Raw genomic sequence first — 144,179 nt, forward strand, 5'->3', positions numbered from 1 at the left:
CTGCGCGGCTCCTGGAAGTGCCGGCATGTCTCTCTAGCCCCAAGCGCTGGCTCCACAGCTCCCATCAGCCAGGAACCGCGGCCAATGGGAGCTGCGGAGGCGGCACCTGCAGACTACGAGCCAGAGGTATGTGCCGGCTGCTTCCCGGGAGCTGCCTGAGGTAAGCGCAGCCTGGATCCCACACCCCGAACCCCGCCCTGTGTCCCACCCCTTTGCCCCAGCTTGGAGACCCCTCCCGGACCCCAAACCTCTCATCCTTGGCCCCAGCCCAGAGCACACACCCCCTCCCATACCCCAGCTCCCTGCCCCAGCCTGGAGCCCACTCCCACGCTCTGAACCCCTTATCCCCAGCCGCAGCCCAGAGCCAGGGCAGTCCTTAGGCATACTGATAGACTCATAGATATTAAGGTCAGAAGGGACCATTATCATCATCTAGTCTGACCTCCTGCACAACGCAGGCCACAGAATCTCATCCACCCACTCCTGCAATAAACCTCTCACCTATGTCAGAGCTATTGAAGTCCTCAAATCATGGTTTAAAGACTTCAAAGTGCAGAGAATCCTCCAGCAAGTGACCCGTGCCGCATGCTACAGAGGAATGTGAAAAACCCCCAGGGCCTCTTCCAATCTGCCCTGGAGGAAAATTCCTTCCCAACCCCAAATATGGTGATCAGCTGAACCCTGAGCATGTGGGCAAGATTCACCAGCCAGATACCCAGGAAAGAATTCTCTGTAGTAACTCAGATCCCACCCCATCTAACATCCCATCACAGGCCATTGGGCCTATTTACCATGAATAGTCAAAGATCAATTAATTGCCAAAATTAGGCTATCCCATCATACCATCCCCTCCATAAACTTATCAAGCTTAGTCTTGAAGCCAGATATGTCTTTTGCCCCCACTGCTTCCCTTGGAAGTCTTTTCCAAAACTTCACTCCTCTGATGGTTAGAAACCTTCGTCTAATTTCAAGTCTAAACTTCCCAATGGCCAGTTTATATCCATTTGTTCTTGTGTCCACATTGGTACTGAGCTTAAATAATTCCTCTCCCTCCCTGGTATTTATCCCGCTGATATATTTATAGAGAGCAATCGTATCTCCCCTCAGTCTTCTTTTGGTTAGGCTAAACAAGCCAAGTTCCTTGAATCTCCTTTCATAAGGCAGGTTTTCCATTCCTCGGATCATCCTAGTAGCCTTCTCTGTACCTGTTCCAGTTTGAATTCATCCTTCTTAAACATGGGAGACCAGAACTGCACACAGTATTCCAGATGAGATCTCACCAGTGCCTTGTATAATGGTACTAACACCTCCTTATCTCTACTGGAAATACGTCACCTGATACATCCCAAGACTGCATTAGTTTTTTTCACAGCAATATCACATTGGCAGCTCAGAGTCATCCTATGGTCAACCAATACTCCAAGGTCCTTCTCCTTCTCCATTCATTCTAATTGATGTGTCCCCAACTTATAACTAAAATTCTTGTTATTAATTCCTAAATGCATGACCTTACACTTCTCACTATTAAATTTCATCCTATTACTATTACTCCAGTTTACAAGGTCATCCAGATCCTCCTGTATGATATCCCGGTCCTTCTCTAAATTGGCAATACCTCCCAGCTTTGTATCATCCGCAAACTTTATTAGCACACTCCCACTTTTTGTGCAGAGGTCAGTAATAAAAAGATTAAATAAGATTGGTCCCAAAACCAATCCCTGAGGAACTCCACTGGTAACCTCCCTCCAGCCTGACAGTTCATCTTTCAGTATGACCCCTTTCAGTAGTCTCCTCTTTAACCAATTCCTTATCCACCTTTCAATTTTCATATTGATCCCCATCTTTTCCAATTTAACTAATAATTCCCCATGTGGCACTGTATCAAACGCCTTATTGAAATCTAGGTAAATTAGATCCACTGCGTTTCTTCTGTCTAAAAATTCTGTTACTTTCTCAAAGAAGGAGATCAGGTTGGTTTGGCACGATCTACCTTTTGTAAAACCATGTTGTATTTTGTCCCACTTACCATTGACCTCAATGTCCTTAGCTACTCTCTCCTTCAAAATTTTTTCCAAGACCTTGCATACTACAGATGTCAAACTAACAGGCCTGTAGTTACCCGGATCGCTTTTTTTTCCTTTCTTAAAAATAGGAACTATGTTAGCAATTCTCCAGTCATATGGTACAACCCCTGAGTTTACAGATTCATTAAAAATTCTTGCTAATGGGCTTGCAATTTCATGTGCCAATTCCTTTAATATTCTTGGATGAAGATTATCTGGGCCCCTCGATTTAGTCCCATTCAGCTGTTCGAGTTTTACTTCTACCTCAGGTGCCAAATTTCATAGTGCCCTAGGTAGCTGCATGCTGCGTATGCGGCACTGGCTCCAGTGGCCATGCCTATCCCCCAGCCATTCCCCCTGCTCGGCCCCTGCCCTGCCCCCATTCGACCCCTTCCCCCAAACTCCCACCCTGCCTCACCTCTTCCCGCCCCTGCTCCGCCTGACACCCGCCCTGATTCCACCCCTTCCTCCAAACCCTCTCCGCAAGCGATGGGCCCACGGGATTAGCGGGGGTACTGGAGACGGCAGAAAGGGTCAGGCCCGCCCCTGCACTCACCAGCGGCGGGAAGCAGAGAGACTCGGCTCCAGGCCACTCCGCTCTGCCAGCGCCCAGCGGCATTGTTCTGCTTCCCCCTACCGCCACTGCTGAGGGTAGGAGTGGGCCTGACCCCTTCCTCCAAGCCCCCTCCCCCAAGCCTCCAGGCCCCCCATTAATCCCTTGTGCTGCCCTGGGCCTCCCTGCCCTGCTGCTGCCCCCCACAGCACATGCCCCTGCGGCCCTGCAGCCTTTGAGAGCGCTCCCCACCCCTCCGCGGAGGGGCCGGCCCCCCTGCAGAGGGGGTGCAGGTGCTCGGGCTGCGTAGGGCACCACCATAGGTAGGGACGTCCCTGCCCAGAGCCCACACCCCTAGCCAGAGCCCTCACCCTCTCCAGCCCCCCAATCCCTGCCCCAGCCCAATGAAAATGAGTGAGTGAGCGAGGGTGGGGGTGAACGAGCAATGGAGGAAGGGGGGATGGAGTGAGTGGGGGTGGGGCTGGGGAGAAGGGGCAGGTCTTCAGGGTAGGTGGTGGGGCAAGGGTGGTGTTTTCTGCAATCAGAAAGTTAGCAACCCTAACTGCACAGACAGCAGCCAAGGGAGTCTTGGAAAGGCAGGGGAAGCTTGTTTGGATGTGATTAATTTTAGGAGCGCCAAATGTGTTGAAATACACCAACAAGTTGTTTCAAACCACCTACTGCTAAGTGCAGTAATTTAGACCTTTTGCTGATCATTCAGATCTCATTAGCTTGCGAAGGTCAGATGGAAGAGTCCTATGGAGCCGGGCCCATCATATTTCTGCTGATCATGTTCATCACATCTTTAGAAATGAGAAATATGGCAGCTATAGAAAAGAAATCTGAAATGTCTTCATTGGGAAATGAAAGGCACTTCTAGCAGCACAGGACTCCTTAAGGCCATACTGCATGCCAGGACATGGGCCATATCCCAGATATGAAAGGCAGCATCACAGCATACTCTTAACTGGAGATAACAACTCATGGCCAATCTTTGAGGGGGAACACCTCCAGCAACACCCACTGTCATGCTGGGAGATGGCCCAGGCCAGGCTGTACTACAAAGGGTTTCACTTCAAGCAGTTTAGCATCTGTCTCATGTCTGATTGAGTTACTGGGAAATGCAACATGGCCAAGTTATGAGAGGCAGCAGCTCCAGTAATCCAGGGCAGGAGTGGCTGTAGTGTTAGTCAGGTGGGGAAAGTCAAGTTAGATTTGCGTCTATGACTTTTCTGAGCCCATATAATGCAAAGCTTTTCAGGGAATACTTCATGTTTATCAGTTCTAGCTGAAGTAGGATCAGAGTTGTGACAAAGCAGACTCTCTTGCCTGGTGCTCTCTGATTTGGAACAGCTGGCATAGTTATTTGGCAGAGATGATAAATAACCGCAGCATTTTCTTCCAGATGACATGCTTTGAAAGTTTGTTCCCTTCCACTTATGGATGGTATAGGAAAACATGCTGATTATGACCTGAGACATCTAGGAAGTCCTCCAACAAAACGAGAAGACCAGACTTGATGTATTTGATATTTCAAAGGTTTAAAAAAAATCAGAAGAAAAGCCTTAATACATGAATTCAGATTGATAGAATTACTTCCCTTACCACGAAAAAGAATGGCCATCCAGCTGTTATAAAATTCTAATCAAACAATATCACCCTTATTCAAACTGAAAAAGTTAACAGAGTTCAAACTTAAACTTTCAGTACTTTTAAATGAGAAAATATCTTAAATGTATTTTGCTGTATCTTGTGACAAAATGTAGATCCACTTTTTTGTAGTACTTTTATTATTTGGAATTATGTAAAGAACATGAAGTCTTTTTCCAGGAAGTGTGATATCTGCATATTTTCTTAAAATCCAATTGTTCTTTTTTGCAGTTCTTTGGGTGAATGGTATTGGATTTCAGGGCGATGTTACCAGCAAGGTTCTACATATCTTTCACCTGTGTTTTCCAATGTCATGTTTTTCACTCTTTCCAAGGAGTCCACAATGACAAATATTTGTTTCAAAGAAGCTATTGTCCTTCAGTGAGACTGACTGTATTTATCTTTTGCATTTTATCGTATGGGCCAGAGGCTATTTAATTTCTCTCCTTGTTATAATTCTGACAATGCTTTAACACTAAACAATGTAACCAAACAGGTTCAGCATTATGTAATGAGGGTCTAATTCAGCAATGGTCTGAGTAGATACAACCCACATTGACTTCAGTGGAAGTTACACCTAGTTATGTGAGGGGACAGTTAAATCCAGTGTTTCTGCTTCATTCCTTATCATCTTCTCCTATTCTCTAAAATGATCCAGCCTAGCTTTTCTCAGGACTATTACTTTTTCTCCTTCACTATAAAGAAACCTCTATTCCTTATATCTTGGCTTTAGAGGCAGGAGCGATGGCCCCTGTATGAATTTCACACAGGATGATGGTTACCCTCCCACTTAGGTACTGTTCAGCAATAAGCAAATATCCATGGGAGGATTCCTGTATAAAAAGCAACGTGACTTGGTGAGGGGCCTTAGCATGAGCCCAGCTGTTCCCTGACCACTACAGAGCCTGTCCCCGCCTCACATCAGTCCCTTTTCACCAGAGACTTGCACACCCCCACCTTTCCAACAGCCCCCATTCTCCCTCCCCTGAGGGGACCCTTCCCCCCACGCTGGCCCCCCCCTCCACGCTTCCTCTTTTAGCCCCGCCCCACGTCACAACGTCGACCCCCTTCAGGGGCGAGCACTCAGCGCAGGGGAGGCGGGGGCTTCCTCCCTCCCTCCCCGCGCCTCTTCCCTGCCCCTCGAGGCCCCGCCCCTTTCCGGCGCCGCGAGCCTCTGGCCACTGCCACGCCCCCAGTCTGGCTGCTGGCGGGGGCTCAACCAATCGAGGCGCAGCCGGTAGCAGCGGCGCTCGCGCTGCTCCCTCAGTGCCTTGGCTGGGTGCGCGCGCGCGCGCGCGTGTGTGTGAGTGAGTGAGAGAGTGACCGGCCGGCCGGCGCGCGCGCGCCCTGTAGCTGTCTGTCTCCTCATCGTCGCCGCGAGCCCCGGTAAGGGACACCCCTCTGCGCAGGGACACGGCAGCGGCCGGGTGGTAGAGCTGCGCCCCATAGCAGGGGCCCCCTGGGAGAGGGAGGGGCTGCGGTCGCTCCCTAGCAGCGGGCTGCGGTGGGGTTGAATCCCGCCCTAGTAGTGGGGTCCCCATTAGCGAAGGGTTTAGGTTGGGCGTGGTGGCGCGGGGCGAGGGGCTGGGGGTGGGTGAGCGAGCAGGGTCCCCGCATAGCAGAGGGGCTGGGTGGGTGAGGGGGGGGTGCCCTGTACGTTGCCCTCAGCTTGAGTGACTTCCAGAGCGGCATGTGCAGCTTTTCCTTGCGGTCAGCAACGCGGTTCCCTCCCCGCCCCCTTCTCCTGGCTGGGGGGAGTCCGGCCTCTTGGGGTCCTGGAAGCGACCCCCCCCTACCCGCGCAAGTCTCCCGGGCACTCCGCCGTGCTCGCTGCGCGGCGCTCCCGCAGGGGTGGTTCCGCCGGTTGGCTCCCGGCACGGGCTCCCGCACTGAGGAATGAATGAAACGTCAGTCATTTTGCCTCACCCACCCAGAGCGCCTTCAAGGGAAAGGGTATCCAGCTGATTCTCTGTCAGTATTACTTTGCAGGCACCCCACGGCTCGGACCCACCGGGGCCAGCGTCCACCTCGTCTGAACCAGTGTTCATTCTCTGACTGAGCTCACTCTGGTTAAAAATGTCACAGTCTAAAATGAGGCCAAATGCAAAACAGTAACTGTGCTGCAGAGCCATTGTACAAAGAAATATCTATACATGAAAGTTAAAATAGTCAGGCCCTGAAAGTTGCGGAAATCTTTCATTTGTTGTGCTACAAAACACCCAGTTTCTGTGATCAAATACACAAAGTAAATGATATTCTGTAGCATCTTCTCTCTCCTTCTCTGTATGGTACAAGAAAGGGCGGGTGCATCACAAAAATGTGACTTTTTGCATCCGTTGACTGTATTTGTCTTGACTTCATTTTAGAACAGTGAAGCTGTAAATACAGGGAGAGGGGTGATGGTGGGATGGAGAAGGCTGTTTGAAGGTAAATAATATGTAATTCGTGGTTAGAATGTCCCCCAGTGTAACTTGTAGCTCTAGGAAAGTGGGATAGTGAGAGTGGATGTTGGCTAAAAAAAAAACCTTCACAATCAGCTATCACGAGCTGCTTTCCAAATTTTCATTAACTTTTCGTGGTCTGCCATGGCACTCTTTCCTGTGTTCAGGATGGTCAGCATGTTGGGTTGCTGTCATCCAGTAAGCAAGCTAATTATGCTGGAACTATAACATATTTGAAGTGGTAGTTGAGTGACTAAGACTTAACACTATCTCATACCTGTCAGTATTCTTAGCTAACATCTGAATATAGAAAACACCTGGAAGTGAGGCATGTCTCCTGATTTCATCAGGGAAGTTGACATAAAATACTACTCAAGATACTTAAAACCCTTCTCAATGCAGTCTGTACACGCTGTACAGCCTCTGGTGAATCTGCTGCACCAGAGGAAATTTTCCCCAAAAGGCAAGTGTAAGTATAGCCAAGTGCAAGAGATTTCAAGTCTTATAACTCAAATTCTTTTTCTACCTTGCAGCTGACTTGTACTTTACATGGTCAGTGAGTGTGTGTATGTATGTGAAATGTAATATATAATTTTGTTTTGCTTATTTGAAAGGCTAGATTTTGGAGTAAATTTTAACAGGAAAGATTACACTTTGCATCATGGTGTCTTTAAGAGTGCTAGGTCTAAGAATGGGGAATATCTTTAAACTCCTTTTATTACACTATTCTCTTCCCTAAGTGTCTGATTACTTGTCTTTCTAGATCTAAAAGTATATTTACTTTAATCAGCTTATTATACACCTTATTATACAGCCTGTAAATAATAATGGAAAGCAACTGCTCTCACTGATGTCAGTACTGTACAGCACTGTACTGTACTGAGGTTTCGTAGCTACCAGTCCTCAGACTGATGTTTCTGACTCTGTGGATACTGAAAATGATTGATTGAGATAATGCAACTTAAAACCACTACTACAAACATGTGACTAGTATAAATACAGAATGTCAACAGAGATCCAGAGAGTATATTTGTAAGCTGTTTATTAAAGTATTAAACTTCATAGTAGTGCCTTACATCTGTAGTTGGAGAGAGAATCAGATGCATTAGCTTGGGAATGGGACAGTCTGGGGAGGAAAGAGAGACCCGGAACCGAGAGGCGCAGACTCCAGTCCTGTTACAAGTTCCAAGCTCTGCAACAGGCTTGGCGTAGCTTGAAAGCTAACTACTAGTGCCTGAGCTTTCTAACTCATAAAATGTTGGGGAGCTACAGCTTTCACTTATGGACCTTTTCCTTAAATGAACAATTATGTTTAGAAAAACCCTTGGAAATCAGACTGAACATTTTTTTACCTACTATAAAGGCTATTACTACTGAAAACAATTAGAGAAAAAAGTCTTTCAATTTTACTTTGGGCAAAATACCTTTTTTTAGTATCAAATTCTTAGTTCTGTGTTGGGCTGTATCTTTTTTCTACTTTAAATTAAAGACTCAGCTTTATTCCCTCTCTCTCTCTCTTTTTTTTTTTTTAAAGAGGGAATGCATTTAAAGTCTGCACTTAAACTCTCCTTTCTTGTTAGCAGCCGCGCTTCCCATTTTGTTAGACCCCTGGCAGTGAAACAGGATCTGTAGTCCGGAGTGTAAAAGACAAATTGAGCTTTTGTTGATCAGTAGCCCATTCTGCAGCAGCATAACCTTTCACCTACTTTTCTGCAGCAGTCATGTGACTTTCTAGTACTGTGGAGGAGGAGTGCGGTTTCAAGAAAAGAAATACCGGTTGTGCAGTGGAAGTGCCCTTCAAATGACACATCAGAGCGTCATAAAACTAAACTGCAGATCCAAATGTATTCTCAATTATTTGGTGGGAGGGTAGGGGTAAAAAAAGAGAGAACAAAAATGCCTAAGACTGTCTAATTCAAATGTTTTCTTGTCAGGAAAAATGGTTAACCTTTACAATATGCAGAGAGAATGGAACTGGTGGGTCTAGCTTCTTGCTGCTTTAAAAAATGTATGATTATAAGCCCAACCTTGGAGAGCTTTCCTGTATAAAAAGCAACTTAAATGGAAGCTTTTTTTTTTTTTTTTAATTGGCATGCAACTAAGTTGGGTATCGTAATTCAGTACAGTCCTCTAGGACTTGTAGTATACTGTGAAGTATTCCTAAACTCCAGATTTTTAGGAAAACATGCATATAAACAATTGTAAAGCAGTCCTCCCTGCATGTTCAAATCACCTTTTTTTTGTAGGGTCTATTTAAATGATGGCACCAGTGTTTGACTCTTTTTGGTTTGTTTTTTTGTTCTTTTTAGTCCCTAGGGCAAATGAAAAGTCTACCTCTTGAACCCTCCCCCCGTGCCCGCCTTACCCACTTGCACTGTAAATCACATAATCTGCTGCCTGAGATGACCCCACTTTTTTTGCCTCGTTGGCCCTGCTTAGCAGTCATACTGATAGCTGTTTTGAGCCACTGTAGAATGTATGCTTAGCCAATAAAAAGCTTGTCACTCCAGTTATCTAGGTTAATGTACGGAGGGTAAGCATTGCAATTCTGTGTTACCGCAGGAATATTACAGAAGGTAATTAGTGGAATGCCATTATTCCGGTAATGTAAATGCTTAGGTGTATCTTTCACAACAGCAAAACCAATTCCCCCTCCCTCCAAAAAGACCCCCAACAAAAAACAACCCACCAGTCTTCAGCCCTTTCCTTGCTGCATAGCAAAATAGCTATATGGTGTTTTGGTTTTACATATCTGGCTTTTATGTAGCAGGATGTACTTTAAACTTCCAGAATGTCATAAAAGGTGGCTTTTGCGTGGATGTACGGAATAACATGCATTGCAGTACAGGCCTGAAGTAATGCCTTTTTCTAGGCTTGGTACTGTATAGAAAAGAACATATATGGGCAGAGAATAAGGAAAATATCTTTCTACTAGTATTTTCCTGATAAGTGAATGTCAATTTTGCCTTTGAACTGAGTTGAGCTGTCTGAGTTTTTAGCCTGTACATTAAAGGGCCTTTCCTCTACCTGTAGCTTGCTGCTGTGGAAGTGTGCTGGAGTGGCAGTTTTAGAGTGAAGTCCTCTAGTATTTATGCAGTAAGTACAGCTCAGGCTGCTGCAGTCAGGTTCCCCCATCCTTATTTGCCCATGTGCCTCTACTATTGACAAAATAGTTTATTCTTAGACTTGGTAGAATTCAATTATTTTTTTTATAATTTTGATGAGTAACATTGTTTATTTTTAAGCTTTTTTTTTAATTTACCTGTTCAAAATTTCACAGTTGTGCAAAATTAGGAGTTTTAAACATTTTTTTCTGGATTTCTGTTGATTAAAATTTTCACAGTTGTGGGAAAATATTAGGGGGGGGCAATTATTTAAAGACAGTAGATGCTGAGATTCAAAAAGTTAAAGCTTTATTACAGTTAAAACGCAAATTGTCAATATCAGCTGTCAAACTGTACAGTAGAACCTCAGTTATGAACACCTCGGGAACGGAGGTTGTTCTTAACTCTGAATAAAATGTTATGGTTCTTTCAAAAGTTTGCAGCTGAACATTGACTTAATACAGCTTTGAAACTTTACTATGCAAAAGAATAATGCTGCTTTTAACCATCTTAATTTAAATGAAACAAGTACAGAAACAGTTTTCTTACCTTGTCAAATCTTTTTTTTAACTTTCCCTTTTTTAAGTAGTTTACGTTTAACACTGTACTGTATTTGTTTGTTTGTTTTTTTTTGTCGCTGCTGTGGCTACCTGATTGCATACTTCCAGTTCCAAGAGAGGTGTGTGGTTGACGGGTGTTTGTAACTCTGAGGTTCTAATAACAAAGCAGATATCCTTAAATTGAAATATAATAAGTGCTCAAGTAGCACTTTTCTTAGTTTGTCTATCTGAAATATATTTCATCAGTTTGTGTACAGTGAAATCAACATTTATGGATAAAAATCTAATCCTTCTAAGCATACTTAGGTTTGGTTTATATTAGCAACTTATGATGATATAACTTCTTCGCTCAGGGTTGTGAAAGATCCACACGCCTGAGCGACACAGTTATACTGACCTAACTCCCAGTGTAGACAGCACTATGTCGATGGGAGAGCATCTCCCATCGACCTAGCTACCGGCTTTCGGGGAGGTAGAGTACCTACGCCTCTGGGAGAAGCCCTCCTGTTGGTGTAGGTAGCCTCTTCGTTGAAGCTGTGCTGCTGCCTCATTTTTAAGCGTAGAGCAGCCCTGACGTTACCACCAGCTCATTTTGCATAGGCCTCCAAACAGGTAAATGTTACATGACTTGGTTACTATTAGTCAGAACTGGTTTTGGATTGGTGACTTAGATGTGGAAAACACTGTAACCCATTGGTTCCCAAACTAGGGGGTGTACCCCCCGGGGGGGGCATGAAGAAATTCCCAGGGGGGCGCGAGGTTGCCTGGCCCTTGAGCTCCCGGCCAGGGAGGCTAGCCCCTGGCCCCTCCCCTCCTGTCCACCCTCCCCCACAGCTGTGCCGCTGTGCGGGCAGTGCAGCTTGTGCCCGCCCACCTCCCAGGCTTTCCAGTAAGCCAGTCCTGCCGCTCTGAGTGGCCTGGTAAGGGGGTAGGGAGCAGGGGGTGGGGGGGGTTGGATAAGGGGCAGGAGGTCCCGGGGTGGGGAGGCAGTCAGGAGACAGGGAGCAGGGGGTTTGGATAGGGGGTGGGGTTCCGAGGGTCGCGGGAGGGGGCGGTCAGGACAAGGAGCAGGTGGGTTGGGTCCCGGGAGATCGGGGACAAGGAGCAGGGTGGGTTGGATAGGGAGTGGGGTCCTGGGGGGGGGGGGGGGGATGGTCAGGGGACAAGGATGGGGGGCGGGTTGGATGATGGTAAAGGAGAGGTAGGGGGGTGAGGGTTTCTTGGAAATTAAAAAGAGGACGTGATGCCGAAAAGTTTGGGAACCATTGCTGTAACCATTTACCAGTCAGTTCCTCTATAATAGGGAAGCATGAAACACAGCATTCAATTTAGATCAGTGCCTTAAAAAAATAAATAAATAAAATTGGACGATCACAGCAGCACACTACTTCTAGAAGAAAAGCAGAATTTTTATTGAACTCCATTGAGATACAGAGAGAGATAATAATCATTTGTCCCGCTCTGCCATGCCCCCCAGCAGATGGTTTTCTTTTCTCTCAAGCATTGCCTGAAGGGGAAGGGTTTTATAGTTGTTAACATGATCCTATTGGGATCCGGGCACCCGCCCACTGCTAAAGGATCCCCCCCCCCCAGCCTAAGAGGGGGATCCACAGGACCTGGACACCAAATGAGTATGGGGGACAACTAATGAAATAACAGGGACAGGTGTGTGGTCAAAGAATCAAACGAAGGGAACCAGATGGGGACACCAAGCATAGTAGGCAGAACAGCCTGGAGAAACGATACGTGCAAAAGGAATATCTGTGCCTTCACTTGTCATTTGGCCCCCAGCATCATTTTACTCTATATGTTAGCTAAACTGGTTTGATTCCTTAGAATCCTTGCTGGGGGCACAGAGTTATTACTTTCAGCCCTCTCCACTCGTGATCAGCTCTGAACTGCTGACTAAAGACGGTTCAGCAGGAGAAACAGGACTGTTTAATATCTGCACCTGAGGGCATGGTGTGTATTTGTGTGAAAGGGTAGTAAATATGGCTTTGAAGCTTGTATTTGTGACTCCCTTGTTTGGCACTAAGTTTCCTGAAACCCTTCCCACTCCTCACCTCTGACCTAGTTCCAGTGTACTGGGAGTAGCAGTCAGTTTATGAAACCCAGGAGACTGGGGTGGTTCAAAGTCAAAGCTTTTTTTTATATGTGTATGTGTCTTCATGACTTCTCCAGTGTGGAGCTATAATGATTCTTTATAACTGTCTCAGTTAATAGAAGTCCTATTTAGTCCAATATTTTCTTCTCCCACCTCAGCTGAAAGTTCTGTGCCAATTCTACAAGGATATCAGCCCCAGCTGGTTTGGGAATAAGGTGTTCTCTATGCCGGGGTTCTTGACCTTTTTCTTTCTAACCCCCCACCCCCCTCTTATGCTATAAAACCTACACAGACCACCTGTGTCACAACAATTGTTTTTCTTCATATCCAGTAGATTAAAAGCCAGGGCCGGTGTTAGGGGGTAGCAAGCAGGGCAATTGCATGGGGCCCCATGCATAGCTAAGTTGCTTCGGCTTCAGCCCCAGGCGGTGGGGCTCAGCTTTGACTTTCTGCCCTGGACCCCAGCAAGTCTAATGCTGGCCCTGCTCTATGGTTTATTTTGGTGGACCCCCTGAAACCAGTTCACGGCTCTCAAGGGGGCCCCGGAACTCTCAAAACAGAGCTATGTTGAGTGACTTGGTTACAGCACAATTCTATTTAATAGGGTAGGTGGGTCTTTAACGATATTCCCAAACCATAGTAAGAACTTAGACCATGCAAGTTATTAGCATGGTTTGGAAACTCTGAAGCCATTTTTATACTACAAAATGGAACTTTGTAACCAGATTCCCTCATTATGGTTCTGTTTGGGCCTCAGTGGGTTTTGTTGGTCAGGTCTACATGCAGGTCAGCGTCACTGGTTTTTGTTTCTTCTTCCCCTCCTCCCCCCAAGCATTGCCCAAATTTAGGAGGGGAAAGGAGGTAAAATTAAATTAATTTTAATTTTAATGGCAGAATTAAAGGATCTGCTGTAGAATGCAGGTCAAGAGCAGCTAATGTGAACAACAAACATTCTCAGAAAGCTGCCCCAGGCTGACCACGGGAATCAAGGGATTTGCTTACATTACAATAAAAAGACTTACGGCATGGCCTCAGCTGACATGAGCTTGCGGGTTATAAAATAGCAGTGGAGATGTTCAGGCTTGGGCTGGGGGCCAAGACTTGGAGACCCTCCCTTCCTTATGGGGTCTCAGAGTCTGGATTTCAGCTCAAACCTGAACAGCGACACTGCTGAGAGCCCTATGGGGGAGGGGTAGGTCTCCAAGCCTAGGCTTCAGACCAGACCTGAACAGCTGCACTGCTATTTTTAGCCCTGCAGCCAAAGCCCCATGAGCCCAAGTCAGTTTACCTGGTCTCTGAAACTTGGTGCCACGGGATTTGTATTGCAGCGTAGATAATAGTCAAGCTGACAATACATAGGTGCAGCTTGGTCTTTGACATTGGCCCCAGCAAACCACCCAAAGACTCAGACATCAGGCTGCCTGTAAACATTCTGGCTTGCAACACATCCCCAGTGTTGCTGCACGTATGTGAAGGACTTTGGCTCCTCACTGTAGATGCAACTGTAACCCTGAATAACTTTTTAAATATTACTTTCCCAAACGGACAGTGGTTGTCAGACACTAGTTCAGATCAATCCTGGATAGGTGGTATAAGTTTCAAGAGGATGAGAGCCATGGTTTGAGCCCCAAGTGTGTTAAAAAATTTAAAATTGTTAAATTTTGACGTTGTGACTTTTTGGGGTGCGTGGGTGGGGGCTGCATCTTAGGAACCCCTTGCTCAAACAACCTAACATTTGAACTACTAACTCTATACCCTGGACCCCCCAAGGCACAGAAGTTTTCACAACAAATCGGTCAGCATGCAGATTTTAGAGTACTTTTCAAAATTTGGCTGTTAAACAGTAAGCTAGTGCCAGTCTTAACTATAGTGGTGCTATGACCCCAGTTAAATGTTTGCTAGAGTCAGTCAGCTTAATTTTGTTTTCATCCAAGTTAAATAGTGGTTAAACTTATTATTTCTTTAATTCAGGTTTAAGAGGGCTATGTACATCTGAAATATTCTGTCTCTGATATTACTGTCTTTATTCCTTTTGCTCCATCCTTATGCTATAGCCATCAGATTCAGCTGTCAGGTAGAACATTTTGGCTCATGCAAGTCTCAAGCCATTTCTGTGCAGTGAATATTTGTTTTCACTTTTGCTTTGCAAATTTCTCTAAACAGTGTTGCATGTCTGATGTATTTTAAGACTCTTCATACAACTTTGTCATAGTCACTGTAGTATCAGTTGCTTTGATAAGATTTAAGTGCAGTGAGTTTCTGTGTGTGTCTTGGGTTGTTTACCTGTTAAGGTGGAATAGCATGATTAGATATCAGTAAGGATGAGTAGAATTGGAGGAAAATAGGGCACTGCTTTGAAATGGAAATACTTAAGTGAATAACAGTCCTTGGAGGGCTTTCACGGGCAAATTTAGACATCAGCTTTTGCAGGGGTGTCACATGGTACGGAAATGAGATAGCTACCCTGGTTCTGAGCTTCTGCTGTCTTACCACGTTTTTTTAAACTTGGAAAGCTATTAATACTACTACTTTCCTGTCATGAATGACTAGCATAAATAGCCGATAGTCAGAATCCTCTTTCTATCTGGGTCGCCATTAAAGTGCTTCAGAACCAAGTGCTTCTTCACACAATTTTCTGAGGACATGAGTTCTAGCATTCTTTGAGTGGCATACCAAGAAGTGTTCAATTACGCATCCTAATAGCTATACATGAGTATGTAAAATTCTAGAAAAACCTGATCCCCAGTCTAAGGTATCTTTGGAATTCTACTAAATTGTGTGTTTTTGATGAGCTCCATGTTATGAGGTCGTTGTTCAAATACTGCCTTATGTGAGCACCAGATTCACACCAATGAAGAGTTTTTTGGCATCTTTAAGCATGAGTAGTCAGCTACCCTGAAGGCCAAATTCTGCCATGATGAAGGTGGATAAAGTACCCCAGAAGTTAATGGAGTTGTATTCATAACAAGCCTGAATGTGACCCTAAATTACCAAACTGATACTCTAATTAGCAGAATTCTCTAGTATGAGCTGTATAGAACAAACTATTACTTGAATAGGGAAAACTCTGAAATATAAGTTATAGAGATCACAACTAGTTTTTACTACTCATCTCTCATGTTGTCTTGGTTGGGCAGTAGTGGAGTCAGTTACCTTCCTTCTAGGTGTGCAGAGCATTAACCCCTGTAGAGCAGAGTCTTCAATTTTAGAGCTTAGTCTTCATTAGGACTGTTATCTTAAAATATCCTGCCACTATCATTGGTTGGGCATCAGCGGGAGCATTAGTGTAGATAGGTTTCAATCAGACATCGCAATTTTAACTACTGTTTCGTTGAGCCCTGGTCTCCACTGCAAACTTATGTCAGTATAACTGTTGCTCAGGGGTGTGGAAAATCCACAGCTGTGAGCAATGGAGTTATACCATCCAAACTCCTGTTGTAGACAGCATTGGGTAGATGGGAGGGCTTCTCCTGTCGACATACTGCTGTCTCTCTGGGAGGTAGAGTGGCCCATTTCAAACAGTTGACAAGAAGGTGTGAGTTACTGTTACTCACACCTTCTTGTCAACTGTTTGAAATGGGCCACTCTCATTACCACTATAAAAGTTATTTTTCCTCCCTTGGTATCCTACTGTTAATTGAATTGTCTCATTAGACTGACCTCACACTTGGTAACGCAACTCCCATCTTTTCATGTATTTATACCTGCTCCTGTATTTTCCACTCCATGCATCTGATGAAGTTGGTTCTAGCCCATGAAAGCTTATGCCCAAATAAAATTTAGTCTCTAAGGTGCCACAAGGACTCCTCGTTGTTTTTGCTGATACAGACTAACACGGCTACCACTCTGAAACCTGTCATCTGACTTTTGTTTTTTGAAGCATATTTTACCTATTTTCAAGTTGATGAGTTTACAAACATTTTAAACTATAGTAGACCACATTGTAAAAGGCCACCAACTTGAAAATCACATTTTTACCTGAAAATCTTGTTCTTGCTATTAAAAATAATACCCACAACTTTTAAAATGGAAAGACACAAGAAAAAATGTATTTCACTTTTTTCTGTTTACTTTGCACTTTTGACTGCAGTATCTATGCGGCTGGCAAGAGTGAAGAGCTGGCAGGGCAGTGGGGCAGAGATAAGTCTGTTTTTGCAGACACACATGCACACAAATAACTTGTGAACTGCACTAACAGTGAATTTAGTGATTATAATTATTATTTTTGCAAGTGTAGATGCAGCCCAATAGTGCATTTAACAGCAATGGTAGCAGACGGAGGGAGCGGTGGAGCCTGATTGTGCTTCACAGGTTGTGTTTCACAGAAACATCAAACAAGAAGAGTTGATAGACTTCAGTTCTTCTGCAGTATCCAAACTGGGATAGATGTACAAGGGAGTTCAGCTTGATGTATGTGTAATCATAGTTATATGTTAAGAAAATTATTACAGAACTATAAAAATCCAGCATTTTACTTTTGTGTGAATCAAGTGCTGTATTTTTGACATAATGAGGTGGTCACTTTGCTATGAGAGCGCGTGAATAACCAGTGAGAGTGAGATGGCTGTTAGAACTGTGGACCTTATTCATAAGGAATAGGAGCTGGTTTCTGAGAATTAATTTGCATACGAAAAGACAGGAATGTTAGAGAATTAGATTAATTTTTTTACTAACTTTTTCTTTTGGCGGTTACTGCGACTTTGTTGGAGATCTGAAGAGGCAGCAAAACAGGCTGTTCCACAACCTCATCTCTGACCTGCCTGGTGAATGACTCTCATGTTTTCCCCTCGATGATGATTATGCTTTTGTTTCCACCCAGCTGTACTTAGCTGGAAGTAGAAACTATGGTAAATTCCTGAGATAAGGGAAAAATAAGGCAAACAGCAGTGTTTGCACCTTTCTGCTCTTCTTTGGCATATGACCTTTATCAAACCTACATCCAGATGAAGATATTTTGATTAAGGCTAATGATTACTGCTGTGTGGGATTTTGCAGTTCATTTGTTGGTTATAATGGAAAGGAGATTGCTGGCATGCAGGGTGGATAAAAATCAATTTTTTTTTAAAAAAAATCCAGTTTTTTTTAATTTAAATCGGATTTTTTAAAGTTTTTTCCTCAAAAAGCATTTTGTCTAAAGACAGTTTTAATTAAGATACATTATAGCTCAAAGATATATCATTATGGAATCAGGATTATAAATTCTAATTCTATAGTATGAGACAATATATTTGTGTAATGTTTAAGAAAAGTTTTATAAATGAGTTCCAGTAGTTCTTGGATTAGGGACCCAACCTTATGGGGTGCCAGGGGCTTCTGTATAGATTATTTAGGTTAATCTTTCTATCTACCCAATGGGACTCAGTGCTCAGTCTAGAAAATACCATCAGAGATGCTTAGTTTTGCAGTTCTCAAACTGTGGATTTGTGTCTCCAGAGGTAGCATGCTTGTTAACAGCAAAACTGTTTTTAAATAAATAAATAATATATAGAGGTGAGAAATAACAGACCTCAACTCTATTGTCCCTCTGAAAGTTTGTGTACACAGAGTCAATCCCTTTCCTCTCTCTAAAAGTGCAAAGTTTCAAAAAGTTCAATGAATAGAAGATTGTTGGGGGCGGAATAGATCTGGACAAGGAGAAGAAGTCTGGAGATAAATGTGAGAAGTGAGCGACGTATGCTTTTTTGTTAAAATATTATATGCTTGCTGTTGAAGAAAAAAATCCAGAATACTTAACGTTGTTGTTTTAATTAAATAAAACAATTTAAATGTCTGTCTGGTGATGTTCTTCTCCTAATACAGCATGACAAGAAAATCCTCCAAATATTAATGATTAACCTGTTGATTTGGAGATAGTTCACCTCCCAATGACTTCATAAATATCTGCTTCAGTTACCTTTGGTAAATGAAATAACCAACCAATCATTCATTTCAGATTAGTTTTACAGCTATATCAGAAAAAGTTTACATTTTTAAACAGTGATTTAGTTTGAATAGTGTGTACAGTAACTCCTCACTTAAAGTTGTCCTGGTTAACATTGTTTCGTCGTTACGTTGCTGATCAATTAGGGAACATGCTCGCTTAAAGTTGTGCAGTGTTCCCTTATAATGTTTGGCAGCCACCTGCTTTGTCCACTGCTTGCAGGTAGAGCAGCCCATTGGAGCTAGCCGGTGGGGCTTGGAACCAGGGTGGACCGGCAGCCACCCCATCAACTCCCCTAAGCTCACTGTGCAGCAGCTGGCCAGCAGGCTGTCAGTTGCCAGCAGTTCAGCTGTCCCTCCCCCCGCTGCCATGTGCTGCTCCTGCCCTCTGCCTTGGAGCTGCTCCCGGTAGCCTCCTGCTTGTGGTGCGGGAAGAGGGGGGGCTAATGTCAGGGTGTCCCCTTCCCCCCTGCTCCTGCCCCCACTTACCCCTTCTCCATATAGAGCAGGGTGGCGACACAACAGGGCTCAGGACGGAGAGAGCTTGCTGGTGGCAGTTGCTGTCTCATCTTCCTGATAATTTAAAAAGGCAGTGTACTTAGAGTGGGGCAGCGTACTTAAAGGGGTAATGCACATCTCTCTCTCCTCCACCCACAGGGTGTGTGTCTCTGTCTGCCATGCTGTCTCCCCTCCCTCCATTCGTGCTGCCTTGTAGAGTATGAGGTTACATTAGCAACAATTGTATTAACCCTTGAGGGCTCCGCTGAATGCTAGTTCATCATTTAGCAGTAAGGCATTCCCTGGGAAATACCCCACCTCTGACTCCTCCACCTCAACCAAGTTTCACAATCATCATTGCTGTGTACAGTATTAAATTGTTTGTTTAAAACTTATACTGTGTGTGTATGGTTTTTTGTTTGGTGAAAAAGATTTCCTTGGAACCTAACCCCTCACCCCATTTACATTAATTCTTATGGGGAAATTGGATTAGCTTAATATCGTTTCGCTTAAAGTCGCATTTTTCAGGAACATAACTACAACGTTAAGCAAGGTGTTACAGTATCTTCTAAAAATGAAATCTACATCTATCTCTGAGTTGTGAGGAATATATATTAAGGTTATAACAACCAACAAGAATGCACTTTTATGTTGAAAACCATGATTAAATCGAGTCTTCCTGACTAGTGATTTAAATCAAATCCACCCTGCTGGCATGGCCGTGCAGAATAGTTGCTTATCATTAAACTCTGAAACTGATGGCAAAGTGGAAGTAATCTTGCATAATAGTAAGTAATTTTGAAACGTTGGCAGTGACTGTATTGTGCTTTACCTACTGCAGTTTGCTGCCAGTTGGAATGTCTATCTTCAGTCAGTTGTCACAGGATGACATGGTTTGTATACTTTAGATGGCATAGAAAGTCTTGACTAATACTCTTATGAGCCACAACAACAGGTATCTGAAGAGAATTTTGGCATATTCTGAGGATTCTTCTATCTGCCTCCAATCTGTAAAATTTTTGTTGAGATTTTTATTTATAATTTACTTGGATTTATTCTTTACTTTTATATCATATGTCAATACACAAAAAGGTCACTGAAAAAATGTTTGGCTTTCTAACCTGCCTTTGCTGCAGATAGAACAAGTAGAAACCACAAAGTTTCACAAATCACACAGGCACAATGTTTCTTAGTTTCTAGCAATATAACTGTCTTTTCTCACTAGTTTTTAAGATAGTTAAATATTCACATGGAAAAAAGTCATATTCAGAAGTAAAGTACAAAGATTACGTTTTCCCATCTTTCAGATTAGCAGCCGTGTTAGTCTGTATTTGCAAAAAGAAAAGGAGTACTTGTGGCACCTTAGAGACTAACCAATTTATTTGAGCATAAGCTTATGCTCAGATAAATTTGTTAGTCTCTAAGGTGCCACAAGTACTCCTTTTCTTTTTGCGTTTTCCCATGTGTTGAGAGTAGTGCCACCACCCCGGAAGGATGTTATCAATCTTAATTAGTAAGTGCTGTAGACCTTTTAAAGCACTCTACATACATGTGGTGTTAGAGGTATGATTAGCTGCACTAATTAAGCAAATTAGTTGGCTGTTTCTAGTGTAATCAACAGTGGAAAATATTCTCTTCTGTTTAATATCAAGTTAAGGTGATGGCAGGAAGCTCAAACTTCTTTCAGTACTATTGTTTCAGTAGCTACCTGCCTTAACTGCAGTACTATGGGCCTTGGTTATAACACTGAAGCGCCCAACCTCATCTTTTGATCCTGTAACATAGATATAACTGAAGCACTTCTGAATCTTGCTACAGCCTTGGATTTCACTAGGTTTACTCTAAAAACCTTGGACTTTACCATGCCCTATTCTAAATGCCACACTGTGTCAACCCTAGAGTGTGCTGTTGAGTTTTAACTAGGTCCAGCCAAATGATATGCCAGTTGACCGTCAAAGCAGAGGCAAACAAGAAATTATCTTACTTCTGGGTTTGTCTTTTCTCCTTCCAATATCTGGGTTTGTCTGACCCATAAGATAATTTAAATAACCTTTCTAACTACTTTGAAGAAAGGGATGAGGAAGAAAATGATTGGCTCATTGTTTCTGAAGAGCCTAAAGTTTAACAATTCCCATGGTTGGAATCTGCTCAGAAAACTGAGACGCCTCTTAAAACATATGTCCTACCATGTATAGCTTCTTCTGATAACATCTGCTTGTGAAGTAACTCTTATTTCTGTGCATGCTTATAGAGATGAAGGCTTTACTGTTATGGTTTTTCTTTTGAAATATAACTGCTTCAGAACAGGCAAAGACTCTGAGCCAATTGCACAACGTTTCCCAAGGCCTTAGATTCCAATTTTAAACTGAAAGTTTAATGTGGCTCAGTGAAACTGAGTGTGCAGTCGACTTCTAACTAGAATTGGATTTAATGTACTTTCCAGTGATGCCCCTCTCCCAAACTCTTTAAACAATGTAACTGTAACCTGTCAGTATCACTTTCTCTCCTCTCTATCTCCACTCTTGCTGTTTGCCACATAAGTGCTCACCTAATGGATCACAGTTGCAAGTGTATTTTTAGGTCGCTCTGATATTCTCTGGATTCGCTGCTTGAGATGAGACTGCATTCTCTACTTACTGTTTCTCCAAGGAATCATTAACCTTTGATCTTGAAAAGAAAATAGTAGAAGAGCCTTTTTTCATTTTGTGTACTTAGTTTGTCATCAGGCATTTAATTAGCATTTATAAGTACAGAGCACACATTTCACAATAATGTGTAAATATTATTAAAATACTATGAAGACCACTTCATAAATTGTTAAGTTGGTTTGAAGGTGATAGTGGTGGAAATACTCACCAGATATTGAGATATGGCTGAACCCTGTAGCCTTAGAAATCTGCACTTCTGTTTTATTCAGTTGCTTTGCATTTACTAATTTGCATCTTCTGTTATCTTATTACTGCTATTATTATTACTTAAAATGTCTGGCTTCTTCTATTTAAATGTTGTAAAATGTACTGTGACTCAGAAAGGTTTGGCCTCTTGACTACGGGGAAGTAGCAGGCCTTTGCTACAGCAAGGGAAAGCATAGAGTTTTCTGTTTCTGTAGCAGATGGGTCATAAAATGGGTGGAAAGCAAGTGGCTAAAATGAGTGCAGGGGTGGGGAGTGCCTGGATATCTCATTAAGGGCAAGGGAGCTGGGAGGGGGGGTGGGGGCGGGCAGGGGAGGTGATCTTCAGCCGCCTTTGTATTCCCCCACACTACACAGTCATTAGATCTATGAATGAAGAGGGGGCTCCTTCTGCCAATAACATTCCCCCCCAAAATCTCTGCTACAGAAGAGCCTGATGCTAAGTGCACCCTTTTGTATGTAACAATTTTAGTTAGACTAAATCTTTTCACAATGAACTGGATGCTGTTTCATATTCATATATATATATAGTGGTTATTCTGCTGTGTTCTAGGAGCTTGTTCACTAGCATGTGCAATAGCATTTTTCAGATGTCCACTTCCTAACTCCAAGTGCCTTTTTTATACACGTGATTAAATGAATGGGTCCTGTAACTGCCTTCTTTGTGGGTTTATGATAATTTGTTTTTCAGATCTGAGATCCTGATTATTTTTTTTTAAACACAACATTTTACTTTGTGTTCGCTGACATAAAAGGTGATACAGAGAGACAAAGTGGGTGAGGTAGTATATTTTATTGGACCAGCTTCTGTTGGTGAGAGAGAGAGAGAGAGAGAGACTTTCAAGCCAAAAAGAGCTCTTTTTCAGGGCTTGGAAGCTTATCTCTCTCACCAACAGAAGATGGTCGAATAAAAGCTATCTCACCCACCTTGTATCCTGGGACCTAGATGGCTACAACTACACTGCATACATCAAAAGTGAAAGGCTGTGTAACAGTTGTTCCCTGAAATCATAGGGGAATATGGGTTAGGGGCATGTCTGGTTAAAAGTTGACCTTTAGTCGAGGCAGTATAAATGTCCTAAAGAGTCACAAAGATAGCATAGTGGGCAGCATTAACAGGTAGATGTGGCTGGGGAGGTCAGCAATATTATTTGTTTGGGAAAATCAGCTGGGCTGGTATTCACTGTTTTGTTAAACAGAGAAAAAGCATGCTGAACTGTGGTTGCGTGTGGTGTGGGTTTTTTTTTTTTTTAAACTACCTTGTTTTGAACTGGTGGGCTAACTTGGTTGATGTTACAGCTGGTTTCAGTAAGATAGAAAGCAGGAGAGTGTGTAGAACAGGCAAATCTTTCTCTCCTGGAAGGACACTGTAAGATTTCTTTACGCTTGTATGGATGTGAATGTATTTTTAAAGAACACTTACGGAAATGAAGTTCTGTTTCAAAATGACATTTTTAAAAAATCACAGTCAACTTTTTAATATTCTAAGATTTTGCTGAGTCCTAAGAAAGTCACAAACACCCTAGCTTTGTGATTCACTGTTTGGGGTGAGGCTTATTAGCATGTACTGTACGGAAACATTTTGCTGACTACTAGTTTGCCTGCAGCTAAAATGAATGATTGTTTTCCTCTTGGTCTGAATGAGTGGTGTGGCGTCTGTGTTACTAAATGTTGGCAAATCGAGTTGATGAATAAAACGCATGCTCAGTTGAGCTGTGCCCTTCTACCTACTTTACTGACAAACATGTGACTGCCTCAGAAATGTGGAAGAGGGGAATGCATGGAGCAGATTATTAAATTGGCTTTGGAGAAGCAGAAGAGAATTTCCCTAAAGGAAAGGGCTTCAAGGAAACTTCTTTTTTTTTCTTTTTTTTGCTACACAGCCAGTATTCATTGTGAAAGTGCGTTTTAAAAAAATAGTAGTAGTTTTGTTTGGGAAGCTGCAGTTCCTCTCTTTGTGAAGAAGGACTGCTGAACGGGGATTTCCCTACACCCTCCCCCTCCTCCCCCCGCTCCCAGTGCCTCCCCAGTGGTCAACTAGTTACATGCAGTGTTCCCAGTTTAGTCATTGGTTGGAAATTTGAATGGAAATCGAAACATTAATACACATTTTAAAAGCATTTACAGTGTATGATAAAATACTTAAACCTATTATGCTTTTACAGGTACAAAAATTATGAACACAGACTAGCTTCCTCACCCAGCTGTTGTTTTTCCTGACCATGTCAGTGCATTCATTTCGGTGATATTGCCCAACCTAATAATTTCAACTTATGATTTGTAAGCAAGGTCTGAATGAGCTCTCCCCAACCGCTAATGATGAGCAGGGTCAGGGGCTTGCCCCACTCTGCATGGCTCCCGGAAGCAGCGGCATGTCCCTCCTCCGGCTCCCATGCGTAGGGGCAGCTTGGGGGCTCTGCTCCCGCAGCTCCCATTGGCTGGGAACCGCAACCAATGGGAGCTGCAGGGGGTGGCGCCTGCAGACAGGGCAGCATGCAGAGGGGCCTGGCCATGCCTCCCCGCAGGAGCTGGGGACGGACGGACGGACATGCTGCTGCTTCTGGAAGCTGTTTGAGGTAAGCACCACCTGGAGCTTGCACCTTTGACCCCCTCCCATGCCCCGACCCCCTGCCCCAGCCCTGTTCCCTCTCCCGCCCTCTGAACCTGTCTGTCCCAGCCCAGAGCACCCTCCCGCACCCCAACCCCTAATTTTGTGAGCAATTATCATGGGCCACCATGCAATTTCCATACCCAGATGTGACCCTCAGGCCAAAAAGTTTGCCCATCCCTGGTCTAAGTGCTTAGACCTGCTGTAGGATAGCATTTCTGTGGAAGACCTTGCCCAGTCTGCACTAGCTGTGAGGTTCCCCCACTGAGAGCTGAAATCACTGAAAGCTGGGTGGAACCTCAAGAGACCGACTCATAGAGGTCACGGTGGCAGCAGGAGATGACGGCACAGGAGCGGTGGTATGAACAGTGGCACGATGAACAACAGCTGGAGTGAGTGGCAAGCAGCTGGAGGAATGAACAAGGTGCCTTCTCTCTCTCGCCCGCCTGTAGGTGCTAGATGAACTGATGCAAAAGCATCTCTGAACTCTGGATCTGCAAGGACAACAACTATGAGTGAGGTGCAGCGGAGGGAGTAGGGAGGGGTACGTTAAAGGAACATTTGTTTGTTGGACTATGTTTTAGTGACTTTTGCTCCAGAATGCTAGATTTGTGACTAGGGAAATTTATATAAATATACATTTTCTAGTCGGCCAAGATTTTTAAAATGCATTATTTGTCAAGGTTATTATCTCACATTGTCGCTATCTCGAGAGGCCATTATCTTGGGAAGTTTCTGTACAAAACATTATTATATTATAATTACTTTTTACATAAGAACGACCATACTGGGTCAGACCATTGGCCCAGTATCCTGTCTTTTGACATTGGCCAATGCTAAGTGCTTCAAAGGAAATGAAAAGAATAGAGCAATTATCAAGTGATCCATCCCCTGTGTTCCACTCTCAGCTTCTGGAGAACAGAGGCTAGGGACACTCAGAGCATGGTGTTGCATCCCTACCCATCCTGCTAATAGCCTTTGATGGACCTATCCTCCATGAACGTATCTAGTTCTTTTTTTGAACCCTGTTATAGTTTTGGCCTTCACAACATCCCCTGGCAAAAAGTTCCATGGGTTGACTGTGTGCTGTATGAAGAAATACTTTCTTTTGTTTGTTTTAAACCTGCTGCCTATTAATTTCATTGGGTGACCCCTAGTTCTTAAGTTATGTGAAGTAGCAAATAATATTTCCTTACTCACTTTCTCATCAGTCAAGATTTTATTGACCTCTATCATATCCCCTCTTGGTTGTCTCTTTTCCAAGCTGAAAAGTCCCAATCTTATTAATCTCTCCTCATGTGGAAGCTGTTCCATATCCCTAGTCATTTTAGTTGCCTTTATCTGTGACTTTTCCAACTCCAATACCTCTATTTTGAAATGGGGCGACCAGAACTGGACACAGTATTCAAGATGTTGGCATACCATGGATTTATATAGTAAAAGTGGAGGAGCTTGGTTTGCCAGACTGATCAGCAAACCAATGCTGACAACCTATGTGAAAAGACTGCAAAATACCAAGCCTCTGGACTTCATAGACATGCAGAAAACCTTATAAACCAGTCACTGTCAAAGCCGATTTAGAAGTACTTAATGAGGCTGTTAAGAATGCCGGAGAGACAACACAGTTTATGCAAACAAACATGGCTGGCTCATCCTACTTCCTATTTAAGCAAGAGATACCACACACTACAAACTGGGGACCAATGTTAAGTGCATCGTCACTTGTTAATTCTGAAGTTGGACATTGATTCTGACTAAGACCAGCAAATGCTCGCTGTCTTTCTTCAAGAAACTTAACTGGCTGATTAGAAGCGTGTGGTGCAACAGTGAAAGACTCAGCCGTTGAAAAAGTGAAGACCTCTCTCACCACATTCAGAAAATGTTCATACACGGCTGATGATGGGCGTCAAGTATTAAGTCATTGCGTACGTTATCTTGATGTCAGTGGTAGGCCAGTCGATGCATTTCTAGATGTTCAGGTTATAGAAGGCACATCGGCTGTATCTGTGACAACCCACATCTTAGAAGAGTTAAATGCTTGTAAACTGAACCCCAAACGGATGGCTGCTTGTGCATTTGATGGAGCTGCAAACTTCTCTGGAAGACATAGTGGAGTACAAGCTTTGCTCAGAGAAAAGTGTAATCCTAATCTCTCCTGTACACACAGCAGAGGCCATCTATTCCAACTGACACTAGTCAAGATGCAGAATCTTCAAAAGCCATTAAAAAAAGCCATACATTTAATGTGTGTTATGTTTTTTTTTTTCCAGCAAGAGTCCAAAAGGACTGAACGTCTTGGAAAAAATAGAAGATACACTAGGACTGAAGTTCGAATGAGTCCAACCTGAGAGAACCTGCTGGCTTTCTAATGAGCAATCTTTGGCTGTTGTCTTAAAATTACTGCAACCATTATTATTGACTTCGGAAAGCATCTACCAAGATGGGATGGATCGAAGTAGTGAGGCTGGTTAACTACTTTTGTTACTAAGTTCAGAGAAGGCTATTGCTATTCTCTCTCATAAGTCTACTGTTGAAAGCACTTGAGTTATTAAATAAGGCCATCCAGGCATCTGGTGCAACAGTAGTAGATCTTTGTCCAGCAATAGAAGCTACACTTATATAAATCGGAGAGAGAGTCATTGAAAACATACTGTAAGAAGCAAAGACTGCAGTTCAGAAGTTGACTGACTAAGGCATTTATATTGCCTACTTCAGTAAAGAGGACAAGAAGTGTTTGTTAAGACAGCTGAAGAAGTACACAGACTTGATTCTTACAAATCTACAACAGCAACTTCTGGATTCTACTAAATCTCTGTCTAGCTTTTACAGATGCCTGTCTTATAAAACACCAACAGTTGAGTGGAGTGAGGCAGTACCACCAATGGGGCTGCTATGTGATCAGGACAGAACAGAGAATTTGAACACAGAGTGGAATATCATACAACAAACGAATGAAGATTTGATTTCAACTTCTTCTTTATCATCACTAGTGGTTCGACCCAATCTTTTTGCTACGTTTCCTGTGATGAAAGAAGTAGGAATTCATCTCTTGCTACTCCCAGTCACAACAGCTATAGTTGAGCATTCTTTTTCCTCATTGAGTAGAATTTTGTGCTCTGAAAAGAGGCACCTTCTGCCTAATCATGAGCATATCATGAAGGACCGAAATACCAGACACATGAGAAGCCACCAAAGATGAACGCACTACATTTGAGAAGTTCAAATTACAACAAGAAACCAAGAAAGATGTAGATGTAGTGCTTCATAGTAGGCTTGAGTAGCTAACTTTAATTTGTGTGATGATTTTGAAACATGAGTTAAATCTAATAAAAATGGTCGTGAAATATTTTTCAGTTTTTATTATCGTGCCATACAGCCCACTTTCGCCCTATGGTCGCACCCCATGTCAGCTATCACCCTCTCCCCCCCGCCCTGCATATTCAAATGCGCCCCCCCCCCCTCCCCTTTTTCAATTCCTGGGGAAAATGCTGTTGGTGAAGGAAAACTATTGCCATGAGATTTTCCAGGTCTCTAGGGGTGTAGTAATCTAAGCAACAGACACTCCTTGTTTTCAGGGCTCATACTGATGAAGTGATTCTCATTGCATCACTTTTTTTCTTAAATCTGAGCCTTTGGAGAGGCTAGGTTATTTTTTCCATGGGAGCTAATGTGTCTGTGTATTTGAGACATTCAGATTAAAAATGTTTATTACCTAATCCCTTTATATTAAAACTAAAATCTTTTAAAATGAATATATCTTTCACTGTTGATGCTGTTTGATTTACTGGTTGTAAATCTCTTAGCTTAGATAATGGAAAAAGCATAGTTGATTTCACTTTGAGATTCTCATGCACTAGCCTAGTGGTCCTCAACCTGTTCAACCATAAATCAGCCCATACTTTCTACTCTTTTTAGTCTAACGATTTCTACCTTCTATCTTGTAATGCTCAAGGAGTCTTCTTTAGAATAAGAAATAAGGGTTGCTCAGATAGCTTTAACCGCATTGCACTCATTAATGTGCTGATGAATTCACATGACTAACTCCTGCTGAAAATATGACACTGAATGTTAAAATATTCTAGTTTCTGGAGTTCTCAATAATGAGTTTTGTAGGATATAGGAAAAAAAATGGGGGAGAGGGTCTTTAGTTTATGATTTGGCTGCAAATTTGTTTTCTCTATAAAGTCAGATCTGTGTGGAGGGTTCTGCCAGTTGAGGTGAATGTTCTAAGTACCTTTCTGTTCTAAGCACCTGAAAGAGCTAACACTGTATCTCTGTATATAGTTAAACAGAGAAAAGTTTCTTACTGCTTGCTCTATACTATTTTCTGAATATAATTTGATTAACCCATTATGCTGTTCCACCTGTATTCTAAGGGTATATATACAATTAGACACCTGCAGTTGGCACGAGCCAGCTGACTTGGGGTCGTGGGAATCAGGCTAATGGACTGTTTAACTGCAGTGTAGATGTTCAGGCTTGGGCTGCAGCCCAAGCTCTGGGACTCTCCCATCTCTCAGGGTCCTAGCACCTGGCACCAAACATGTACACCTCAATTAAACAGCCCCTTAGCACAAGTCCTTTGACCTGAGTCAGCTGGCACGGGCCAGCCACCTGTTTTTAATTGCAGTGCAAACATACGCTACCTCCATTCTGCAGATATACACACCATTTGGTTCATTTTACCAGTGGAAAAACCTAATATAATTGGGAGAAGATAAGACTCCTATTTATAGGCTCATAAATTAAGGCCAGAAAGGGAACATTAGATCATCTACTGAGATTTCCTCTATTGCACAGGCCATCTGTCTGAAATAGGCCATATGGAATTGGGTCGTACTGCACATAATTGCAGCCCACTTCATGATATCTCCCAAAAACATTGTGAAATTGAGCAAGCCAGGGATGTTTCACTGGAAATGGAGTAGCTTCTGGACCAATAGTTCCTCTGCGGTAGTAAAATCAGATTTGTTTTAACTTTTTTCTTTTGGCAGAACACTTTCTGAAAATGGCAGAAGCCCATCAAGCAGTAGCATTTCAATTTACAGTAACTCCAGATGGGATCGACCTGCGAATGAGCCATGAGGCTCTCAGACAGATCTATCTTTCTGGTCTCCATTCCTGGAAAAAGAAGTTCATCAGATTCAAGGTAATGAGTTCCTGTAGATTTAAATGCATAATCAAAATCTATTTGGTATTTTTAAAACTTGCTTGGATTTTGCGTGAGTAGAATTAAATATTGATGTAGCTATGGAAAATGATAATCATTCATCCTGATTTAATCAGTCTTTTTATTCTAACAGGCTGATTTTGTTCTCAGTTGTAAGTGCAAACATTGAGTTATGCTGAAGAATTTAGCAGTGAGTGATATTTTGTGGAAACAGTAAAATAGCTATATGAGGGCTAACATTGAGGCATTTTTATTGCCCTTTTATGTATGAGGCCCAGGTGCTGTTCTAAATTTTACTCCTAAGGGAATTCCGTGCCAAAAATTTAAAATTCTCTGTATTTTATTTGTCTATATAACACTACATAATCACACGAGTTTCAATTATTTTGGTAATTTATTTCAAATACCTGTCAGCAAGTATGTCTGTACCAATACAGACGACAAAAGAGATTCCCTCAGGGGTAGAGTTAATGAAACCCTACGACAACCCAGTTCCTGTTTCTCTGTTATGCTTTAGTTGGCCACCTCAGTCTGGGTGTGTCACGTGTGCCAACTGGGCACATCTTGGGGGTTAACTCTGCCCCTCTGGTCTCAGACACCCACACCCTCTACTTCCCAGAGCCCAGCTGCATGGCATACCCCAGCCCAGACACCTGTACACTCCAGAGCAGAGCTCCATGATTGCCCCCCCTGCAGCCCAGACACCCAGCCCCCTTTCCCGTCCAGGGATCCAGAGAGAGAAACAGCCTGATGTTGAGTCCCAGGCTTGTACAGAGTTTCCTGGACGATGCCTCCTTCCTTCAGGATGTGCTGGGAACCGCAGCTGCTGGGAACCCTCCAGCACCGCCTTTCCTTCCTCCTTCCCCCTGGCAGTGTCCTGTATTTGTGAGCTGGAGAGCTGGGCTCTGCTGGCTCCAGCAGTCCCTAATGGTGGCCAGCAGCTCTGCAGCACCATTCTGCGTTGGGAAATGAAATTCTGCACAGAACATTAATTCTGTGCAAATTCTGCATTGCACAGTGGTGCAGAATTCCCCCAGGAGTAAAATTAAATAAATCTGATGGTAGGGTTCTTCTTTCGCTCTTCAGTTAACAATAGTCCAAAACCCAGAAGTAGCATAACATGGGTTGTCACATTTGGTGATCATATTGTTAATGAGAAGACCAGGAGTGAACTAACATAGTGTTTAAATTAGAGTAGGTAATCATTTCAGATTGAGAAAAATTTGTCACTCTTGGTTAAACAAAATTTTGGCTCTTCTAGGCCCCAGTCTTCCAAACATGTATGCTTCTCATTACTTACAGAGAAGTCTCACTGAATTATTCCCCTGTCTAAATTATTCACATACATAAGAATTTACAGTAAAACCCTGATTGTGCATACTTTCTGTTAAAAGTAAGTTTCCAAGTCATCAAAACAAATATTCATGAAAACATGGTGACTTTTGAAGATTCTGATGTTACATAAATGTGTTCTAGTAAATTAAACTAAGAAATAGATAGTGGCTCTCCGATGCATGGAACACTTAAGTCAAATCTGGGTTTTACATTAAATTCTAAATATTGGGGTCTAGATTGCTGTGAATTCAGTGAGCTTTTTTCCGAATGTCTGTTTTTACATTATGCTTATTTATGCATTATTACTATTAGTGTTGACAGATTGTAGTCTGACATAACTGTATGTGAAATATTGAAATTACTTTTTAAAATAGTTTTATTATAAATATAAAAGTATACTTGGGATTCTTATACAACTGTGTGAAGAGAACGGTTTTTTAATTATATAGAAAACTTAGCTGTGTTTTTAGAATCCAAATTGATAAACGGTTGCTGCCTCACTGAGCATTTGTTTTAGAGAGGCCAGTTTCAGATGTAGTGGATATTCCATTAAAGAGTTACTTCTGCTAAAGAGGTCCATTCATTTCAACCTCTCTTTAGCAGTCTTCCCCAGTGCAAAGCGCGGCCCCTGCTGGCACTGCTTCACGCTTGCACAAGGCTTGCCGTTTGGGAGGGCAAATGTATGTATATTTGATATATAACTGAGAGTCTCTAAGCTCATTTCATGCATCATCTTGATATAACAGCTTCTGAATCGCAATTTCTTCTTCCTCCCAATCTAGTCATCTCATCTGTGTCCATCTTCTTGTTCTGAGTTAGACGTGTATTTGAAAGAAAAATATTGGATACTAATGTTAGCGTCCTCTTAAAAGCTGTTTGTATAATTAAGAATTTTTTTTTTGTATTGTGAAATAAATGACTTTCATATGGGAAGGCTAAGTAAGGGATTCTGTTTTTCCAGAATGGAATTATCACAGGCGTGTATCCTGCTAGCCCATCCAGTTGGTTTATTGTAGTAGTGGGGGTGATGTCAACAATGTATGCCAGAATTGATCCTTCTTTAGGAATAATAGCTAAAATCAACCGGACCCTGGATACAACGTAAGTAAACTAGTACCTGTTTCCTCTGAGTGAGTGAATCAGGTTTTTTTATGCAAACCAGCATTTCTCTTGTCAGACAGATGTCTAATCTAATAGACTTTCACATACCGAGTTTTAAATTGAAGAACTAAATTATCATAATGTGCAAGTCACCATTTGATATTACCACTCATTTTATTAGCATGAGTATTATCTGAGGAGTACAACTGACAGCATTTCATCCGACGAGAACAGACAGCACAGGTGTTGTGGACAGGACTGAAGTACGTTAACAGAACCTGCAAAGAGGAATCTTGTACAACCCTGCCCTACAGTGTGCCTGGCTTAGGCAACGTACCTCTGAGTGCTAGGTTCATTCACAATTTTAAGAAAATAAAAAAATAAGTGAAGATTTCTCAGTGGGATGTTTCACCTGCAGACTGACCTGTGTATCAGGACACTATATCCATGTCTCTGTTTAGGTATGAAGTACAGTTGACTACAAAATGTTGCCATGATTCTGTTTATACTGTAGAAATTGATTTAAACCTTCTTTGGCTTGTTCAGCTATGTAAGTATTAGGCTACTCATAGCCAGAGCTGTTTGGAAGCATCAGTAAATACTGTAAGCTCAGTCCTCCAACGTCATGCAGAAGCTTTTGAGCATGAGTTTAGGCCTCTTATCCTTTATTGCTTTAGAAAGCTATTGCGTGTATGTCACTAGCTGGATTGGAGATATAACTTCAGTTAGTATTTTCAGAAGACCACCAAGTGTTTCAAATGTGGTTGGGAGTATGTGTATGATAAACTGCACTTTTGACACTATATATTTAAAGAAAAGAATTCTCATCGTGCCAAGCTTGGATGGGCATATTGTTTTATGAATTCGACATATATTCAACACACACAAGATATAAACACTAAAGTCTTTTCTGTGGTATTTTTCACCCCGAACGTTCCTTGTCCGAGGAGGAATAGTACAGACCACAGCCAAGCAAAGCACTGGTAGACATGAGGCAAGCTTTCTACAGCGTCTTCTGCTAAGTTAGTCTTGTGCAGGATGGGACCCACACAATCCTGACTTGCAACATACTTCTCTTCTGGCTCTGGGCCTTTCTTAGTAGTGGCAGAGTATGTGGTAGTTTTCTGATGTGCACAAATGAGCAAGGATGAAACCACAAACTCTTTTGTTCTTGTGACTGAAGGAAGGAATTTGTTCTCTTATAGAGTTATAAGGCTAATCGGTCAAATCAGTTAGTGCTACCTTTCTGTCAGTTACTACCATTTTAACACACTTTTCTGCATATTTTGTGTATGCAATCACTGAGGAATCTGGGTGAATTATGTTAAATCATGTTGGACCTTTTCTAGTGATTTACAAGTGTAAATCCAGGGTGAATGAGAATAGAATTTATCCTCTTCTCTTCTCTATTCCTACAGCAGGATGAGAGGAAGTGTGTGGGAAAAGATGCTATTAATACTTTAATATTTAAGCTCCCTTTTTAATAGTCATTTTTAAGGATTTATGATTTTGTTTGGAGAATTGATGCCCCAGAGAAAATTTTGATCCATACTTTTTATCTCTCTCAATTGAAAAAAGTGGACTTAGCATGTGGAAAGAGACTAGCTTGGCAATGGCCTCAAAAGGTGAAGTCAGTTTATCCACACTCTAGGTACTGCATTGACAGCAGAAGTACAAGTTGCATCACAGCACCCTCCAGTGTGTCTCACCTCTGAGCAGGAAGCATCACTTGTATGGAGTGAGAAACTTCCCTTTGCCATTCAGCCACTCTCCTCTTTGAGTTTGCCTAGATTAGTAAAAGATTTAACCACAGTAGTTTCCTTTGTGTAAATGCAGGTTAACATCTTTTACCCCAATTTCTGTTGCTCAAGGTCAACCCTATGATGAAGCCTAGGACTTACACCAGTGAGGAATTAGGCATATTGGAGCTTCTGCGCACACACCTTATTCCTCCCCATCCTAATCATCCCCTGCCTCCAGAATACCCCTTACATGTGTGCACACAACTGCTCTTATGTGGGGTTGTTGGCAAAGGAGGTGGCAGAACTATCCCAATACAGTTTGCCTGTGCCAGAGGAATTCACCGCCACACAATGGAGAATGACTTTAATGGATCAAAGAACCCTCTAATTCTCCCAGAAATTTGTTGGTGAAAGGTTAGCTATAGGACCTCTATATAGAGCTTGATGTAGCTAGTCACTGGGAACAAGCAGGGCTCATGTTATCACTTTTGTTGTTTGTTTTACCTCTTCTGACATTAATTGACATACACTGACTTTTATTTTAAATAGTGGTTATATGTCCAACCAAACGCAGAACATTGTGAGTGGGATGCTTTTTGGCACTGGGCTGTGGGTAGCCCTTATTATGACAATGCGATACTCACTGAAGATGCTGCTTTCTTATCATGGATGGATTTTTGCTGAACATGGCAAATTTTCCACAGCAACCAGGATTTGGATGGTAAGGAAATTTTGTCTGTTTCTGTTTTAATTGTGGCACTGATAGGATATCTTAAATATCATTTGATTTTGTTTTGTGTGTCATTAAGCTCTTAGAAGCCAGCTCTTTAGTTATTTTTCAGTTTTCTTTGTCTCATTCATTCATAATGTTTGGTATGCATTGGAATGTCCTTGTACAGTGCTGTTTTCTCTCCCAGTGTCTTTGGTTGCTGTCATCCACTTGGCACCCGGGTTGTTGGTGAAACTGTTCAGGTAGTCCTTGGAGAAGGAAGAGCACTTGTATAATTTGCCTATTCACCCAAAGCGGGGGATCAAATATATTGCCTACAGCCACCTCTTCTTTAGTAGGGAAGTACAACTCAGAGATTACAGGTCCCAGCATGCAATGCTGCATCTTCTACAGAATGATCTGAGCTAATTGCTTAGTGCAGGATGGAGCACCGAATTTTGGGGATTGTAGTCCCTGCAGTGTGACATCTGTTATAGTTGAGAAGCACTGTAATCTACTCCATTTAAAGTAAAATAGTTACAGCTCTCTGGGTCCTGGCAACATGGTCTTTCAGCTGGGTAGAACTTGGATGCTCTTGACCCAAAACAACTGCAACTTTTGAAAGACCAGGGATGTGCCTGATGAATAGAGAAAGAGTTGCTAAGGAACAGCAACACAGAAGATAAAACCTGTTAAGCAGTCTAAAACAATAAAGCTCCCTTTTACTGTTCCCCTATGATCCACCTTTTTATTGATGTTTGGTTTCATTTCATTTACTTTTCTCTCAAATTGATTTCCAGATAGTTGAATGTATGGGCCATTAGCCATTTTATGGTAAACGTACAGTTTTCTATAGCTATTTTGGTCTACAGTAAATATGTGTTTGTTTTGAACTTTATTTTGCATTGAAATAAAACATCATCTTTTCAAAGTATATAGCACTTTTATGTTCAAAGCATGTTGAAAACACAAAAGCACAAAATGCTTTGTGAGGTTAGGTGTTTTTTTACCCATTTTACAGATATGGGGGGAACTGAGGCAGAGACACCTAATGATTCACCCAAGATAGCAAAAGAAGCCCAGTGTCAAACCCACGATAAGATCTGAGTTCTGTCTCCCAGTACTGATCATGACTCTGTGGAAAAGAATCTATTTAAGAAGCTATCATATGCCTCAAATGATGTGTTTAGAGAGATCTGGTTGCATGCAGGTGAATGCTTTTTGGGGAGGGGATTTGCTGTTAATCACACTCAGTTATGTCCTTGTTTTGTGCTTGGTTGTATTAAAAAAAAAAAGTGTGAGAGTCCGATTAAAATACACGTGATGATACCCCTTATTCACCGCATCCTCCAAGTTTACTACAGTGTGGGATTAACATGTAGTGGCTGTGTTATGGAGGATGTTCAGTAGGCCTGTAGAATGATATGTTAAAATAGTTCTAAGGTGAATATGTATCTGTTTTAAATGAATTTTTTTATAGTTCCCCCAGATATGGTATTGAGAGCCTGCTGATATGAATTTGTACAGTGCAGGTGCTGAATGGTAAGGCACAGTGCACTCTGTCAGAATTGCTTGTCATTGTCACTGGCGGAGTTTTCAGCATGTCCTACTAAATGGATATTTTAAGCTGTTAATCTTCCCTTATAATGCTAAGCTTGAGCAGTGTGAACTGTAATGCTAATTATCACGTCTTGCTGCTTGCATTATATTTCTGGGTACTGTTGGAAAGCTGTTTCTCTTCATGGTTTTAAAAGTCTCTCTCTCTCTCTCTATAAAGGAGTGAACCCAGTGTTGCCTCTCAAGACTGACAAATCAGAACTAGTTAGTTGGTATTCTCTTTTGGAACTACAAAGTCCCTCAGAAGTTTTTTCTGATATCTAACATAGCTGGTTTACTAATTTCCAGTGGTAGTGATGGTATTACTTCCCTCATAAACATTTCTGACCTTCATAGCTTTTTACGTCTTTATTATCTCTCTTTGGTATTCCATGATTTTTTTTTTTTTTTTGGACCTGTTTCCCATTTTATTTCTCAGCTGTTCCCTTGATTAAGAGCATTCAGAGATGTGGTTAGTAGGAATTTACTGATCTTTGTTCAGAAATAGTCACCTGATTGGAAAACTGGACTGTCTGTTCACCCATAGTCCAAACTGCTTTGCAAGGGACTGGAAACTTGTAACACGTTTGCTTAGAGGTTTTTTTTTTTTAAGGAAATTTATTATTTTTAATTCGTGTAGCAGTACTAGGAAGTAAACTTGTAGTTGTAGTTTAATATTTATTCCATAGACAGAAAGGAGAAATGTTGTGTCTGTTGTGAAGGCAAAACCCATTAGAAAGAGATCATTGCTATATCTGGATGTGAAATAAGAGAAGTTAACTGTGTAGAATAAATCACTTACATTCTTTTTGACAAATCATTTGAGAAGTATCCAAATTGCCCTAGAATGTCTTAACTGTTAACAAGCTTACTGTAAGGAAAAAAAGAGCTACATAGAAGTGAATATTGTTATTGCCATCAGGTGAGCAAGTATCCTCCTTGTCATGGGAGAATTTGCACCTGGTATGGTTCAAATATTCTGAAGCCAAATTGTGTCGTCGCGCCCCCCCCCCCCCCCCGGTGAAAGGAGCAGAAAGCAACCTCCTGGTGAAAATCTCCATGACCATCGCCATTCCCCCTGTGAAAACGGTGGGGCTTCCTCACAAATCTTACAGATCCCTGAGAGGACATGGCGAACCATGTAGAGATCCTGTGCTCCAGATGACCTTCTTGGATCTTTTCTAGCAGTCATGCCACCTGTGGAGGCCCTCAAGGGTACAGGGTGGGGTGACACTGAAAGGCCGAATTGGCAGGTAGTGATTGATCTATCGGGGATCGATTTATCGCGTCTAGACGCGATAAATCAATCCCCGATCGCTCTGCCGTTGACTCCGGAACTCCACCAGGGCGAGAGGCGGCAGCGGAGTCGACGGGGGAGCGGCGGCCATTGATCTCATGCCGCGAGGATGCGAAGTAAATGATTCTAAGTCAATTTAAGATACGTCGACTTCAGCTACGCTATTCTCGTAGCTGAAGTTGCGTATCTTAGATCAGTCCCACCCCCTAGTGTAGACCGGGCCAAAGGGTAGTATCTCTGATCACAGAAAAAACTGAGTTTTCTCTGTAAGTTCTGTAGGGTCAGAGAGGGAATTAATTGAATTGCCCTTCTGTGCCCACCGAGTAGTTGCCCCCACCATCGAGGATGGTGAACCGCACAGAGAAGGCTCCACTGGGTTCTTGGGTATGGGTGCAGGGAGAACAGAACTAAGACTGAGTTTCCCTTTTATGTTGGAAGTGGCGTGATCCATATCAAGTGGGACTCCTCCATGTGTGAATATAAGAGGTGGCATGTTCTGTCCTTTTGATTTATAGTAGTGTAGATCCCGTGTATGTGATCAGTGCTCAGGACTTGCAATAGGTGGAAGGGTTCCGAAGAAGAAAGTGGGAAAGAAATGCTCAGTCTTAATAATGAGATGCAAAGTGTGTTGCCTTCTTACTGTAATTGGTGACTTTCTTAAGGCACTTGAAAGCCCTACGTACACTAAGACTTGGCTATTAACACTGGCATCCTCATACTCATTTTCATTGCATGTTTAGAAACTGTGCTATGGATTTGCTGGGCCAGTGGTTTCTGTTTAGGAATGTATTTTTTGGGGGGGAAAAACACTGTCTAAGTTAGATTTTTATATCAGGCTAAAACTGTGTAGGAAAATGGTTCTCAAAGATAGTTACAATATTTAATTTTTTAAAACATGGTTGTAGCTAACTAGTGTTCTTATTCTACCATGGGCCTTAACCCAGTGATGGAATAGGTTCTGAGACACCATGTAGATACAAGTTCGATTTTCAGTCTTGCCAATCCTCTAGTCTTCAAAGATGTAAACATATTCAGAAAAACACTTTACAGAGAACTTTTATGGTCTACATCATAGACATTTTCCCTGTCAAAGGCCTTTAGGTTGGGAACAGAGGCATTTACCAGGCCTTTACCATTCAACAGAGGCAGTGTGTCCTAGTGGCTAGAACACTAGATTGGAAAACTGAGGCACAAAGGTCAAGTGACTTTCTCAAGGTCACTCATCAGGCTGGTGGCTAGGCTGGGGACCCAGGTCTCCTGAGTTCCAAAGTGCACTATGGGGATAATGTTTACCTCTTTATAAAGTGTTTTAAGATCTACTGATGAAAAGCCAGGGTATTATTAATTTTCATCTCACACATACTTTGCAGTCATTTTGAATGTAATAGATTGTTTGTTTGGTTTTTTTTTATTTCAGAGGCTGGTAAAGCTTTTCTCTGGTTGTAAACCAATGTTGTACAGCTTTCAGACATCTCTGCCACGACTGCCGGTCCCAGCTGTAGAAAACACTGTCAACAGGGTGTGTTGTTGGAGGAGCTGAATTAACTTTTTCACAATTTGATTGTCGTAATGGTTTTCAGTGTCTTTTATATGATAAATGTACTGAAGTGGTTAATGCTATTAACATTCCAATCCCTCCAGTTTTAGTATCAGATTAACAGTTAATGTATCAATTAAAATAAAGACTATGACAGACCAAGGGTAATTCAGAGTTAAAGACTGACCCTTTTTCCTTTAATCTTTATCTTTGGGCCCAGGCTCTCAGTGGATAAATGCATGATATTACATGCCTTGTCAGTTGGTACAGCAGCACACAATGGAGTGTGATTTACTGGGATAGAGCCCTTGATATCCCTTGCTTTCATTATCCATGTTATGTATTCTTGATGTTACTTAAGTATAGTGCTCCTGTTATAATAGGCTTTGTATTAGGAATTCCTTTAGGCAAGACTCCAACTAGTTTTAGGTTTATTTTGATTCTTGCAGGTAAAGAGTCTCTGCTGGCCTTAGGCAAACTAACTATATATGAAAATTAATAGGCAACAAAAATAGTTACAGCAGTTAAGTCTATCCCCTGTAACTAAAAAATATATCTAAAATGGCTCAAAATTAAGGAAATACTTAATTCATAATATAAAATATCTCACCTACTAAAAGGAAAATCACCTTTCCAAAAATTCTGTGCTAATAGATGTGCTTTCATTTATGATTTGGTAGCAAGTAGTTAGTAGACGGGGTAGGGGTGGGAAGAGAGTACCATATTTGAAGGGGGGGGAAATGAGCTCATATCTTTCAAGATGTATGTTCTCAATTATTTTTTACTAACACCTGTTACAGCTGAAACCCTGTAAACCGACTTTAGAATACTTCCCTTTGTTTATTAAGTTCTTTGTGAATAAATGACAATAAGCTCTGGTGAAAGCTGTGGCACTGACATGAATTTTTTTTGTGTTTATTCTAGTATCTGGATTCAGTTCAGCCACTTATGAATGATGAACAGTTCAAAAGAATGGAGGGTCTTGCCAAAAATTTTGCATTTAATCTTGGACCAAAACTACAGTGGTATTTGAAACTGAAATCCTGGTGGGCCACAAACTATGTAAGCAGATGACGCAACGGCTCTTATGAAATCACATAGTTTAACTCTGTCCCCTCTTGCATTTTTTCCTGATTTTAATACATGCTTTTTCAATTTTCAATCTTCTGTAATTTTAAAGGAAGTCCAAAACCAAAATTACTAAAAATGCCTTGCACTTACATCTTTAATGTCTTTCATATCCATTAATTCTTACAGTGCTTCTGTGTAGTAGGTGAGTATATGTACAGATGAACACCAGAGTTACGAACTGAGCAGTCCACCACACACCTCATTTGGAACTGGAAGTACGCAATCAGGCAGCAGCAGAGACCGCCCCCCCCAAAAAAAAAAAGTGCAAATGCAATACAGTACTGTGTTAAATGTAAAGTACTAAAAAAATAAAGGGAAAGCAGCATTTGTCTTCTGCATAGTAAAGTTTCAAAGCTGTATTAAGTCAATGTTCAGTTGTAAACTTTGAAAGAACCATAACATTTTGTTCAGAGTTAAAAACATTTCAGTTAACGAACAACCTCCGTTCCCGAGGTGTTCGTAACTCTGAGGTTCTACTGTATTGATATCCCCATTTTCTAAGTGGAGAAATTGAGACAATGGTTAAATAACTTGCTCAGTGTGGCACAGTGAGTAAGTTATTTAACCAAGTGGCAGAGCGACAAGTAGAACTTAAGAATTCCTGTCTTATTACTCTAGACCAGGCTTCCTGTCTGTCATTGAACAGGACTCAAAACCTACTCACTGCTATATTTGCTTATTAAATTAACTTGCAACTTCTCCACCTGGTCGGTCTGGGATCCAGGGAGTGGAAAGGCAGTGTGGTTTAGAGCCACCTTTTCCTCCCGCTGTCCTCAGCTGCACTGGGTATGAACTTAATGCAAATGTGAATCTGTCCAATTATGTGTACGTGTTAGAGAGGAAAACAAAGCTGTAGCCACCAGGATGGGTGGGTGTGGGGGGTGTGTGCAGGTGGGGTGCGGGGAGAAAGTGGGCACACACCTTACTGGCCTGTTATCTAAATCTTAGCTATACATGGTAGCTTGAACAAGCTTACACAGTCCCTAGAGCAACCCTACCATAGGATGAATAATATTTCAGAAGCTTTATTATGATGCATATTATAAGGACACTTTAGAAATACTGTCTGAAGAGGAGATTGCTTCAAAAATTGCTTACCTGAGAGTTAAGGCTGAATTTCTGACCTTAGTTTCATGGGTCCTTGTGGCTCTCTTTCCCCCAAACAGTGACACTTCAGCATTCAGAATTAATTAAAAAAAAAAAAATAAACAAAGCATTTCCTTCTGCCTGGTGTGTAATATTACCCAGTGTTATGGAGCCACTACAGTAGAGGACCATAAGCTATTGAGAGCAGAGATACAGGCTAACGAGTTTATGCTAAATTTTGTTCTCTTCATTCTGTAGGTTAGCGACTGGTGGGAAGAATATATCTATCTGAGAGGACGTGGGCCAATTATGGTTAATAGTAATTACTATGCAATGGTAAGTAAATCTTCTAAACCTTTTTATAGAAACATTCCTCCTTAGGATTCCTGTTATCTTTTGTTTAATACTTCGTTTCTGAACTCCATTACTGCGCTGATATAATCTGTGCTTTCTTCCAGCTGGCATAGTCTTCACATAATATATTACAAAAGCACTGATGTCTTTTAATATGGAAATGTTCATAATAAATTCAGTTCCTCTGTCTTTAGCCCTGCTTTATTAGATAGGACTCTACTTCAGATTTAAAAGTTCAAAGAGTAGTATTACTTCCTGTAGAGTCTACTAATTATTTACTGTGACAAGCATTGCCTCTTGGCTCATAAATGCCTATGACTGATACTAATGAGCGTTCCCTGTTGCCCACCCACTAGGATTTCTGTGAGGGGGAATCCAAGTCTCTGTGCTCTGGATCCCTGGGGGTGTGTTTAAGCTTCGACACTTCTGATAGCAAGGGAAGCCGTTCTTCTGTCACTGTAGTAAATCCACCTCTCTAAGCGGAAGTAGCTAGGTCAGCTGAAGCATTCTTCCATTCAACTAGCAGTGTCTACACCAGGGGTGGGCAAACTTTTTGGCCTGAGGGCCACATCTGGGTGGGGAAATTGCATGCAGGGCCATGAATGTAGGGCTGGGGCAGGGAGTTGGGGTACGGGAGGGAGTGCAGAGTGTGGGAGGGGGTGCGGTGTGCAGGAAGAGGTTCAGGGCAAGGGGTTGGGGTGCAAGAGGGGTGTGGGGTTTACGAGGGGGCTCAGGGCAGGGGTTTGGGTTGCAGGAGGGGTTCAGGGTGAGGGCTCTGGACCGGCTCCACTTATTTGAGCGGCTCCGGGGTGGCAGCGGCGCGCAGTGGGGCTTAGGCAGGTCCCTGCATGCCCTGGCCCCGTGCAGCACCGCTCCCAGAAGCGGCTGGCAGCACGGCCCCTGGGGAAGGGCGGGCAGAGGGCTCCACAAACTGCCCTCGCCTGCAGGCACCACTCCCCCACAGCTCCCGTTGGCTGCCGTTCCCAGCCAGTGGGAGCTGCAGGGGGCGGTGCCTGCAAGCGAGGGCAGCACACGGAGCCCTCTGCCCCCCCATTCACCCTCTCCCCCCAGGGCTGCAGGGACGTGGCGCTGGCCGCTTCCAGGAGTGGTGCGGGGTCCGCATCGCCACAGGGGTGGTAATCCCGTGGGCCGTAGTTTGCCCACCCCTAGTCTACACTGAGGCTTAGTTCAGCTTAACTGTGTCTCTTAATGGTGTCAGATTTTAGGTGTAGATCAAGCCACAGGCACTGATGACAGCAGTTTTTCATAATACAACTTCACGTCAGTCGGAATTTGTAAGTTGTACAGACATAGCCCCAATTCATCACAGCTCCATATACTACTTAATCCACAAGCATGTTGTTATACTGGATGCTGCTTTAAATTCTTGAATACGTACATGCTGGAAATAAAAATATATGAACTTCTGTTATCAGAAAACAAGCACTAGCTGCCACCAGGCTTCCCTATCTCCCTGATTTGATATGAATTAAGGTTTTTAGTATTGCACTTCTGTTGCAAGTGTGATGCCTGGTCTACACCTAAAATGGAGGCTGGCCTAGCTATGTTGCTCAGGAATGTGAAAAATTCACACTCCTGAGAGAGGCAGTTAAATTGACCTAAGCCCTAGTATAGACGCTGCTAAGTCAATGGAAGAATTCTTCCATCAGCCTAACTTCCACCTCTAGAAGGGGGTGGATTTACTACAGCCATGGAAACCCCATGTCCTGTTGCTGCAGCAAGTGTCCACACTACAGTGCTGACAGTGGCGTAGCTACAGCTGTGCTGCAGTAGTGCTTGTACTGTAGACCTAGCCTAAGTAAGCTGTTTGATACACTAGATTTCAGTCAACAAGCCTTCGATCTGATGCCATTTGAGGAGCAGGTACTGCTATTATTTTGTGACTTTTTAAGAAAACATTTTAAAGTAGAAAAGGAGGACTTGTGGCACCTTAGAGACTAACAAATTTGAGCATATTTAAAGTAGGAAGTTGTTAAGTGCACTCTGGCTAGTGACTTGGCCAGTTTCCCTACATGAAAGCCTTTTCTGTAAGACACTGGAATTAATTATGGGGAAAATTGTGTTTTGACTAATGCATGATTAATGAACTCCGTTTGCTGAATGGAGTTTGGCAATTATAGTATCTATATTAACTTACCTTTCTTCTATCTTCAGGACTTTCTGTATGTTGTTCCCACTTCCCTGCAGGCAGCTAGAGCAGGTAATGTTATCCATGCCACCCTGCTCTACAGGAAAAAACTGGACAGACAGGAAATCAAGCCAGTATGTAAATCCATTTCAGTAGTTTCTAATTTCTTCAAATTTACTTTTTAACAAATCAGCCTCCATTTTGAAAAGTAACAGAGGAGAGAAGTAGTGCCTTATGTTAAGGTACAGTGTATGTAACTCTAGCTAATGTGTGGCCGCAAACCCATTGTGGTTGCTAGTTAAACTCCACTCATGTTGGACCTTCTGTTTAAAAAGATGTAGACCTCTGCCATGGAAGTTAAAGGAAAACTTCCTTTTGCTACAGTAGTGTTTGAAATAAATTTTGCTGTGGGCTGCACTCCACTGGAGGGCAAAATAGTCACATTACACTTGAGTATTCTGTCTAGTAGAAGGCAAAGATACACATACATGTTAATTAGTATGATAATATATTCAAATGCAGAACCCTGTAGGAAGATGCAATTATGGTTTTTCTGAAGGCAAGTTTTAAGGTTTGTGCAATAGGATTTTAATGGACAAAAGGCAGATGATAGTGAAAATGACATCTTCCAGGAGCAGCATAAATGTCATGCCAGAATAGTTTATATTCTATGTTTACCTTCGTGCTGTATTTTAAGAATACAGAGAGCAGCGTGTATATGCATGCACGCGCACATGAAGGACAAACAGGGCCAACCTTAAGTCCTTACACCTACGCAAATAAACCTGGCAAAATGGAGGAACCTATTTAATGGGCATATTGATGTGGAAATTGAAATGTGGCAACTACCATAAATCTCAGTGGCAGAAATCCATCTAACTACATTTCCAGTCTATCCTCACTGTACTTCAGTTCTAAAATAAGTAAAATTGTGCTAAATTTTGAAAAGCTTCAAACTTTTAAAATCCTGAAAACTAAATGTAAAAATTCGGTAACCTTGTCAAAAAGTGAAGCCTTGAGGAGTGTAATAAAAAGCACCAGGAAATCAGCGTTTTTTAATACCTGGGTAAGATCAGATCATTTCACTGCTCTTTGAGGAGACATCATGTGCTAAACAAGTTAGGAGACTAGAGGCATTTTCAAACCAAAAAGTAGTTTAAAACTTGTGTAGAGCTAGAAAAGCCTTTCTGTGCATGGCATTGAAATGGATACTGCATACCAATAATGCATCACATAGGACTGTAGGAACCTACTGGACAAAATTGATTCCCAGACAATCTTCTTTTTGAAGCAGGCATCTCAGCGAAGTGACTTCTACTGTTACGTTGCAACTGGAGCAGTTGAAGGATGTGTCCAGGAAATCGTACTAGAGACAGATGCAAACCAAAACCCAGCATCTGAATAGTTCCAAACTTTGGGGAAGTTCAGATCCTATTATGGGCCTTATGGCTTTAATCCATTTCTCTGCATCCTATAAAAATTAAAAAATAAGGCTAGAAAAATCTTAATCACTATTTAAATGGTGTTTGAAAACTTTAGAACAGGTGTGGCCAACCTGAGCCTGAGAAGGAGCCAAAATTTACCAATGAACATTGCCAAAGAGCCACAGTAATATGTCAGCAGCCCCCCCCATCCACTACCCCCCTCCAGCTCCGAGCGCCTCCTGCCCACTGGCAGCCCCACCAATCAGCACCTCCCCCTCGCTCCCCACGCCTCCCACCAGCCGCAATCAGCTGTTTTGCAGTGCGCAGGAGGCTCTGGTGGCGAGGGAGGAGGAGCGAGGACATGGTAGGCTCGGGGGGAAGGGGCAGGAGCTTTGAGGGAAGAGGTGGAGTGGTGGTAGGACCTGGGGCAGAGCAGGGGGTTGAGCAGTGAGCACCCGACAGCACACTGGAAAGTTAGCATCTGTAGCTCCAGCCTCGGAGTCATCACCTATGCAAGGAGCCGCATATTAACCTCTGAAGAGCCGCATGCGGCTCCGGAGCCACAGGTTGGCCTCCCCTGCTTTAGAAGAAATTCATATTTAGAAATGTTATCTCCCCTGTCCATTTTGGTGGTATCACTGTTTGTTTTAAAAACAGTCATTGAATGAATCTCAGGAGGATAACTAGATTTTTTTTTATGGAGTAATGTACAGGTAATACCATGCCAATGGCTTTTCTGTTATTCATATGACGGGCTTCCCCTTTCTTCTGTGCCTTCAGTTTGTAGTTAATTTCTACTCAGTTTCGTGGCCATTTATTTTAATGAATAAATGCTGCTAATGGAGGGAATCAAGATCACATGACTGTTTTAGCTTGAGACCTAGGGTCACATGATTGTTTTAAGAAACTGCAGTCTAATAAGAATCTGTTCTCTTGCATATATACATATATAAAATACATTCACTGATATGCCATTTAACTGTGAGGAATCAGAGGCTGTGAAGAGGCAACTTCCAATGGATGATATGAAGTTCTGCATCAGTGATTGGCACTGAGAAAGCCTTGTTAAATCCACAGCTTTGATCATCTGCTTTTAAAGGGGAAGCTCATAGTAGCTAGGCAGTGTACATATGACTAGTGGAAAAACTATGGACCCTAACATGGGTAGGTCAGGGGACAACTAGAAAGAAAAAAAAAAAAAAGGTCTTTGACGTGTTAAAATCCTCATGTTGTCCTACAGTCTCTCTCTCTAACCAGCATGTGTGTTTTTTCTCTCAATTTGCTAATTGTATGTATAAAAACACAATTGTAACGTACGTTTGCGGCATAGATTCTTCTGATGGGATCCACTGTTCCACTCTGCTCAGCTCAGTGGGAGCGAATGTTTAATACCTCCCGTATCCCAGGAGAGGAAACAGGTAAGTGGGGCCAGCCAAGGACAAGGAATGCCAGGGAATCCAAACAGTCTGTGGAATATTTCTGAAGAGTGTTCTCTTAATATAGCCATAAGCTGCTAGACCTGTACTTTCAAAGAGCAAAACCTGAAAAAGGAGTAAAAAATGCTCTTATGTTAAACTGAATGTGTGCTCTGACCATTTCTCAGCGATTAGCAAATTAGCATAATAGTTTCATAGACATTTCTCCTTTTTGACTGACTTCAATTAGTACGGTAGTATTCTGACAGATTAATGGTTTTTGGCTGTTCCTTTCCTTTATTTATAAGCTGGCCCTTGGAAACTGTTTGCTGCCTTGTTATTTCATATTTACTTTTTCTCTATTCTGTTCTTTAAGGTCCTCTTGTTTTTTATCTACGTTTTTACCTCCATGAAAGTTCCATTCTCTGTGAGATTTCAAATCATTTGAAATCTTTTTATTTTGTTTTTGACTTTCCTTTTTTCCTTTCAGCTTATGATTCAAAATATCATCCCAATGTGCTCTTCTCAGTATGAACGTACGTTCAACACTAGTCGTATACCAGGCGTAGAGACAGGTACAGTTTTAGTCCTGTCAATGTTTTTAGCCCCTACTTGCCTCTTAACCTTCTTTGTGTGTAGTAAGAGATGTCACAGTTGAAATCACCTATAGTAATGACACTTTTTATCCAAACTGTGACTTCTCCATAACATGCTTTAAGATAATTATATTGCTTTTTATAATAATTAAGAGCTCAATTGTTCAAAGTTATGAACTACTTCCATAGTGTTGTGAAGGCTTATCAATATAATAAAGGGAGTGTCTACTGGTTAGAATGGTGGGGGGAGTCCACTCCTGCATTCCGTTCTGTGTTTGCCACTTACTGTGTGACACTAGGCAGTTCCCTTTACTTTCCTGTGCTTAGTTTACCTGTAGGAAAAAACTGTATTCACCTACCATACAGAAATCGTGAGGTTTAAATAATTGTAAAAGGTTTGGGCGGTCTTCAAACCTAAGTCACTCTAATGGTAGAGTGATAGAAATAGCACATAGTAGATAGGTATAGTTAAAATCTTTAGAAAGAGAGAAAGGGGGGTGCCTAGAAAGTAAGGCACTATTTTATTTAAATTGTGTATATTGTATTCCAGATCTGCATTCATAAGAGATTTATAAATACTGGTAGTTCTGGGGACTAGCCAAGGGATCTGAAACCTTTCATCACTAGTATAAACCACTGGGCTATATGAAATGGGTTGATGGTATGTGACCATATCACAAAAAACACTCTTGCAGTTGGTACCCTTGTTAATCTGGGAAACTGTAGATTAAGTAGGCTTGGAAACTAGAACTATGTTCTTATCCCTTGAAGTGTCTTCAGGTGAAAGTTGAACTGCTAAGGTTGTTAATCGGATCTTCCACCAGCAAATATAAATTGTTACAAAAGAGAGCATCCTAGAGAACATACAAGGGTACATACATTTTACACACTTTGGCATTTTTAAAAATAACGTTTCTTGCCATTTCTTAAAATTATATCCTGCAGTCCATCTTCTGTTACTTAATCCTGCAATGAAGTCCCAGTGGTGAGTGTGATATAAACTTCTGTGGTGATGGTTTGTGGTGTCATAAACATAAGGTCATGATTCACTGCAGAATAAAACAATGACTTCTGTTCTGGACAAAACCAAAGAAACTGGATTCAGAAGCAGATAGCTTTTTGTTTTAAAACAAAAGTCTTAACAAAAACAGGCCTATTCTCCTCTGTGGAGCAATTTGTTAGTGTTTAAGCCATCAAGTATCCTCAGTCAGAACAGTGAGGACTCCGTTGAATCTTCTCAGAACCAATGAAATTACATTTCACACCAGTAGTTATTAGTTCTCACTTGGAGCCAGGATATCCCTGACTGAGGCATAGAAGGAAGGGAAAGGAAAAAGAAGCCTTCCAAGGGGAAGGACCTGCAAAAGGTCCAGGGACCACAGAGACTGCTCTTTTTTGTCTGCTTCTCGGGTACATGTTGCTCCAAAATGAGCAAGGAAGAAAGCAAGACTATGGTACTGCTCTCCCCTTTATATCCCTCTCACTGGCCTGAAGAGTGGTCTGGGCATAGAGAGGCTTGGAGGAATAGGCTCTGACCTGTAGGCAAGTTCAGTGTATGTACTATAATTACTTGGAATACTCTGAAAAGAAATAGCATTCCTACACTTTCAGTATCAAGGCCTATGTGTAACTGGTTCATATACTTTCTGTGCATTGAGCTTTGCAGAAATATTATATAAAATTGCCATACTGTAACTGCAACAAATTATAGTTAAAGTAAATTCTGTACATTTGAAAACCACTACAGTTGCACCCTAATTTTTCTGCTGCTCCAGGCAGCAAACTTAAAGTATTTTATATGAAAAACTTCTGTCGTCTTCATAAAATAATTAATCACTTTCCCTTAATCATTGTTTCATGTCCTGTTTGCTCTTTTCAGTTTCAGCATGTTTTTCATTTTTCTATTAAAAATAAATTATTTCAATTTTCTATGAATAATGCATGTTATGTGTTGGCTTTGTTCTCATTTTGCACAATGTTTACTGAAATCAAATCAGTTTTTCTGCATCTTGAAGGGATTAATTTTTATTTTCAATAATGACTGGAATGGTATCTTAAATTATTTCTATAACAGCCTTAAACTATAGGAATTTTATGTTTTAAAAATATGTATTTCACTTCCACATTGCCAGTGATGAAACCTTAATTATCTTAATACAGTATCCATTAAACAGTTCTTATTTTAATTTTTTCTCTTACAACTAAACATAATATATTATGACAACAGTAAACTGTTTGTTAGACCTCAGAGGTGGAAGATCATCTGGCCAGTCCAAAACCCACCATAGGAAACCCATGCAATTTGCTTCAGACATTTACAGATGTACAGAAATAACATTTTTCTTCTAGTAATAGAACAAATGTTTATGGAAAGTTATTTATGTAATATGCTAATCTTTTCATACTTTGTTAGGCACCTAAATCTATATTTAGGAACCTAAATAAGTGGTCTCATCACGATAAGTGTGGAGCACCTGAAATTCTTATTGAAATAGTGGAAGCTGGGGGTAGTTGGAACCACTGGAAAACCGGGTTCCTCGTTCTCAGTCAAGAGGCGTGGTCCCTTTGTAAGGGCACAAAAGGGCCATAAAACTAGTGAATTGTGGCCAGATAAGAATCCCTGAATATAGGGTTGAATCCCTGAGTGTCAGTGTGTTCCTTACATAACTGCCCTTTTCATAGCCCCCATCTGAGGGATGTGGCAGTAGCATTGCTGCACTCAGCCTATTCCCAGCTGCCAGAACAGATGTGAATGTGGGCCACAGGCATAAATTAAGGCAGCCCTGAGGTTGCTTTAACTTGTGCCCAGTGCCAACTAGCTGAAGAGCCTGGGTGATGTAAAGCCACTTTTACACCCACGCTTCCTGCACTGACTTCCCGGCCGTATCACAGAACTGGAAAACAGGTCACTTTCTTAGTTGCTTAACATTGGCACCCAAGTTAGAAAGTGTTTGCTTTATGTATATGAGAAATTATTATAAAATTTAGGGTTTTTTTTGGCTATTTTGTATAGCAGTATTTTCTTGCTAAATTTCAGATAATATAGAGTGGGTCGCCAGTGTTTATAAATCAAATGAAATGTGGGATTTAATATTTTGTAAACAAGTATGCTTAGACACAGTGGTATTTTATGGTAAACATATGCCCTTTAGAGTTAAACATTTGGTATCGGATTGTTTCCATCCTAACATCACATGACCTAAGGTTGCTTTAAAACCTTTGATTCCGATTTTAGATACTATCCAGCACATGAAGGACAGCAGACACATTGTGGTTTATCATAAGGGCCGTTATTTCAAAGTCTGGCTATATCATGATGGTAGACTGTTGAAGCCTCGGGAAATTGAACAGCAGATGCAAAGAATTCTAGAAGACTGTTCAGAACCTCAGGCTGGAGAAGAGAAGTTAGCAGCTCTTACTGCAGGAGATAGGTATGAATTTTTTTAAACAGTAACTTTTCTAATATTTTAAGACAGTTGTTTAAAGATGCCAGGCTCAGTGCCAGCTTCTGAACCTTACTGTCTGCGGTTAGTTGATTATTCCATAATCTGTGTTGTTGCATATCACTGGAATGTGAAACAATTGTTGAACCCTTTCTGGTTTGAGTTAGAAGTAACTTAGCAGTGATCAGTCACCTTCAGGCACACCTTCTGCCTATTTGTAGTTTGAGAAGCTTGCTTTGATTATGAAACACAAGTGAATTGTTTAATTGAACAATATTTGATGACTTACGAACATTTGTATAAATCTCTTTTCTGGGGCATTAGCATACCTACTAAAAATTCCAAATTTTAAAATCAAGATACTTTGTCAGATTCTGCTGTTACACTAGTATAAATCCAGAATATCTCCCTTGACTTCAGTGGTGTTACTCCAACCTAATTTATGCATATCTAATTGAAAAAGTAGAATGTGACTGACTTGACTGAATTTATCCCTGTTACAACTTCACTGAATTCAGTAGCCTTACACCAGAGATCAGTTTGTCCCCTTGTTTCTGGAAGGTTTGGAAAACAAATGCATGAAAGCTCAATGGTTCCTTATTTTTACACAGTTCACTTCCTTTTTCAGGTTTTTGGTTTCAAATGCACATCTTAATGGAAAAATGTAATGTATTTAAATGTACAATTCAGTAGCATAGTATATAAAAAACTTTATTTTGGAGAGTACAGTCTTATTTATATTATAACACTCATTTTGGGTATCTACATTATATAAATTACACACACACACTCTTACACTAATATATATTAGCAAATGTACATGTTTGACTCCAAAAATCTAGCCATCTGCATACAAGAGAAGTGAGTTACAGTTCTTGGACTCACACTTCAGATATTCAGACCTTTATAAGTTAAAATTTCAGACATAACCATTTCATTAGCATAGTTGTTTTAAGCTGAATGTGTGGATCTATCCAGGTTCTTACATTGGTCTCCTTTGTCATAGTATTTGAGTACCTGTGGATTGGTTTTGTGATCTTTTATATCTAATTTCCAGTGTCTGTGTGACTTTCCACAGAGGTACATCAAGAAGTTGTGCTTTGTTAGGCTGTAAATGTACAAGATGTGTAGTATGCATTTTGTGTACGAGAGACATGTTTAATTCCTGAAAACCAAATTTCCTGCCTGTGTACTACTACTTGGGTTGGCCTCAGATGGTAGTAATTCCTTTCTCATCCCAGGACTCTGATTCAATAATATCTGTAGCAATATCCTCACCTGTTACTGCTAGTATAAATTCATTAGGCACAGGGTGAAAGCTGAAGGACATTTAAATCTGTTAAAAGTAAGATTGCCCTATAGAATTATACCGTGCTCTTAAAGGTAGTAAAACACTGACCAATTTACATAATACCACCATAAATTGAAATTCTTGCTGCAGAGTACCCTGGGCTAAGGCTCGTCAGGCCTATTTTGGACGCGGAAAGAACAAGCAGTCCTTGGATGCTGTGGAAAAAGCAGCTTTCTTTGTGACTTTGGATGAAACTGAGCAGGGATACAGAGAAGAGGATCCAATGACTTCAATGGATACATATGCAAAATCTCTGCTGCATGGCAGTTGTTATGACAGGTACAGCAATGAGCAGGTGGGAACAGTGCCACTTAGTCACAATGAGCAGGTGGCTATTAGCCAGGATGGGCAGGGATGGTGTCCCTATCCTTTGTTTGCCAGAAGCTGGGAATGGGCGACGGATCACTTGATGATCACCTGTTCTGTTCATTCCATCAAGGGTACCTGACATTGGCCACTGTTGGAAGACAGGATACTGGGCTAGATGGACCTTTGATCTGACCCAGTATGGCTGTTCTTATGTTCTTAGGTGGGAACAGTGCCACTTAATCACATTACTTTACTGAAGAGGATTCTGGTTCATGTGTAACGTAGTGTGGTGTTTACCTTTTGTGTCTATCCTGTAATTTGCACTGCATACGCTTGCGGATTTTGGTCTTCTGGCAATCAACTCATCGTTTATTATTTTACCAGAGTTGGTGTTTTTGTTCAATCTGCTACTTAAATCAGTCACTTTTTTCCATGTTTCTTAAGCATCATATGTGCCTATGTCTTGCATTTCATAATTCATAACCAGTTATAGTGTCATATTCATGCTGAAGTTGGTGAGTAACCGCTACAAGCAACATTCAAGTTTGTGATGATGTTTGGCCCCCAAGAAAACTTTAAAATTTCAGATTTTCTTTTGGTTAAAAATAAATGCACTTGTCTATTTGAAAACTTTAAAATGTTCAATATCTGGGTTTTTCAAACAAAAGTAAAATGGTTAAGTGCCTTTATTTATTATAAAAAGAAAAGGAGTACTTGTGGCACCTTAGAGACTGACAAATTTATTTGAGCATAAGCTTTCGTGAGCTACAGCTCACTTCATTGGATGCATTCAGTGGAAAATACAGTGGGGAGATTTATATACACAGAGAAAATGAAACAATGGGTGTTACCATACACACTGTAAGGAGAGTGATCAGGTAAGGTGAGCTATTACTGGCAGGAGAGTGCGGGGGCGGAAAAACCTTTGGTAGTGATAATCAAGGTGGGCCATTTCCAGCAGTTGACAAGAACGTCTGAGGAACAGCAGGGGCGGGGGGGGGAATAAACATGGGGAAATAGTTTTACTTTGTGTAATGATCCAGCCACTCCCAGTCTTTATTCAAGCCTAAATTAATTGTATCCAGTTTGCAAATTAATTCCAATTCAGCAGTCTCTCATTGGAGTCTGTTTTGGAAGTTTTTTTGTTGAAGAATTGCCACTTTTAGGTCTGTAATCGAGTGACCAAAGAGATTGAAGTGTTCTCCGACTGGTTTTTGAATGTTATAATTCTTGACGTCTGATTTGTGTCCATTTATTCTTTTACGTAGAGACTGTCCCGTTTGACCAATGTACATGGCAGAGGGGCATTGCTGGCACATGATGGCATATATCACATTGGTAGATGTGCAGGTGAACAAGCCTCTGATAGTGTGGCTGATGTGATTAGGCCCTACGATGGTGTCCCCTGAATAGATATGTGGACACAGTTGTCAACGGGCTTTGTTGCAAGGATAGGTTCCTGGGTTAGTGGTTCTGTTGTGTGGTGTGTGGTTGCTGGTGAGTATTTGCTTCAGGTTGGGGGGCTGTCTGTAAGCAAGGACTGGCCTGTCTCCCAAGATCTGTGAGAGTGATGGGTCGTCCTTCAGGAAGGTTGTAGATCCTTGATGATGTGTTGGAGAGATTTTAGTTGGGGCTGAAGGTGATGGCTAGTGGCGTTCTGTTATTTTCTTTGTTGGGCCTGTCCTGTAGTAGGTAACTTCTGGGTACTCTTCTGGCTCTGTCAATCTGTTTCTTCACTTCAGCAGGTGGGTATTGTAGTTGTAAGAACGCTTGATAGAGATCTTGTAGGTGTTTGTCTCTGTCTGAGGGGTTGGAGCAAATGTGGTTGTATCGTAGAGCTTGGCTATAGACAATGGATCGTGTGGTCTGGATGAAAGCTGGAGGCATGAAGGTAGGCATAGCGGTCAGTAGGTTTCCGGTATAGGGTGGTGTTTATGTGACCATCGCTTAGAAACCTTTATTTATTATGATATAGTTTTTAAATTCAAATCCTAATACACAGTTGTAAATCATAACATAGCATTGCCAGATTCACTTGATAGGCAAAATTCACAGAAGGCATCAGCTTTTTAACTCTGTTCACTTTGGTGGAGTTGCACCTGTTTTTGCTTCTAGTGCATTTGGCCCAGTGAATTTATAGGTTGGTTATTTCTGTAGCATGTTTTTAAATCTTTTCTATTCTGTTGTCACCTGGAATTGCATGTGCTGGTGTATCTAATTGAATGAGAGAGATTCAGCAAAGCGTCACTTTGAATGAAAACTTTTAAACATACCAAAAAAAAAAAATCTCCAATTTTTTTTTTAGGTGGTTTGACAAAACATTCACTCTTGTAGTGTTCAAGAATGGCAAAATGGGCCTGAATACAGAGCATTCTTGGGCAGATGCTCCTATTGTTGGACACCTTTGGGAGGTGAGTGTTTATATAGCTGACAAAGTAAGGTAATGGAAGGGATTATCTCATCTTGGTTACTTCTGTTTTGTGAATCCTGAGGCTAAAGTTTGTTTCAAGCTATGTTTACTAAGAAAGTTGTGTCTGATATTGTGAGTTCATAGTATTTCATGTGATAAGCTTTGAAGTCTTAGTGGAAAACTGAAAGGTCACTGCTTCTGCTTTGAGTGCTGGTCCATATGTGTATTCCACTGTGGGTATGCATGTGCTCCATGTGCCTGAGACCAGAAAATTCTTGCAAGCAGTGTCCGTTGATTTGCACCTGCATCTCTGCTCTCCTCATGCTTTGCACCACGAGTATAAGGTGCAGGGTGGACTACTGCCTCTCCAGTTCCTTCTTAATGCCATATGGTCTGTGTCAGAATCTCCCAGGGTCTGGAGTGTCTCCTTTTTTCCAGACTTCAAACATATAAATATTTAAAAGTTTTGTCTTTAGTGATGGTGTTTAGTTTTATTAATTTAGTTAGTTAGATTTCCCCTCCATCCCTGGGAACATGTCGCCTCCTGGTACAGAAATTAGATTATGCCCAGAGCACTGGGCATCAAAACTGTGTCTCCTGCCCTCATTCTTTCTTGGTCAGAAATGACCACCAGCACTGCCTATGCTGCCTTAGAGAAGCACATATCTCCACCAGGTACAATATCTGTCACTCCATCCCTAGCAGAACCTGACAGGTATTCCAATTCCACCTTAAAAAGTGGTTCATGGAAAAGGTTATTTGGACCCAATCAGAACTTCCCCTTTCTCCTGTACATCATCCAGAGTCAGCAAGGAGCATGACAGAGGATGCAAAAGTCACAATATCCTGGACCTTCCACATCAACCCAACCTCCCCCCACCCCGCCAATAGATATTTTAGATGGGATGATTGGGAGTTGTGAACCACTACTGATGCTATTTTCACCCAATCCTTGCATATACTTGGTCATCTAGCACTTTTCCCCACAGCTGGAGTGTAATAATAGACAAGAGGGTGCTGAATATCATCCATTCCAGCTATATCATCAAATTTCTCTCCAAAATCTCCTTCCGTATACCTCTTTCGGGACCATTCTCATGAGGCGATCCTCCTCCAGGGCATAGAATCCCTCCTGCAATGGGGAGTGGTAGAGTAGGTGCCTCTTCAACATCAAGGAAAGGGTTTCTGTTTCTAGTAGTAGTAGCACAGTTCAGACGTAGTGGCTTTGCCATTTTCCCATATTTATACAACTGGCTTTTTTGCGGGAAGGGCGTGCTTAGAAGCCCTTGCATCAGCCTCATTGCTGCTTCATCTGTTATCTCTAGGAGTCTATGTAAACATGGAAAAGTCTATCCTGACACAAAAGCAGATTATAGAATTTATAGGAACAAGTCTAGACTCAATCAGAGCAAGGGCTTATCTCACACCCATAACAATTTGATAGCTCAGATCATGCACAACCCTTGAACATTGGTTCATATTTCCCTTTTTCTCTTGGGATGTATAGCGTTGTGTTCTTCTACCGTGCCATTTGTCAGACTCCACCTACATTGCCTGCGGGCTTGGCTCCAAATGGAGTATATAAACCAAGCAAGCACAACGTGAACATCAGAATGAGGGCCTCGCTAACTTGATGCAAAAATCCTGGACAAGTCTGTGTGGGTGTTCCTTTCCTATCCCTTGCACCAAACAAGATGATAATTCTGGATGCCTCTCTGCTAGGCTGGGGAGCCTATGTGGACAGTAACGTGGTGCCGGACACTTGGACGCCCTGAGAAATCAGAATGCATATAAATCTCCTAGAACTCCAGGCAGTCTGCGAGGCTTGCAAAGCATTTCTACCATTCATCCAGTCTCACATTTAATCATAGTGTCAGAAAATATAACAATCATATTCTACATAAACAACCAGGGAGGAGCGAGATCCATTCCCCTGGGTATAGAAGCAGTCACCTTATGGAACTGGTATATCAAAGTGAGAGCTACACAATTCACTAGTGAACAGCATCTTCACTCAGTGGGGAAACCCCACTTGGGACCTGTTCGCTTCTAAGACAAATAGGAAATGCAACACATTACTCCAGGGGAGCTCGGGGAAAGCACTCCAGAGGTGATATTCTCCTACTGCTTTGGACAGATCACTTCAGCTATTCTCTTCCCTCCCATTCCAGTACTAACTCAGGTTTTACAGATGATTCGACTGGACAGGGCATAAGTCATCCTCAATGAGCCCAAGTGGCCTGGAGAATTCTGTTTTCCACATCTACTGCAAAAGTGGTCCCATCTACCTGTCAGCATTCGGTCCTCTCAAATCCCTTGACCCAGGAGAATGGCAATCAAATATCCAAACCTGGATGCACTTCATCTCACAGCTTGTTATGTGGATGGCATCAAACCTAGAACATACCCTCTGTGCAGAGTAAGAGGAGATCAGGGTACTGGCGTGGACCAGCAGACACTGCTTGCAAGAATTTTCAGGTCTCAGTGTGCTTACCTTCAGTGGAATGCAGATAGGGACCACACACCTTGAAGAACTCAAGTTACAAAGGTAGATAACTTCCCTTTATCTTTAATTTGCGCATGTAGTTGTGCACAAAGATTTATTTGGTTTATAATCTGTCTGTGACATACATTTCATTTAACCTGTGTGCATATTTCTGAAGTTCTTACTTTTTGTGCTTTTTATGAAATTGATTGTGAAGAATTTGAGGAAGCATACTCTCAAGGCTGAACACTCTTTTTTTAAACAATTATTTAACAGGGCTACAGATTTACATGTTCAAGTTGTTTATTCTGATGTATACTTTCAGTGAGTGGAGTGAAGAAGTGTCCGCCCCTTTTTTTTAAATGCTCATCTGTTTCTCTGTCTCCTGGCCCTCCTATTTTATTTCATTGTCAACACAGCTCATTGCCCCAAAATCTTGTTTTTTCACCTTTTGGAGTTTAAGCATATATCCACCCTTATTGACTCTCTCAGCTCTCAAAACCAGTACAAAAAGGGTAAATCTGTTGCTTTGGAGACCATTTCAGCTTTATTTTACATTTGTGTGTTATACGTTTGTCCAAAGTGTTTTGTCTTTTTTCATACATTTTTGGTATTAGCTAGTAGTTTTTAATATTTCAGCAAGGAATATCCACATCTAAAAGCCTAGCAGTCTTTCTCTCATCCCTAATTAGAAATTGCAAAGGGATTCTGGGACTGAGATTGCCTCAAAGAGTCTAATTCTGACTAGCTTTTCTATTCAATCACTAGAGAGGAAAAATTCTTCTAATTCTTTGTTTTAGGGAAGCACTGACTATTATTTGTTTATCTCCTTTCCTTAATATAGGTGCTTTTAGGGTGGGGAAACAACTTCTTGCTAGCATCTTAGAATCCTAAGAATAAATTGAATTTGGTTTAATTTTCTAAAAGATTAACTTCTGCTAGCTGATTATACCTAAAGATATAGTAAATTTTAATGATTAGATTCTAAGAACCAGTTGTGTACCAGGTAGCTGGCATGTTGTGTCTGTCAAGTGAAGAAATTGAATAAGAAGCAAAAGGTTGAAAGTATGTATGGAATAACAGGTTTGCTACAAAAATGCCCTGTTCTGTACTCAGTTTGTGTGCTACCACTGTGTTGAGCAGATTCAAATATCAACTGGGACTCACACTGAGAAGGAGTATGTAGACATCAGTGGAACAGTCACTTCGTTCTCTAGTCTAGTTTACTGTAATGCTGCTGCTGAGACCTACACAAATTTATGGAAAAGGTCTTTATTGCATTTGTGGTAAAACATACTGTGGAACTCCCATTTTTACTGTAAAACTGTTTCTGTTCATTTAAGAAATCAAATATTTCTGCCATGAATACTAGCAGTCTATAAAAAGTGCTTACAATAAAAAAGCAAAAGAGACAGCATTTGTGTTTATCTAGTTATTTTTACAAGCCTTTATTTTATAAATCAAGAGGCAGCTCTTATCTAGAATCAGGCTAATATCCAACTAGCTCAGTCTCTGCTTTTGTTAATACAAGGTTGTGGTTTAAAACAAACAAATCCATTGTGGTGGCACTTTAAGAAAACTCCTGCACCAGAGCTGCACGCTTGCTCTAAATACCAGAGAGAGAAACTGAATGTTCAGTGCATTAATGAACATGTGTGCAGATATTGTTTTGAGTTCTGAATCTAGTAATTAATATTTCGGTAGGTCAAAACTGGAATTGTTAGCCTAACTCCAAAATGAAATGCATTTGAACTCTGTAACCTGGAACTCTTTACTGTATAATACATATAGTTACATATGTCTTGTTCTTTGCAGAATGTTATGTCTTCTGATTGCCTTCAACTGGGCTATACAGAAGATGGTCATTGCAAGGGAGACATCAATCAAAATATTCCTTTCCCCACTAGACTACAGTGGGAAATCCCTGAAGAAGTAAGTGCAAAACCACAGCCAAGTTCCTGAGTTCATTTTATTTATCTGTTTGTCAGTAGTTACCTTACAGAGAAGATAACTTGCCCCACTATGCTTCAGTTCATTTGAGCCTTTTCGAAGGTTCAATTATATGTGTTTCACATGAGGAGCCTTGGGATAAGAGACAACCACAGCAGTTGGGTTTCTTAAATTGAGAGGACTTTTAATAAAGGCTTTCCTTCAAAACTGTTCAATTTTCTGCCCAGATTATTAGTAGGACCTTAACTAGGTTGCACTCGGTAATTTGTGCATAGCAGCACTGAAAAATGGCCATCCATAATTTTTCAAAGATTTAACAGCAGCACTCTAGTGTCACTAAGATTTCAGTATTTCATTCAACTTATGCTGCAGAGCAATTGTTTGCTATGTAATATAAGCAATTGTTCATTTATAGCTTACCTAAAATACATGTTGTTCTACACTAACCTTGCATTTTTATTTACTCACTAATACATAAAACGGTGAATGTAAGTCAGTTGAGTAGGGATGTCTGCAGAAAATGGAGCATTTTCCCTTCTTTCCTGTATTTTATGTGGGGCCCGAGGAACCAGAATCCTTTATAAATGTCATCATATAATACTATTTAAGCTCTAGTGACTTAGAAAACATCTCAGAATAGAAAATCATAACAATTTTGCTGTATTCCTGGAAGCATATTGACTTCCCTGATTTTTTCCATTTTTTTAGCATATGAGAGTTTAAATAGCTTTCTGGTCAGATTTTTTTTAGCTATTTATATATGAATGAGCTTTTTATCATTTTCTTAAAGACACAGTGCCATTTTGTATCATGTATGTATTTTAAAAAAATTGTTGCTGTTCTTAGTGCCAAGAAGTGATTGAGAGGTCCCTGTGCACTGCAAAATCTCTTGCCGATGATGTGGACTTCTGTTGTTTTCCCTTTGATGCTTTTGGGAAAGGGTTGATCAAGAAAGCCAAAATAAGCCCTGATGCCTTTGTGCAACTTTCCCTTCAGCTTGCTCACTATCGGGTAAGAACCTACAGAATGTCATAAAAATGGATATAATAAAGCTGTACCATGGCTAAAAATATACAGACATCTTATATGCATAGGCTTCAATCCAACTTCTGTTTAAGTCAGTGGAGACACTCCCTTTGACTTTGGTGGGAGTTGGATCAGGCTCTAAATGGTCTGCTAGCTAGAAATTCAAGATTCCAAAGGTCATTTCTATGACACACACAGAGATTGTTTGCTGCTTAATTAGTAATCTATTTACAGAAGTCCTGTACTTAAAGGAAATGGATTTGATTATCTATTAGGTATTTTTTCATTTGTAGTATCTGTTATCCTAAACCATACAAATTTAATCATATATGTTTGGTTACTTCAGTAGTGTTCATAGATATTTAGACTGTGGTTTCTTTCCTCTTTGGTTAATCCTCTGTCTGTAGTATGATTTTAGACGCATCTCTGTGTCAGAACCAGTCCCCATTCCTGTTGTTGACTTCGCTTGGTAGCTTTTCTCAGTTTAAGGTATTTTCACTCCATTTTTCTGATGCTGTTGTAGATGGAATCTCTTTTTAACATGATCACAGAAATTTAGACTTTCTCACTACTGCAGCCAATTTTCTCATCCTGAATTCTGAAAGTATCCATGAATGCGCCTTGTCAGGCTACCCTGAGCAATAGTTCATGTCATTGTTACTTGCAGTCTTCATTAGAAGGAGTAACTGGCTTGCACACCTGTCCTGGCTTGTATTTTAACCAGAAAGTTGCTGATGCATATTACTTGGTGATGTGTAACTTCCTTGGTAAATTTTAAAAGTAGTGCATGGGATGTAATATGCCCAAGTACAGTAATATGTAGGAACCTTTCCATTGACTGTTCAAATGGGTTTTGGATCAGGCCCTGTCAAGCTATAGAGGATTGTGAAGGGAAAAATTGTGCGGGATAGTTTGTGTTAAGCTTTTGGTTGCTTTCATCAGAAATTTTGGGAAGTAGTTGTTGAGCCAGTGTTGTTTTCAAAGACTTTAGGATACAGACTATGTTTCAGGTTTTAGGATGAAAGGATAAATACTTCAGTTTGGTCAGTTTAATTTATGGTGTGATTTTTTTTTAATTGGTTTCTATGCGCTTTCCTTGATCTGCTGCTTTATAACACCAGATTTTAGTCTGAGTAGATTTTTCAATCTTTGTTTTTGTCTCCAAGGACATGGGAAAATTTTGTTTGACATATGAAGCCTCTATGACCCGCCTGTTCAGAGAAGGCAGGACAGAAACAGTGCGCTCATGTACTACTGAATCGTGCAATTACGTTCAAGCCATGGAAGATCCAACCCAAAGTGTAAGTTCATTGCAGCGATTCATGATAAATTCCCATCAATTTTGTATACATATATAGGTATCTGGCAATAAAACACAGACTTCCTGTGACAGTACACTAGATGTATTTACTACATTGTCTACCAACCCAGAAATAACATTAGCTGTACAAATAAACCCCATAATAGGTTTTAAATGCTTAGGAACTACTATATCTTTCTTCCTTAATGAGGAATAAATGTCTAAGTTTGGATCTACACTGCAAAATTTTGTATGCATAGCTATGTCAGTCAGGGGGTTGAAAGAACAATACCCTCTATCTGACATAGCTATGGCAGTAAAACCCCCAGTGTAGACACAGCTATGCTGAAAGAGTGCTTCTGTCAACATAGTTAAGGTTTGGGGATGTAGTGGTGTTATGTCAACAGAAAAACTCCTTCTGTTGGCATATACTGCATAAACACTAGAGGACTCTGCCTGTATAGCTACACCAGCAAAGCATTTGTCATATAGACAAGGCTTAAATGCAGATTAGTGATGATAATCTGTACTTCTCTATCATTGCAGCAGGATTTCAGAATTGTTACATAAAAAGAGAACCGCAGTAACTAAAAAACAAAAAGTGACCCTTTTCTTTGTAACTCATAATTTTCACAAATATAAATCTCTTACCATTTTTAAGCAAAAAATGTGTTCTTAGAAGGAGAAACTGAGCAAATCAATGCTATTGCAAGGTAATTTTCTGTAATGCAAACTACTGTGCTAGCTGTTTGTGTTTTACTTTAAGAAATGAATATTTGATAGTGGTTGTAATAGTATGAATGCTGACAAGGGAACACAAACATTTCTGGATGGCATCCTCTGATAATACCAATAAAACACTCTAGCTAACATAGACATAGAAGAAAATATTGAACTGCAGTGTGGCTCTTCTCCTGGTTTTTATCATGAATTATGCAGCTGCTGTTCATCTCCACTCTGATTATATATTAAACATAGTGGTTACTAATATTGAATGCTGCTAGTTATTTAAAAAAAAAAAAAGCTAGCAGAACTTTCTTTTCTTTAAATGTTTGAACATGTTAACATTTTATGGCTCAATTTTGTGTTGGTTCTTATTTACCCAGAATTTCTTGATTAGAAACAGAAGCCATGTTAATCCTTTTTGCTATAGTAGCCATAATGTAGCATTATGGCCTCACTGTGAGACTGAGCAAGAGAACTCTGGGCCTTGTTATGGGTAAAAACTTGGTCGGGGGGGGGGGGGGGAAGGTTGTGTGGCTTTTTTACACAGATGTTTAATAAGTAAATGTCATGGGAAAACCTAAACAGTTAAGAGGTAAATGGAATACGTTCTAAGTAAAAGTTTTCTTGACTGTGAATGTCTCTTTAAGTGAAGCAGATAGTTCTGCTACTGTACAGTTGGTAGGGTAAAGTCCTGTTTTACAACTGTGCAGTGCAAGTCAATGTCTTGTGAACATACTGTATTAAGATAACAGAAAACATGTTCATTTTACGCAAGTATTGCCCACATACTGCTCAGTCCAACAATGTGAAAGGTCAAAGTGAGGACACATGTACAGGCTGAATTACGTCCGTTGAAATTGTCACTTTTGAGTGTACAGCTACAAGTAGGCATATTGCTGAAGACACCTTTGTGACACCACCATTGAGTGTGTCCAATTAACGTCATGTTAAATACCATCTTTGCAACTTCCTGATATTATGTAGTTTTAAACCAAAATTCACAGTTGAAATGGTTATTTTACCCTATGATCTCTTAACTTGGTGCTCTCAGACTGATAGTGTAAAGTACTACGATATGTCACATTTCACAAGATCACTGTTGCCTTTGATGAGCTTGGAAATTACTTACCTGATTTTCAGATATGCTGAGCACCCACAGCTCCTGTGAACTTCATTTGGAGTGCTAGCAATATTGAAAATCAGACCGAGAATTCAAACTTAATTTTTAGAATTGTTTTTATTTATGCAGTATAAAAAGTGCTTTTCACCCTGTAAACTTACTGAATGCGATGGCAGAAAGTCACTGGAAACTGTGGGTGCGCAGCATCTATGAAGATCTTTCTTTAGGTGCCCAGATTTGAAAATCTGGGCCTGGGCTCATTTCAGAAAGTTCTGTGACAGTGTCCTATTATTTGGCCAAACATTTTAAAGGTAAAGATTATGGCCAAGGTTTTTTTTATTACAGTAGGTCAGATGATTCAACCATCTCAATCACTTATGACGTCTCCAAGTCCTGAATGGGCTTCTCTGAAGGCAGTACTTCAGCCTCTGATAGAATGCTGTTTCTACTAGAATACTTTTTTCCTTTCTTTATTTCTACATCTGATTTTTTTCCTCCCCCATTTTTCCTGATCTCTGCTACTTCTCCTTTTTTCTGTTTTTTCCTCCTGCATTCCCCTGTGCGCCTTTCCAGCCACCCTTGTTCTTCTATCCCTCTCTTTGCCACTCTTCCCCAATGGCTGCTTTTATTGGATGCTATCATTATCTCAAATAACTAACAGGAGAAGTATTACCAACTTCTTATGCCAGACCAAGTAGGCTGTCTAAGACCCTGTACGGATAGTACACCATGCTGTGATGGGAGAGGGCTTGGGAAGAAGTGACAATTTATCATGCTGTGAGATAGCACACTGGGTGTATGAAATAATCTGACAGAATGTGCTTGACTATCTAGAAAATGACCTGTTTTATTTAGGAACTAAAATCTTCTATTGCTATTGACTGCACTATCTATCAACCTCCTAAAATAGCTGTTAAGCTCCCAGTTCTTTCATCAGTTCGATCAGACTTGCTTTTTGTACCTGTTTAAGCAGAGTAATACAAAAACAGAGTAAGATTAGATTCTTTTTGAACTATAATCTCTCATGAAGCTTGATCTGAAAAGATGCACAATGAAGAGGCAAACTTCATAGGGCTAGTGTTGTAATCATATCTGTAATCATATCATGCTGTACCTGATTCAGTGAGTTATATCTCTCAGTTCTAGAACTAAATGTACCTTCACTACAGTTCTACCAGAAACTATTGACATATAACTCCAGAAATTGAAATACATGTTAAAACTAGAAAAGTGGGATTTTAAAAAAATCGATCCCACATCACTTCAAACTTCCTTTCTTGCTGTTGGTAGTTGTTCCTCATAGCTGGTTTTTGTTGCATACTTTGTGTTGTACTTGGCTTTTAGTGCTGCAGGTTTTGATTTTGATTTCCCAATTTAAATACCTTCTGTCTGTTTCCTTGGTGTGTTTCTTTTTTTTTTTTATTATTATTCTTTAGAATGAAAAGAGGTGTAAACTACTCAGGATTGCTGCTGATAAACACCAGCACTTGTATCGCCTTGCCATGACTGGTGCAGGCATTGACCGCCATCTGTTCTGCCTTTATGTGGTGTCCAAATACCTTGGCGTTGAGTCTCCTTTCCTTAAGGAAGTAAGTAACCTTTCTTGGTTGTTGTCCAGTATTGCAGCTTCATCAAGTAAACAAAAGATTAGTTATCAGTAATTAGCTTTTTCTGATATGAGTTGACTATAATTTTATGTTAAAATGTGTAGTTCTAAGGAAAATGTGAGATTGAATTGGTTACGCTGACATTTTGAAATACATTAATGATGCTAATTTAGCCCTGGTCTACACAACAAAATTACTTCCCTATAATTATGTTGCTCAGGGGTGTGAATAATCCATACCCCTGAGCGACGTAGTTATACTGATCTAAGTACTGGTGTAGACAGCGCTATGTCAGTGGAAGAGATTCTCCTGCTGATATAGCTACTGCCTCTTGCAGAGGTGGAGTTAAGTGTTATTAAGGCTTCACCAGAAGCACTACAGTGGCACAGCTGCAAATTTGTAGTGTAGATCTTCCCATAGTAGTATTCAGCTTTATAGGAGACTAGATAAGATACAAAGACACAACTTGCAGAAAACTATTTTTGTAGAGTAGTAAGTATCAGCAGTGGTTCAAAGAGATGTGACAGGTATTGCAAAAAGAATTATAGTGATCAAGGCAGTGGAGTTAGGCTTTTAATTTTCCTCTAGATTACATTACTTACATGTAAGGTGAAGTCACTGTAAAATATCACCCTTTGAAGTTAGTTTGCTTAGGAAACCGTATATATGTTACGGATTATCACACGAACAGAATATTATCTTGGTCAGTGGTTCTCAACCCAGGGTCCAGCTAGCAAACAGCCCAGCTATGTGCTTTAATTTAAAAAAATAAATAAATAACCACAGCTGCCTAGCCCCACATGTGGCGGTGTCCAGGTCCTGGCTCCAGCTGCCCCACCCTGCGCGTGGCGCTCTTGGCCCCACTCTGTGGAGGAGTCTCTGGGCAGGGAGCGCTGGACAGAGAGGTCTGGTGGGGGGGGATAGTGGGGTGGGTGCTGTGGTTCTCAACCTGCGGCCCACGTAACACAGCCCACAATTATAAATATAGGTTGAGAACCACGGATCTTGATTAATAAAGTTCTTTAATTTCATTATATAGTTTGGGTTTGTAAGGTCTAGACATGCAAAAATGGTGCAGTATTGCACTTTTTCTCATAGATGACAAAAATACTTTGCTGCTTCATTCCATAAAAGATTAATCACATATGGGATCATTGTCTGGGTCACAGAGATTAATGAATGTAATGATCAGGCTGAGGAGGAAAACAACTTTTTGCAGTTTTCCTTAGTCCTGTCTTGAAACTGGTATGCTATAACTAGAGATTACACAGAACTCTTACTTTTTTGTAAGGGTTACAGTTTCTTAATACTTTACTGGGCAAATCAAGGGCCTGACCCAAAGCCCACTGAAGTTAGTGGGAATCTTTCCACTGACTTTTGTGGGCAGTGGATCAGATCCCTAGTGATCACGCGTTCTTATTTCAGCAAGCCTTTTCCAAACATGCTACTAACAGGAACTTAATCTGTTTTCTGTATGGGATCAATGTCAAGACCTTATGTGCTGCTCTTTAACATAGCTTGTCCTGAAATATAGATCATTCATTTTAACCTGTTCATTCCATTGGGAATGTTTATTGGAGTTCATATTTAGTAGTAGTGCTTTATTAAGCAAAGTCTTGTATCTTAGCTTGATCACAAATACTTAATTGCAACACACAAACTGTCCATATGCACATTACTCTGGACTTCATATGCTCTAAAGGTTTTGTCAGAGCCTTGGAGGTTGTCAACAAGTCAGACACCACAGCAGCACATTGATCTGGAGAAGAACCCCGAGTTTGTATCCAGTGGCGGAGGCTTTGGACCTGTAAGTTTGGGGGTTTTTTAAACATATTTTGTAATGCATACTTCTTAAACATGGACTTAGTTTGCATGCGCCTAACTTGAAACTTTCATCTCAGTAATATGAAGACTGAAGATGAGTTGGGGGATTCTGAAAGTATGTGTGTTAATGTTTTCCTTTTGTATGTATGTTCTGAGGAGAATCTGTTGTCTTGGCTTTGTTCTTTTCTTTTGGACTAGGGAAATTGGGTGGGTCTTGCAGAGGAATCCAGGTGTGCTAGGCAGACATAACTATACCATGAAAGCTGGTGGATGGAGGCTTACTTCACCTCTTACTTGTGGTATTTGTGTTCATTATGACACATTCCTATTTTCTGCTGAACAACCACTGAGGACACAGAGTAGCTGCCGATGAAGGCTCATGTGTACTGTACCTATTTTTGTTAGATTCCCTCCAGTCAAAGGTGGGGATTGCAGTATATATGCTTTGTGATACTGTACTCTCTGACCAGCTAATGAGCCTGAAAATACCTTTAAATCACGTCCTTGGTATGTTTCAGAGTAACAGCCGTGTTAGTCTGTATTTGCAAAAAGAAAAGGAGTACTTGTGGCACCTTAGAGACTAACCAATTTATTTGAGCATAAGCTTTCGTGAGTTATCTTTTCTCCAGTACATTGAGATACATTTTTTTTAAATTGTAATGCCATAAAATAAGAGAGCTCCCCAAAGGGGTGTTCAGATTAGGAGGCTTCTGAATAGATATGCTTTTTTTTTCAAATAAGACTTTTACCTACTCAACAAGATTAAGTGAAACTTTCCCCAGCAGCATTTGAACCTCTGAAATCCTTTCTATGGGGTAGTTTGACTTGAGAAACGTTTCATGAACCACAACATCCAGATTATATATAGCCAGTAATTAGTATCCAAAAGAGGACACTTTTGCCAACAAAGAAATGTGTTTCAGCCATAGGGATTTCAGTCCATTCTTTTTTGTCCCATCATTTTTGGTCTTACTTATGTTCCATTGTCTCACTCATCAAATTCTCTCTTCCTGTTTCTTTTTATTATTTCGTTTGTCTTGTCCCTGAATGTTCTCTTCACTTCCAAATGGGCTCCGCTTGTGATATCTCTAGCATCCCTCCAAAAACTGATAGAGGAGCTCTTCCATTGCAACAATGGCAGCCCAAGGACTCATTACTTCATTACTCCCTAGTTTCTCTGCTCTTCTTTTAAAGCTCTACAGAACATGACCCTGTATTATAAAGAGAGAATTATAGGGTATCAGACTGCTCAGCAAGAATAGGAGATGCCCCCACGTGCAGGGAGGATGCATTACATTTAATAAGTAGGAGGTGCACAGCTGGACAGTCCTTCCTATGTGTATTATAGGTCTGTCCCATGGAGCTGCATTTTGACACTTGGATGGTCATGTGCTGATAACGTTGAAGGCAGACCATTTAAACTGTTCTGTGTTCCCCTAAATAGCAGTAATTCTTTGAGCTGAAGCATCATTAAACATACATTAAAATTTATTTTTCCATTACAGCAGAGGTGGTCAACTGGGGGTTATATCAAACTTTTTAGAGAGCCACGGCAAGCCTTCTAACAGTAATTATAGTAAAACTGAGGGGCCAAATTTGGCCTGGCTGCAAGTTGTGACCTGACATGCGGGGGAGGAGGGCGGAAGGGCTCCAAATTTTAAATAAATAAATAAATAATGCCAAGGTGAGGCATGGTTCAGAAAAGGTCAAGAATCCCTGCTTTCGAGAAAACTTGAAGTTATTTTAATACCTGGTTATAGAACAGGAATTGTGCTGTTTATATATGAGTGTATTAAACCTATTGCTAAATACTTTTTTCACAGGTTGCTGATGATGGTTATGGTGTGTCTTACATTCTTGTGGGAGAACACCTCATCCATTTCCATGTGTCCAGCAAATTCTCTTGTCCTGAGACAGTAAGTGTGAAGTAAAATTACAATTCTGTTAACCTTTCCTACACAGCTCAGTAGTGATTACATTTGCGGATTCATTTGTGAAATGCCCCTTAAGTCATATTTTTAAAAACATATCTGAATCTGTAGTATATGGCTTCTCTGTGGTTACTCCTGCTGACTTTTTTAGATCTGCTGTGAATCTGTTTTTCTGAACTTGTGTGTGTTGAATATCTTTATAAACAATGGAAGTTGCCCCCATTCAAGTTCATCCAGACTTTCATACACCATGAAAATATATGGCCTGATCTTTTTCTCACACATACAGTGCCATGTGACACATGTAAGATAGTCCATATCCAGCCAGTAAACACCACTGGTGGATTCTCACTTTTTAATACTGCACATCTTTCTTCAGGCCTTCCACTAGTTGGAGGCATTGGAGCTTTCAGACAGTGCAGAATGTATGCCACCTCTTTCTGAAAAAAGTCTCTCCTCATCTAAACAATAGTTTGTGAAGTTTGTCCAGTTATTGTGTTGATCAGTATTTAATAAATGTGTAATATATTCTGAAGCTTTTAGTGAGGGTCATCCATTAGGATCAGGTGGGAATATCCTGTGATACAGGGCGAGCCTCAGTCATTCACTTTATTATTTTACTGTGTTTCTATAAACCTGCTGAATTTTAGCCACATAGGTGATCTCATCGTCTTGTTGGGACTGATCTCATAGGTAATTTAAGATATCTTAATGACGCTTCCAGTGCTACTACCACCTATTCATAAATGGATGAGGACATACATTTTTTTCCTTGCATCATGGAAATTGTTTTTTATTGGATTATAGATGCCCTTAATTATTCATCCTTTAGTTGCCTTGATTTTTTTGCCTTACTCATCAGTGAAGTCAGAGTTCCATGCCAAGAAGGAAGCCCTTTTTATTTGTGACCTTGACTTCAGTGCTGTTTCTACACCCAGTGTGCACTGTCTTCGGTGTTATAACTGTTTGGTCCTATTTTTAATCTTAATTCCTTCCTTTCATTATTGATCTTTAACTTACAAGAAGGAAAACTGGTCTGGTTCAGAGTTTATTATTAATAGACTAGAGTATTGTTGTACAATTATTTACTATAGTTTTTATAACCCTCTGGTGCCAGAAAGATAAGAGATCCCAACACAACCTCAAGTACAAGATGTATTTGTAACAGGTTCCCCCTCTTTCCTCTTCTCCTCTCCCCCCACCCCCTGGTGCCACCTGATGTACTAGGGTACCACTGAGCCTGCCTGTTCCAACAGCCGGGGCTCCCTTACACTGTCCTGCTGAGCCAGGCCCTCAAGCCTACTCCAGCACACACACAAGTAGGGACACACCCAGCTGCAGAAAGACACAGACACTGAAATCAGCTCTGCATGGGAAGACTCAGCTAGGGAATTGTTCAGCAGTTGAGTGCACACCACTCTCTGGAGTGCAAATCCAAACTTGTATCATCTTGCGTTGCACAGAGAACTGTGCAGCATAAGCTCATGAAAATTGCTCCCTCCCTCAATGTGCAGGAAGATATGCACAGCTATTTGCTTCCCAGTTATGAAAACTGGTTTTAGAGAAAACAAAAACAAGTTTATTAACTACAAAAGATAGATTTTAAGTGATAGCAAACAGATCAAAGCCGATTACTGAGCAAATAAAATAAACATGCAAACTAAGCTTAATACACTAAAAAAACTGGTTACAAGTAGTAATTTTTCAACCTCAATGTTGTTTTAAGCAGATTGCAGAGGTTCTTGGAGGCAAGCTGCTCTTGCTTGCAGATTAAAACTTCAGGTATTTATTTCACAGGCCAGACACCTTCCCAGCCTGGGCTCAGTCCCTCTCCCCACCACTTTTTTGTCTTTGTTTCTTAGGCCGTGTCTACACTGGCAAGATTCTGCACAATAAAGCAGCTTTCTGCTGTGTAACTCCCGCGGTGTACACACTGCCAAGCCACTTAGTGCGCAGAAACTCCTCAGTTGCAGCGTTGCAAAAAAAACCACCTCGAGAGTCGTAAGCCTTGCAGCGCAGAGTGTCCAGCGCTGTATTGGCAATGTAAACACATTACAGTGCAGAAAGCAATCAATTGGCTTCCGGAAGTGTCCCATAATCCCTCAAGTGGCTGCTCTGGAGATATGCACCTCTCCCCTTTCAAAGCTCTGTTTCTGACAGCCATTGCATGATGTGCTGATCTGCTCTGGGATGCAAAGCAAACCATTAATATGGACTGCTCATGCTGTTGAACACAGAGGCAGGCGTGTGTGTGTGTGAGAGAGAGATTGCTGTGCAGAGAGCCCAGGGAGGGAGGCGGGGGCTTATGTCGGGGTTTCCCCCTCCCCCGGCTCAGGACTGGTTGCTTCCTGCCCCTGTCTGAATTTACAAGACAGCATGCTGACACACTCTGTCCCCCAAAACACACAGACACACACACACTCTGCCCGCCCCCCACTTCAGTTGAAAAGCAGCTGGCAATGTAGTAGGATACCCATGGAACAAGGGGATTGGGAAACCTGCATCACGTGACGCTGTGCCTGCCCCAGGAAGCATTGCAAACCCTTCCCAAAGCACCCTGCGGCCAGTTGCACAGTGGGATAGCTACCACAATGCACTGCTGTCTTTGCTGTTGCAAGAGCTGCTAAGGTGGATGCGCTACACTGGCACAAGGAGCACAGTGTGGACATGCAACAGCAGTTTAATTCCAGCGCTTTAATAAAAGTGGTATAACTTGTTGCGCAGAAACTTGCCAGTGTAGACATACATGTAGACGTTTCCAGCAGTCATCCTGGGTGGGGATTCAGTGAAGAATGAACTTAATTAAGTCACTCCTCGGCCTTAAATAGGTTTTACATATAGCTGGAATCCTTTGTTTTCCAGTGTGGTCTCTTCCCCCCACCCCCCTCTCTCCCCCAGTGGAAAAATACTGGTATTCTATTATGGAGTCAGTGCCATGTGACTTTGATCACGTCACCCTGCAGTGTCAAAGCAGCCATGAGTCAGAGGCTGTTTGTAGCATGCCCCAGGAAGGTGGGAAATTAGCTGATTGCATTCTGTCTGGTGAGCAGTCCTCAGGTGCGAACACTTTTGTAGTACAGCTGTATAGTCAATATTCCTAACTTTAGATACAAAAATCATACATGCATACAAATAGGATAATTATGTTCAGTTAATCATAACCTTTCCAATTATATCTCACAAAACCCATCTTGCATAAAATACATCTTAGATATGCTATAATTATATTATAACAACATTTCAATGAAGAATATGGGGTGTAATGTGTCAAAATTGTCACCAGAGACTTCATGTTAAAAGATTTCTCCCAGGTCATCTATATTTCCTAATAGTTTGGTGTCATTTGAAAATCAGTTCCTGCTGAGTCTTGTTTACAAAATAAAAAGTCACTATTTGAAATAGTAATCTGCAAAAGTCAGTGCTGTTCCTGAGGGACAATTTTTTTCAATTTAACCTACAATAGAGACCAATATAATTTCAAACTAAAATACAGCTAAATTCCATTTACAGGGAAGTAAATGGAAAATGGAGGAGGATCCATGCTGAGATAGCCCTCTTATATACTGCATTAAATTTTATTCAGATTTTCACATTCTCCTGCTTCATTATGAATAGATGACTGCTTCATTCCATAAATTTCAATATTACAAAAAATGAAAGGAGGAAATAGATAAGTTTGGCTACAAGATAATGGTGGCATTACAACTGCATTACAACTCTTGCTATATCTTTTTATTCTCTTAGGATTCTCATCGTTTTGGAAAAAACATCAAGCAAGCAATGGTTGACACCATAACTTTATTTGGCGTTGGTATGAACTCTACCAAGTGATTCCTTAATATCAATGCCAGTGTCCTACCATTGGGCTGAGAACTCTTCTGATCAATGAATGAAAGCAAGGTGTACTCTGCAACGGTTAGAGGGGCATTTGGGTCATAATCATCCTGTGATCACCTGTGAATAAGGATTCAACACCTAGGCTGAGGTTCAAATGTCCCATCATTTCACAATAGCTCAGAAGAGTTCTCTTCCCATAAGAGATGACTTTTGACATCCTATGTGATTCTAGGGATACTGTAAAGCAACATCATGTGAAAGATGTGTACTGTAGGCCTGTCTCAATTTTGTGTACATATGGTAACTTTTTACTTAAACTCTGGGTCTACTTGTATTTCATAAATGAGTGGATAAAATGTATTCAGTCAACTTCAATCAGCAGAAAGTATTTGACTTCCTATGTACTAGTAGCAAAACATCAATTAGTATATCTGCTACTTCTGTCTGACAGTGACCAGACTTGTGGGTATTCATCTAAGTTGTCACTTTTTAAAGGTATTTCTTAACCTGACATAACCTAATATAGTGCACTAACTGGAAAATATACTGTGCTTCTTGGAAATAAGTATATGCTACAGTGGGTGATAAAATAGTTGCATTACATAAAAGAATGGCAGGTATCACCTATTTTCCTCTGTTTTATAAGCATATAGTTTGCCGCATCTTAATTTTATTACCATATGAACATACCTGCATGTTGTATGAGCCAGTGCCTTAAAAATGAAAGGCCTCAAATACAGGGAAACCTTACATTGTGGGGTTCTTGTTTTTTGAATTATTTCTATACATTTTCTATGCTGAACAAGGGGAATGGAATTGTAAATTTAATTCTCAAGTTGTAATTTATTTAGGTGCAACATCGGATAAGAATTCATGTTTTGACACATTGCAATTTGGCGGAGGGCCCCTATGTGAAATGCCCCTTTGTCTGTCTAATGAAAGACCAGTCCCGGTGAGACAACGAATTCACTTTTTTTCAGAACCACATTTCTAAAACCCACCATTTTGCTGAATAAGTCACATAAGATAACTGCTGCATCTCATGTACATTTTCTCTGGGACTCCAGGGAACGTAGCCATGAGCCACATACAAGCCCGTTGGGCAATCCACAGAAGACGACTCTCGCAGCTAAGGAACTGCATCTTGTCTACCCTCATGCTTAGAGCAACACCCACCACATTTCCAAACATCTTTAAGCAGAAAGGATTAAGACTGTCAAATGGTAATACCAGAATGGTGAAATCTAGCATTCCCTGGTCTCTGCCTGGAGAGCGTCTGGGTAGGACCAGGGAGAATTAACACAGTTAATGAGGAAAGCAAATGTTGGGGGAGGGAGAAAGGGGAAAAAAAACTGAGCAGTACCACTCAAAAAGATATATAATGGAAATTTTAAAAGCAGAGTAAAGAAACCTTCACAGTTCATGGTTGCTATGAAATTAAATGAAGTAGCTTTTTGTGATACCTCTCTTCCCTGGGATTCAAGCTTGTGTTCCTTTTAGTCAGTCTTTATATCACATAAAGCCTAAGCAGCATAAAATGTGGCAAATACTTTATACACAGAGCAACTGTATATAAAAGGATCTTGTAACATATACAGGGGTGGTCAGTACAAAAATGACTGCTGTTCCAGGGCTATTATAACATTAACAGCCCTGTAAAGGAAAATGTCTAATTTATCTTTAGAGTGAGAATATGAATATTTTCTGACCATAATCTTGTTTTGACTCTGCCACGTAAATTTTCCCCCCTCTGGGTTTCACATGAATTTGATACACAAGTTTGGGAAGAGGCCCTGCTGAAGATCACAGATGCATAGTCATGTAAATATTGTAATGCAGGAACCCGACAGAAGTGGGCCAGATAATTTTTATTGGGTCAGATACAGTATGCAGGCAAGGAGATTATCAAATAAGCCTTACTGCAACTGGCAGGCACGGCATCTAATCAGACTACTGCAGCAACTTCAGTGAATTGTCCTTTTGAAGCTGCAGAAATCATGCACTATTTATGATGACCACTGACCAACCTGTATTAAATTAACATTGACATATTCACTTGTAGGAGAATTTTTTATTAAGAAAATGTTTAGGTTTGACTCTCAGGTTTTAAATGTTACATATGTAATTGTAGGTAGTGCAGTTATCAATGCAATTTTACATTCCTTAAGAGAGTGTAAATATAATTGGCACAGGAAGAGTTCGTTTTTATTGTACATGTTGAAAAGGGTAAGTCTTATGTATTTTTTATTTGGAGCAGATAATTTCTAAACATGGTTTGTATTTCATTTATCTTAGAATGTCAACTGCATGTAAATAAAAATGTGCTCTTTTGGATGTAAATCTTAAATGCACAGTGAATGTAGGTTATCATTAATTAAAAAATTTTTAATCTTCCTATCCTCTACATTATGTATACGCAGTGAAACTGCTCACTTTTGTTTGCTTCAAAGTTGTATGAAAGTGACAGTTTAGCTCTAATTTTTAAGTGTGGTACACAATACTAAGAAGCACTGCCAAGTTAAAATATTATGTATATATTTAGAAAAATTCTTGATTGGTTCTCAACCAGTGATTTAAGGAGGACAAAGCTAAGGTTGAGAGGGTAATAGAATTTGGTAGGAATTATAGTAAATCAGTTATTACATGCGATTGAGGAATTGGCTGGACAACTCAATTGTGCATTTCTAATATTTAGCTTTTTGGTGTGATTTGGGAGACTTAATATTTAGGTGTTAACACTTACTCTGGTTGATGGCCCTAACTATTTTTAAAGTTTTGTTTTGTTTTTGGTGGGAATATGAATTAGGGTGCCTGACTTTAGCCCCACAAGTTTAAGAAAGTTCCTGATTTATTATGCTTTGCACTATATTGATTTCCTATATAGGATTTACTAATTTATATTGGTTTTATCATGCTCATTTACTTCACTTGTACTATTTTTTCATCATTTATTTACATCTAATACTACTAGTTTGTTCTTTAATTATATTTGTTCTGCCTTTCTGACTCTGAAAAATAAAAATTAAAGGTTTCACGATTATCACCCATTCTGTTGGAGTCTTCTTCCTTATCCTTTGCTCCCATATCTCTGCTCGTGGACCTAGGGTTACTACCTTGCCAGTATTTGAGCAGCCTGTCTGGTTTTTGTTTAGTTTTAATAAATGAATTTGCCAGTTATCAGAAAAATAATTTAATCTACCAGAATTGCTTTTATGTGGGTCTAAAGATTTGCATAATTATCATAATAGAGTGGGATATCTAATGTTAAAGGTTTGTGTCCAGCTAAAGATGCTGCAGTGTTCCCACTTCCACAGTTTAAGGAATAACAGATCAAAACTGTTGAAAATACAGCAGCTGTATGCTAGAGTTGTCAGGCATCTAGTTTTTGATCCCAGAATGCCCGGTCAAAAATGAACCCTGGCGGCTCCAGTTAGCACCACTGACCAGGCCACAAAAATCTGGTCAGCGGTGCAACAGGGCTATGGCAGGCTCCCCAGCTCCACACAACTCCTGGAAGTGGCCGGCATGTCCCACTCTTAGGCACCGGGGCAATCATGGGGGTGCCGCACGCTGTCCCTGCCCTGAGTACCGGCTCCACAGCTCCCATTGACCGGGAACCAGTTGGCTGCAGGGGTGGTGCCTGTGGGCGTGGGCAGCGCACTGAGAACCCTGGCCTCTCCACCTAGGAGCCAGACATGGCAGCTGCTTCCAGGAGCCATCTGAGGTAAGTGCTGCCTGGCCAGAGCCCATACCCCCCCCACACACACACACCCCCCAACCCTCTGCCCTAGCTCAGAGCCCCCTCCTGCATTCTTAACCCCTCATGATCCTACCCCAGAGCCTGCTCTCCCAGCCAGAGCCCTCACCCCCTCCCACACCCCGCTGCCCCAGCCGAGTTAAAGTGAGCGAGGGTGGGGGGATGGAGTGAGTGGGGGCAGGGCAAGGGTGTTAAGTTTTGTGCGTTTGGAAAGCGGGCAGCCCTGCTGTATGCCCAAGTGTGAGAAAAGGTGTGTGTCCCAGGAGCGTGAGGAGACCAGTGTTAATCTTATCGGTATGTCTTATCTTTACAGAGACCGCAAGTGGCTGTTTAGGGAGGTAGGGGAGTTGCCTTGTGCCTGGGGGTTGGCGGTGCTGTGGGCTCGCCTTGGGGCAGGGAGGGCAGGCTTTTTGCGCTTCAAAGGTGAGAACCGTCCACGCACCTGTAAATCCCCATGCTGTAAATGTCTATTAGACCGTAATCGCTTTAAGGAGTGAACGCAGGAGCTCAGTTAACTGCATTTAAAACGTTTTCAGGCGCGGCGCCTACAGCCGTGGCCCAGCGCTCGTTTTACCTTCGTATGTTTCAAACAGCAAAGCCTCGGGCGCAACAAAGCTGGTTCACGCGGAGCGCTTGGAAGTCGGGAAATGGTCCGCTCGTAGGGATAAAAAGGTGGGCACCAGAGGGCAGCCAGGCACCGTGCAATGGATCAAACACCACGGCTAGGGCCCTGAGCAGCCACGTCCTCCTTGCATGAGAGCTCAGAGGGTATCAAAAGCGGATTAGAGCTCAGGGGGCACCTCGGCGGCTTCCCCCGTAGGCCTCCAGCTCTTGTTTCCTTACCCTAGCGGCCCCCCCTTCCCCGGAAGCACGCGTACACGCTGCTCGCCCTGTCCCCAGGAGAGGCACGGGGGGACCCGCTCACCAGGGCCGGGCCCGGGCCGGAGGCTCTCTGGGGCCTCGCCCGCCTCCCGCGGGCCGGGGCAGACCATGCGGGAGCCGGGCAGGGCGACGGACGCTGCCCGAGGGCGCAGCCCGGCTTCTGCGCGCGGGGGGCGGCGTCCCGCGGGGCTGATGCTCCCGCCTTTGTTGTCCCGCGCACGCAGCGCTCCGCGGCCAGCCCGCGCGAGGCCTGAAGTGGCCGGGGGCCCGGCCTGGGCCCTCGCCACGTGACTCCACCGGCCCTACAGAAGCTCCCTCCCCCGCGCGGCTCTCGCGCAGGCCCTTCCCCCTCCCCTCTCGCTCGGCCCCAACGGTCCCCGGGCGCGCGGGCGCGACTAGGCACGCTGACCCCTCCGAGGCCCAGCGCGGAGCCGGGCGGGGCATGGCGGGAGAAAGGCGGGAACTTGCTGCAGGGCGAGGGGAAGGTGAAGGAGGCTGCAGCCTGATCGCCGGGGGGGAGTGAGCACACCGTGTTGCCCCACCCGCGGGGCGGGGCAGGCTCTCCAGCCCCGGCATAGGCGGGTCCCAGCGCAGGTCCCCCTCAGGTGGGGGTTGATCCCGGGACCGGGGGTCCCAGTGCACGTTATCCCTGCAGATCGAGGGAGTGTCGTGATGCACACGTGGGAGAGCTGTCCCTAAGGCGGCCCACAGTGCTCTGGGCGAGTTGGGGGTCACAATCCAGCCTGAGCTTCCCTTGTGCCCCACTGGGGATTAAAACCCATGTCCCTGTCATGTGGGGCAGGCTCAAAATCCAGTCATACACACAGAGGGTTGAGGGTCATGTTCCCACTGGGGTCCCAATCTCCCCTTTCTTCTGCAAACGATAACACAAGCAGTGTTTAGAAACCACAAGCTACCAGTTCCTCCACACACCCCATCCTGGAGTCTGGGCACTAGTTATTTCTTGCCCCAGATCCCTGCAGATTTTGGATGCAAATCTATCACTCAGGCTCCTGGGCACAGTAGGAATAATAAAACTTTTTCTCTTGTCCTTACCCTTTTTTTGCACTTGCTCTGTTTTCTCTCCTCTGTCCCCTGGGGTTAGAGGATTATACCTGTGTCTCCCCACCACACTCCCTGTCTCCCTTGGGGTTGAATGTCACAATCCATCCCACCCCTGCTTGAGTATTGAGAATGATAGTAAACTAGTTTTCAGGGTATATCTCTTTTTATATATTTGTCGAGTGGATAGCACAATATTGCCCTGGACTCTAGGAACTACTGTAATATAAATAATATTTATATGGAGCTAACGTGACTAACAGTTGCTGTAATAGAATATAAAGTGTTGGATTTGCATTTTTTAAAAATTTGCTAAAATTTTGGCTGCATATTCAGTTCTGGTTATGAATTTTGCCAACATGTGGGTTTGTTTGGAATTAGACTTTGGTTTGGGCTCATCTTTAATTGTTTAAAAAGAAAAGGAGTACTTGTGGCACCTTGGAGACTAACACATTTATTTGAGCATAAGCTTTTGTGAGCTACAGCTAACTTCATCGGATGCATTCAGTGGAAAATACAGCGGGGAGATTTATATACATAGAGAACATGAAACAATGGGTGTTACCATACACACTGTAACGAGAGTGATTATTTAAGATGAGCTATTAAGCAGGAGAGCCGGGGTGGGGGGGGAGGAGAACCTTTTGTAGTGATAATCAAGGTGGGCCATTTGCAGCAGTTGACAAGAACGTCTGAGGAACAGTGGGGGGTGGGGGGAATAAACATGGGGAAATAGTTTTACTTTGTGTAATGACCCATCCACTCCTAGTCTTTATTCAAGCCTAAGTTAATTGTATCCAGTTTGCAAATTAATTCCAATTCAGCAGTCTCTCGTTGGGGTCTGTTTTTGAAGTTTTTCTGTTGAAGAATTGCCACTTTTAGGTCTGTAATCGAGTGACCAAAGAGATTTGGTTTTTGAATGTTATAATTCTTGACGTCTGATTTGTGTCCATTTATTCTTTTACGTAGAGACTGTCCAGTTTGACCAATGTACATGGCAGAGGGGCATTGCTGGCACATATCACATTGGTACATGTGCAGGTGAACGAGCCTCCGATAGTGTGGCTGATGTGATTAGGCCCTATGATGGTGTTCCCTGAATAGATGTGGACACAGTTGGCAACGGGCTTTGTTTCAAGGATAGGTTCCTGGGTTAGTGGTTCTGTTGTGTGGTTGTAGATCCTTGATGATGCGTTGGAGAGGACGTTCTTGTTCCTCAGACATTCTTGTCAACTGCTGGAAATGGCCCACCCTGATTATCACTACAAAAGGTTTTCCCCCCTTCCCCCCGCACCCCGCTCTCCTGCTTCATAGCTGGTAATCACTCTCGTTACAGTGTGTATGGTAACACCCATTGTTTCATGTTCTCTATGTATATAAATCTCCCTGCTGTATTTTCCACTGAATTGGAATTAATTTGCAAACTGGATACAATTAACTTAGGCTTGAATAAAGACTAGGAGTGGATGGGTCATTACACAAAGTAAAACTATTTCCCCATGTTTATTCCCCCCACCCCCCACTGTTCCTCAGACGTTCTTGTCAACTGCTGCAAATGGCCCACCTTGATTATCACTACAAAAGGTTCTCCTCCTCCCCCCACCCCGGCTCTCCTGCTTAATAGCTCACCTTAAATGATCACTCTCGTTACAGTGTGTATGGTAACACCCATTGTTTCATGTTCTCTATGTATATAAATCTCCCTGCTATATTGTCCACTGAATGCATCCGATGAAGTGAGCTGTAGCTCACAAAAGCTTATGCTCAAATAAATGAGTTAGTCTCTAAGGTGCCACAGGTACGCCTTTTCTTTTTGCGAATACAGACTAACACGGCTGCTACTCTGAAACCTTTAATTGTGTGTGTTTTGTTTTGTTAAAATTATGCTATTTATTTTATAGATGAAAGACTTACCAAGAAGAATTTTGATCTAGAAAAGTTAGATATCCCCAAAGAGAAAAACAGATGTGAACAAACTGAGATTCCAACTGTGGCTATGGAAAATGAGATACTGCTTGGTGGAATTTCAAGTACAGAAGATGGATTTATCACTGAAATATTTAGTCAAAATAGGCCATTTAGTTCTGAAAACCCTAACTTTGAAAATACAATAATTAATAAACCTGGTGAAGAAGGGTTTCACTCCAGTCAAGACAGTCATTTATCCTCTATGGCTGTTGGAGAAACTTTGCTGGGTCAATTCAAATACCCTCTTACTATTGAAAGTCAAAATACAATACTCAAGGTCAAAATACAGCCACTTGTAGAAGACAATCATGATAATGAAATCCTTGGAAAATGTCAGAAGCTACAAGACCTAAATCCTTCAGAAGAAGCTAAACATACATATCCACCTTGTCCACTGTCGCACTCATACAATGTCCATTTTCTGTCTTCCTTAATGATGCAACATAGAAATTCTAATGATTTGTCACTAAGTACCTGCCCTCCAGAAGGAACAATCAATCAAAATGTCAGAATGATACCAGTAAGATTCAACAAAACAGATTTCTATTTATATATTTTTTTCTTGATTTAAGTGTCTGAATAAGCACAGTTCCCGTATTAAGAGAAAGCATAAGATGCTTTAAAGTTATTACTATATAAGTTGTATTAGCTACTATTTCTCTCTCTTAAAGTTATGCTCAAATAAATTGGTTAGTCTCTAAGGTGCCACAAGTACTCCTTTTCTTTTTGCGAATACAGACTAACACGGCTGTTACTCTGAAATCTCTCTTTTATGCGGAACATAGGACCTTCACCACTGCGTTCCATTTTTGCCAATCTCGGTCTGCAGTCTTAGGTTCACCATGCTATTCTGATAGCTTTCAATTTTGCTTGTATTGTGCATTTCCATGTTATCCTTTGTCTTGTTGCTGCTTACCCCAGAGGTTCCAGTCCAGTGCCCATCTTGTTATTCTCTTTGGGTCTTTCCTCCATGTATGTCCTAGCCATCTTCATTTTTTTTCCCCTGTAATTTCCTGTTCTATTGGTTTCTGTTTCATTCTCTTCTAGAGTGCTTCCTTAGTGACTCTTTTCTGGCCAGCTGATATTGAGGATTTGTCTAAGGCTGTTAGCTGTTTATGAAAATTTGGAGTTTAGATAGTAAGGTCTTAATAAGTCTCCAAGTTTCAATACGATATAGTAAAATTGACTCTACAATTGTGTTAAATATTCAAAGTTACTTTGGAGGGCAAGATTTCTGTTTCTGCAGAGGGGCTTTAGAGTTACAAAGGCATGTCTGGCTTTCACTGTTCTCGCTTTAATGTCTTTGTTCCATCTGTTGTACTTACAGTGCAGCCAAGATATGTGAAATATCCAACCTTTTCTATGGTTGTTTGCAGTGTTGTAGCCGTGTTGGTCCCAGGATATTAGAAGGTGGGTGAGGTAATATCTTTTACTGGACCAATATCTGTTGGTGAAAGAGACAAGCTTTTAAGCTAAGCAGTGCTCTTCTTCAAGTCTGGGAAAGAATGTTACAGCTAAATACAAGGTGGAACGGATTGTTTACAATAAGTAGTTATCACACTTTCTAAGGGACCTTTCAACGTGAGGTGGCTCATTAGCACCTCTGCAGTCATATGACAAAAAGGGAGGTTAGTGGGTTACAGATTGTTGTAATAAGCCATAAATCCTTGTCTTTATTAAGACCATGATTTGTAGTGTCTAACAAAGTGTGTAGTGTCTAACAAAGTTATGTGGAACAGATAGTTTATCATAAGTAGTTAACACATATTCAAAGGGACCATTGGTTATCTTAAATTGATCACCTGATTGTGAAGTTTCAGATTAGGTGGTCTGTGTTTGTTGTAATTTCTGTTCATAACTTTTAAATTTGAAAATAAAAATCAGGTATTACAGATGATGCAATTACAAGTGCACTGTATTTAAAATACAAAGATATGTTCATGAACAAGAAAACAGTAGTATTGTGTTCAGCTTTCTTTCACAAGGTTTTATTTTAGTATCTACTAGTACTAGATAGATTGAAACAGTTTTATACACCTCTCTGACTATCTCTAGATCATATAAATATAATAGAATCATAGACTGTGAGGCCAGAAGAGACTGTAGTCATCTAGTCTGACCTGTATAACACAGACCACTGGACTTCCTTGAATTAATTCGTATTTGAACTAGAGCATATCTTTTAGAAAAAATCCTATCTTGATTTAAAATTGTCAGTGATGGAGAATTCACCATAATCCTTGGTAAGATGTTCCAATGATTAATTACATTCACTTAATTTTTTTACCTTATTTTCAGTTTTAAATTGTCTAGCTTCCATTTCCAGCCATTGGATCTTGTTCAGTCTGTTAGACTGAAGAGCCCTATATCAAAATGTTGTTCCCCATGTAGGTATTTATAGATTGTGATCAAGTCACCCTTAGCCTTTTTTTTCTTTTGGTTAAACTTAACAGACTGAGCTCATTGTGTCTGTAACGCATGTTTTCCAATCCTTTAATCATTCTCCTGTCCCGTTGATCACTCTCCAATTTAATCAGTATCCTTTTGGAGTTTTGGACATCACAAGTGGACATAATATTCCAGTAGCGATTGCACCAGTGCATCATATCCCCCCTAAATTTCAAGGTCATTGTAAATCAAGTTTTTGAAAAACCAAATCTTCTTCGAGTGCTGTCTCTGTGGGTGCTCCACTTCAGGTGTCGGTGTGTCCCATCTGTGACATTATTGACATGAACTGTGACCGCATAGATCATTGTTGCAAACAGGGTCCTATGGTGGCACCAGGTCTTGTACAGAGCAGGTCAAGTGGGGTGTCTATGGAAAGGTTGTAGTTTGCTGGTTATGATTATGCTGTCTGTGTGTGTGTATTATTTTTGTATTGGAAGTTATGACTATTGGCTATGTACTTGTATCTCAATGTGTTTGATTCCAAGTAGCCTCAGTGAAGCATTTGGTCAGCTTCTTGAGAATGGGCATTTGCTGAAACTAGTCCTATCAAGAAACACTTAACTGACAATGGAGTTTGGGAGATGCCAATCTACATCTGAGCTTTCTTGGGAATGTTCAAACTAACATGTAAACTATGGCGTCGTCCTGCAAAAAGCTGTATCATTCATGGACATGTGACTTGCCTGGTGGCTACAAACTCCATCTTGTTGCTGTGACTTTGCACAGAAGAACAAAGGGGTTTCTGCCCACAAGAGAAAAAATATAAAAAGCCTTGGAAACCCTTCCATTTTGTCTTCAGCTGGCTTAAAAGATGGCCTCTCCACTCCCAAGAGATGCCTGAAAGAAACTGGAACAAAGGACAGTAACTATGGGGGTGTGAGTGATTACTGGACCAAGACTAGGAAGGATTCCAGTCTGTGAAAGAAGCTTATTGGAACATCTCTAAGGGTGAGATTTACCTGTATGCAGTTTCTTAATGTATTAGGCTTAGACTTGCATGTTTTGTTTCGTTTTACTTGGTAACTTACATTGTTCTGTCTGTTATTACTTGGAACCACTTAAATCCTGCTTTTTATACTTAATAAAATCACTTTTTGCTTATTAATTAACCCAGAATGAGTAATTAATACCCGGGGGAGCAAACAGCTGTGCGTATCTCCCTATCAGTGTTTTATAGAGGGCGGACATTTCATGGGTTTACCCTGTATAAGCTTTATACAGAGTAAAATGGATTTATTTGGGGTTTAGGCTCCCAGAAAGACTGAATATTGGGTGCTGGGAAAGTCCCTGTTAACTGAGAAGCCCCTGGGCTAAGTGAATCTTCGTTTCTGTGAACTGCAGAGGGTGTGGCCCAGCCTCTTGGTCTGTGCTGGAGCCAACTGGTGTGTCTAGCTCAGCAAGACGGGAGTGGAGGGAAGCCTTTTCTGGCAGGGGGGTTTGTTCTCAGTGGTATGCCAGCACAACTAGTGACAGTCTTGAGGGAGTTTCTGTGACCCAACCCATCACAGTGGCATAGTTGAGCAGGATCTGTGCACAGCTGATTGCTTTGAGATACTGGTAGTGAGTTTAAGTGAGTTTAAGTGTGCTTTCTGGAGAACAAACAAAGTGGTTACTGGTTTGTTATTTTCTGTTTGCTTATTTCGGGTAAGGGAAATAGAGGCAACCTTTTCTGGCAGGGGGGTTTGTTCTCAGTGGTATCCCAGTACATCTAGTAACAGTCTTGAGGGAGTTTCTGTGGCCCAACCCATCACACAGTGAATCTGAGATTTTCAGTAGCAGTGTCTGGTCAGGATGCGCCTGTGCAGTAGCAGTCTCACGGCACCGCTCGCGCACACCCCGACCCCTGCAGTTCATTCTCAGCCATCCTTGCCTTAAGACAGAGTCCGGTAGCAGTGTCACTAAAAGCCTTCAAAAACATTATTCTATCTAACTTAATCTAGTTATTACCCTTATTTATTAGTAATTTGTTACTTTAATTAATATAGTTCTAGTTAGCATTAGTTAAACTTTGTTAGCCATAAAAAAACTTTTCATTTTCCCATCTCCCTTTTTCAAAAATATGCCTGGCTCCCCAAGATTTAAAAGATGTACTTCATGTAAGGACGCAATACCAATTTCTGATGGCCACTCCTTATATGTCTGATGCTTAGGTGAGTCACACGTACCGCAGAAGTGCGCTCACTGCAACAGTCTCAAAGCGAGAGCAATGAGAGATAGGGATCTTTATCTTAAACTTATTTTAATGGAGAAATCCCTCACTTCTACTTTGGGCCCTGGACAACCCGCAACAAGGGACTCCATGGGTGCATCCTCTATGGATAGACTAGGTGCCGACTCCTCTACAAAATTGAGGGAAAAGGCCATGTCTCCACCAAGCCAAGAACTTTTAAAAAAGAATGGTCCACGGTGAGATCCCTCCCTGCGATGCCGACCTCCTCCAGAATGAGCACCATTGATGCACTGGGCACCTCCAACACCGTCCACTCCATGACCTCTGCCGGCAGGAGAAAGGAGTCCAGTAGCAGGCACAAAGCAACCTCCTGCTCCACAGCACCAACTACCCCTACAAAGGGCACGGTATCGCAACCTCAACCACCTGTGATGGCTCCCCATCTGGCACCAAGCTCATCAGCACTGAAGAAGGCTACACACAAAGGGTCGGCACCAGGCTTACTTCCACCTAGGGCGGCAGCGCAGAAGGATACAGCACCGCATACAATGGTACCAATCCCCCTTATGCACTCATCATATATGGAAGTGTTCTCTGTTCCCAGATCTCCACTGCTCGGCACTGCCTGCTTGCCAGTGCCGACGGCACTGGACCAACCAGAATCTCCCGATGCTCCACCTTTTTCGAGTGATGAGGAGGACAACATGGAGGAGGCCGTTTTCTCATCTGGACGTTCCTCCCCAGCAGGCACGGAATCTCGTTATAGATCCAGGAAACAGAGCACCAGGGACTTTCCCCAATGGCTCACTAATCCATGGATGTGTCGTCCCATTCCATTTCCCATTAAGTGACCACAATGGGACCCATGCGCAGCCTACAGGTCTCAATTTCACAGACCTCCCACTTCCCACAGGAAACCCATACACTCTGTGATGACGTTGGTACCCGAGCCCTCTTAGGGAACAGAGGAGGTGGAGGAAGACAGGGATGAGACCACAGAATATGAAACATCCCTTGATCACAACTCCTCTTCTTCCCCTGACAAGGTAGTTATGCTCCCGCCTCCCACTACTACAGATGACTTCAAACACTTTTAGGAGTTATTGCCATGGGTGGCACAGAGCCAAAATATTCCTCTTGAGGAGGTTCCAGAAACGCAACACCAAATCCTCAAGATCCTACACACTTCATCTACATCAAAAATAGCTTTGCCCATAAATGCCACTCTCATTGAACCTTTAGAAACAGTGTGGCAAACACCTGCCATCATCCCCCCAACCAATAAGCATATGGACAGGAAATACTATGTATCAAATAAAGTCATGGACTTCCTTTTTTCACACACACAGCCTAACTCCTTAGTGGTGGATGCGGTCAACCAGTGGGGCAAATATCCTCAATTCAAATCCACACCACAAGACAAGGATTGGAAGAGACTAGACTTCTTGGGGCAAAAAGTTTACTCTTCTGTGACTCTTCAATTCCACACAGCCAATTACACGCTATTAGTCGCCAACTACAATTGTGATAATTATATAAAACTGAACGATTTCATCCAGGAAATTCCAGAGGAAAAAAGAGACCAATTCCATGCCATTGTCAATGAGGAACAACTTATTGCTAGAACAGCACTCCAGACATCCCTCGACATGGTGGACACAGCAGCATGCATGACGGCGACAGCTATTGTCATGCACAGAACATCCTGGTTGCACTCATAGATTCATAGATATTTGGGTCAAAAGGGACCATTATGATCATCTAGTCTGACCTCCTGCACAACGCAGGCCACAGAATTTCACCCACCACTCCTACAAAAAAAACCTCACACCTATATCTGTGCTATTGAAGTCCTCAAATCGTAGTTTAAAGACTTCAAGGAGCAGAGAATCCTCCAGCAAGTGACCCGTGCCCCATGCTACAGAGGAAGGCAAAAAACCTCCAGGGCCTCTTCCAGTCTGCCCTGGAGGAAAATTCCTTCCCGACCCCAAATATGGCGATCAGCTAAACCCTGAGCATATGGGCAAGATTCATCAGCCAGATACTACAGAAAATTCTTTCCTAGGTAACTCAGATCTCACCCCATCTAATAGCCCATCACAGGCCATTGGGCCTATTTCTGAATATTTAATTACCAAAAACATGTTATCCCACTCATCTAATATCCCAAGGGAACTCCAGACCAAGGTAGAGAACGTTTCCCTCGACAGGGACAAGCTCTTCTCCGCTAAAATGGATGAGGTCCTCCATTCCGTGAAGGCCACACTGAGGACCCTCAGGATCTACACACACCCTAACAGGAGATGCAGATACCAGCCTTACAATCATAACAGAGACAGCGCATCTCAGCGCCAGCAGAGACCATACAACAATCAAAGACAAGGGCACAGACCACAGAGATGTTGCCTTACCCAATCTCAGGCTGCGACGTCTCAAGCACCACCAGACAAGACACAATTTTGAAACGTTGGTCGAGGGTCTAACCGACCTCCCCCGACCATCAGCACCAATAGAACAAACAATCCAAAACTTTGGTCATTGGCTTCGACCATTTTACCATACGTGGGCCTCTATCACCACGGACCATTGGGTTTTAGAGATCATTCACACGAGTTATACCATCCCCTTTACTTCCATCCCACCTACCCACCCCCTCTTCCCCATTTCTCTTCAGGGACCCTCTCACAAGCATCTTGAGCTTCTTGAGACAAGAAGTAAGAACATAAGAAAGGGTGGAGATGGATGGCAGGAGAGAGATCACTTGACCATTACCTAGATTCATAGATTCATAGATATTTAGGCCAGAAGGGACCATTATGATCATCTAGTCTGACCTCCTGCACAATGCAGGCCACAGAATTTCACCCACCACTCCTAAAAAAGACCTCACACCTATATCTGTGCTATTGAAGTCCTCAAATTGTAGTTTGAAGACCTCAAGGAGCAGAGAATCCTCCAGCAAGTGACCCGTGCCCCATGCTACAGAGGAAGGCGAAAAACCTCCAGGGCCTTCCAATCTGCCCTGGAGGAAAATTCCTTCCCGACCCCAAATATGGCGATCAGCTAAACCCTGAGCATATGGGCAAGATTCATCAGCCAGATACTACAGAAAATTCTTTCCCGGGTAACTTGGATCTTACCCCATCTAAAAACCCATCACAGGCCATTGGGCCTATTTACCATGAATATTTAATTACCAAAACCATGTTATCCCATCATACCATCTCCACCATAAACTTATCGAGTTTAATCTTAAAGCAAGATAGATCTTTTGCCCCCACTACTTCCCTCGGAAGGCTATTCCAAAACTTCACTCCTCTGATGGTTAGAAACCTTCGTCTAATTTCTAATCTAAATTTCCTAGTGGCCAGTTTATATCCATTTGTTCTTGTGTCCACATTGGTACTGAGTTTAAATAATTCCTCTCCCTCTCTGGTATTTATCCCTCTGATATATTTATAGAGAGCAATCATATCTCCCCTCAACCTTCTTTTAGTTAGGCTAAACAAGCCAAGCTCCCTAAGTCTCCTTTCATAAGACAAGTTTTCCATTCCTCGGATCATCCTAGTAGCCCTTCTCTGTACCTGTTCCAGTTTGAATTCATCCTTCTTAAACATGGGAGACCAGAATTACACACAGTATTCCAGGTGAGGTCTCACCAGTGCCTTATATAACGGTACTAAAACCTCCTTATCCCTACTGGAAATACCTCTCCTGATGCATCCCAAGACGACATTAGCTTTTTTCACAGCCATATCACATTGGCAGCTCATAGTCATCCTATGATCAACCAATACTCCAAGGTCCTTTTCCTCCTCCGTTACTTCTAGTTGATGTGTCCCTAGCTTATAACTAAAATTCTTGTTATTAATCCCTAAATGCATGACCTTACACTTCTCACTATTAAATTTCATCCTATTCCTATTACTCCAGTTTACAAGGTCATCCAGATCCTCCTGTAGGGTATCCCTGTCCTTCTCTAAATTAGCAATACCTCCCAGCTTTGTATCATCTGCAAACTTTATTAGCACACTCCCACTTTTTGTGCCCAGGTCAGTAATAAAAAGATTAAATAAGATTGGTCCCAAAACTGATCCTTGAGGAACTCCACTGGTAACCTCCCTCCAACTTGACAGTTCACCTTTCAGTAGGACCCGTTGTAGTCTCCCCTTTAACCAATTCCCTATCCACCTTTCAATTTTCCTATTGATGCCCATCTTATCCAATTTAACTAATAATTCCCCATGTGGCACAGTATCAAACGCCTTACTAAAATCTAAGTAAATTAGATCCACTGCGTTTCCTTTATCTAAAAAATCTGTTACTCTCTCAAAGAAGGAGATCAGGTTGGTTTGGCACGATCTACCTTTTGTAAAACCATGTTGTATTTTGTCCCATTTACCATTGACTTCAATGTCCTTAACTACCTTCTCCTTCAAAATTTTTTCCAAGACCTTGCATACTACAGATGTCAAACTAACAGGCCTATAATTACTTGGATCACTTTTTTTCCCTTTCTTAAAAATAGGAACTATGTTAGCAATTCTCCAATCATACGGTACAACCCCTGAGTTTACAGATTCATTAAAAATTCTTGCTAATGGGCTTGCAATTTCTTGTGCCAATTCTTTTAATATTCTTGGATGAAGATTATCTGGGCCCCCCGATTTAGTCCCATTAAGCTGTTTGAGTTTCGCTTCTACCTCAGATATGGTGATGTCTACCTCCATATCCTCATTCCCATTTAACATGCTACCATTATCCCTAAGATCCTCTTTAGTCTTATTAAAGACTGAGGCAAAGTATTTGTTTAGATATTGGGCCATGCCTAGATTATCCTTGACCTCCACTCCATCCTCAGTTTTTAGCGGTCCCACTTCTTCTTTCTTTGTTTTCTTCCTATTTATATGACTATAGAACCTTTTACTATTGGTTTTAATTCCCTTTGCAAGGTCCAACTCTACTTGACTTTTAGCCTGTCTCACTTTATCCCTACATATTCTGACCTCAATAAGGTAGCTTTCCTTACTGATCCCTCCCTTCTTCCACTCCCTATATGCTTTCTGCTTTTTCTTAATTACCTCTCTAAGATGCTTGCTCATCCAGCTTGGTCTACAACTCCTGCCTATGAATTTTTTCCCCTTTCTTGGGATGCAGGCTTCCGATAGCTTCTGCAGCTTTAATTTAAAATAATCCCAGGCCTCCTCTACCTTTAAACCCATAAATTCTTCAGTCCAATCCACTTCCCTAACTAATTTCCTTAATTTTTGAAAGTCAGCCCTTTTGAAATCAAAAACCCTAGTTGCAGATTTATTTTTGTTAATCCTTCCATTCAGTTTGAACTGAATTAGCTCATGATCACTTGAGCCAAGATTATCCCCTACAACCATTTCCTCTATGAGGTCCTCATTACTCACCAAGACCAAATCTAAAATGGCATCCCCTCTAGTCGGTTCAGCAACTACTTGCTGAAGGAATCCATCAGCTATCGCATCTAGGAAAATCTGAGCCCTATTATTATTACTAGCACTCATCCTCCAGTCTATATCTGGGAAGTTAAAGTCTCCCATGATCACACAGTTTCCATTAGTATTTACTTTATTAAAAACATTAAAAAGGGCTCTATCCATACCTGTTAGGTTCACTCCCTCTGGGGCACCTGGCATTGGCCACTGTCGGTAGACAGGATACTGGGCTGGATGGACCTTTGGTCTGACCCAGTATGACCATTCTTATGTTCTTAAGTACATCACCTTCTACAACTAGAGGCCGTGGAACAAGTTCCAACACAACACAGAAGGAAGGGATTTTATTCTCATTATTTCCTGACTCTAAAAAAAAACGGAGGTTGGCAACTCATACTAGATCTCAGAAAACTCAACAAATTTGTCTGTACCCACAGATTCAAAATGGTCATACTGAACTCTATCATCCCTGTGCTGGAAGAGGGTGACTGGCTCTAAACTTTGAACCTGCAAGATGCTTATTTTCACATTACCATCCATCACGCTCACAGAGAATTCCTATAATTCACAGTGGGACAAGATCACTTCCAATACAGAATACTGCCATTCAGAGTGTTGACAGCTCCAAGTGTGTTTACCAAAATCCTAGCGGTGGTAGCTGCTCATTTGTGCAGACAGGGAATATTGATATTCCCATACTTAGATGATTGCCTGCTAAAAGGCCCTACCCTGACAGAAACATTATGCATTACTAGACAAACCATCCCTCTTTTTCACTCCCTAGTGCTACAAATCAATGAAAAGAAATCTATCCTAACTCCAGTACAATGATTGGACTTCATAGGAGTGCACCTGGACTCAGTGGAGGCTAAAGCATCACTCCAATGCCCGGATTCACAGCAATGATCTCCCTCATATGATCTCCCATGGGTGTCTGCACACACCTGCCTACAACTCTTGGGACATATGGCTGCCACCACTTTCTTTGTAAAACACACCAGACTCTACACGCGCTGCCTTTGAGGATGGCGGAGCTCGGTATATATTCCACGAAAGCACAGCCTAAACAAAAGACTTGCACCGACTCCAGAGGTTCTACATTCACTAGGATAGTGGACAAACCCAATAAATGTTTGCTCAGGCATCCCGTTTCAACAGGATCCATCATCCAGACAAATCACAACAGATGCTTCACTGATCGCATGGGGAGCTCACCTAAACCAACATACAATCCAAGGAAAGTTGTCCCCCACGGAAACACATTTACACATGAACCCTGCTTGAATTATGCATGTTCCACAACATATGCCCTCATTTCCTCCCTCTTATATGAGGCAAAACAATAAGGGTCCTGACGGACAACATTGTGTGTATGTTCTACATAAAGCGACAGGGTGGAATATGTTCCCACTCCTTATGCACAGATGCCTTAAAACTATGGAACTGGTGCATAAAACACATCGCTATTACAGCAGCATACCTCCCGGGTCAACTGAACATGATGGCGGACACATTAAGCAGACAGTTTTCCCAAGAGCACGAATGGGAACTGAATGATGAAATAACACAACACATATTTCACGTATGGGGATCCCCACACATAGAGCTGTTCATGAAATCAGTAAACAAGAAATGCCCAAAGCTTTGCTCACAAGCAGGACTAGGGGCATGATCCCTAGGGGACGTGTTTCTCATCAAATGGAACGCTCCCCTCCTATACACATTCCCACCAATACCTCTAAAATACAAACCGACAGGGCCAAAATAATACTCATAGTACCGACATGGTTCCCTTACCTGACACCCATGGTGATGTGCACATCGTTCACTCTCCCTCCCCTATGGAATCTTCTCTCTCAGGACAATGGTCAAGTCCTCCATCCAGACCCAGAGAAACTTCAGCTGACGGTGTGGCTCCTTCATGGCTCCACTGCGATGAACTAACCTGCTCAGAACATGTAAAACAAGTGTTAATAAACAGCAGGAATCACAACACGCGTACTACTTACCTCCAAAAATGGAAAAGATTCTTCCTATGGTGCCAGAACAAACAAATATCTGCAAGCCAGGCACCACTTCCACTAATCCTGCAATATTTATTATCCCTAAAGAACTCAGGGCTTGCTATGAGTTCACATAGAGTTCATCTTGCCACCATCACAGCCTTCCATCAGCAGGTAGACGGGACTTCGATATTTGCTCACCCGATTACTAAGCAGTTTCTCGCGGGCATACAGAACATGTACCCAGACATCTGAGAACCCACACCAGCATGGGTCTTAAATCTACTCAGAAGTCTAACCATAGCCCCATTTGAACCCTTAGCCACATGGTCATCACTTCACTTATCTATGAAAGTGGCATTCCTGGTCACCATTAGATTGGTGTGAAGAGTCAGTGAAATAGGGGCTCTCATGGCTCACCTGCAATATACAATATTCTTCAAGGATAAAGTGACACTTAGAACGCATCCTTAGTTTATGCCCAAAATATTGTCCTTGTTCCATCTCAACCAACTGATTCACTTACCTACATTTCATCCAAAACCACTCACTAACACTCAAGAGACTGTCCTGTACACATTGGATTAGCATTTTATCTGGCGAGAACGAAGCCCCTCCAGAAATCACCTCGACTTTTTGTGTCAACAACAGAACGATCAGAGGGCTCTGCCATATCTACGCAAAGATTATCTAAATTCATATCTAGCTGTGTCCATATGTGCTATACAACACTGAAGCCCCTCCGGGCATCAGAACCCACTCAACAGGAGCCTCATCTACCTCCATAGCATTCCTACACAATGTGCCCATTCTAGACATCTGATGTCTACGTTTGCCACACCGTTTCTAAAGGTTCCATCAGAGCGTCGGGCCTCTTAACACACATTCACGAACCACTATGCAATTACTTTTGGTTCAAGCTCAGACACAAGACTCAGCCTCACTGTACTAGCCTCAGCAACAAACTGAACTTCTAAGTCCTTTCCATCCTCATGAGGGCAGTGCTCTACATTCACCTGAAGTGGAGCGCCCGCAGGGACAGCACTTGAAGAAGAAGAGACAGTTACTCACCATGTGCAGTAACTGAGGTTCTTCGAGATGTGTGAATCCCTGTGAGTGCTCCACTACCGACCCTTTTCCCCTCTATTTCGGAGTACGAGCTAAACACTCCACGGTAGAGAAAGCAACTGAAAGGGTCGGGGCGTGAGCATGCTAGATGAGGCACCAGTGGCACCTCAAGACTGCTACTGCGCATGCGCACCCTGACTAGACACTGCTACTGAAGATCTCCGATCGATGGCACTGGGATGCACCGACACCTGAAGTGGAGCACCCACAGGGACACACATCTTGAAGAACCTCAATTACTGCACAAGCTGAGCAACCTTCTCTTAAACTTTGAACTAAATGGCTATGATTTTTCACAATTGAAATCAAATAGCTACATTTTTCTATAAGTGTGTTGAAGTTAAAGAAAGGAATGAAAGAAAACTATTCTCTTTCTCTAGGTATTCAGACCGCTACTAGATCCAGTTACTGGTGCGAATAATTGTATTTGTTATGACCAATTCAAAGGAATGCTTAATAGTTGTGTACAGTCACAAGCCTTGCCAAATAGCTCCGATGGTAAGTGTTTGAAGAAGTCGCCTACTGTGAGTTTGATTTTTTTAATTTGGTCTTCCATCTACAACTGACAGTATAAATGATTGACTGTCCCTGTATATAGAAGTTTCTCTTTGTGCCTGTGTGTGCATGACTGTTCAGATTTCTAGTTTGTTTTTCTCCTCTAAGTGAATTTTTTGTTAGCACTTATTAAAGTGTGATGGGATTGAGATGAAAGTCTTCTATTTATCCATGCATAAGGCTATGTTTATGTCACAGAGGTCATGGAAGTCACGGAATCCGTGACTTCCAGAGACCTCTATAACATTCTCTGCTTCAGCCCCAGGGGCCCCCTGCACAGTTCCAGTGACAGGTGACAGCCTCCTGTAGGGGCCCTCGTCAGGGTTCCAGCAGTGGGTGACAGCCTCGCGCAGGAGGGTGGGTAGGGGGTGCCTTTGGCAAGTGGCTGAGGGCATCCAGTTTTCTCTTTGGGAAATATGGTCACCCTGCAGCCCACAGCCACCGTTGGTGGAGGGGGGCCCCTCTGTAGCTTCCAGCTGCCACATGCAGAGGAGGAACACCACAGCACCCAGCCACCATGGTGGTAGGGGAAACCATGGAGCCGCAGCAGCAAAAGTCACAGACAGGTCACAGCTTCCGTGAATTTTTGTTTATTGCCCATGACCTGTCTTAGTTAGGGAGATTATCAGTCTTCAGGTTATTTTAGATCTTGACCTCTCTGCTGAGTCTGCCAGCAGTGAGTGCCACTTGTAATTGGAGATTTGTAATGTGGATGCTTACACATTAGAAATAAAACTGCAATCACAAGCTCATTTGATATAAGCCACTGAACAGCTATTAAATGGGAATTATTTTTTGTCATTACTCACAAGGCCCAAATTTGAACCAGTTACTGAAAGGTAAGAAGTATGATATACCATCACCAATCCTCTGAATTGTTCCCCAGTGTTCTAATTTCTGATTGCAGGCTAGCTTTGTGACCTTTGATCTTGCTATGTGATAATGTGGGCTTTACATCATGGAGGTTGAAAGGAAATTGTTTTTAATTTCTGGCAGTATTGTTTCTACCCATGTACCTCTTTTTACTTTGATGTCCATAAGGAAGCTGAAGAAGTTTGATAGAGTATGTGTTTGAAAAAATTATCGTAGCTCACTGGTTATTTTGAAAAGATATAAAGTTCAATTAAAGGATAGCTTTCTCCTTGGTCCTTTGAAAAGATATTGCTCAGGTTCAAGTAGGTAGGCATGAGCTCTCGTCTCAGGAGCTCAGTAATGGCCACTTTGCGCCCTGTCCATACACAGTTGTACAAGGGAAGGAGAGGTGGTGGAGATGGGCAAAAGGAGCCTGACACCATTGCATAGAGGCCATGCACAGTTGCACTCCCTGTGTGCAACAGTATTCCTTGCTTACTAGCCAAAGGGGTGAGGGAAGAGACAGGAGTAAAGCCGGATATACAGAGCTGGACAGATATGCAGAAGGGATCATGCTGCATCTTCCTAAGTAGTGATGCCGGGGGTGTGCTCCCTACAGAGGGATTGTGCATCCTTGAAGAATGTTGCCTTTTGGAGCTCCTCCTGCGATTATGCTGCTCTGCATCAGTCGTAGCATGAGCCAGTGCCAAAAAGTCAAAGCTGCCTTTATATGGGTGCCAGACCACAAAGCATGTTCTCCAGTTGGTTCTTCTAATGTATGAGGTATCTCATAGCCATTTGTCATGTGATCAGGTATTAGAATCCCTCCAGTGGCAAGTTGCACATCATTAGCCTTTATTAACATAACATCGCTGAGAAATGTATAATTTTTCCCAGCTGTTTTGAGAAACATCAGGCTGGCTCAATATTGGGGTCTCTTTTCCCAACATTCCTGACAGGAAGTCTGTTATAGGAGAACATTCAATATTTTTACGCAAGCCGGGCTGCACTTTCAGAGTGCTTGTTTTAATTTTTGTCAGTGTCCTACGCAATCCTGTGATGTCCAAATCTTTTTTTCCTCAGACCTATAGTATAAAAGATCTCCTAATGTTTGCCATTGTCCTCATTGTTTGTTAAAAAAAAAAACCCTCCATTTTGTGTGACAGAACCTTGCAGTGAGGTCAGCACTTTACCTCAGACTAGTGCTCCTGTCTGTGATGAACTTGTAAGTATGAATTTAGGATGTTATTACTATTTTTCTGAAAGTTTTTGTTCTTTGTTTTTGATCTTACAGGCAAAATATTGTAGAAATTGAAAATGGAAATCACATAAACTGCCAAAGGGTAAAATGTTTTTTCAAATGCAGTCCTACATATTCCACATACAACAGAAAAAAGAGAACATTAGACATCCATTTTTGAAAATCTTGGCTGTAAAGTTAGGCTCCTAAATCCTCATTTAGGGGCTAATCTAAAACCCACTGAAGTCAATGGAAAGACTCTGATTGACTTCAGTGGGTTTTGGATCAGGCTGCTAAGCACCTAAGTAAGTGGCTGATTTTCAGAAGTGCTGAGGACCAGCAGCTGTCATTGAAGAGAATGGGTATTTCTGGGTTGACAGACTCAGGTTAGTGGAGCTTGCACTACTGCATTGAAAGTAGCTGTTTAGATATCATGGTTTGGGCTGGAGCTCAGGCTCTGAAGCCTAAGGAAGAGGGTAGGCTTCAGAGCCTGAGTTCCAACCCAAGCCTCAACTTCAAAGCACTGCCTACACAGTTCTTTTTAGATCACTAGCACAAGCTCCAATCCCCAAGTGTCTCATCCTGGGCTGGGAGACTTGCTTCTGCGGGCAGTCTGCAGGCGACATGGATGTACCCAATGAGGCTTTGCTAAATCAGGGCCCGAAAGAGACACTAGTCTTGCAGATGCCTTTTATTTGATAATGTAATGCACTATAGCTGCCATGCCTGCCCCCAAAGGATTTCCCCAGCCCAGGGGGATCTTGGATGGTGTAGTAGCTTCTATGCTACCCCTTTGCCTCAGGCAGTCACATGGATTGTGGCCAGTCATCCCTGTACAGTCAGAGAATACAAATGTGGCTTGTGGCTACCTTCCCATCCTGAGCTATGCCAAAAACCCCTCAGCTGTCACTTAGCATCTGAGCCTGTATTATGTTGCGTGCATACAAAGGGGCAGAGTTAAGACTGGGGTACAACTATAATACTGGCAATTCCTAGTGTTGGAGTGCTTCACTTTGCAACCCTAACGTTCTCTTACTGTGTTTGGGTTTTTTAAATGTAATTTCCTAGATTTATAAAAGACAAACCATAAAAACAAAGAAATTCCAGGTTGGAGAACTTTTTGCTAGACACCCCTAGAACACTGTCATGGACAAGGTGTGCCAGGGTTCCTGGTGAGTGCTTTAGTGTGTGCATTGAATGAATCAGGGGTTTATTCAGAGGTTTGATCATTTTGTAGTGGGTACTACAGTTCTTCCATGTACCAGCTTGACAAATGCTTTATGGTGGATAGTGTTGCCAATGAGTAAAGGTGTGGCAATTCCCATTTGAAGAAGAGTGCCACCAAAGTTTAGTCACTGACCACTGTGACAAATGTCATAGTATGGGAATGCTGCTTAAACTGTTAGGTCCCGGTCATAGAATATCAGGGTTGGAAGGGACCTCAGGAGGTCATCTAGTCCAACCTCCTGCTCAAAGCAGGACCAATCCCCAATTTTTGCTCCAGATCCCTAAATGGCCCCCTCAAGGATTGAGCTCACAACCCTGGGTTTAGCAGGCCAATGCTCAAACCACTGAGCTATCCCTCACCCAGTCCTGAAGTCATTGCTCAGTTGTTAATTAAATTAAATCCCTTGGGTCCATAGGACTCAAGTTGTGTATTTTATGACTAATTCATGTGTTTCACATTAGTTGCTAAAGCAGTTTCTTAGCTTCTCCAGTGCAGTGTGGAACTGAGCTGATGATTGCCAGTATAGGAAGGGAGGGAACGTCTTTGTTACTGTAGAATATATCTTTGTGCATTACCCATTGTTATTCTTTAGAAGTATAACCCTTCTGCCCGTCAGAGTTGGCAGCAACAAGGGCCGGATTCAGTATCTAGGGGTTCCGTTTTACTAACACAAGGCAAAACCGACTTGAGCCCTCACCCAGTGACCTGGGACAATTACATACCACCCCCCTGAGCACCTCTAAGAGATAATACGTCCCCTCTCGCAAGCACGGAGTCTGAGTGTAGCAAAAGCCTTTTAATAAAGGAGGGAAACACCACAAACAGGATTCATAACACAAACCATGAGCAAATGACCCACCCCCAAGGAAGTTTGGCAGAGTCCTTTTCCCCTCAGGGTCTTAAGTCCAGCAACCCAACAGTCACCCCACCCATAGTTTCTGACCTTGGTCAGTGCAGTCCCAGAGTTCAGAGGTTCATCTGCAGAGTTTACCTACCAGCCTGGGTGAAGGTGGAGGGAGGTATGGGAGGGGGGACATCCTACATGCTCCGCTGCTTGGGGTGACGGCCAAGTGCCACACCTCTCCATGGGGTTCTGCTGCAGTCTTCACCGCCAGCTGCACCTCTCCACCAGCTGCCGTGCTATCCGCTCCGCTCGCTGTCCTGCTGTCTGCTCCACTCCGCCAGCCACTCTGCTATACACTCTGCTCGCTGTCCTGCTGTCTGCTCTGCTCCGCCAGCCGCCCTGCTATCTGCTCTGCTCCCCTCCACTAGCCGTCCTGCTAGCCACTCACCAACTTGTCTTCAGGCCCCTCCCCCACTTAACACAGCTCTCAGTGATCTCAGCTCTTAGTAACTTCAGCTCTTCAGTGACTTCAGCTCTCAATGAGTTTAGCTAGTAGTAGGGGAGCCTTAGTGCTGGTGCACCACGAGACCAAAATCGGTCCAATACTTAGACCTAGCTATCAGTGATTTCAGCTCTGCAGCATGTAACAAGACTCCTAACGGAGTCAAAATTAGGTCTGTGATACACGGTGGAGAGAGGAAGGATCAAAGTGGTGTTTAGGGCCCACACTGCCACGTAAACATACCTGTCCCCAACCTCTCTCAATTCACTGGTTTTGGAACCCATGTCTCTTGCCTAGCGAGTGCTGCTTGGTTGACGAGTCCCTCCATCATAAAATGCCAAGTACAGTTTTACGGTCCTTGATTCACATAACCAGGATAACAATGCTTTATTACTCCTGCCCCAATAACAAAGAGACTTGGGATCCCACAGAAGCCAAAGTGACCATTTGGGCAGGCAGTCCATTGTCTTAGGCAGGGTGGGTGTGCTCATGCAAACAAGATCAGCCCCTGAAGTCCTTTTCCACAGCTCACCACCAGATGTCAGGGTAGAGCTCACGCTGACTCTGCCTACATCAGTATTTTCATTTGAATATTAAATGAAAATCATTCAGCCTAAGCTGTGACAGTTAGAACTAGCTATTTTCCAAATTAGGTTTGAATACAGTTTTTGCTTTAAAATGCATTGTTTATGCAGCTATAAATTTTCATCTCCTGTCCTATTGGCACTGCAATTTAAAGTAGCATTTAAAGTATTCTTTTTAAGATGTGAAACTATTTATTTTTTTCAGGCGGAAGTAAGAGAGGCAATTGTTAGTAATATGGCTAATAACCAAAAGGAAGCAGTTTTTCAGAATTCAAAGGCAGGAGAAACCAGCTGCAAGTTACTGACTACACAAAACGTAATGGAGGACCCCAGCTGTTCACACAGAAAAGATTCCAATCCAGTGGTAATTTCTGCCTGAAACTGACAGGAACAGTACACATTGAAGGAAATTATGTTTGTTTGTTTGCTTATTTATTTGCATTAGAGTAGTCTAGAAGTCCCAATCAGGGCACCCCTATGTGGGTGCTACACAGACAAGTAATGAGAAGGCAGTCCCTGTTCCACAGAACTAATGATCCAGGAGCCTATATTTAATTATACTATATTTTGTCTGTATTTACTATATAACATTAGAAACAAAGCAAGCTGTGGCGTTGGCTACATCCAAAAAGAGATGCTTGCTCTATAGTTATAGTTGAGTGAACAAAATGAAACACCATTGCAGAGCCATATTTCTGTCTTGCGGGACAAATCCTAAACACAGCACTAGTAATTGGAATGTGTCTTGGGGAGTTCCATGGTTGGGGAGTCTAGAAAGCTATGAATCCTTCCCGCCTGAGATGAGGAGCAGCAGCATAGCCATTCAACGGCATTCTGCAATCAGACAGATAGGTATTCTTATGAAAACCTTTGTATCTATCTGCCTAGAACAGGGGTTGGCAACCTGCGGCACGCGTGCCAAAGGCGGCACACGAGCCAATTTTTACTGGCATGCTGCTGCTAGCTGGGGTCCCGGCCGCCATCCCCACTCAGCCCGCTGCGAGCCTGGGTGAATGGAACCCCAGGCTGGCAGCGGGCTGAGCGGGGCCAGCGGACGGAACCCCAGACTGGCGGTGGGCTAAGCCGCTCAGGCCGCCGCTGGTCTGGGGTTCTGTCCGCTGGTGCAGTGTATTAAGTTTCTCCCCATAGGAATGTGCTACTTTTGAAGCACCAGGACTGGCAGCCATAAGTATTACACCATAAGTAGCACATTCCTACAGGGAGAAATTTAATACACTACACCAGGGTAGGGAAGGCTGTGCCTCTCCAAACAGTGCGCCCCCATCCGCCTCCTCCCACTTCCCGCCCCCTGACTGCCCCCCCATAACCTCTGACCCATCCAACCCCCTGTATTCCTTGTCCCCTGACCACCCCCTCTCGGGACCCTCTGCCCCCCTCAGAACCCTCCACGCATCCAACCCCCCCACTTCTTGTCTCCTGACCGCCCCCTCCCAGGACCCCCCACCCCTATCTGTCCCCTCCGGGACCCCACCCCCCGATCCAAGCCCCCATGCTCCCTGTGCCCTGACCCCTATCCACACCCATAACCCATGACAGGCTCCCCGGGACTCCCATGCCTATCCAACCACCCCTGTTTCCTGTCCCCTTACCATGCCGCTCAGAGCATCAGGACTGGCAGCCATAAACCGTAAGTAGCACATTCCTAGGGAAAGCAATTTAATACACTACATCTGGCCCTGCTCAGCCCGCTGATGGTCTGAAGTTCTCAAAATATGTTCTTTCACCCCTTATCAAAAATTACACTACAGTTAGCTTAAAAACTTTAAAACTCTGTTTGTATATTACAGTAATCGTTAAAAAATGTATAATGTTAATAAATACATAGGTTTGATGAAACAAAGTAGTTGTACTTATGTGCCTGTGCTTAATTTGTGTTTTCGATGATTTACCTTCTAAAAAAATCTCGCAGGTCTCGCACCCCCAGAAAGGGCATCTCGCACCCCCAGGGGGTGTGTGCACCCCAGGTTAAAAACCACTGCACTAAACTGATAAGATCTGCATTTTAATTTAATTTTAAATGAAGCTTCTTAGACATTTTAAAAACCTTGTTTACTTGACATACAACAATAGTTTAGTTACATAATATAGACTTAGAGAGAGAGACCTTCTAAAAACATTAAAATGTATTACTGGCACGCGAAACCTTAAATTAGAGCGAATAAATGAAGACTCCGCACACCACTTCTGAAAGGTTTCCAACCCCTGGCCTAGAATGACTATCTCTTAGATGAAAACTAATAATTTATGATGTATTTCAGGTGATCTGCCAGTTGAAAGGAGGTACTCAAATACTCTGTATAAACAATTCTGGCACAAGAGAACTAAAAACAGTTCATCTGGTTCCCCAGTATCAAAACCAACATAATTATCTTCAGTCAGGTACAAAGAAAATGAAAATTTTAAATAATGTGTCAGATATTATGCCACAAATAATTAACATGTAACTATGTGTTTGTGTTTCTAAGCAACAGTGGTGCTGAGATGAGCCAGGACTAATGTGGCTACCACCAATTATTATTAATTATTATTTTACAATGTCTGCTAGGTACTTCACAAAAAGACCACAAGATTGCTACAAGAGATGTGCTGAAATTAGTGAATTGGTATATGATGTTAATAAACAGATTACATTCAGTAGGAAGCAGTTTGCTCCAAGCCATATGCATTCTCAAGGATGACACCAACTTGCATTTACAGAAGCTTGCCACCAAATGTTACTCTTTCTGCAAAAATAAAAAGCAGATGAAGGGGCACTGATTTAGCATTAAGAGCTATCTTACCATTGTCTCCTTCCATGTTGTTTTTATTATTATGTGTTGTTTGTATTGCAGTAGTGCCAATGGGCACCAGTCTGAGATCAGGGTCTCATTATGTTAGGCACTGTAAAAACATGACTAACAGGCTCAATTTCACAAGATGCAGAGCATTTCCAACCCTGATTGACTTCAGTAGATTCTGCACATGCCCAACACATTTTATATAGTGTAAGAAAAAAACAAGGCCTTACCAAGGATAAATTTGAAAGATCCAAAATGAGGAAAATATTTATATTAAAATTCCAAATTCTATTACAGTCACAGTATCTCCAGAGGAGAGGAGGGTGAAACCATATCAGAGAACAACCATATGTCTTTATCTCCCATTTGACCAGACTTTCTTCCATTTTACTCACCTTCATAGAATGGAACAGAGGGCAATGGGAGGCCCAGTATTAGAAGAACCAGAAATTAAGTCCACTAAAGTCCCAGGCTGATGGACTCCAGAAATTTCCAATTTGAGCTTTTTTCTGAGCTCGATTTTTTCTTACAACATCTGCAAGAAGGCATCTGTAAATTAATTTCAGAAAGCAAGATTCATCTTGCCAATCTCATAAAGCCTAATATTCCTTTTTTTTTTCAAACTGGTGTGGAAGATTAATATGAATTAAAGTGAGTGGGACTGTTCACGGACTTCAAGTTAAGCATGTGCTTGAGTGCATTGCTGAATTAGGACCTATGTAAAGAAACTCTCTCTAGGGCTATGGCCTCCTCCTTATTTTTCTAGCAGTAATTTTTGTTCATAGGCAAATACTTCTGCTCCAAGTGCATTCTTTTGACTTTGAAAGTTGTAAAATAAGAATCCAAAATAAATGCAATGGAAGTTTCTGTCAGTTACTTATTTGTAAAGGTATTTTAGGCTATAAAATTTGCATTTGGAGTATTTTTAAACATATTCTGATGCATTTAATGTCAAAGAGTAAAGGCCTCCAATGGTCAACTTACTTGTTGACAAAATGGTGATGGCCTTTGGTGGCTGTGTGCAATTGTTTAGCATTAATTCCAAAATGCAACCCTTTTGCAAAGTTAAAAGAAATGTTTCTGGAGAGCTATCTTCTGGGCCCTCCATTAACAATATTTATTGTAGGGGAAGCATGGGTTTGGTTCCAAGCTAATCTGTGACAAAGAGGTGGAGGTGGAAGATAAACTTAGGAAATGTCTTTTTCTTTAATAAAAGAAAGGTTTAAAGATGCTAAATGGCACACCTGTTCCCACAAGTGTAGGCTTTGATCCTGAAAACACTTGCGCGTGTGCTTAACTTTATGACTTATGAGCAATCCAATTAACTTCATATAAACTTTTTCTTATCAGATGTGCCTAACCCTATGACAACTCTGCTGGGACAATTGTTACCAATTCCAGGTAAAGTGGATCTCAATGAACAACAGGTGAGGAAGCCTTTAAAAAAAAAAAGAAGAAGAAGAAAAAAGTAAATATACTGTCATTCCTTCGCTTAAAGCTTCTCATTTATTCATAAAATGGGATATTTATTTGACTTAGGGAAGTAACCAATACATTGTAAATTATGTAAAGATCCTTTAAATCAGAATTTCTAGCTGCTATGTACATGTTATTGTATAACGCTTGGCTAGGTCTGCATCCAGTGTACAATAATGTTAGATATATAGAGGCCTGTGATTTCAATATCATTTTTGGAAGACTGAAGGTGGTCCCAGTATTAAGAACATACCTTTTAGAAAGAATGTAATTATTACAGTATCAAGATCTTAAATTTGGTGTTCATATATGAGCTGTTATGATTGGAAACTGTTTCAGGGTTTGTCTACACAGTGCCACAATCTGGACTATGGGTGTGTGATTTGTAGAGCTTTTTGAAGTGTTCCACTCTAACTGCCCTGTGACGACCCTTCTGGCTTGCATGATCTAAAAATTATCTACGCTGAGTTAACATAGTCCTGTCTGAAACAGGACTACATCAATGCGAACTAGGTACCTTTTAGTTCATGTCAGCAGAGTTTACACAGGGTAGTCAGAGATCAACAGTTTAGTGTGCTCTACAAATCACACACCTGTAGTCCAGACTGTGTCACCATACAGACAAGGAGTTAGAGACTTGTTTCTGTTTGTAAATGAAATCACAACTTCCTGATTTTTGCCTGGAAAGGAGGAAACACTTCATCCAGAAGCTTTGAAAAGAGAACATGAGCTAAGCATAGTAGTCTGAAAAGTCACACTTGTGAGGTGCCAATTATCCTTCAACTCCCATTCAAACCTGTCAGAGTTGAAGGTGGTCAGCACCTTGGGGGATTGAGCCAAGAACTGGAAGAAATTCCCACCATATATAAAATATGAAATGGTTTTGGAATTAAAATTCACTTTTGCCTTCTGTGTGCATGTGTGAGTGTTTGTTTAAAATGTCAAAATTTGAAGTGGAGCAATCACAACCCAATGCATAATACATATGCTGGGCATTAATTTTTTCTGCCATTATAAGCACTCTGGCAAGCATCCTCTGTTGTACTTCAGTAGGATTTCCCTCTTCTCTACCCACCCGGGTTTAAGACTTGAAATGTTCATTGTTATTAATCTTTATAAGTATTCAGGTTGTTGTCATTGTTATTTATTTATTATCACTGGGGTAGTTGTTAGAACCGTGTGTTAGTTTAAATAAAACAATGGTACAGAAGTCTGATAAGAAGATAGAAAGCCCTAAATTTCTGGCCTGTCAGTACAAATAGAGTTCAAATCAATAGTGACTGGGAGTTATTACCTGATGACATGTGATTTGAATTATATTAATTTGCATGAAATGTGTCAGATGAATTTGTGGCTCAGTCAAATTCCTAGTGGATAAGTGTCTATATCAAAGAAGAGAGAAGAGAAACCCCAAGCGCTAAATGGAGTAAGGCGCCTGAAGTTTTCTCTTATCCCTAAAGATGGTGTCTGCAGGTCAGGGGTGAAACACACTGGAAATGTGGTGTAAAGAAATTTTCAGTTTTGTTTGCCATATCTTTCTGTATCCTCTACTTCTACATTCCTTCCCATCCTCTTCTTCCCAACGGTCCCCTGTTTTCTCCTTCTATCTGTATAACCTCCCAACAGAGCCCCAGCCTTTCTTTCTCTGATCCTCTCCAAAAAAGGTCCTAATGGTTGTTCTCTCTTTAAATTTCACATGCTCTGGGGCCAGTCAAAGGGTTTATTACATTTAAACTCAATGGAAAACATCAGTGGCAGTGGCCAGTGGCTACTGACTGCCGGAATTAAAAAGAGATTGGACCCAGACTAGACAGCAGCATGAAAATATTGTGCCAGTGCTGAACAGCAAAAATTAAACTTACTGCTAGTTCTCTGTAATAATGAAGACAAGGGTCCTGGCATATTGAACCTTTCTAAAGAATGTGACTACATATTTTCCCAAGATCTGTGCCTCCGTTAGTTTTATTAGTAACTTCTACCTGATTAAACCAGTCCACTGTTCTCTGTCTCATTCTCATAGTAACAGAAATGATTTGTCTTTATTAAAACTTAGCACAAACAGAATTTTTGCTTATTATTTTGAACAGCTTGAGAATGGATCCTTACAATCAGTAGCTAGCAGTGTCACATTCCAATCGGAAGGAAATCTTCAAGGGCCAACAAAAATGACTTTAGTTGGGTAAGAAACACAAAACCTTTAATTTGCTACTAATTTCAGTGTCAAGTTATTTTGTACAGTTGTAATATTTCTTCTCGTTTTGGAGAGTTCACTTCAAGCACTGATACTGTTGTTCTTAATATGTCTTTTCCTCTCTCTCCCAATAAAGAAAGCATTTCTGTTACAATAATGCTGTTTGTCTGTAAATATGTAAATTGTTAGATTCAAGATGATGCTCAAAAATATGTAACATAGTTCCTGAGTTTTGTAGGACCAATAAAAGTTGTTGTTGCAGTGACAGTTGGACACAACAGAGAAGGAGATTGACACAGAGGGAACTAATAGAAACACAGCAGATTGCTGTGGTGGTAACTTTATTGTTCTTCAGCAAAACTGAAACTAACAGGAAAGCAAAGCTTTGCACTGGGGAAGGAGGAGTGCTCCAACATTTAAAGGGACAGGACATCACATTTCCCCACCCTATTTTAAAAAACTTCCCTAATGTATGTACATTATCATTTATGTGGTTAACATGAAACACCTTAAAGACTTAACAGTGAGCTTCACTGACCTGTTGCTCATCTGTCCAACTTCCTTTTCAAAAATTTTGGAGTTTCTGCCCAGTGTTTCTTGATTTCAAGATGCTTTTCTTATCACCTTGATCTTAACCCAATTCACCTTGAGCTTCTCAGTTCAAGATCTGGCAGAGAATGGTGGATACTTTCCTTCAATCACATACAAGGGTAAAACAACTGATTGTCCATGAAGGTGAACTTTCACCTGGAGTATCCCTTTGGGGACTAACTTTTCTCCAGTATAAGTCTTCAAAACCATGAAGGTGTCTTCCAGAGCAGGGGTTCTCAGCCTTTTTCTTTCTGAGGCCCCCCTACATGCTATAAAATCTCCATGGCGCACCTGTGCTACAACAGTTGTTTTTCTGCATATCCAGTAGATTAAAAGCTAGGTCTGGCATTAAGGTGTAGCAAGCAGGGCAATTTCCTGGAGCCCCACACCACAGGGGGCCCTGCAAAGGTAAATTACTTGGGCTTCGGCTTCAATCTGGGTAGTGGGGCTCAGGCTTATGCTTCAGCCGCAGACCCCAGTGAGTCTAACACCAGCCCTGCTCTCTGGTTAATTTTGGCAGACCCCCTGAAACCTGCTCATGACCCCCCAGGGGGCCCCGGACCTCTGGTTGAGAACCACTGTTCCAGAGGAACTTGTGACAACATCTGGTGATAGGTAGATGCAGAACTCAGTGAGATGGCAGCTCCAGTATCAAGCTGCATTCTTGTAGGAACTCCCTCGATCAAGAATGTGACCAAGATAGCATCTTTTACTCCAGCTTCTGATAACAGATGTAGTGCTAGGTCTTGATCAGTGTCACAAGAACTCTTGTCTTTTTCCATATGATGAATTCCCGACTTCCATCCTTTCTTAGGTTCAGTCTCGATAGGTGTCTTCTTAGATGTATGGCTACTCTGTGTTGCTGGTCATTGAACTGTGTGACAGGTCACAGCAATGTGTCCTTTCTTTTTGCACTTCCTGAAGATAAGCTGGCATGCCCAGCATTCCTTCTCAGCACATGTGGTTTATGCATAACAGCCACACAGAAGTTCCTTAAGTTCCTGTGGTCCTTTGTCTCGCCAGTGCAGGAGAGGAACTTCTTGATTCACATTAAATTTCAGCAAATCCTTCTCTGCGGTCTCCATGACAATTGCTATCTCAACAGCCTTTTTGCATGTGAAAGGGCTGATACAGTCAGTAACTTTTTCCAGATCTGGTCATTGCATAATCCAGAGACAGATTGGTCATGTGGGCGTCACTTAATATTTGTTGGAACTGACAGTGTTCTGACAACATCCTGAGAGCAGCAATAAATTGTACTTCTGACTCTCCACTTCTCTGATGTAACTGATGGAACCAATATTATTCTGCTTCATCAGTGGGGTAGGAAAAAATATTCCTGCATTGTTGCAGGAATTGTGGCAGACGTGGCAGTTCAGGGCATGGTTGGAGACAGTAGGTCACACAGCAGTCCATATGCCTTTGAACCCATCATTGTCAGCAAGATTGAAACTCTTTGTATGTCTGAAATGGAGTTGCAAGCAAGAAATTGCTCAAAACGTTCAAGGTACGCTACCCATGATTTCTGGTCTTCATCAAACTCACCAACATTTCCCACAAAAGTTGCCATTTCTCTGCTCTCCTGTTGGACTTCACATTTCCTGAAGGTCTTCTTTCCCACAGTGAAACTTTTTTTTCCTTTTTACTGTGCACTGGCTGCACTTAGTCTGCCTCTTCTGGCTCTGTCTACACTGCAGAATGCAGAATTCTTCCTGTGGTTGTACTTGGGCTCCCTCTCTGCTTGCTTCTGCCTCACTGCTTTGTTTTCACAACTCCAGCAGTAATTGCAGAACCCTTTATCTTTTGTTCAGTTTTATTTGCCTACTTCTCCCTCTCTAGCTAGTTGGCTCTCACAGTCCCAGCAGCAAAAAGCAGCAGATTGTCACCTTGTGCCTCTGAGTCTAGATGAACTTTTTTCCTTTTGATGATGATGTTGATGATAATGATTGTCTTCTTCAGGCAAAGGGAGCACTAGACACTCATGGGATAAAAATTCCTCATCACTAATATGTTCTATTAGAACCCAGCACAGAAGGAGATAGACACAATGGGAGCTGATAAAAGCACAGCTGACTGATGTGATGGTAGCTTTATTGTTCAGTAGGAAAACTGAAACTAACACAAAAGTGAGGCTTTGCACTGGGGAGGGGGTATGCTCAAACATTTAAAGGGCCAGGACATCACAGTTGCACCCTGCAAATGGTGGCTTCCTCTGTCCAGCTCTACTTAGAGCACTTAATTTCAACAACTGTTAGTCATACTCTCCAATGCTGTATTGGTCCCATTGATTCCCAACATTCTGTTCGCTTTTTTGACTGCTGCTACACATTGAGCGGATGTTTTGAGAGAACTATCCACAAAGACTCCAAGATCTCTTTTTTGAGTGGTAATAGCTAATTTAGAATTTATCATTTTGCATGTATAGTTGGGCTTATGTTTTCTAATGTGGATTACTTTGCATTCATAACATTAAATTTCATCTGCCATTTTGATGTCCAGTCATCCAGTTTTATGATATCCCTTTGTAACTCTTCTCAGTCTGCTTTGGACTTAAGTATCTTGAGTAATTTTGTATCATCTGCAAATTTTGCCACCTCACTGTACACCACTTTTTCCAGATCATTTTATGAATATGTTTGAACAGCACTGGATCCAGTACAGATCCCTTGATGACCACTATTTACCTTTCTCCATTCTTAAAACTGACCATTAATTCCTACCCTTTGTTTCCCGTCTTTTAACCAGTTACTGATCCATGAGAGGACATTCCCTCTTATCCCATAATGGCTTACTTTACTTAAGAGCCTTTGGTGAGGGACCTTGTCAAAGGCTTTCTGAAAGTCCAAGTACGCTATATCCACTGGAGAACCCTTGTTCATATAGTCGTTGACCCCTTCAAAGAATTCTAATAGATTGGTGAGGCATGATTTTCCTTGACAAAAACCATGAAACAAACCTTGTTTTAGTTTTGGATTTTTTGGATCAGTCCATATATCTTCTCCCTTCTGCACTCCAAACTCTTTGCAAAACTCTCTGTAGTGCTGCAGATTTATCCCGTACTCTAACTCTTCAGTAAAACCCCAGCTGAAAACTTCAAATAAAAAGCAGATTCTCCTCTCTCCCCATCACCTTTCCATAGGCCCAGTCACATCTGAGGTCCTTTCCTTTCTTTCAGCTCTGAAATATTTCAAGAATTTGACATTCCCTTATTTCATGCTACATCAAAAAAAATTGAGAAAACCTACATAATATGCTTTTAAAAAAATCTGTGTTTATCCGACATCTCCTAAACCGTCCGATTTGCCTGCTGTATGTTCCGGCAGACTCCATAGTTGATGTGATGTTACAAGCATGCGCATGCTAGGCATCACTTGGAGTCAGTGATTTGGACTTCGGGGACCTGAAAAAACAAAATATATCAGTTTTAAACGTTAATTTATATGCTGACGACTCTAAATCTAACTATGGGGAATTCACCATATAATTCTATAGCTAATGAATCTTTCTTAATTATGCTGTATTTGCAAATCATCTTTAAATAATACTGATATCTGATGCTAAAAAGTCAGGATTTGTGGTTTGGGGGAAAAAGAATCATAATTTATTTTAATAAGTTTTTACATTCAAGTATCATTTAATTTCTTTTCTTTTTTAAACTTTATAGATTGCCTCTTAGTTCATGGGATACAAAGTCTAAAAAACCATGTAACTGTACCAAATCTCAGTGTTTGAAATTGTAAGTAACTAACCATCTAGCATTTATTATGAAATATGAGCTAAGTTTATTTTGGAAAAGGCAAAGCTTAGAAAACACGAAATAGAATGCATGCATGTCCCAAAATACACAATTAGTATGTTGGGTTAAAACCAGAGAGGGTCAGATCCTTAGTGGATGTAAATTAGTGTAACCCCATTGTGGTCATTATAGCTAGGCCTGTTTACACCACCCGTGGATCTGGCCCAGAGGTGTACATGACTACATATGGTCCAGAGTTTTGAAGAATAAAACCTGAAACTAAATAATATTGATTATAATATGTGGCAAAAACATTATGAAATTGTATCAACTTCTGTATACTTGAGGCTCACTTCTCTCCATGTATATATATACATCAGGAACAGTCAGCATGGATTCACCAAGGGAATGCCTGACTAATCTAATTGCCTTCCATGATGAGATTACTGGTTCTGTGGATGAAGGGAAAGCAGTGGATGTATTGTTTCTTGACTTTAGCAAAGCTTTTGGCACCGTCTCCCACAGTATTCTTGTCAGCAAGTTAAAGAAGTATGGGCTGGATGAATGCACTATAAGGTGGGTAGAAAGTTGGCTAGATTGTCGGGCTCAACGGGTAGTGATCAATGGCTCCATGTCTAGTTGGCAGCCGGTGTCAAGTGGAGTGCCCCAGGGGTCGGTCCTGGGGCCGGTTTTGTTCAATATCTTCATAAATGATCTGGAGGATGGTGTGGATTGCACTCTCAGCAAATTTGCGGATGATACTAAACTGGGAGGAGTGGTAGATACACTGGAGGGCAGGGATAGGATACAGAGGGACCTAGACAAATTGGAGGATTGGGCCAAAAGAAATCTGATGAGGTTCAACAAGGATAAGTGCAGGGTCCTGCACTTAGGATGGAAGAACCCAATGCTCAGCTACAGACTAGGGACCGAATGGCTAGGCAGCAGTTCTGCGGAAAAGGACCTAGGGGTGACAGTGGACAAGAAGCTGGATATGAGTCAACAGTGTGCCCTCGTTGCCAAGAAGGCCAATGGCATTTTGGGATGTATAAGTAGGGGCATAGCCAGCAGATCGAGGGACGTGATCGTTCCCCTCTATTCAACATTGGTGAGGCCCCATCTGGAGTACTGTGTCCAGTTTTGGGCCCCACACTACAAGAAGGATGTGGAAAAATTGGAGAGAGTCCAGTGAAGGGCAACAAAAATGATTAGGGGTCTGGAACACATGACTTATGAGGAGAGGCTGAGGGAACTGGGATTGTTTAGTCTGTAGAAGAGAGGAATGAGGGGGGATTTGATAGCTGCTTTCAACTACCTGAGAGGTGGTTCCAAAGAGGATGGTTCTAGACTGTTCTCAGTGGTAGAAGATGACAGGACAAGGAGTAATGGTCTCAAGTTGCAGTGTGGGAGGTTTAGGTTGGATATTAGGAAAAACTTTTTCACTAGGAGGGTGGTGAAACACTGGAATGTGTTACCTAGGGAGGTGGTAGAATCTCCTTCCTTAGAAGTTTTTAAGGTCAGGCTTGACAAAGCCCTGGCTGGGATGATTTAAATGGGGATTGGTCCTGCTTTGAGCAGGGGGTTGGACTAGATGACCTCCTGAGGTCCCTTCTAACCCTGATATTCTATGATTCTATGATATATATATAGAGAGAGATATACAGATGCTGATAGAATTTCATTATGTCATTATGGTTTTGGCATAGATTATAAAATGTGTGAGAGAGAAGTAAGCATCAGATATAGTGTGTGTGTGAGACATATATGTTTCTTGTTTGGTTACCAGAAATTCTTTCTTGAAAAAGGAGAATGATGAAAAATTCTAAATTTGTATATATATTTGCTTTGTTAAACACAGATATTGCGATTGCTTTGCCAATGGTGATTTTTGCAACAACTGCAACTGTAATAATTGTTACAACAATCCATTTCATGAAACTGAGCGGTTTAAAGCTATTAAGGTAATAAAAGTATAATATGTATCTAGTTCAGACAGGAAAAAATATACAAGTGTTTTTGTTGGTTTTGGTTTGGCTTCAAAAATTCTGTAATTTAAAATAGTCCGATTTAAAACCTAGATAGAGTAAGTGGCATATAGTCCGTATATTGTTTTTAAATAAAAAAAAGTCATTGCAGTTAAAAATTTTCATTCACTTCATAGGACTTTTGACCCTTTTGGATCATAATCAGCATTATTTTAGTTGAACTGTGAGGGATGTCCTCGAAAAAATTGGAGGGAAGTGGAGCATATCAGAATTTAATTTAAGAAAAGATTTTCACTTGGAAGAAAAAATGTGTAATGTCTCAAAATCAAACAGAAGAAACTGATATCCAAGTTGCTATCCGGTCTGATAGACCCCTCAACATGAGAGGAATGGGCATTTCATAGGGCCCTTTTGTTACTCTTTCTGTATGACTCATGCAGTAATATAAAGGCTCTTTAATGGCAGCTATGTTGAACCTGATGTCTTGGAAGGAAGATCACCTCCATATTTGGAGCCTTTGATTAACCTTTGAGGGGAATAAAAGAGTGAAAAATAGAGGGCTAATTGCTATGCAAGAAGCAATATAGTATATCTGTCTCGGCTGTTACAACAGAATTATATTATCTAGCTAATTTTTGTAAAATTTGAACATAAAAGAAATCTATTTTCCAAAGGTAGGTGCGTTGTAATAACTCTGTATTACTTGGTCTGTGCTCCTAGACTGCAACTGTCAGGAATTCCCCAATATAGTTCTAAGCACTGTGAATAGTGGTAGTAGCTGATGCTGATCTCATCAGACTGAGAGTTTTGTCACATCTGATCACACAAAACCATGGCACTTCATTGCATCATACCCTTGGATTTCTTTCTGTGTCAGCATGGCTCTTTGGATGGTAAAGCTGGAGAGGTTTGGACTCTCCAAGCAGGTGCCTGAAGTTCTCCTTGCTACTTCAGATTGCATCCTGGAGAGTATATTTGGTTACTGCAGGGATGAAAGTAAGTGTAGGGACTTACCGGTACGGGGCTGAGCTGGGGCCGGCTCTGGCTCCCGGAAGGGGCGGGGCTGAGGGGGGTCAGAGCCAGCCCCGGCGCACCCTGTACCGGCAAGTGCCTCCTTCCCTCTCCCTGCGGTAACAGCGGCAGCCAGGGGCTCTGGCAGCGGTTTAAAGGGCCTGGGGTGGTAGCAGCGGCCGGAGCCCTGGGCCCTTTAAATCGTCCCCAGAGCCCCGCCGCCGCTTCCCCAGGGCTCCGGGGACGGGGCTCCAGCCGCCACTGCTGCCCCGGACCCTTTAAATTGTCCCCAGAGCCTGCCGGAGCCCTGGGGAAGCGGCGGTGGGGCTCCAGGGATGATTTAAAGGGCCCAGGGCTCAGCCGCTGCTACCGCCCTGGGCCCTTTAAATCTCCGCTGGGAGCCGCAGGCCCTTTAAATTGCACCCAGGGAAGCCAATCCACCCTGGTACGGCGCACCAGCTCTTGCCGGTACGCTGTACCGGGGCGTACCGGCTTACTTTCACCTCTGGGTCCTGTTTCAGTTGTGTGTATCACCACGCTGAAGGCAGACCAGTTTCTCTGCTGTCCCTTTTCCTCCGATTCATGAGGGGCTTGTTACATTTAAAGCCTGCCTTTTAGAAGTCCTTGGTGTCATGAAATCTTAAGGCCTGATTGAAAACCCATTGAAGTCAACTGAAAGACTCCCATTGTCTTCAACAAAAGGGCTTTAGATCAGACCTTTAGTATGATATTTATAAATCTGATGAAACCTCCTCAGATAAATACCAGTGACTTCAAGTTTCTTACATGGAATGTTATATTTCTGGTGACAGTGGCTTCAGTTTGCACAATGAGTGAGCTTTAGCATTTCGTGATTGAGCCATATTATATTAAGATTATTTAAGAATAATGTGCCATGTACCAGACTAATCTTAAGTGAGCTGGAGAGTAGGAGTCACTAGAGTTTACCATAAGAGGGACAGCACATGGTACCCTTGGCTGATCCCTGTCAGCTCAGAATTTTGAGTTATAGGAATTCCCACTTACTTTACACTAGATATCCAGACTCAGAGGTGTGGGTCTATTGCACATGCCTCAGAGAATAAGAATTACATGTAAGTACTTTTTTTTTCATAAGCACAGTTGATCTTGTATTTTACATAAGGAAAATTTCTGTGAATGTCTCACATGCCAATGCTTTTTGTTCTAGGCTTGTCTTGATAGAAACCCAGAAGCTTTCCTACCAAAGATTGGGAAAGGGAAACTGGGGGATATTAAACCTCGCCACAACAAAGGATGTAATTGCAAGCGCTCAGGGTGCCTTAAGAATTATTGTGAGTGCTTTGAGGTTAGTCAAGTGAACTTTCCTAGCATTAATCGTGTTCTTAATGAAAATGGATATGTTCTGATCCAGCTGTTTTTGCATAAATAATGTTAGACACTAAAAATAAATATTTGTCTTTTCCCCCCTCAGATTGTTCGTTCTAAATCTTATTCAACTTAGGGGGACAGATCCTTTTCCCTGATCTGGCTGTGGGTCACCAGCTAAGAATTTCCCTATGGGGGTGGAGGAGCTCTCAGCAGGCTCCTATGCCAACTGCACTCCTTGCTCCAGTGTAGGGGATGGGGAAAGGCTGTGTTGGGAGGAGCAAAGCACAACTACGCTTCACCAGTTCTCAGTTGTTGTGTGGTCCCTGAAGGGCCTTGCCCCACCCCTGATCCAAAAGCATTTGAAGGCAGAGGACAGTTTCCCATTGGCTTCATTGGACTTTTGGATCAGGCCCCAAGTGCAGATTTTTCCTGTCCGTGTGGAAGGGTGGCTCAGTTGCTTCTGTGTCATTGCCCTCCCATCTGATCCAGCAAAGTCCTCCACATGTCTGGAGTCCATGCTGTGGGAGCTGAAGGAGACTAGGCAGGCTAGAGGGAAGGAGTGGGTGGGCCATGTGCAGGGTTTGAGGCATACACATCCCAATCATTCCCCTCTGTGGCCCCACAGAGAATACTTGGAAAAGCTGATAATAGCCTCTTGCTCTGCTGACTTTTCTCTAGTCTCCCTCTGGGAGTCTCCAGGACTGGAACAGTCGGGGTGAGTCTGTGGTATCATGGCTCCAATAGATACTCTTATGTATGTTTAGTAATTTATGATTTTAGTGTTTGTTTAAATCAAAGTATTTTGTTTTTTCCAGGCGAAAATTATGTGTTCCTCTATTTGCAAATGCATTGGTTGCAAAAATTATGAAGAAAGCCCAGATCGAAAAACACTAATGAACATGCCAAACTACACAGAGATTAGAAATAATGAAGGAAACATCCTTGTTTCAACATCTACATTTGATATGTTATCAAAATCTAGACGAGACAGGTGAATATTTGGCATTAACAAAATGAAGTCCATCTATCTGTCCATGTTATTTTAGATTTTTCTGAAGTGCCCATCACTGCGTTATCTAAAAAATAGTGACTAATATTGACTAATGGTTTGTATAACAGATATCTGTGGATCCACACATAATTTTGGATTTATAGGCTTAGAAAGGTGATTTAAGACAAACCCGTTAGGAATACACTGTGCATCATTTAGGGTTTATAAATATTACACCTACTTACCGAACTGCAATTACTTTTTTACTGATTGAGGACCTGATCCTTCCCCCACTCTTCTCTCTTCCCCGTCCCACTCATTTTTAGCATCCCTTCTCCCTTATTTGTCTTTCGATTTAGCTAATCCCCTCTTAACAAAATCGTGGCCAAAGAATTTTTTTAAAATGTCATTTACACAATGTTTGCAGGTGATCACATTGTTCACCCTGCTTGTATGTTATACCCCTTTCTCCTCTACTTGTTGTCTGTCTTGCCCATGTAGATTGTATGCTATATGGGACAGGGACTGTCTACTACTCTTAACAGTGCCCAGCCCAACAGGACCCCATTCTTTTGTGGACCCTAGGGACCATCCTAATAAACATAATAAAACTTAATAAGGATCCAAAGCCCATTGAAATCTATAGGAGTCTCTCCATTGACTTCAATGGACCTTGCATCAGGCCCAGAAGCTTCTATGCAAGATGAATTTTTCACTGCATCAACCACGGCTTTTTGTTTTTTAACCTTCATATATAATTTTTAAAAAATCATATTATTAATTCTGTTTTAAAAACTGACTGGCGACTTATTTTGATTAATTTAAATAGTTTTTGTAGGCTTGCTGTTTGTGCATGTACTTGTGAGGTTGGTTAATTAGTTAGTTAGTACTAAGTCCTGCCATTACTTGCTTGAGTCATGCTGCAGGGGGAGTGGAATGATGGCAACCATATGGGGGTTACAAGAGTCATCCTGTTGACTTGAAGCAAGATGGCTCTGAGTGCCAGGAGAGGACACTCACTGCCTTTTGCTTAAAAATGAGCAGAGTATGTTTTCAGCTAATGTGTGTTGCTTCCTGGAACAAATACCATGGTGCCTGACTAGGCCTCTTAAATGGTAGACCATGTTCCTTGACTGCAAAGGTGGGAATCTGACTGTTTCTTACAAAAGAGGAAAGAAATTCATTGCACCATCTTTCCCAACTTGTACTATGTATGCAGCACTTGGATGCACTTATCCCTTAGTGTGAACACTATCTTACATAAAAAGAAAAGGAGTACTTGTGGCACCTTAGAGACTAACCAATTTATTTGAGCATAAGCTTTCGTGAGCTACAGCTCACTTGCATCCGATGAAGTGAGCTGTAGCTCACAGAAGCTTATGCTCAAATAAATTTGTTAGTCTCTAAGGTGCCACAAGTACTCCTTTTCTTTTTGCGAATACAGACTAACACGGCTGCTACTCTGAAAACTATCTTACATGTGATTAATTAGGAGGATTCAGAAGTAGCTTGTTGGCTTCTAGAGCTGTTACAAGTAGAGGACTAAGATGTCCCACAGGAATATGCTATCTAGTAACTATGCAACTACCGTGACTCAGCACTATGTATTTTCAGTTTCAGTAAGTTTAGTAGAGTGTAATTTGTCTTTCATATATTGAGTGTTTACTATTCAAGTATTTTATATTGTTTTTTTTTTCCTGACAGGCAACCTACTACATGTATATCCTGGGAAGTGGTTGAAGCAACGTGTGCTTGTCTCCTGGCACAAGCTGAAGAGGCAGAAAAAGAAGCTTACTCTCTTTGTCTAGCAGAACAAATGATCTTGGAAGAGTTTGGGAGATGCTTATCACAAATTCTACATTCAGAATTTAAGTCCAAAGGGCTGACAGTTGAGTAATGTACAATGTATTCTAAAACTAATGAGTGTTCACTTTATTGCGCATCACTGTATTCTGAGTACTATTATTACTCAGTGGGCTGATTTTGATCTCACACTGACGTAACTCCATTGACTTTAACTCAGTTGATTCTGAATTACAGGGTTTAAGTGAGATCAGAATCAGGACCAAAACATTTCAGAGTCACCTAGAATATTTTACTTATGTTAAAGAATTTTCCATAAAACAACATCATTGCTTTGGGCCAGATTCTGGAGTCTTTACCCAAACAAAACTGCCATTGAAATCCAAATAATTTACATGGTTTTGAGGGGAGTTTACCTAAGTAAGGTATCGAAGTCAATGATTTTAGGATTAAGCCCCAAAAGAGGCCTATTTTAGGATTTAGGATTAGGCCCCTTTTAGTACTATGAAAGTACTTATTAAAATCAGAAGAGTAGAGAGCTACTTTATTACTTGTAATATACATCTTTTGGTGTTTTCTCTACTTTTCCAGTTTGGGGAAAAAATTAAATATTAAACCCAAGATTTTTAGATATGGCCTTCATTTTTGCAGTTGCAATTTTGCTCCCTCAAATCTGGTAGTTAGATGTGAATGATTGATATTTATATATGCAGTTCACTACGGGTGCCCAAAAACACCTGCAGAAATGGAGATTGGATGGAGGCGCAGCTGAAAATCAAGGCCTCAAAGTTTTCTCTAGACCCTATCCCCACACCTGCTCTTCCAATTATAATAAGTAGAGCTGCACTACTTTAAAAGGGATTAAACATTCACTGCCCATTTTTGTGGGAGTTTTGTGAATATTTGGTTTGGGTCCATATATACTGTACCTGTCAATATTCAGTCTAGCTGCAGATAACTGTATTTTGAAGGTGTTCACATTTTTGCATCCTCACTTAGGTCCATCTTTATTCACACAATAAATATTTAATCAATTTATTTCCAAGTTTTATATGTTAATCACAAATACTAATGTTCTAAAAACACTTCCACACTGCTCTATACTGGAGTTTGATATGACAGAGCAGTGTTTTTATTTCATTTGTTTTTTCCTATTTCTTATAGTATTCTTCCACTATGTCCCTGGTCCAGCAAAGCATTTAAATATGGGCTTAAATTTAATCACCTGGGTAATCCCATCACCTTCAACAAGGACTATTCACATGAATAAAATTAAGCAAGTTAAGTGCTTTGCTAGATGGAAGCCTAAATCTTCTTTCCAGGTATTTCAAATGTCATTGTTTTTATTTAATATAACTTTGTTGTGAACCATATGTATAAAAAAGCAAATAAAACATAAGAGGTAGTGTATGCTTCAGAACTTATTTATGACAATCAATAGCTCCTACTGCATATAGGTAATTTACATGCTACAGCATTCTGTATTTTGAGCAATTTCTAGAATCAGTGTTTGATATTAACATCTTAATAGCTTAATTTATCACAGGGTTTGTCTACCCAGCTTGATAATGCATGCTAGAGGGTTGTGAATTCTAAAGCACACCGCATGCTGCACACTAACCGGCCCACATAGACTCTGCTGGTGTACACTAAATGTTTCCTACTGCATGTTAACATAGTTACTGATTCCATAGCTCTACAGTAACATGCACTAGGGAGCATTTAGTGTGCGCTACCAGGGTCTACAGAGGCCAGTTAGTACACAGCATGTTGGTGCTCTTTAAAATTCGCACCCCGTTAGTGGGCATTGCTGCGCCATGTAGACAAACCCTCAGAAGCAAAAATTCTTCAAAAAGACTTTCTCAGGATGCTTGTTTTTGCATCATATCCTGTTGCACTGCACTAATAAGATATTTCACTGCAGTATTGTACAGTAGAGTTCTAGTCCATCCTTTATCAGTCTATATACAGATATTGGATATTGAGCCTAATTCTCCTCTCACGTGAATCAATGTAACTCCACTGACTTCAATGGATTTACACTGGTGAATCTGAGAACAGAATTTAATCTATTTTATTTAGACATAAAGCATTTATCAAATCATGCAAATATTTGGAGTTTTGAAATATCAGCAATTATACTAGCAACATGAAAACTACAGTAATTAATACTTAGATACTTAATTTCATAAACTGATCATCGGCTGAGGACATGAAGGCATTCCCTCCATGGTATAGTATTGCACCTTTATTATGATTAAGCTTCAACAACATGGGGATTTTACACTTTCTTCTGAAACTTATAGTGTTGGCAACTGTAGAGAAAAAGGTACCAGACTAGTTGAAACTTTGGCCTGGTCTGACAATTTCTATTACTATAATAAAAAGAAAAGAAGTACTTGTGGCACCTTAGAGACTAACCAATTTATTTGAGCATGAGCTTTTGTGAGCTACAGCTCACTTCATCGGATGCATTCAGTGGAAAATTCCACTGAATGCATCCAATGAAGTGAGCTGTAGCTCACGAAAGCTTATGCTCAAATAAATTGGTTAGTCTCTAAGGTGCCACAAGTCCTCCTTTTCTTTTTGCGAATACAGACTAACACGGCTGCTACTCTGAAACCTGTTACTATAATGTCTTTCTTCCTGTCTGCAGGCTTTCCTTATTCAGCAAGTTAAGCAGACTTCTCAATGCATTTAGGTATTTAACGTTGAATATCATGTGTTTCAAATAAATGCTGAAACCTCATTTTCACAAAAACCACACAAATATCCAAACACAATGTATTCCTATGACAAACGCTGTGTTAAGTCCACTCCTCACAAAAATAACAGAGGTTCCCTCCCTCTGGTCTGAACTTTAAATTACGTTTAAAAGGACATTATAATATACTATTTAATTTAAGTGTATTTCCTGAATCATTTATTCATGATCCTGCATATAATTTATTTTTAAAACTTTGAATGTCTTTTATTTAATTCCTCTCTCTGTCTCCCTCATATAGATGTTGTCCTGATAGAGTTTCTTTTTATGCTATGCAATGTTCAGTTTAATTTCCTTACATTACAGCAGGCCTATTTGCTGCCATTTTTCAGTAAAATAAATTCTGTTCTTCCGAATGATTAGTGGGATTAAGAATGGCACTAATTAGAATGCAGGCTATATCTGCATTACACAGTATTATACCCTGGAGAGGGATGGTCTTATGACTAAGGCACTGAACTGGAGGTACTGAACTCAGGAAACCTGGGTTCAATTCCCAGTTCTGCCACACCCTACTTTTGTGGCTTTATTAATCTTTCTGGCCCTGCGCGGGCAGGGGGAGTAAGACGGCACCTTACACGCTCCACTGCTCAGGCACTCAGTCATCACCCCAACGGCTGATTACCACACCTCTCTGCGGGGCTCTGCCCTGGCCCACACCACCAGTCACCCTGCTGGCTGCTTGCCACACCTCACCACCAACCACCCTGCTGGCCACTTGCTGCGCCTCTCCACCAGCCACCCACTCACCAAGATGTCTTCAGGGCCCCCCACTTAACACAGCTCTCAGTGATTTCAGCTGTTAGTGGGGGAGCCACACTGCTGGTGCACACTGGGTAATCTCTTGCAATAGAGACACTATCCCAAAGTAGCTCTGCAGCATATAATAATACTCTCAATTGAATCTAAATTAGCTCTTTTATACCATGGAGAAAGAAATAGTCAAATGGTGTCTAGAACCCTTAAACAGGGCCCACACCACAAGTACCTGTCCCCCACCCTCTCTCAACTCATTGGGCTTTGGAACCCATGTCCCCTGCCTATCGAGTGCCGTTCAGTTGAGGGTGAATCCATCCAGCGGGGTATGCCAGGTGCAGTTCTGCTGCCCTCGGTTCACACAACAAGGATAACAACGCTTTATTACTCCTGCCCCTATAACAAGGAGACTGGGGATCCAACATCAGCCACAAGTGATCATTTGGGCAAGCAATCGCATCATGCTGAGCACCTAGGGAGGGTGGGTGTGTCCATGCAAACAAGATGAGCTCCTGAAGTCTTTTTCCACACAGCTCACCACTAGATGTCAGGGGAGAGCTCATTCAAACTCTGCTTACATCCTCCCCCCAGCCAAGAATTTGTCATCCTGACAAATCACACTCAATATTATACCAAATTCATTAGTTTCCCCCAAAGGGCCTCAGGAAACCCACTATGGCTTCCACAATCCTGTGAACTAAGTGTATTGGTTCTTCACTAGCCACCCATGGTGCATCATGAGTTAACCGGCTTACTGGCCTCATAACCCTGTCCCACCTATTGAGAGTGGGCATTGCAGGGACAGTGGGGGACATCTTCTTGGGCAAGGGATGGTGAGGGTTCTTTTGAGGATCCCTTGGCTACTGGCATAGGCCTCTGCATCTCTGATTCTAGTAGTGGAAGGTCCAAGGCATCCAGGACACCTTCCACCTGTATGTTTCCACTGTCCAATAACCTAAATGTGTCATCGCAGAGCAATCTAATTGGTGGCATGGGTGTGCCAGCAAAGGGCCTAAATACTTCCTCCATGGGGTTTAGGGCTGAAGAAGTGGTGCTCTCCCTTGATTCAGCTGATTGAGACTGAAATCTCATCTCCATTTTAGGATACACCACGGTCGTGTCTTCCTCCTCAGACTCACTCTCAGATGTGCTGAGTAGGGGTAGGTTATCCACAGGGGGCCCACTGTCCATGTAGGATGATGGCTTTGGTCTAGCACGTTTGTTCTGCCCAGTTGCCATGTTGTGGTCCACTTTGTAATGGGTGCCTACCAACTCCCCCACAGGGAGTAAAAGGTTTCTATGTACTGTCTTTATTTGCCATGGCCCCACTTCAGGTTTGATCTTGTAGACCGGCAGATCAACCAGTTTTTCCACCACCAAGTAAGGTATTGCTTTCCATCTGTTGGCTATCTTGTGTTTGCCAGCAATACCCAAATTTCACAGCAGAACCCTATCCTCCGGCTGGAGCGCCTGTGAACACACCCTAGCATCATACCGATGCTTGTTAATGGTCTGAGTTTTTCTGAGCTGCAGACATAGCTAAGCAATAAGCATCCCGCAGCTTTTCTCTTAGTTGGGATACATATTGTTGATGAATCTCATAGCTGTCTCCATCCTGATGTGCCAAAGCACAAGTCTATGAGTAATCTTGGTTCTCGCCCAAACATCAAGAGATATGGGGTGACTCCGTAGCATCGTTCTTTGTGGTGTTGTAGGCATGCACCAAAAACGCAACATGCTGGCTCCAGGTTGCCTTCTGCTCTGGCCGTAAAGTCCCCAACATATCTAACAGAGTTCAATTAAACCTCTCTGGCTGAGGATGACCTTGAGGTGATAAGGCGTTGTCCTAGACTTTTTAATTCCTGCTATCCTCAGCACCTTCTTCCGAAGGTGACTCAAAGTCCTGCACTTGATTGGAGTGCATCCGAGCTGGGAACCCATACACTGAAAAATATTTCTCCCACAGCACTTGAGCGAGGGTGGTGACCCTCTGGCCACGTGTGGGATATGCCTGTGCATACCGTGTAAAATGGTCAGTCACTACTAAAATATTCCTGACATTCCTCTTGTCCACTTTTAATCATAGAATCATAGAATATCAGGGTTGGAAGGGACCTCAGGAGGTCATCTAGTCCAACCCCCTGCTCAAAGCAGGACCAATCCCCAATTTTTGCCCCCCGATCCCTAAAAGGCCCCCTCAAGGATTGAACTCACAACCCTGGGTTTAGCAGGCCAATGCTCAAACCACTGAGCTATCCCTCTTCCCCCCTTTAAAGACAAGAAGTCAATGCATACCAGCTCCAAAGGTTTTCTGCTGGTAATATTCTTCAGATATGCAGCTCTTGTGGGCAGAATTTTCCATTGAACACATTGAGCGCACGTCTCACATTTCCTATGAACATCTTCCGCCATCTGGGCCCAATAGAACCTACCACAAATAAGTTCCAGGGTCCTCTCCATTCCTAAATGTCCAAAGTCATCACGCAGGCCCCTCATGGCCAGGGCTCTATACTCTTTTGGTAGCACTAATTGCGTTCATTGCTGTTGTAAAGGGTCAGTGGTAATTCGATGCAGCACTCCCTGAATCAGTTTTAGTTTGGTCCATTCTCTCAATAGTCGTTTACCCTTAGGGGTAAGTTGGATAATCACAGTGGGGCTTCACCCCTCCCTTTTGCCAAGTAGTGTATCACAAATTTCAATATTTTACAGCTGGGCTTCTTGCCAGTTAGCCACATTGAGCATGGGCAACGGAGATTGGTCCAACACAGTATAATTCACTGAGGCAGATGGCATGCTTTCAGAGGGCAGACCCAGAGCTTCTGTAACACACCCATGAAGACTCTTATGGGCCTCTGACTCTCACATGGATCTCCTTCAGCTGGCTGCTCTACTATCGCTAATGCCCCTTTCACACCTCTCATCCCACTGTGGTCCAAATGGTTCTAAGGGGCCATAATGTCTCTGCTTGGGAGCCTTTGGGGACCTCTACTTATTCTTGATCTTAGATTTGTTCTTGGTGGACTGGTACCCCTGAGTAAGATCATTCAGGGGTTTTACAATGGTAGCATAGTTCTTTACAAATCTGCGGTAGTAGCCACGAAATCTAAGGAAGGTCTTGAGTTCTCTGTAATTACTTGGACGTGGCCATGTAGTGAGGGCATCTATTTTGTCAGGATCAGTACTCACACTCTCTTGAGACACAATGTGACCCATGTACTTCATCGAGGTTCTGCAGAACTGGCATTTGTCAACTGAAAGCTTCAGACCATAAGCTTCCAACTGATCTAGAACTTTAAGAAATTTTTCTTCATGCTCCTCCAAGGTTCTTCCAAATACAATCAGGTCATCCAAATAAACTAACACTTGCAGTAAATTCATGTCTCCCACAACTTTCTCCATAAGACGCTAAAACATAGCAGGTGCTCCAGAAATCCCAATCGGTAGCAGTCTGGAGTAGCCAGCTTCCACAGTGCAATCGCCACACGCTTCTCCAATGACAGGGCAGCTCTCATTCTCATGTCCTTGTGCCAGAGTGCTGGGGTGAGCTCATCACACAGTCCCAGGAGTGTGGCTTTCCTCATCTGAAAGTTCTGCAGCCACTGCTCATCATCCCAGACACGCATGACGATGTGATCCCACCACTCAGTGCTTGTTTCCCGAGCTGTGGTCAGCACCTTTGTGAATGCCACAAGCAATCTTGTGTTGTAGCTACTACATGTAGCAAGATCAGTGTTTAAGGAGTAACTCCACTGCCACTCATGATGTGTTAGTCAGAGCGAGCAGCATATTGGTCAACAGTGCAGGATCCATTCCTGCAGACCAAAGAGGCAGAGCGCACAGTACACAAACCATTGGAAGATGGCGCCAAATGCGGATGTAAGCACAGGGATTGCTGGGATGCGCAATGCATTATGGGGCATTGGGACAGGACCCAGGATGCCCATGACCTCCTCCACCTTCCCACAACTCTTAGCAGTAGAAGAGGAAGAGATCCTCTGTGGGATAGCTGCCTAGAGTGCACTGCTCCAAATACCAATGCAAGTGCCACAAGTGTGAACATGATATTGTGTAGGCAGCTGATAGTGTGAACACACAACAGCGGTTTCCCTTCAGCGCTCTCTGAGCAGCGATATAACTGCCGGTGATGTAACTGCCAGTGTAGACATACCCTTATATATGTATGTGCCTAGCACAACAGGGCCCTGATCTTGGTTTGGGCCTCCAAGCACTACTGTACTACAAATAATAGTAATACTGTTAGGATATTAGGCCCAGGAAGAGGAGTGTAGGGAACTTGCAAAACCAAAAAGCAGTCCTATGAGCATACCACAAAATAATGCTTTCATAAATCTTAATTATAATGTGGATATTTGGCATTCAGTATTATCCACTTCAGAGACAAATATGACTCAGTATTAAATTACTACAATCTGTGCTGATGTAGGAGTAACCCTGACACTGTCTCTTTGTGAGCCATTTTTGTTAGAGTAATTGCATTAGTAATAGCCGATTACGCAGCAATCTTATGTTCCTACAAAATTAAGGTAATTACTGTAGCTGGAAACACATCCCCCTGTATTCCATCCTAACAAGGAAACTGGTTAGAGGCAATGTAATGTTTCAGTGTCTATAAAAGAGATTCACTAAAGCGTAATTATATTATTGGAAGTGGGGAGGGGGAAGTCTTTACATTTGGAAAGAGCATGGAAACAAAATTACAGTTGGGGATGCAAATGTCTGTTCTGAATGTATGCAGAACAGGAGGCGTTTGTATTTAGGTGCTTGTCTCCAGCAATATAGAGGAAATGTCTTGGGAACATGTGAATGGAGTTCTGAATTTTGAAAAAGGTAGATGTATGTGTGTGAAATAGATTTAGTGTGACTTCCATAAATGTACATTCTTCTCTGAACTGAATTACCCAGAGCATCTTGGGTTCATTCATTTTAATACAGTAGTAAATGTGTCTGAACATTTAATTTAAGCAAACATTCAGAGTGTTACATTCAGCTCATAATTAGTCCATATTAATGTAATGTTGTATTTTAGCATTGACCTTTCTTTAGATTTCCTGATACCTGTACAGAGCTCTGGGCACCTCTCAGAACTTTAAACACAAGGTTAGCTATTTAAAAATTACCACGCAAAACCTTAGTTCATCATTTTTCCCAAGTACTATATTAACAGACTCTCGCAAGAGCTAAAGTCCAGTGATCTAAGACACCACCTAAATTGTCTTTCAGCTTTCAGCCCTCCAGTGCAATACCAGTGAGAAAATAGGAGCACTGCAGCATGCCTGTAAGATTAACAAATCCAGACTCTGTCAGACCAATGGGGAAGTGAATTCTATAGGGTCCCTCAGAGAAAACCTGTCACACTGCCTTCCGAGACTCCTGCTAGGTTAGTACAATTTACACAGCACCTCTCATTCAGGGCCAAGCACTAAGCCTAAAGTCACAATCTAGCCCTTATGTATTCTGATTTTTAAAAGACGGCAAATAATTTAACAGGTATGCACCTTGTCAGCAATTAAAATTAGAATTTCATTAATGTAATAAAGCAACAATTAATAAACTGCTCACCCACCACAAATACCCAGCTCCCCCAAAGCTACAGAAAACAAGTAACCAATAATGCTTCAAATAAAATATAAAACTTCCCTTTCCCCTTCACACAGCCTTCTCCCCAAAGGCCTGGGAGCAAAGGTGGGCCTTGCAGTATGTCCAGCAGATTAAAGGGTCGCTGTCAACTTGAAGTCTATTCAGTTTTAAAACATGAGTTAACAATAGTTTCAGATACTACCCTTGTCCCTGAAACTCACTACCAATCTATGTGGTTTTACAGTCATGCTTTCCTATTTGTTTTTCTCGTTGCTAAGTGAAAGTGCTGTTAAATGCAAAGTAAAGTGCGGAGAAAGAAAGATACACTACTGTTTTCCTCTGAACTCTTTCAGTTATAGTAATCTTAGATGTTACTTAACAATATAGATTTTTCCAGGAAAGGTCAGAGATCTCAGAGCAGGAGGACTTCTGGGTCCAGTTTCAACCAGTTAGCAAATCCTTCTCCAGCAAGCACCCATTTTGCCTTGCCTGTCTAGGGCAGCATTCTAGTTGCATACCCCCCATCTCCGTCTCCTCAGTTTGGAGACTAGTTGTCTCACTTTTACGTACAGTTACTGCAGACAAATGAGTCCTAAGCGTCATGAGATCGGGTAATGCCATGCAATTCCTAGCCAACTCTTCTCACCACCTTCTAGCCCGTCTGTCTTCAAGAACCCTTCTTACAAGACATTGTTCCTGAAGCAGGTCCAGACTCTGCTTGTGCAGGAAGCTTTAGAGGAGGTTCCCCTACAGCAGTGGTTCTCAACCTATTTATAATTGTGGGCTGCATATGCAGCCCTCAGTGTGTTACATGGGCCACAGGTTGAGAACTGCAGCGCCCACCTCACTAACACCCCAACTGGGCAGCCAGGACCCGGACCCTGCCACACAGCACCAGGCAGCCGGAACCTGGAACCTGTGGGGGGCCAGGCAGCCGGGGCTGGGACCCTGCCACGCACGAGGCCAGGCAGCTGGTGCCAGACCCAGACCCTGCCACACACTGGGCCAGGAAGCCAGAACCCGGGTTTATTTAGCACACAGATGGGCCACAGCTGTGTGCTAGTTGGGCTGTATGTTGAGAACCACTGCCCTACAGCATCGGGGAGAGAGGTTCTATTGCCTGTATTTCCTAGACCCCAAATCCAAAGGAGGAATGAGACCTATCCTCAATCTCTGTCACCTCAACAAATACATCAGATACATGAGGTTCCGTATGGTCACTGTAGACATTAGCCTTCCCACACTGAACCACAATAACTTGTGTGCTGCCCTTCCCAGGATGCTTCTTTTCATGTGGTGATTCTCCCAAGCCACAGGAGATTTCTGAGATTTGTCATGGTAAGCCACTGTGCTTCCCTTTGGCCTGTCCTTAGCATCTCACGCTTTTACAAAACGTGTGATGATAGTATCAGCATGCGTCAGAAAAAGAAGAATTCATGTTTCTTCTTCGAGGAGTGTCCCTGTGGGTGCTCCGCTTTAGGTGAATCTGCATCCCTGCCCCTGTGATTGGAGAATTTCAGTATCAGTGCCTAGTTGAGTCGCACATGCACTTTCCCCATCTCACGCCGCTTCTGATGGTAACATAGCACTGTGTGACTAAACTGCCCTCAGTTCCTTCTTTACCACCCGTGGCTTAAGACAGAGCATCATCAATGCCTCCAAGTTTGCCTTAACTTAAGAATTAGATGTAGATTTAGTAGTTTTAGAACCTTTAGTAGTTTAGCTACCTTTCTCTTCCCCGTTTATCTTTCTTTATAGAAAAAAATTTTCTTCAATAAATATCATTCCTTATTATACCCTTTAGCATAGTGTAGATACCCACCCTCAAGGGAGAACCTTTATTCTAAGGGGCATGCCTGGTTCCCCAGGTTTTAAACTCTGCTTAATTTGCCGGGAGTCAATCCTGATCTCCAATGACACTTGCAATATGTCTGCTGTCTTGATGAGACACATGTCCCACAAAAGTACTCCCGTTGCCACAATCTTAAGATCCGCTCCAAAAAAGTGAGGGATCTTAAATTAAAACTTCTTTTGATGGAGAAGTTTCTGCACCCAGCATCCAGTCCAGGATCATGGACTCTCCTGGGCACCGGTCTCCAGAGGCAGCATCTGAGAGACATTCCAGACCATCCTCTCCGAGGAAAGAGTACTCCACCAGAAAGGTGACAAAAAACAGCCTTCAACCTTTCCTCCCCAGGAATTAACTAAAAAGAGATGATCCCCACCCATCAGACGCTATTGGTACTGATTACACTGAGGCAGATTACCTCTGAGGCAGGGGGGCCCTCTGGTACCATGGGTGCCATGTCAGCCAAAGACCCTAAGTGGGCAGGGTCAGAGAGAAACAGGAAAGAGAAACATCCTGTGATGGGTTTGTTCACAGAGACCCACTTGGGACTGTCACTTGACGTCCTCAAATTACCTCTGAGCCCTGTTTTCCCTGCCATCTTGGGACTCCAGAACCCTGCCTTGTTGATCCAGACATGCAAGCCTGCTGTAACACAGACTCAGGGTCTGAACCATGCCCACAAAGCTGCAGACTTAACTGAAAACAGCTTAAGAAGTACTCCTGTCTTCAGCCCCCAGACACCCAGTTCCCAATGGGAGCCAAACCCCAAATAAATCCGTTTTACTCTGTATAAAGCTTATACAGGGTAAACTCATAAACTGTCCACCCTCTATAACACCAATAGAGAGATATGCACAGCTGTTTGGTCTCCCAGGTATTAATCATTTACTAATAAACAAAAGTGATTTTATTAAGAATAAAAGGTAGAATTTAAGTGGTTTCAAGTAATAACAGACAGAACAAAGTAAGTTACCAAGCAAAATAAAACAAAACACACAAGTCTAAGCCTAATACATTTAAGAAACTGAATACAGATAAATTTCACTCTCAGAGATGTACTGATAAGCTTCTTTCACAGACTAGACTCCTTCTTAGTCTGGGCCTAATCCTTTCCCCGGTACAGTTCTTGTTAGTTCCAGCTCAGGTGGTAACTAGGGGATTTCTCATGACTGGCAGCCTCCTTTGTTCTGTTCTACCCCCTTCTATAGTTTTGGCACAAGGCAGGAATCTTTTGTCTCTCTGGGTCCCTACCCTGCCTTTTAAATGGAAAGCACCAGGTTTAAGATGGATTCCAGTTCCAGGTGACATGGTCACATGTCCTGTGAGACCCCAAGCCTCCATTCTTTCCGGCCTGACTCACAGGAACACAGGAAGGCTTACAAATAAACAGAGCCATTTACAACCAATTGTTCTAGTTAATGGGAACCATCAAGATCCTAAGCCACCATTAATGGCCCACACTTTGCATAATTACAATAGGACCTTAGTACAAGATATGATACAAGATACAAGAATGATACATTCATACAAATAGGATGACCACACTCAGTAGATTATAAGCTTTGTAATGATACCTTAGAAGAGACCTTTTGCATAAAGCATATTCCAGTTACATTATATTCACATTCCAAGCGTATTTTCATAAAACACACAGAGTGCAACGTCACACGTCCCTTTCTCGGCACCACCAAAGCTGCTCAAACGTGCGGCACCACGCAGCTCAGCAGCACTGACGTCTGTGGCACCACCTTCTGCCTCTATAGCACATAGGGTGCAATTGTCGCTACCGACAACTGCGGTAATTTCATCGGCGGCACCACCAATGCTCTTCTCAATATCGGTGCTCTCAGTACCATAGGAATTTCTTTGCCACAAAGACCTCCTACTCTCCCCTCCTTGGTACTGAAGTTACTCCAGCAAGCTTGGTCCCAAACCAATTTACACCGCCATCCAGATCAGTCCCTCCTTTCTCCAGCGATGAGGAGGATGATGAGGAAGGGGAGATCTACTCATCACATCGCTCCTTGCCCATCCAGACAGCCACCCGATGGGGCCCCCCGGAACAAACTGACTACCAGCCAGGATGGAAACCAAGGGGTGGCATAGACATCCATGGATGCCACCACCAATGCCATTCCCGCCACAGTGGCCCTACTGGTCTCCATGAGGCAACGTACCATCACCACTATTGTAAGCCTCCCAATACCCACAGGGAGAGATTGAGACATTCTCCATCATCCTCAATACTGGGATCCTCTGAACTCCCAGAAGAGGCACCCGATGGACTGGAGGCCTGATCAGGAAGTCACCCCAGCTACCAATTTTTCCTCCTCTCTGGATGAAGCCATCTTGTCCCGACTGCCTACAATGGGTGATGATTTTAAACAATTCCAAGAGCTGTGTAAGAGAATTGCAGACTTGCTATATATACGACTGGAAGAACTTGCAGAGTCTCAACACAAGTTGTTGGATATTGTACTAACAGCAACTTCATCCAAAATTGCTTTCCTGATAAGATTGACACTCACGGACCCAGCCAAGACCATCTGGCAGACCCCAGCAACAGTTCCATCCACTTGTAAAACAGGACAAAAAACACCACTTCCCTCCAAGGGAATGGAATTTTTGTTTTAAAACCTGACACCAAACTCTCTGATGGTAAAGGCAGTGAATGAATGGTGCAGACAACATCACTCCAGATCCACTCGGTATGCTCGGGACTGGAAGCAATTAGATTGGGCAACCCTACAATTCAGCATTGTCAATTATGAAGCACTGATGGCTAAATACAACCACTCCAATCATTCAAAGATATCAGAATTTATTGCAAAAAGAAAAGGAATACTTGTGGCACCTTAGAGACTAACCAATTTATTTGAGCATAAGCTTTCGTGAGCTACAGCTCACTTCATCAGATGCTCACGAAAGCTTATGCTCAAATAAATTGGTTAGTCTCTAAGGTGCCACAAGTACTCCTTTTCTTTTTGCGAATTCAGACTAACACGGCTGTTACTCTGAAACCAGAATTTATTGATTATTTCCCTGAGGACAAAAAAAGAGCAATTTAAAGCAGTCATCTTGGAGGACTACCTTCTAGCTTGAACAGCCTTACAAGCCTCACTGGATTCAGCAGACACAGTGGCACAATCCATCACCACAGCCATAGTCATTCAGCAAGCTTCCTGGCTCCACCTCTCTGGTTTCCCCAAAGAGGTACAATCCACTGCAGAAGATCTCCCATTCAAGGGACCAAAGCTGTTCTCCGCTAAGACCGATGAGTTGCTTCACATCCTAAAAGACTGCAGGCTGACTCTTCAGTCCTTAGGCATCTATATGCCTATACAAAGAAGGAAGCAAGGGAAATACTACTCAGCCCAAAGAACAAGATCTGTGACATACATACAACCACAGAGGCTATATGATTCCCAAAGACGTAGACAGAGGCCCACAAGATGGAGACCATTACAGTCTCAGCCATCGACATCCCAGCAACCCTCCTCTAAACAGCAATTTTGAGGGTTTGGCTGAGGACCTGAGATACTTCCCCCATTTTCAAGTGCTTGAACCATCCATCCTTTTGGAGACCATCTGATTGCATTCCACCCAGCATGGCAGACCATCACATCAGACAAATGGGTATTAAAAATAATTGAGACTGGCTATTCAATCCAATTCACCTCCATCCCCTCCACCTACCTGTCCTTATTCAGGGACCCTTCTCACAAGCACCTGCTATGACAGGAAGTAAGCCATCTCCTGCATAGGCGCCAGCTTGCTGTGGGCCCAGGGGGTGCTCAACCCCCCCCCACTCCACCCCAGTTGATTGTGGTAAGCAGGAGATGCTGGGAGGGAGGGGGAGGAGTTGAACAGCAGAGCCCCTGGTTACCAGGAGGCACTGGGGGAAGGGGAAGGTGGCTGCCAGTAAGTGCTAAGCACCTGCTAATTTTTTGTTGTGGGTGTACCAGCCCTGGACAAGGGGTCATAATATTCTCCTATCTGGATGACTGCTTATTCAAAGCCTGCATCCAAGAAGATGCCTTAGAAACTACCCAAAAGAGAAAAGCTCTCTTCACACAACTAGGTCTACAAATAAACAAGCAAAAATCAATAGGCTCACACCTGTACAGAGACTAGAATTCATCAGGGCTTACCTCGATTCACTGGAGGCCACAGCCTCTCTACCACCACACTCTAGTCAATCTGATCAGTACAGCACAAACCAGCTCGCAGACATCGGCCGGGACCCGCCTCCAAATATTAGGTGATATGTCAGCAATGACATTTGTCATGAAGCATGCCAGGCTACACATGCATTGGCTTTAAGGCTGGCTCAGAAGAGTGTATATTTTACATAGACACAGAATAAACAGGAGTCTTATGATGTGAATCAAAATAAAATACTCTCTTTACTGGTGGACTCGACCACACAATGTTTGTGCAGGAGTTCCCTTTGCATAGACCCCATCATCAATTATACTAACAAGAGACACTTCTATGCTTGGTTGGAGAGCACACTTGCACAACCACACGATCCAGGGCAGGTGGTCCCCCTCAGAATCAACATTGTACATAAACCTACTGGTACTGCGAGCAGTCTGCAATGCAAGCTCACACTTTCTGCCCAGGATCCGGAACAAGACCATAAAAGTGTTGACAGACAACATTCCTTGTATGTTTTATATAAACCAGCAAGGGGGGAGGGGCATGGTCGCAATCCCTACGTACAGAAGCAATGAGATTATGGAACTGGAGCACCTACCACAACATCAACATCTCAACCTCCTATCTACCAGGATGCCACAAAACCACTGTGTATGCGCTGAGCAGAAAATTCTCTCAGGACCAGAAGTGGGAAATAAACACCAAGGTATTACACAGGCTATTCAAATGCTGGGATTCCCTAACTATAGACCTCTTCGCTACAGTGCAGAATGCCAAGTACCCACACTTCTGCTCGAGAGCAGGATTGGGACCCCGATCTCTGGGGAGTGCTTTTCTCCTCAAATGGGATGCGCCTCCAGGGTCATACACATCATAAAGACCAATGAATCCAGAGTCATCTTGAAAGCTCACACTTAGCCCAGACAAATGTGGTTCCCTTACCTGTTGAAGATGGCAATATGCCCACCACACACTCTTCCCCATCTCCTATCTCAGGATGCAGGCCACATCTGCCACCTGAACCTGGAAATACTCCACATTAAGGCATGGTTACTCCGTGGTTCCAAGGCAATGAAATGACCTGCTCATAGGAGGTAAAGGCCATACTATTAAACAGCAGAAAGTCTGCTACATAATACACTTACTTTCACAAATGGAAGATATTCCACATATGGTACCAGAATAGACAAACAGTGGTGACTACCTCTCCTTTACCAATGGTATTAGATTATATATTGGAACTCAAAAAATCAGGCCTATCAATGAGCTCAATCAGAGTACACTTTGTGGCAATCATGGCTTTCCATCACAAAGTTGACGAGTTGTCAGTTTTCACCCACCCTACCACTAAATGATTCCTCAAAGATATTTGTAACCTTTATCCATGATAACGAACCAATTAAGGGCCCAATTCTACAGTTTTTGTAGCCAGAATTTAAATACTATAGTGATGGACATTATAGAAAACCTGGATTGCTGGGGGTTATTGCTGGGGAGACTTCCTGCAGGCAAAAGTCCTGTTGGCTTTAATGGGAGTGCAAATGTGCAAATCACATTTTTTTTCTGTTCGATTTTGAAGCAGTGTTTGCTTTCTTAGGAAAGGATTTTTTTAATGCTTCCAGTTGTTTGCAAGCAGCTTCTGTCTTCTATTGTAAAGTCTACTTGGCGTTATCACTTGCAGATCCCCTTTCCATGCTTTGTGTGGTTCATAAAAGTCAGACTACCTGAGTGCAACAAGAGATGTGTCAAACTGGTGACCATTTTTTCACAAAATTTCACTTGAAAATATTTGTTCCATTTGGAGAAATTTCATGATCTTGGAATTTCATGCCCAAGCAGGATAGTGGCCATTTCTTAAAATTTTGTGCACTGTAGGTGAAGAGAGTGGCTGGGTCAATGGAAGGAAGGAAGAAAAATTGTTAATTTGTTGGTGTTAGGGCTTGATTCATATGCTAGTGAAATCAGCGGGAGGCAGGTGTTTGTTCTGGCACTCTTGCCTATGTCCAAGTTTCTTTCCCCCAGATCTAACCCAGTGGGTGCTCACACGTAGTCAATGGTCTGACTGCTCGTCGGCCTGCCTGTTGCGAGGCTAATTGTTTTAACCACACAGGACCCCAAGTTAGCCAAAAAGAACAGCAATAAATCAGGAGTCAGCATTTTGCTGAGGCATACGCCATAGAACTCGGGAGAGGCAGGCAGGACACAAAATCAGCATCACTTGAACAGCAAAGTTCAAGAACAGCAGAACTGACAGCCCAGGCGAAATTCAGTTGTGAAAATCAACGCACCCTTTCACCCACCAAACAGTATCTTCAGCAGCAGCAACAGCAGCTTGTTTTTATTCGCGATACACCTAATCATAGCGGTTTCTTATGTCCTATAAACGATGCACAGTCACAGGTGTCGTACCGATAATAAAGGTCTTATTAAAAGTACACTTAATCTCAGGCAGGAGCAGCGCCAGCCAAACTAGATAGACCTTGTGTTGGTACAGTGCCCATAGAACGTACACAGTGAGGTCCTGGTTCAAGGCTAGGTTTTCTAGGCACTCACATGATACAAATAAGAATAAGAAGAATAATAGACCTTTCAGCTGGGTCTTCAACTCTGATCCCTTCTCACTGTTTTAGACGTGTATCGGTAGGTCTACACTTATGATGGCGTAAGACACTGCACGCCTCCCTACCACATGTATAAATACAGTAGAACCCCACTTATCTGATCTAAGTGGGACCGGAGCCAGATCGGATCATCGAAAATTTGGATAATCTGGAGAGTGGGCAAAGAGCTTCAGCCCCGGGTGGCAGGGCACCTACTGTCAGCCCCAGGCAGTGGGGCTCCAGCTGTCAGCCCCAGTTCAGCTAATACGGAGAGCTGGATAATGGAGGCTCAGCTATACGGGGTTCTATTGTACTATGTAGATAGCGAGCATTGCTTAGGAAAGTAGGGTAGAGACATGCCAGAACCTTAGAGTATATACCCTACATGGCTCTCTCCACACCCAAGCAGTGCCTTCCATGTCTACATTGCTATTTTTAGCAGAGTAGTGTTCCCCTGTGGGAGCCTTCCGACCTACCGGTGCAAGTGCCCACCAGGCCTATGCGTAACCAAAGCATTGCACAGATCTGACCATTACTCTCATGGGTGGTCATACACAGCACTCCACGTACTTTTTGTGCCCATGACAGGAAGGAGGCCAGGCATCCAATATTCCAAAAAAAACCAGTTGTGTTAGGGTAATCTTTCCCTGGTCAGTTGTGCCTCCCAAACTGAAATATTTTCCTTCTCCCCTTTTAAAACAATTCTTGTCCTGCTTCTAGTACTGAGAAGGGAATAAAAGGAAAAACATGCAAACCCATTACCTCAGGCAAACAGCACGTAAAAGTGTGCCATAAACTAGCATCAGTACAGTGACACAAGTGATGGGGAACCTCAAAACATTCAGAGTTCAGATAAGCACCCAGAAGTTTTAGACAACCATAAAAACCTACATTGCATAAGCTGCCCACAGACCGCAGACTATGCTGTCACTTTTTGCCAGGTCATGTTGATCTTTATTGGCGAACATATGCATTATCTGATCTCACATGAGTGATAAATTCTTCTGGAAGCAGTTTAATGTTAAAATAAGCTAATGCCACAGAATAACTCTTGCGGCAGTGTACAGTGTCACCAGGCATACAGCAAATATTATAAATGACTTAGTTGTTTAAATACAAAGGATACAATGCCATTTTCAGAACACATGTCCTCTGTCAGTGTAATGAGTGAGCATCTGATGTAAAATTTCAATGAGAAATTAGCAGACACGGCATTTGTACCAGAAAGATCAAAAGCAGCTCACTTGAAGGATGCCGTTTGGTTTCGTAGCTCTTACACGAATACCAAACATATCCTAGCGCAATATTTGTGAAGACTGCATGTACAAAATCCCACTTAAGTCATGTTCAGATTCCTGAACAAACTTTAAGAAGCCAGTGATGTGTGAAACCTGATAAAGAAAGAAAGCTAATAACTTTATTGCAATAAAATCAGAAAAGCCAACTACCCACAACCCAGACAGATACATCAATGAGGTACAAATGCATTGCCATCTTGTTTAACCTATGTCTTAAAGGTAGCATGGTCTTTTACATGTGTGATCAGAAGCAGTAACTGCTCTCTCTGTCAGACCAGAGAACTGCAATGGAGGCAGCTCCAGCTGGACATTTCATCCTATTTAAACACCTGGCTGATGGGGATGACTTTGTTGAGTGAGTCAAACACAGGAGGACGCGTAATGTCACTGCAGTGGAAGTGAGAAGCACAGTCACATTTGCCAGTTTTTGGGAGGTATGTCTTTGGTGAAAGCAGAGAGAGACACCTGTCTTGTGTTTTGAACACTGCTACTTTGCAGATACCTGGGAGTTGTAAACTTTGCTACTGATTTTTTACATTGAATATCGCTCTTAAGAACATCAAGCGTTTAATATGTTGTTCACCCTTTAGCTTCCATGACTACCAAATTTAATTTTATTAACATAAAATGAAAGTGTTACTAAAACAAACTGATTTCAAGTTTACCAGCCTTTAATGGGACTTTTCACAGTGACATTTACAGTTACTTTTTTAAGTTAACATATTTGTTTTTATTTTTACAGCATGATGAGAAATTAGCAGCAGGTAAAGTAAATCTATTTGTTCTATTCCAAGTAGTTAATGTCCATATTTTGAGCTGTTAATCTTCTTTTGATGTTCATAAATTTCATTGGTGTTGAACTTTTATAACCTAAATTCAAAAAATATATATTCATTACACATGTTCCTAATATGAAAACATATACAATGTTTAGTGTCCATGATTAGATATTATGACCTGTTCAAACTACCATTGAAGTCAAGGTCTTTCTATTGACTGCACTAGGAGTTGGACTGGGCCCTAAAATCAGTAATATAAACACCTGAGTAGGACTCCACCTACTTTAGGTATAAAGATCCATCCCACCAAGTCTGGGCTACTGTTTCTAGCCCTCTTCCTTGCCAATCTAGTCTTGAAAACTTACATGAATCTAAACCAATTTATAGGGTAGAAAATTTGTCACTGATCTTTTCCTAAAAAGTATAGTGTATTCATGGTCTTCGTCCACCCCTTCAGCAGCCCAGACTTGGTGGGAGTCTGGTGGGAAACAAGTTGCTCTTCCTGGAGATTTTGTTTATTTTACTCTTCAGCAACATACCCCAAAATACACTGAGCAGAGATAGCAAAAACAAAGAGAAAAATAAAAGTGTTCATTCATTTCCTAGGGTAACAGTGAGTTGCTGGTGACCTGAGCTAGGACTTCTCATTTTCCCATGGTAAGGCCTGCCACAAACCACCATCCTTCTCTCTACCACTAAAAGGCCACGTCCTCCTGGAGCTCACTCCTTCCTGTCCCCATTGTAATTTGCTGCTGATTTGTTCACCCAGTCCCCAATCCAGGAAAGCATTTCAGCACATACTCAAATCCAGGCCTGGCCAGGAAAGCACTGAAGTACATGTTGCCGCACTTCTTGGCACAGGCACGGACAATAATGGCCATGGCCCCCGGACCGGAGACGGGGCCGAGGTCGGGTTTCTGCAGCTGCTCCTGTAGAACAGTGAGAGAAGATGGTATTGTAACAGTAACACCTTTTTGTGGCTTCATGGCAGCAAGCAGAGACCCTGGGGTATGGTTCTGAAGACTCCCAGCTCACCCTGGTCGCGGGCTGCCACCTTTCAGTATTTGCCGGTGAGCCAGAATAATTAGGGCTGAAATCCTGGCCCCACTGAAGGTAATAGCAAAACTCCTATTGACTTCGATGGGGCAGGATTTCACCATTGTGTTGCCACATCAGAGAATGGGAATCTCCCCGGTGTGATAAGAACAGGAGGACTTATGGCACCTTAGAGACTAACCAATTTATCTGAGCATGAGCTTTCGTGGGCTAAAACCCACTTCATCAGATGCATCCCCAGTGTGATGTTGCATCAGTGCACCGTGGTGTATCTCTATGCTGTGATGCAGCATTGCAATGCCATTTCCTGTAATACTACCGCATGTTTGATGGGAATGATTCTCATGTCACAAAGTAAGCATATGTTTTCCCCAATAGCCTTCACTGTCTGCAAATTTGGCTTCATCATGGGCCCTGAATTTCACTGTTCTACCTGCATCACTTACGTTTACAACGCTGCCTGTTGGCACCTCCATCACTGCCACCACTCCACTTCAGTTGAAATCCTCGTCTGTTCCTTCATCTCCTCTTGTCTTCACTCCTGCAACTCCCTTCTCTCTGCCTTGCCCCACTCCCACCTCTGCAGACTCCAGGATGTGCGGGAAGATTGCTGCCTGCCTTTTTGCCAGTCCAAAAATAAAGACTTTTTCATTCAAATTTTTGCTTTATGGTATGAAATGGTTGAACCTCCAGTATATACATGAAAAAAGAACAGGAGGACTTGTGGCATCTTAGAGACTAACAAACTTATTTGAGCATAAGCTTTCGTGAGCTACAGCTCACTTCATCGGATGCATGCATCTTTTTGCGGATACAGACTAACACGGCTGCTACCCTAAAACCTGTCAGTATATACATGGGATTTTCCACTGCACACCGTGCTGGCCTAACTCTGCTCCCATCAAAGTCAATGGTTCACCGGCAGCAGGGTTAAGGTAACATTAACCATTGTGGAAAATTATGCCTGTGTTCTGTTTTCTGTTTTTCCCTCCAGATGTGAAGTGAATTAGCAAAGCAAGGAACAGATCCTCAGCTAGTGTAAATTGTCCACTGGATCTATGACAATTTACAGCAGCTGAGGATCTGCCCCAAAGGTTTTGCCTGCATCCCAGACCAAGAAATTTGTTTGACTGGGTAACATTTTAAAAAGCGACATATAAATGCTTATGGCAGATTTACTTCTATATTATATTTTTAAAATTACTTTTTAACACTGCATTCAAGTCCTCCAGGTCAAGCTTGTAATATTGCTCTTCACTATCAGAAGCATATCTTCTACCATCTGTTAAAAAATGAAAAAAAGAGACAGACAAGTTACCAATGAAAATGGTTTATCAAGGCATCATTCAAAACAAACCATAGGTCTGCATGGTTTATTATAAATATTCAGTATGTGTGTGAGAGAGCCACACTGAATCCAGACAAAGCTGTGATTTGCTGAGCTGAGCGAGGGAGCTAGGAACTCCTGAATCTTGACACTGACTCCTCCTTTGGCGTTGGTCAGGTCACTTAACTTCTCTGACCTGATCTCAACTAGTCAAAAAGGCATTGCAACAAACCATTAATTGAGCTTGCAATGCCTGTACAATGCCTTGTGTCCACATAGACAGCAGCTATCCAGTGTGTTGCAAGAGCTGCTTGTACTGGCTGCTTGCAGTTCGGGGACAAAGTGGACAAAGAGTCCAGCTGAGGATCTCTTAGAATTTGTCAGGAGATGCAGGAGTGCAAAAGTGATTTTAATGACCTCTGAGTAGCTTGAAGATTGTTCTAACTTGCACCCACTGCCAACAGTCCCAAGGGGTCATTATGATAACTGGGGATTGCTGGGAACAGGGAAAATGTGCTAATCCCCTCTTTTCTCCAGCTATGCCCCATATACTGGCCACCAGGAGGAGGTTGGGTTGGAGTAAAAGCCATTATGGAGGCCTTATTGGTTCTATGCCATCCAAGAATCCCCCTACATTGGGGAATACTCCTGTGGCTGGTTAAACCAGCCTCATAGCCATTGCCCATCAGTGAAGCAGGGCCAAATTGTCCTAGTGATGGAAGGATTTAGGCCTACAGCTGTGATCCACCTCTGAAATATTTTGATTTTTAATATGATCCACTCCAAGATTATTTATCTACATTAACGTCTCAACCTACAGTCACAGAAAATAAGACTTCTTAAGTAAATCAGGTTTTAGAGGTTTATGAATCTGAGAGCTTACAGTAATTTGGAATGAACTCTTTGGTCATCACTCTCTAGAAGCATATTTTTCCCACAGTATCATTTATAAAATTCATCCAAGCCTGAAAGAGCATTTCAGACCTTGTCACAGTTATCTTCAGCACCAGCAACAACAGCTTGTATTTATTCACAATGCACCTAATCGTAACGGTTTCTTATGACCTATAAACTATGCACAGACAGTCGCACGTGTCATAGTGATAATAAAGGTCTATTAAAAGTACAAATGTCATCGGGACATTATAGGAAAACATTGAGTAGATGTAGGTCTCAGTACTTCAGGTACCTTTTGTCACTCCTGACAAATTCAACTAGTTTGATTTCAAAGATATAACTAAGTAGTGCTGTCTGCTCTGTGACATTCTGTTGTCAAACAATGGCAAACTTTATCAGATTGCCCGCCACTGCTAGCTCTTGTCTTTCTCTGGTTACTTAAATAAATTAGATGATTGCGTACTTTATAGACTCCTCTGAGAATCAACAAAACAAAATTACTTGTTTACTTACTGTAATTCAAAAAATCTGAATTGAAAGTGAATTTAAAATCCTGCATTGGAATGCGTGGGTCATTCTACAGGTAGAGACACTTGAATGCTGGGAGATTATTTGTTTTCAAGACTGGACACTAGCAGTAAAATTGATTAAAAGTAGACAGCGCAATATACGTTTACCACTTTTCATCAAACTGTTTTTGGGTTGACTTTATAACAAGTACATGTAAATGTACAAACATCACAAAAATTAGAAACACAATCTTATTTTCTGCTAATAAGTATTGTACTATTTGTCTAAGGCACTAGTATTTGTAATTGTAAATAATATGTTATGTAAAAGAAATACATAACTGAGTAAGATATGACTATGGTATTAGTAGAAAAATAACATTTCTAACAGAATTGGTACGTAACACAAAAAAATTACCAGTACTTTGGTATTAGGATATCCTTACACAGTAGATTTTTCTGTATACTTCCCGGTGGCACAACTTTCATATGATAAAACAGATTTATTAACTTATCCGTGTTTTTATTTAATATGGTATTTTTAAAAATACATATCAATTCAGTTTCATAACTATTTTTTCGTCCAACTAAGCATTTAATCTCACTGTGAAAATGATAGGCTACTGAATTTAACTTACATCGTCCTTTGAGGTATAGCATTGATTGTGGGCCCCAATTTCTTGCTACTAGTTTGTTCTGTAAGTTGCAAAAACAAAGTAGAAATTATTCGGCTAGAAATGAATCCTCTTATAAAGTCCTGCAGAGACATTTTTAACCCAAATTTTACCTTTGGAGCACACCAAGATTCAACTATAAGAAAAACCATGAGGATGGCACAAGCGCAAACCACTGCAGTTTTAGTTTTCTGTAAGAAAATAATAAAAAAATATTTTTGTCTTTCATATTACATTTAGCAAAATGGAGCAATGAATATTATAAATCAAACTTCATGCATACTCTGTATTCTTCTTACCATTTTAGCACGTCTGCTGCTGTCCCTCTCTTCTATCATCCAAATGCTGTCAAAGATTTGGTTTGCCACTTTCTCACTGGAAAAGAGATTGAGCAGCTGATGATCATAAAACATGCAAACCTCAGTTCAGCTGCGAATGTTTCTTTCCAGCAGTCAGTTTTAAAGGCACCAATGTATACATGCGGTTTAGTATGCGAAAATTAGGTATACAGTGTCTACTTTCCTTTGTAATCAAAACAAAAAAATTATTGTGTCAGGCTCTTTTATACCAGGGTAGTTAATGACAGTTGTCCCCATGAGATCCAGAAACAACCTGTACCCAAAGGAAAAAAAAAAAAACAAGACAAAAGTTGATTAAATGTCAAGCATTCTCAGCAGATGCTGTATATGTGTAATTTGCATCTTCTGCCCTGTTTTCTACCATAGTAAACACCTGACAATGGTTGAAAAGGAAACTTTTCCTGTTCATTGACTGTTTTATACGCTCATTTTTCCATCACTCTCTTCTGTTCTCTTTAGTTTGTTGTACCGTACTCATTACCGTAGCACCTATGTAGAGCTACACATTTTGTTTTACTTTTATGTACTGTTCCAACCCTTCATTGCAGTCATTATTTGTTTTTTATCCGATATGGCATTAATCCTGTATGGCATATAACATATACATTCAGAGTATTTTATTTAATCTCTTTGGTGTGTTTGCTTAAGTCCTTTAGATCATTTTATTGTAAAGTCAATGACTTTATACATTTATATGTTCATTTCAAGGGTTCAGATTCATTAGGAAACGAACTAGTTCCTGTTATATCTGTTCCCATTGATTACACAGAGCTGGACATGCCACTATTTCTTTTATGATTTTTAAGCTTATTAATGGTAAGATGAAAAGCAACAACATGTTCATTAATTTCCTACATTTACAGGACTTTCCAGAATTAAAAATGTGTTTTGACCACAAAAGGAAAGAAGATTGAATTATTATAAACTAGTAAATTAAAACAAATGTTAAGGTTTCTAGCAAAATATTCTGCCCAGAGTAAAGAAAGTGAAGGGGCTGCAATTCAAGTTGTAGAATCTGAAGGATTTTATTTCCTCTCCTCTTCCTATAAATATATGTAGAAATATTAGCTCTGGGCTGTGTGTGAACTTTACAAATCTTTAGGGTTTAAGTATTACATATGGGTCCAATTCTTATTGACACAAAGGCCACTTTATACAGCTCTAGCAGCGTACAGGGGCCATAAAGTGGGTGTATTTATCTGCTCCCACTTTAAAGTCCTTCTACACTGCCAGTGTGCTGCAGAGTTGTCTCAATGTAAATGAGATTCAGGCCCATGTGTGTTTATTATAATATAAAAAGTTTAGTTGCTCACTCAAAGCTCCCATTGCAGTTAACTGGACTTTTGGATACGGAAGGGTCCTGAGAGAATTAAAAGGAACCATGGACCAAACTTAGCACTGTTTAACACATCTTGTGCAATGCTGAAGTCACCAGCATTATGCTACCTGGAAATCAGCACTGAATTTAGCGGTGTTTGTTCAGAAGCAGCAATACCAACAAATGGACTATCAGTCAGTAAATTGACAGATTCATCAAGTACATTAAATTAGATAGAAGTAAGAAATGTTGGTGATGCAACAACTTGCATGAATTTTAACAGTACATATGACCAGACCTGACTTAACTGAATCTTCATTTCTGTGCAGTGATCTAATTATTTTGCATTTAGGAACAAATTCTGATGTCAGCAGCACCTTGAGAAACTGCACCAATGAGCTCTGTAGCTGGAGCAGTAACCAGTGGATCTCCATAGCCTCAGACCCACCAAGCTCCACTCCTACCCTATCCCACCTCTGCCCTCAAAAAGTGACCTGTGGGCGGAACCCCACGGGGGGAACCCCCACAGAGCCGTGCTCAGCAAAATAGGTATGGCTCCCCTGCATGGGCTCTCCAAATCCTGCCCCTTTCCCCTTTGGAGTGGAACTGTACCAGTTCCTCTGTCTTTTGGACCCTCCTCATCAGGACCTCCAATTTGGCAAAGCACTTAAGTACATGCTTTAAGATAGGCACATGCTTTAGTCCATCTCTGTTCAGCAAAGCACATGTTTCAGTGTAACTTCTGTCAGTGAGGCTAGGAAGCAGATTTGCTACTTTGGGGTTTGGGGTTTTTTTTAATCTTCATCTGAACCATCCATAAACATGTACTGAATAACATTTTTTTCAGTTCCCTAATTATCTTACATCAAAGTTATACATCAATTCAAGACCGTAACATGTGAATACACGTGCCCTTCAGTTCTAAAATTGCTACTATGATGACAGATTGCAGGTGATGCTATTTATGTAGTATTTTTCTCTAGCACTGATTTTATGTAATGTACCACTTGTTTTTTTGGTTTTGTTTTAACCAAATGACTTGCTTTATTCTGTGTTCAGTTACAGCTTCAGAGAGTTATTATCCGGTCCATGATAACTGAAAGGCTAATCGCTACATAATCTGAAGCAACTCATTGAGGCTGTTCCAAGAGAAATGAGGTGAATTTGACAACAATTTACAAAAAGAAAAGGAGTACTTGTGGCACCTTGGAGACTAACCAATTTATTTGAGCATAAACTTT

General features: G+C 41.9%; 3 protein-coding genes across 5 annotated transcripts; 2 read left to right on the forward strand and 1 right to left on the reverse strand.

Annotated features, from left to right (window-relative positions):
* Positions 1 to 5,505: 5,505 nt before the first annotated feature.
* On the forward strand, positions 5,506 to 75,391 carry CPT1A (carnitine palmitoyltransferase 1A). 3 transcript variants are annotated; one of them, XM_084630862.1, is made up of 20 exons: positions 5,522 to 5,652; positions 24,865 to 24,956; positions 29,407 to 29,561; positions 31,879 to 32,018; positions 34,310 to 34,481; positions 38,780 to 38,881; positions 39,824 to 39,961; positions 41,375 to 41,452; positions 43,646 to 43,753; positions 46,374 to 46,461; positions 50,290 to 50,485; positions 51,939 to 52,127; positions 54,463 to 54,568; positions 58,868 to 58,984; positions 59,849 to 60,013; positions 61,195 to 61,329; positions 64,611 to 64,763; positions 66,484 to 66,588; positions 68,429 to 68,521; positions 72,281 to 75,391. In XM_084630862.1, exons 3-20 carry the CDS (start codon positions 29,421 to 29,423, stop codon positions 72,365 to 72,367), a joined length of 2,313 nt encoding a protein of 770 aa, XP_084486988.1. In that variant the 5' UTR covers positions 5,522 to 5,652; positions 24,865 to 24,956; positions 29,407 to 29,420; the 3' UTR covers positions 72,368 to 75,391. The 3 variants fall into 3 exon arrangements, with proteins under 3 accessions (XP_084486987.1, XP_084486988.1, XP_084486986.1); XM_084630861.1 differs by lacking the exon at positions 24,865 to 24,956 and having other exon boundaries at positions 5,506 to 5,652; XM_084630860.1 differs by lacking the exons at positions 5,522 to 5,652; positions 24,865 to 24,956; positions 46,374 to 46,461 and adding an exon at positions 46,949 to 47,033.
* A 2,035-nt stretch (positions 75,392 to 77,426) lies between these two features.
* On the forward strand, positions 77,427 to 117,486 carry TESMIN (testis expressed metallothionein like protein). Its single transcript, XM_084630863.1, has 13 exons — positions 77,427 to 77,497; positions 79,976 to 80,562; positions 93,637 to 93,754; positions 95,830 to 95,888; positions 99,267 to 99,425; positions 101,341 to 101,461; positions 103,210 to 103,286; positions 105,423 to 105,514; positions 109,782 to 109,853; positions 111,712 to 111,814; positions 114,039 to 114,176; positions 115,015 to 115,190; positions 116,895 to 117,486. The coding sequence occupies exons 1-13, from the start codon at positions 77,455 to 77,457 to the stop codon at positions 117,085 to 117,087; spliced, it is 1,938 nt and encodes a 645-aa protein (XP_084486989.1). The 5' UTR covers positions 77,427 to 77,454; the 3' UTR covers positions 117,088 to 117,486.
* Positions 117,487 to 136,803: 19,317 nt separating this feature from the next.
* LOC311521776 (spexin prohormone 1-like) lies at positions 136,804 to 141,623 on the reverse strand (the record flags this gene model as incomplete). The annotated part of the gene is made up of 5 exons (XM_084630353.1): positions 141,561 to 141,623; positions 141,375 to 141,452; positions 141,226 to 141,283; positions 139,059 to 139,136; positions 136,804 to 136,889 (listed from the first exon to the last, which is right to left on the reverse strand). Exons 1-5 carry the CDS (start codon positions 141,597 to 141,599, stop codon positions 136,804 to 136,806), a joined length of 339 nt encoding a protein of 112 aa, XP_084486479.1. The 5' UTR covers positions 141,600 to 141,623.
* Between the last annotated feature and the right edge of the window lie 2,556 nt (positions 141,624 to 144,179).

This window comes from Lepidochelys olivacea (genome assembly GCF_965140295.1).
Source record: "Lepidochelys olivacea isolate rLepOli2 genome assembly, chromosome: 6".
In the NCBI taxonomy this organism is placed as follows: domain Eukaryota; kingdom Metazoa; phylum Chordata; order Testudines; family Cheloniidae; genus Lepidochelys; species Lepidochelys olivacea.

Coding starts and splice junctions, on each gene's coding strand:
- CPT1A (XM_084630861.1), top strand. CDS start 29,421: ATGGCAGAAGCCCATCAAGCAGTAGCATTTCAATTTACAGTAACTCCA. Junction 46,462..50,289: donor TATCCCAGGAGAGGAAACAG/GTAAGTGGGGCC, acceptor TTCCGATTTTAG/ATACTATCCAGCACATGAAG. Junction 52,128..54,462: donor CATGGCAGTTGTTATGACAG/GTACAGCAATGA, acceptor TTTTTTTTTTAG/GTGGTTTGACAAAACATTCA.
- TESMIN (XM_084630863.1), top strand. CDS start 77,455: ATGGCGGGAGAAAGGCGGGAACTTGCTGCAGGGCGAGGGGAAG. Junction 111,815..114,038: donor AGCGGTTTAAAGCTATTAAG/GTAATAAAAGTA, acceptor TTTTTGTTCTAG/GCTTGTCTTGATAGAAACCC. Junction 114,177..115,014: donor ATTATTGTGAGTGCTTTGAG/GTTAGTCAAGTG, acceptor TGTTTTTTCCAG/GCGAAAATTATGTGTTCCTC.